This window comes from Dromiciops gliroides, chromosome 2, assembly GCF_019393635.1.
Source record: "Dromiciops gliroides isolate mDroGli1 chromosome 2, mDroGli1.pri, whole genome shotgun sequence".
Taxonomy (NCBI): Eukaryota; Metazoa; Chordata; class Mammalia; order Microbiotheria; family Microbiotheriidae; genus Dromiciops; species Dromiciops gliroides.
Genome location: NC_057862.1, coordinates 519,307,612 through 519,451,790, shown reverse-complemented (window position 1 = coordinate 519,451,790; position 144,179 = coordinate 519,307,612). Strand labels below are relative to the sequence as shown.

Below are 144,179 nucleotides of genomic sequence, written 5' to 3'. Positions count from 1 at the left end.
GGCTCTGGAGGAGAGAGTGAGGCTGGTGACTTTGCACAGCCTTCCTTCACTTAAATCCAATTCACAGAAAGTCACAACATCATCTTCCAATGTCATGGTCTTCTTTGAGAACAAAGGACAAACAACAAGCAGCCACAACCCTCTCTAATATCAGTCAGTATTGTTGCTTTGACTTAGGTTTACTCGGTACTTTTTTATTTTAGGGGTTGCTTTTTTCTCTGTGTTTCTCCACAGTCTACTTTTATCTGTGTTTTTCATACTTGTCCATACCTTACTCATACATTATTTCATCTGAACTTCACAACAAGCCTTTGAGGTAGGTGCTTTTATTAGCTGATTTTTTTTTTTTTTTTAGTGAGGCAATTGGGGTTAAATGACTTGCCCAGGGTCACACAGCTAGTAAGCGTTAAGTGTCTGAGGTGGGATTTGAACTCAGGTCCTCCTGACTCCAGGGCTGGTGCTCTATCCACTGCGCCACCTAGCTGCCCTGATTTTTTTTTTTTTAACATATGAGAGGCTCAGAAAGATTAAGAATCAGAGCCACACAGCTTGCATGTGAGATGATATTTGAACCCAAGTCATACTGACTTCTTGCGTTATCTCCACTTTATGAGTCAACTTTCATTATTACAGAAAATGAGGATGTATAAGAGGATAAAAACAAGTATTTGCAATTTAGGCAATTATAGGTCCAACTCCACTTAGAGAGACTTGTTTCCATGAAGAGCAGAAGAGAGGGAAAATAATCTCAGAGTGAAGGCATTAGCAGTAGGGGATATGAGGAAAGATCTCCTTTGGAAGGTGGAATTTGAGCTGAGTCTGAAAAGAAGACAGGGAATCCAGGTAGCAGAGATGAAGAGGGAAAACATTCTAGGAACGGGAGATAGCCAGAGGATAATCTCACATGGGGAACCATAATGAGGTTGTCATGATAGGGGGTATCCTTCCCTACATGCCATCTGCAGAGTTGCATTGAGAGTGTCTCAGCTAGATTCTATCTCCTCTTTTAAAAGGTACATGGATATAATTGATATCATATTGCTTGCCTTTTCAACCTGTGGGAGAAGGACCGGCAGGAGGGAAAAAAATTGGAACTCAAAATTTAAAAAAAAATTTATAAACAACCAAGCAAATAAAAAGTATGTGGAAATATTGGTTTTGTCTTGGCAGCCAATAAAAGGACTCTGTCATCTCAAAGCGTGGACTCTTTAGCATTGAGTCACACATTGCCTAAAGTAGACTCCAAAGCTTCAATCTAAAGACAAGAACTAAAATAGCAGTTACAGTATAGCAGGATCACAACCTAGGCCAATGTAAGGCATTCTCATAAGGTCACTAGCTTCCATTTGTTCAATCCTAATTCTTAGGCAATTATTTTCTTGAGAGAGCTTTTCTATTTCCTTTCCCATTTGGCTTTTCAAACTGTTGACTTTTCTCTCATGACTTCCCTGCATCACTCTCATTTCTCTTTCCATTCTTTCCTCCATCTCTCTAAATCTTCCTTCTATCTCTCCTACTTTCTCTTCAAAGTCCCTTTTGAGTGCTTCCATGGCCTGAGACCAATTCATATTTTTCTTGGAAGCTTTGGATGTTGGAGCTTTGACTTTGTTATTATCTTCTTCTTCTTCTGAAGGTGTATTGTGGTCTACCTTTCCCCCAAAGAAGTTTTCAATGGTCTGCTGTTTTCTCTACCTGCTCATCTTGGCTGCCTATTTCTTGGCTTTTAAGTCCTTAAAGTGTAGTGCTGCTTCCAGGACACACTGTTCGAGCTACAGCATGGCCCAGGGGGTGGTGATTGGACTTCTCAGCCTGCCTGGCCTGTGAGTAACCACAGTCACTTTCTCTTTGACCCAGAAACAGAAGTCTGATTGATTTCTGATTCTCTATGGTCAGAAGCTTGGCGTGCTTGTGCCCCTCCCCCACTGGGCCGCCACCACTCAATTCAGCCCACTGGTTCAGAACCAGGGCACTTCGCCCCAACTCCAGCAGAGACTGCCTCCACTTCACCCTGGCCCACTACCAAACCCTCTCATCAGTCCGCAGTTGGAGCCTCAGAAGAATCTGCTGGCAGTGAAGGCTCTGAGGCAGGCTGGAGCACTGTCTGTTCCTGGCTGGGTTGGGAACAGCCCATAAGGCATCAGTGAATTTATGAATCACTCTAATGTTGAAGTAAGTAAAGTAAATGAGAAGGACACTCACTTGCTGAGTTCATTGTAGAGTGGGTTCCTGTTCAGGTTATGGGCTGGACTAGGTGGTCTCTGAAGCTCCTTCTGAATTTCTACTCTGAGATTCTGCATGGAGCAAGGTTTGCCATGCATTTCATCTCAGTGGTGGTTTGAAGGACCTTGAGGGCTGGCCACAAGGGAAAAGCCTATAAGTACATCAGAAGCAGACAGGCTGAGCAGGAGTGAAAAAGCAGGATCAAACCACATAGGAGATTAAGAGACAGGGCGGCTTTTGCTCAGCCTTTCCCCTTTGCTTATTCATAAGATTCATTCTGGGAAGAGATCTCCAGTCCCATGATTACATTCTGAGCCTTCCATGTGGCCTTTGCCCCTGCTATCACTTCTGCCACCTTGGCCAGAGCTGGGCACAGCAAAAGATGATCTGGGACAGATCCTGGAGAGCTGCTCTGGCAGAGACCTAGAGCAGTGTAGGGCCTAGAGATGGTGCTTGTAAGATATATCAGGATCAGCGATGTGGAACACAGCTGACCAGAGCAAGACTGAATTGCACCATAACTGCTGTGAGACTGGAGCTACTGATTAGGTCCCAGCAGTCTTCCCTGTTTTCTCCCATTGTTCACTGAGCCAGTTTCCTAGGAGAACAGTTTTACAAAGTTGGAGCTGGAAGTCTTGTCCAGAGTTGCTGCTTCTTTTTCGGATCCTGTCTTGCACAGGCAGGAAATACAGAGGCTACCCACAGACTTGTCCCACCACTGATTGGCACATAAGTTTTAACCTGCTTTACTCCTGACATAGGACAATTTTCTTTGCAAGGGGTGTGCTGGAGCCATGCATGTCTAACTCTGAAGAGCCATTGTTAAATTCTCAATGTGAGGGCTTACATCTCAAAAATTGGCAACCACACAAGGCCTGATTTTATTGTTTTGTCAATTGTCACCAGAAGGGGAAAACTCCAGTCTTTGTAGAACCAAATTAAAATGTAATCAGGAGGGGCAGCTAGGTGGTGCAGTGGATAGAGCACCGGCCCTGGATTCAGGAGGATCTGAGTACAAATCCAGCCTCAGACACTTAACACTTACTAGCTGTGTGACTCTGGGCAAGTCACTTAACCCCAATTGCCTCCCCCGCCCCAAATGTAATCAGGAAATACTTAATAAAATAAATAAATAATACAATGCAACATATCATTAATGTTGTTGTTCAATCATATCCAACTTTTTATGACCCTGTGGACCATACTGTCCATGGGATTTTCTTGGTAAGGATACTTGAGTGGTTTGCCATTTCCTTTCCAGCGGATTAAGGCAAGTAAAGTGAATTGCCAAGGGTAACACAGCTAGTAAGTATCTGAGGCCATATTTGAACTCAGGTTTTCCTGACTCCAGGGCCCAGCACTTTATCCACTGAGCCACCTAGCTGCCTCCACTATGCAATATAGATAATGTTAATTTGTGTTTTTCTAAGTCAATATATAGCCGACAGGGGTCCATTTCTATTTAAATTTGACACCACTGGTCTAGATCAGAGGATTCAAACATACCCTTTAACACTCCTTAGGATGGGCAACTAGATTAAAATGTAATTGGGAGGAGCAACTCGGTGGTACAGTGGATAAAGCACTGGCCCTGGATTCAGGAGGACCTAAGTTCAAATCTAGCCCCAGACACTTGACACTTATCAGCTGTGTGACCCTGGGCAAGTTACTTAACCCTCATTGCCCCTGCAAAAAATATGTTAGTAAGAAATATTTAACAAAATAAATTAAAATATAATAAAACATAAATAATGTTAATATGTAGTTTTCAAGTCAACATGTGGGCAGCAGGGATCCTTTGTAATTATCTATTTAAGTTTGATACCACTTATCAGACCACTTATCTAGATATTAAAATGTTAATAATGCAAATTAAGCTTAAAATATGTCATATATACATTTTTTGGGGGGAGAGCAAGTTGTTAAATATTTACCAGTTCATCACTGGCTTTAAGCAACCTGGTATCCTCCACCCCCCTACTCCCAGAGGTTCATCACGTTAATGCTGAATTTAGCACAGACATCTGACCTGCATAGACCATTGAAGCTTACTTAGCACTATTGAGCTCAAGAGATCCACCAGCCTTGGTCCTCAGGTGGCTGGCATTACAGGAGTGTGCCACCACTGTTAGCCAGGAATTCTTAACCTTCCTTGTTTCCCAGACTTTGGGTAGTCTGGTGAAACCTATGGATCTTCTCTCAGAATGTTTTTGAAAGCATAAAATAAAATACACAGAATCACATAGGAAGCAGTTACATTGAAATCACTATTTTAAAAAAAAGTTTATGGAACCCAAGGTTAAGAGCTGATAGTCCAACCCTCTTATTTTATAGAGGAAAAAAGCTGATTTTCACTAAAGTTAAGTGACTTGTCCAAGGTCACACAAGTGATAATCATCTGATGTGTAGATTTAAATTTAGGTCTTCTGACTCTAGAGGCAGTGCTATTTCTTTTTTCTCCCCTAATATTTTTTCAATTACATATAAAAATAATTCTAAACATTAATTTTTTAAAAATTGAGTTCCGGGGGCGGCTAGGGGGCGCAGTGGATAAAGCACCGGCCCTGGATTCAGGAGGACTTGAGTTCAAATCCGGCCTCAGACATTTGACACTTACTAGCTGTGTGACCCTGGACAAGTTACTTAACCCCCATTGCCCTGCAAAAAAAAAAAAAAAAAAAAATTGAGTTCCAAAGGCAGTGCTGTTTCAAATCTCAATGAGTCCCAAACATACAATCCCTTCTTTTAGTCTCCTGCCCTGCCCCATCCTTCCCACCTCGAAGTAGAGAACTTGGGATTAGTGGATCAATTGAAATAGCTTCTTTACAATTCTGCTGACTGCTCCTTTACAGTATTTTAATTAAATCATGTAGCTGCTAAAAATTGTCGGGATCTCACCTACGTGATCTAATCTAGTGATTAGAGATTTCCACAGTCTTAATATTTTAGAACTACTGTATATTCCATTTTCATGCCTTTAGATCTGTATTGAATTGAAGACAACACCCAAAGAAACCTGGTGTGGTAGGAGGGGGTCATGGTCTGACAATTTGTGAACTAAACAGCCACTGATAAAACCACTGCGTGGGTGGTTTGATGGTACTGCCACCTGGTGGCCAAAATGTATAATATGCTACCCCGCTATTCAAATAATTAAGTTGTATCCAATTTTTTTAGGTAGTGGAAAGCAATGTTATAAGCTGGTTGTAGGTGGCTATTTCAACCAGAACACCAAGGATACCAACCAAGCGATACATAAACTGCATCAATCAACATGTGTGATTCTGTGAATATTCAGATAATTCAGGATTTAGATCTAGAAGAAACCTTAGAGAATATTTAGTCCAATCCCTTCATTTTACAGATAAGGAAATCAATTAGTTAATCAGTATGTATTTATTAAGTACCCATAATATTCCAGGCACTGTGCTCTTCACTGGGGATTAAGAAACAAAAAATTAAATAGTTCCTATTCTCAAGAAGTTTATATTCTATCAGAGAGACACTTAGTACATTAAAAAAAAAAAACATAAACACAATAAATACCAGGTAAACTTTTTTGGGGAGAGAGGTATTTTTTTTTTTTTTTGGTGAGGCAATTGGAGTTAAGTGACTTGCCCAGGGTCACACATCTAGTAAGTGTTAAGTGTCTTGAGGCCAGATTTGAACTCAGGTCCTCCTGACTCCAGGGCCGGTATTCTATCCACTGCGCCACCTAGCTGCCCCACGAAGAGGTATTTTTTATGAGAAGGATGCTCTTTTGTTGAGCACATTGTAGAGAGGATTCCTGTTCAGGTATGGGTTGGACTAGATGGTCTCTGGGAGGTGGACTTTGAGCAGTTCTGAAGCAAACAAAAGATTCCAAGAGTCAGATGCAAAGAGAGTAGGAGTGCTTGGGCCATAGCCAAGAAAAGATACGGAGATGGGAGATGGAGTGTCATGTGCAAAAAAAAGCAAGAAGATTAATTTGGCCATATCATAAAAAGTAGCACCCTCTTACTATAATTAATTGTTTTAAAGCAAAAGTGGAATCATTTAGGCCCCTGAGGTCCAGAAGGTTCCCTCTTCTTCAACTTTAGGGAATTGATTTTAGATGAAAAGTTCTGAATTCAATCACAATGCCTCTGAGCCCCCAGTTTAGAAAATTCCTAACATCAACCTAACTTTACGTTTATATCTCATTCTAGTTAACCCCCAGCCTCTTTGTAGTTGAGGCAAAATTCAATTTACTAGAAACATTAGGGTAACAAAACCCAGATTATATTTCGGTGAATGTGAGACAGAGACTGGGAGGCAAAGTTGGGAAATGAGCCCAACCTTTTCTTGGGTCTTCTCCCGGTCTGAGTTTTCTGCTCCCAAATGCTTGTAAAGCTGATGCTTTCCATAGATAGTGCCTCTCTCTTTCAAAGATCATTTGTATCTTAGGTATATGCTGCAATGCCATATTTGTTCCAACCTCTTGGATCCAGAGCCACAGAATCTTTTCCTCTGAAACCTTAGATAACTTCTTCCTTTTATGTAAATTCCTTAGGACATGATTCCATCTTTCATGTAATGGCTTTGATTCACTCTGGTAGCAGGACCTATTCACACTCAATTCTAGTTATTTAAGTCAATAAAAAGTGTTTAAACCTAAAAAAAGGTATTATTTAAAGTGGGTGGGATAATCTAATGGAGCCCAAAATGTATACTATAAGCTTGGAATGTAAGTTGTTTCCAAGTTGTTAAGGTCTTTAAAAGTCAACCTGAGCAGCTTATATTTTATTCTAGAGGTAATTGTTTATTGAAAGGGGGACTGACAGGGTCAGGAAAATCAATTTGGCAGCTGTGTCTAGCACGGGTTGGGAAGGGGGAAAGAAATGAGGTAGGGAAGATAATTGGAAGACCTTGCAACAGTCCAGACAAGAGGTGATGAGGGTATAAACTAGGGTTGTGGCCATGTGACTAGAGAGAAAGAGACACATGTCAAAGATGTGAAGGCAGAAATGACAATATTTGGCATCTACTTGCAGGAATGAATGAATGAAAAAGCATGCACTAATTGATTCAGTGAAAATTTAACAGTCAACTCACAAGGGCTCTCAGGCTGGTTCCAGCACACCCCTATGTGCCTGCCACTAGGCTAAATGCTGAGAGTATAAATATAAGCAAGTAAAATAGTCCCTGCCCTGAAGGAGTTAACTCTTTAATAAGGTAAGGCAACACATAAAGGGGAGCTGAAAGTATTCAGGGGATTCAAATATCAATGACTGAAAATTAATAGGAAGTCTGGTTCTGGGCAAGAAAGTGTAAAAGCTGATCAACTGGGGCCCAAGGTCCCTGTGAAGGATCTTGGTTACAGTGGGAAGGGAATGAAGAGACTAGCCAGACTGTGGATGGCATGATTTGGAATTGCATATGTGGATGTATGTGTGGGGTAAAGGAAACTAAGACTCATGGGTAGTGTCAGTGTTGTGAACTAAGGCAACAGGATGGTAAGTGATGCCTTTAACAGAAACAGGGAAGATGAAAGAGGAGTAGCCTACATAGGTGAGGTAATTTACTCAAGGACACACATGTGGGAAGTATCTTTCACATAATAAATACGTGCTTTACAAATGTCTATATGTAGTTGTTTCTGTTAAGTATCAAAGCCAGAATTTGAAGTCAGATATTCTGACACCAAGCCCAACTCTCTTCCACAATACCATGCTTCCAATTTTTATTTCTCCCTTCTGGCCACCTTAACGTATCTGTTGTTCTACAATAAACTCACTCATCTCATACACCCACACCTAATTGTCAAATGCACAACCTTTACCCAAAATTTAACTCATAATTAAAATAAAAATGACCCCACACATGAGTGTTTTCTGATAATATTGGCTGAAGGAGAGCAGGGTAAGAATTGATTTTTGATAGTTATCAGGTAAAAAATGGCCATCACAATTCATGAGAAGTAAGGTGGTGAAAAGCAGGTGGAAGGGTGGTGGAGAAGGTCATAGGAAAATGAAAATCCTCACCTTTTTACTGGTTAGGAAGCTCTGAGTTGTATAGGCAGTTGCCTTGGAAACAGTGTTCTGTTTACAGGGCCAGCTCCATTTGTGTTCCATTACAATGATGCCAGGAAACCAATGGGTGGAGGTAAGTCAGGATTGGGAGAGCGTTTTTACCAGAGAAGGGAGGAGTTGATGGTCACTCTCAATAGGTACATGGGGTGCTAAGAAAGTTTCTTTGGGACTTGACTGCTTTAACTGGGAGAATTTCTTCCTAAAAGTTGGGGTTTAAGTGTAGTCTATCATCATCGTGGAATTGCAGCAGGTATCAAGAGATGTAAATGGAAGAAAAGGTCTGACTTTTTTCTTCCCCCTCTTCTTCCAAATCTGCTGAGCGATAGAAACTTAGTGTCTCTCTGAGCTTTTCAGACTGGCTTCCCCTGGCTCCATTTTTGTCTGTGGCTCTTGCCTCTCCCACAACTTGACTGGCAGTGGTGACAGCATAATTAAGGTTGCAGAACATAATGAGGAGGAGGACAGGTAGTCAACCACCTCAACAAGAGTGTCAGGGTAGAGAAGTAAGAGTTATCTAGATTTAGAAAAAAAAAAAAATCTGGAGTTCTTAGTAGAGAGATTAGTCACAAACCTGGTAGGTTAATCCAGAAAAAAAATTCAAGGAGAGGTAGCCTCCAGTTTTTCTATTGCTGTGCTTCTAGTTAATCTCCTGCAGTATCCTCACCAGATTTAGTCTCTACAAAAGCCATCAAAGATGAGGCCCTCGGGGCAGCTAGGTGCCACAGTGGTTAGAGCACCGGCCCTGGATTCAGGAGTACCTGAGTTCAAATCCGACCTCAGACACTTAACACTTACTGACTGTGTGACCCTGGGCAAGTCACTTAACCCCAATTGCCCTGCACAAAAAAAAAAAAAAAAAAAAAGATGAGGCCCTGGATAGAAAAATCTGCTAATCTTGAGAGGGAATAAAAGATACTGAAGTTCCATTTAAAAAAAATAAACTCGACCTGTTTGCTTTAGCTCAGAAGTATCCTAGATGTGTTGCACTAAAGAATAATATTAGAGCAGGTATTCTTTAATTTTGAATGTTTGGAGATGATCGATTTTGCCTCCATTTCTTGACTTTATGAAATGTATGTGATTCCCATGTGCTAGCTTTTTAAAGCATGGTATAATAGAAAAGAATGTTGAGTTTGGAACCAGAAGACTTGGAGTCAATTCTCAGCTCTGCCACTTAGTACCTGTGTGAAGTACCTGTGTGACCGTAAGCAAGTTTCATAAACTCTCTGGCCTCAGTTACTCCATCTGAAAAATGAATGGATTGTACTAGATAATCTCTGAGGTCTCTAACCACTCTAAATCTGTGAAACTGTGGAACAAAAATTTTAGTGGACTAGATGCCCCTGTCAGACCATAGTTGGAATTTTCTGTGACAATGTAAGATCAAACAGAAGCAAGCCAGGAGAATCCATAGAAAGTTATCTGGTTCAAATCCTTTCATTTTTCAGATGAAGAAACCGAGACCCGGAATGTTAAATGACTTGCCCAAGGTTGCACTTTTATTAAAAGGTAGAGACAAGATTTGAATCTACATTGCCTAACTCCAAAGCCTGCATTCTCTTGGTGTCAACTTGTATTTTAAGAAACATATACAGGAGTTTATATATCCAAAGGAGCATGCCCAGGATGGCAAAAGATTGGATATCATGCCATAAAAGGATTAGTTGAAGGAAGTGGGGACAGAATTTTAAATAGGGTAGAGTGGACAAAACCATGCCCTAGGGCACAGAAATTTAGAGGGTGAAACCTGTATTTGACCATTTTCTGAAAGTAGAAACAACTGAGCTTAGCATCTAATTAGCAAGAATAAATAACTAAAATAATGATATGGGGGGAAGTGGGGTACGGGGTTGGGGTTCTTAGGAATTCTTCTCTAAAGAATTACACCCTCTTGCACACAAAAGTAGTTAGAATAAGGTGATAGTTTATTTAGGAGCAAGGGAAGGGAAGGGTGGGGGGAGGGAAACCATGAAAGAAATCCTTGGACTTTTGATGGGGAGATTGGCATAAAGCACATGGCTCAGAGGTACCAAATCTCCTAGAACAGGAGACTGGAAAGTACTTTTATAGAGGCCTGATGGGGGTGGACCATCTGCCTGTGGAGTGAGGGTGGACCATCCCCCACTAGTGGTAGCTGGGGAAATTGGGTGAGGAGTGGAGGACCATCCCCCACTGGTAGTGACTAGAGGAATTGGGTGAGGGGTGGCTATGGATCCCTCTTCAGAACACAAAGGCCACAGCTACACCCAAATTTATCTCCCCAGGGTAAGGGAGACCAGAATGAAGGATAGGAATCCGAAGCTAGCTCAGTCCAATTTGGTTCAGTTTATCTCTCTAGGTGTTCCTTCACTTCCTAGAAGATAATGTGGCCATATCCGTCCTCTGGTTTAGTTTCTCAAGGAGAAGATTCCTCCGTGTGCCCCAGAGAAATTCTGGGGTGCTCTGCACCCCATGACAATAAGGAGATACCAGTGGCAGGTTTCCTCCCTCGTTGGCCATAACCCAGTTGAGTTCTCCAGTATGTCTCTATTTTACTACCCCTTCTAATGATGTTTTGTCCTGCAGCAGCCTCCCAGGGACCTGAAGTCCGACCTCCTTCAGGGCTGGTATCCCAGGTGTGTCTCCTTGCCATTTGACTTTTCCTCAACAAGGTTCAAGATTCCACTTAGGTACCCATCATTCTTCAACTGCATTTGTATTAAGAAGGTGATCCAAGGGCGCCTTTTGGGCTGCTGCCCAGGGAACGTTTTGTGGTGCTTTTCCAGGGAAGTAGAATCGCTAATTGTGGATCTTAAATGGGATTTTTAACCTGGAAAGAGGGATGGCTTTGAGAGAAGATGGGATGGAAGAGATGGGTAGGGAATGAGAATGGTTGATGCTATTGTCATCTTCAAGTATTTGAAAAGCTTTCATATGGAAGAGATTCTCCGCTTGGCCCTAGAGAACCAGCACGAGGGTAGAATTTCAAAGAGGTTTCAGGTTTAACTCACGGGAAAACTTTCAGCAATTAGACCTATCCATGAATGCAACAGGCTGATGCAGGATATGTTAGTTTTGTTCCCCAACTCACCCCCTTTCTGGCAAAAGCCAGAGGAATTCCTTCATTTTAGACCTCTTCCTCTTATGCTACTTTCATCTTCTGGCACTCAGAGAAAGCTGACTCCTTCCCTGGTCATGTTCTCTGGTATTCTATGCACCCTAACACTGAATCAAGACAGGGAGTTGGTATTTAACAATCCCTAGGTCTCCTCCAACTAAACAAAACCAAAGCTTTAATTGACCTTGATTTATCCCCTCAAGCTATCATTAGATATCTCTCCCTTTCTAGGCCAAACTCATTTTAAAAAGCTGTCTATACCTCCACTTCTCTTCTTATTCAGTCCTCAATCCCTTGCATTCTGATGTTTCACTCAACTAAAACTGCTCCCTCTTACTTAGTAACTACTTACTTGGTAGCTCTGGGTTGCTAAGACTCAGGAAAGTTCATGAGGATCTCCCTAGGATCACTGAGATTTGGAAGGACCACAAGGTTTAAACTATGCTTACTTAGACAGGAGAGCTTCAGGTTCTTACCATGTCCAGTGGTCCTGTAATAACTTCTTCTGTAGCTACATAGAAATAGGGGGAAGAAGGAGAAAGCACTGATTTCCAAGCTTCTATTGCCACCCTCTTAGTTGCTAGTGTTCCTCCCCCCAAATATATATATTTTTTGTATTTTCTATTTTGGGCATTTGGGTTCTTAATACTTCTTGAATAAATTAATGAATCAGTGAATAATCACTTGTTTATGTTGTCAATTGTATTCCTGTTCCTACAAATTGTTTCAAGTGACCTCAGCAAGAGTATGATCCTGTGAACCTGGTTAATTGCAGTAGGACCTTTCCTCAATGATTATAAACTCACAGAAGCCCTTCGTTAGTCAACAGCATGGTCTATAAGGGCCAGACTTAGGAAGATGGAAATTTTATTCTTGACTCTGGCACAGTTGAGCAAATCATTTCATTTAGGTCCTCAGTCTCCTGTTATGTGGGGGGAAAAAAAGAAAAAGATAAATTATTACCAGGCTTATCAGTCTCATGGGGTAGTGAGGTTCAAATGAACTTTACCTGTGCTAATGTGTGGTCCATGTCAGGAGGGAAATTCATGGCCCTGTTTTTGAAAATGAGGGGAGGAAGGGTATGGTGGACTTTGGGCAGGCCCTGCCACACCCCACTCCTCCCATAGACTCATTTGCTCTGTATAGTAAATACCCTGAACTGAGGTAGGGATAAGTAAGCAAGACTATAATAGAAGGGAAAGAAGGTAAAAAAAATAAAGCTGTAAAAAAAAAGCAAAATAGATATACCTCAGGTCATGTAGACTTTCTCTTAACAACTGCCTGAAGAACAGTAGCCTTTCTCCCCACCCCAGCACCCAATATTTGAGGAGAAAAGTAATCAGAGCAAGAGGGATCATTGTAGTCATGTTGAGTTCCTCACTTTTAGCTAGCTTTTGGGGATCTAGACCTGGGATGAGTGTCAGGAGTCAAGGGTATGCTGGTAAATGGTTAACAACCAGCTCTTCAGGGGAAAAAAAACAAAAACCAATTACACAGAAGGAATTTTTTCCCCCTAGGGGACTGTGGGAGTGAATACTTTATTTGTAATTGTGGCCACACAGAATGAATTTTTAAAATGAATCTGTGTTATTGATATTTTCTCTAATATGTTCTTAAGTCTGGACAATCAACAAAATAATAAATGAAACTCTGACTTGAAGCATTTGCTAATTTCAGAGGTATAAAATGTACATACTGTTGCTAACCATTGTTGTTTGTCCTTTATTCTTGAAAAGGACCTTGACAGGTGTCATGACTTGCAATGAATTCAAGTTAAGTGAGGAAGGGCTATGCAAAATCACCAGCCTCACTTTCTCCTCCAGAGCCATCTGGGTCCAGTGGCAAGATATATTATTAGGATGACTAGAGATGGCTCCAGATGTTTAAGGCAATTGGGATTAAGTGACTTGCCTAGGGTCACACAGCTAGTAAGTGTCTGGCTTGAGATTTGAACTTAGATCCTCCCAACTTCAGGGCCAATGCTCCTAGCTGTCCCCTGTTGCTAATTGGTAAGAGCTGGCTGGAGATGGCTCTCCAGCCTACCCTTTGACAAATCTTATAGGGAGGCCATCTGCTGGCTGCAACTGTTATTAGCTGCCATTTTGCATCCTGTAAAGTGGTGCATTGGATAGAGTCAGAAAGTCCTGACTTTGACCTCAGACACTTACTAGCTGTGTGACTCTAGGCAAAGTAGCTTAACCTCTGTTTGCCTCAATTTCTTCAACTGTAAAATGAGAGTAATAATAACAGCACCTGCCTCCCAGGATTGTTGTGAGGATCAAATCAGATAATAATTGTAAAGCACCTGGAATATAGTGTTATATAAATGTTAGCTTTGATGAGGATATGTCCTTGCCCTGTGTTTGATAGCTATATTTTTACTAGATAAGTAAGCTGCTTTGTATGTATACATATATAATCTATAACACACATCTTTTACTTATATTGGGTAAGTCATTTTTATCATTTTGGTATCTGAGGTTTGGATGGTTTCTTCAGGGTCACTGTGGAGCTGCTCAGAAAGGGAGTTTAAGAAAAGCCATCTGTGCACGATGTTTTGCCAGGAGCAGAATTTCAGGTGTGCAGGATGTAGCAGTCAGTGCTTTCTCAAAGGGTGGGTGGTACCTAACCATTGGCCAACCAAGAGTACATTGTGCTAACTGCCAAAGGACACATCAATCAAAAGGAAACAATACCAGATGGGCCACCTTTCAGAACATAGGACGGAGAAATGAATGAAAACAACTGACTGTGTGTTAGGAGAGTGGGACGTTTGCCTGCTAAAGGCAGAGAAATGCATGGGTGTAACCCTTCACACAGAGCTCTGACCAATGCAGGGACAGCAAACAAGAGTTGGGAGAGGGTTGTTGATTGTACTTCCACTGAGATGTTTTGAGAGTCTGGGAAGTAGAAAGGAAGAAAAAGCATTTATTAAGCACCTACTATGTGCCAGGAAATGTGATTGAATTTTCAATATTATCTCATTTGAGCTTCACAACAACCCTGAGAGGTAGTTGTTATTAGTATCCCTATTTTATATTTGAAGAGACCAGAAGTTAAATGATTTTTGCCTAGGGTCACATAGTAAATATCTGGAGTCAGATTTGAACTCAGGTCTTCCTGACTCTAGGCCAAATGCTCCATCTACTCCACCACCTAATTGCCTTTAGAAGTGGTCTCTAGAAAAGCAAAAGGATCTGATGGATAGGTAGAATAGTTATTATTTGGTGAGAGAAGAGTTGACCAGGAGACGTTACTTGGTATAGAAAGACCGTGCGCTGGAGTTTTAGGAATGATCTTGGGAGAGAGTTTGTTAAAGGCTGGGAAGCACAAGGTTGCCACCACCTCCATATTTGTCTTGGCTCATCATCTATTGTGCTCCTGTCATTTGTGGTGGCTGTTCGAGAATATCTTTGTTGGTGTGGTTTTGTGGATTGACTGTTTCAGCAGTAGAGGGAAGTAAATGATAGTAATACTGTAATATTGGAGCTAGTCTATTATTTGTCTGGATAGCATCAGATGACCTTGATCTTGATCCCTACCTCCAGAGAAAGGTACTTGGAAGTGGCCCAATTGAAATGAAGGGAAACCAAGGCACAAAGTTCTGAGCATGATTGCAAAGCACAGATTTACCAAAAAATAGGGTCTCAGCCTTCTCATCAATAACTAAAACCCTGAGGTGGGGCTTCGAGATTATTTTTATAGACAAAAGAAAGAACATGCATAGTAAGAGGTAGCATCATAGATGGGGAAAACAATAGGATTGTCTGGAGATTAAGTATGCAGGACTAGCAACCACCACTCCTTCCATCTTGTGGCGTATTGATTGTGTCTACCTGCAAGGTTAGTGGGGTATCAAACCAGACTTCCTTAAAGGACAACTGCTGGGATAGAGAAAACAGATTTCCTTGACATAAGAACAGATCACTTATTTCACAGAAAAACCGAACTTCTAAACTTAACTTAGAGACAATGAGTAATTTACAGGGAAACTGAAATTCTAAACTTAACTCAGAGACAATAAAACATGACTTAGGCAGTTACGAAAATGTCAGTGCTGATACAGAACAGAATCACAAAATGGAACCAATTTGATTTTCTCAGAGAGTAGCAGGCAAACTAGCTGCCCCATGGAATAAAAGAAAGCCACCAGAGTATAAGAGAAAGGGAAGTCAGGAAATGTGGACTTTAGGAAGAAGTGGAAAAAAAGAAAGAAGATCATAGATCAAAAGTGAACTGATGTCTAGTCCACCTGGCCGATGTCTACGACAGTCATATGATTAACCAACCTTTACAGATAACAATCAAGAGTTCCATTTATAGCTTTTATGTGGTGGCTGCAGGGAGAGAGACTGATGCAGTCTTCAGGGATACTGCCCACATCTGCTGCTTTCCCACCCACAGAGCTCAGCTGTCTTGGCTTCCTTAATGTGGTAAAACTCATTCCCCTGTCTTTCTCCCACTTAAATTGCTCATAATTGTCCTCCGCTGATGTTGTTGCTGTTGGTCCTTCATTTTTTTTAATTTCTTTTTTTGTGGGGCTGGATTAAGGAGGACCTGAGTTCGAATATGACCTCAGGGGCAGCTAGGTGATGCAGTGGATAGAGCACCAGCCCTGGATTCAGGAGGACCTGAATTCAAATCCGACCTCAGACACTTAACACTTACTAGCTGTGTGACCCTGGGCAAGTCACTTAACCCCAATTGCCTCACTAAAAAACCAAAAAAACCAAATATGACCTCAGACACTTGACACTTACTAGCTGTGTGACCCTGGGCAAATAACTTAACCTTCATTGCCCTGTAAAAACAAACAAACAAAAACCCCTTTACATCTTCCTACACAAAATAAAATATATTGTTTCTCACACACACTCACTTTTCATACAGTTATGGATAGTTTAGGAGGATGTTATAAAGATAAACTACATTAAGTAAGTGGAAGATTTTTTAACTTTCTAGTTCACCAAATGTTTATTAAGTAGCGATTTTTTTTCTTTTTTTTTCTGTATGAGATACTCTGGATGTAAAGACAAAATGTGAAGTATTCCCTTCTCTTAAAATAGGGAGAGAGGGAGAGTTGGGGCAGGTAGAATATGTTATATTAATACAAAATTCTACCTAACTTTCAGATTTCATAGTTTAATAGTTGAAATAATTGGGGATATTTAATCTTGAAGAAAACCTGAAGGGACGCAAAAGCTTTCTTCAGATTACTGTCAAGCTGTCATGGAAGAGGGATTTAAATTGTTTTGTGTCAGGTAACTGCAGGGCTGGTCACACCTTAGACCTCTCCATCATTTTAAATTATTCTGCCTCCCTGATCTTATCTACTAAAATTCCTTTATGACAGAGTCATCTGACCATATTTCTCTCCATTTCTCTTGCTCTTCTCAAACCTATTCTTAGTCCTCCCTGTGACTTTCAGTGCCTCAATCACACCCTTAAGAGAGAAGATTTCTCATAATTCTTATACCAATTGTCTTATACATAGTCAGCACTTGATAAACATGTGGAATTGAATAATTCCAGAAGGTAGCGCTAGGATCAATGGGTAGACATTATGGTGAAGAAAGAGTATTACACTAGTCTAGATGAGAGATGTTAAGACCTGGGTGTTGCTGGATGTAGTGGAACTAGAAAGGAGATAATGGATGAGCAAGATAGTGGAGCTAGCATTCATAGGAGTTGACAGTTGGTTGTGGGTGTTGGAGGAGTCAGGGGGAAGGGAAATGTCAAAGATGAGTTAGAGATTTTAATCTTGAGATAGTTATAGTGCCTTCAACTATAACAGGAAAGTTGAAAAGAATAAAGTTTTGGGAAGAGAATTAATTCCATTTGGACATGTTAAATTTGAGGTTTTTGTGGGAGATGCCCATGCAAAGAATAATTCTTGTAATGTCATTGTTGGGGGACAGAGCTAATACCTACTCTTATGTAACCATGCTATATCAGACTTTAAAAAATATCATTGTTTTGTTCATAATAGTCACTTAATGCTTAATTGGTTTTTTATTATTAGATTGACATCACTAACTTCTAATATATGAAATGAAAAGTCTCATGCCCTAGTGCAGAGGGGTTAAACATGCAGCCCACAACACTCCCAAGTGAGGCTTGAATGATATTAAAACATAACTGGGAAATATTTAACAAAAAAGATAAAAATACAATGAAACATAGATACTACATTTTCTTTTTGGAGGGAATTGAGGTTGTGACTTACCCAGAATCACACAGCTTCTAAGTATCTGAGGCTGGATTTGAACTCAGGTCCTCCAGACTCAGTGCACTATCCACTGCACCACCTAGGTGCCCCTAGGTATTATGTTTTAAAATTAAGTCAATACATAGTCCACAGGGATTCTTATGTACAGATCAGTACCTTCCCCCCCATTTCTATTTGAGTGTGACACCACTGCTGTAGTGGATACAGAGCTGGCCTCAGGCTTATCCTGCCTTTGATGTACACACCGGCTATGTGACCTCTGGCAAGTCACTTTGCCTTGTGATGCTTTAGGCAACTCTAAGATTCTGATTTGCAGACTAGGTGTGGTGTTGTATTCAAAGAGAGATTCCCAATATAGAGATACATTTTATATGATTGTACATGCGTAGCCTATATAAAATTGCTTGTCATCTTAGGGAAGGGTAAGGGGAGAGAGGGAGGGAGAAAATCTGGAACTCAAACTTTTATATAAGAAAAAATGTTTAAATTGTCTTTACATGAAATTGGAGAAAAAATAAAATGTATTCAAAAGAGAAAAAACCCCAAATAAGGAATCCCTCCCTAGGAGCTTCCTCCAATAAATTTTAAACCCAAGGAAGAAAACAGGATTAAAAAGAAGTGTGTGTGTGTGGGGGGGGGTGGCACAGCTAGGTGGCACAGTGGATAAAGTACTGGCCCTGGATTCAGGGACCTGAGTTCAAATTGGACCTCAGACACTTGACACTTACAACCTGTGTAACCCTGGGCAAGTCACTTAACCCTCATTGCCATGCCCCCCAAAAATGTTTTTAATAATAAAAAAAAACAACGATCAAGTAGGAGGAGAGACAATCATGAAGCAGAAGTGAAAACTCAATCAATGGGGAGCTTGAGTGATGCACTCACTGGGAACCATAAAATATTAAAAGATGAAGACTGAGGCCTTCATCACATCAGGAAAGTCCTCAATTAAGAATTTAAGGAAGGGCTGGATGAGAACCATATAGGATAAAGGGTATGAGTTGGAATCTGCATGGGTGGATAGAAACTTCACACTCATGAGAAGATGGTTGGTCCATTTTAGCAGATTGGAATGTTTCTGAGTCAAGGTATTTGGTTCAATTCAATACACATTTTTTCTTCTTAAATGATTCTTCTTAAATTTTCTTTAAATTTTTTTCCTTTAGGACTTTCTTCCTGGTGAACTTCAAAGGGGCCATAAGAGTTGTCATATTTTAGAAGGAGGGAGTAGACATGTTCCATTTGACAGAGAGAAAAGCTAGAAACAAGATGGAGCAGTTGTATGGAGAGAAATTTAGGCCTGATTTAAGGGAAGTTGCCCTAATTATTAGCCCTATCTAAAACTGTAGTGGTCTTCCTTATGTAGGATTGTCTTCCTGGATGACTAGTGGTATGTATTAGAGAGGATTCTATGGCTTTCTAGTTCTAAGATTGTTATACTGTGTGACTAAATTATTTCTTTTTCTTTTCTTTCTCTTTCTTTTTCTTTTTTTGTGGGAAAATGAGGGCTAAGTGACTTGCCCAGGGTCACACAGCTAGTAAGTGTCAAGTGTCTGAGGCCGGATTTGAACTCAGGTCCTCTTGAATCTAAGGCTGGTGCTTTCTCTACTGCGCCACCTAGCTGCCCTAACTAGATTATTTCTAAAGTAATTTAAGTTCTTTATTTCTTTAAAAAACATTTTATAATTGTATTTGTTTTTTATTCAAACTTAAAACAAACATTTGGAACTATGCCCAAAGGGCTATAGGACTGTTCATACCCTTTGACCCAGTGGTAGCACTGCTAGGTCTGTATCCCAAAGAGACCATAGAAAAGGGAAAAGGACCCACATGTACAAAAATATTTATAGCAGCTCTCTTTGTGGTGGCAAAGAATTGGAAATCAAGGGAATGCCCATCAATTGGGGAATGGCTAAACAAGTTGTGGTATATGAATGTAATGGAATACTATTGTGCTGTAAGAAATAATGAGCAGGAGGAGTTCAGGGAAACCTGGAAGGACTTACATGAACTGATGCTGACTGAGAGGAGAAGAACCAGAACATTGTACACAGTAACAGCAACATTGTGTGATGAACAATGGGGATAGACTTGGCTCTTCTCAGCAGTGCAACAATCCAAAACAGTTTCAAAGAACTCTTGATAGAAAATTTCCTCAACATCAGAAAAAAGAACTGTGAATTATGAATGCAGATTTAATCATACTGTTTCTACTTTTGGACTGGTTTTTTTTTTCTTCTTGTTTGAAGTTTTTCCTTTGTGCTCTGATTCTTCTTTCACAAGATAACTAATGTAGAAATATGTTTGATGTGATTGTACATATACAACCTATATCAGACTGTTTTTTGCCTTGGGGAGGAGGGAGGGAAGGGAGGGGAGGAGAAAAGAAAATTTTGGAGCTAAAAATCCAGTGAAAACAAATGTTGAAAACTATCCTTATATGTACCGTTTAACTGGAAAATAATAAAATAAAATTTAAAAAAACTTAGAACAAACAAAAAGAGCATTTACATACACACAGCAGCACACAAAGGTGGATTCTATGTGAAATTGTATATCTCCATTACACTACTTGCTTTTTAAAAAAAGTATACAATAAATTACATTAATTACTTTTAGAAATTTTTTCTCTTAAATTCTTTTTTAAAAAAATCACTCTCCCAGTCCAGCAACTCCCCTTTCCCTTCCAATCCCTTGTAACAAATAAATGTAGTTAAGTAAAACATCAATATACTGGCTACATCTAAAATATATGTTATCTTGATGTTTAGTAAAGTGAGCAGAACCAGGAGAACATTGTACACAGTGGCAGCAATATTATTTGATGAAGAATTGTGAATGATTTAACTAGTCTCATCAATATAATGATCCAAGACAATCCCAAAGGACTAATGATGAAGCATACTATCTGCCTCCAAAGAAAGAACTGATATTGATGGAACACAGACCGAAGCATGCTATTTTTCACTTTCTTTCATTTTATTTTATTCAAGTTTTCTTATAGAAAATGACTAATATGGAAATGTTTTACATAATTGAACATGTATAACCTCTATCTGATTGCTTGCTGTCTCAAGAATAAGGGAGGGGAGGGAGGGAAGGAGGGATAAAATTTGGAACTCAAAACTTTAAATAAAAACGTCTATTATTTTAAAAAATAAGAAATGTTATCACTTTGAGGTACCACCTCACACCTATCAGAATGGCAAATATAACAAAAAAGGGAAATGTTGGATGTTGAAGAAGATGTGGAAAAACTGGGAAGCTAATCTACTATTGGAGCGGGAGTTGTGAACTGATTTCATTCTGGAGAGCAATTTGGAACTATGCCCAAAGGGTTATAAAACTGCATACCCTTTGATCCAGCACTGCTAGGTTTATATCCCAAAGACATACCCCCAAAATACAAAAAAACCTATTTGTACAAAAATATTTAAAGCAGCTCTTTTTGTGGTGGCTAAGAATTGGAAATCAAAGACTGCCCATCAATTGGGGAATGGTTAAACAAGCTGTGATATATGATGGTGATGGAATATTATTGTGCTATAAGAAATGACAGGTTGATTTCAGAAAGGCCTGGAAAAATTTACGTGAACTGATATATACTAAAGTGAGCAGAACAAGGAGAATGCTGGGGGTGGGGAGGGGCAGCTAGGTGGTGCAGTGGATAAAGCACCGGCTTTGGATTCAGGAGGACCTGAGTTCAAATCCAGCCTCAGACACTTGACACTTACTAGCTGTGTGACCCTGGGCAAGTCACTTAACTCCCATTTCCCTGCCCAAAAAGAGAGAGAGAGAGAGAGAGAGAGAGAGAGAGAGAGAGAGAGAGAGAGAGAGAGAACATTGTGCACAGTGTCAGCAATATTGTCTGATGAAGAACTGTGAATGACTTAACTATTCTCAACAATACAATGATCCAAGACAATTCCAAAAGACTAATGATGAAGCATACTCTCTACCTCCAAAGAAAGAACTGATATTGATGGAACACAGACTGAAGAATGCTGTTTTTCACTTTCATTTTTTAATTTTATTTGAGTTTTCTTATACAAAATGACTAATATGGTAATGACTTACATAATTGCACATGTATAATAATCTGATTGCTTACCTCAGGGAGAGGGGAGGGAGGAAGGAAGGATAGAATTTGGAACTCAAAACTTTAAATAAAAATGTTTATTTATTTATTTATTTATTGGCAGGGCAATGGGGGTTAAGTGACTTGCCCAGGGTCACATAGCCAGTAAGTGTCAAGTATCTGAGGTTGGATTTGAACTCAGGTACTCCTGAATCCAGGGCCGGTGCTTTATCCACTGAGCCACCTAGCTGCCCCAATAAAAATGTTTATTAAAAAAATAAAATATATGTTATCACATTCCTCATGTACAGTCTATCATGTATCTGCTGAGAGGTAAGATGGTAAGATGAGAGGTGGGAGACATGCTTTGTCATCAGTCCTCCGAAGTCAGAGATGGTCACTGCATTGATTAGAGTTCTCAAGTCTTCTGTTGCTTTGCTTTACAACATTGTGGTCATCTTCTAAAGTGCTATCTTTTTTTTTTTTAATTATTTTTTTTTGTTTGTTTGGTTTGGTTTTTTTGCGGGGCAATGGGAGTTAAGTGACTTGCCCAGGGTCACACAGCTAGTAAGTGTCAAGTGTCTGAGGCCGGATTTAAACTCAGGAACTCCTGAATCCAGGGCCAGTGCTTTATCTACTGCGCCACCTAGCCGCCCCTAAAGTGCTATCTTGTTCCTGCTTTCTGTGGAGATTAATCAAGGGTCTATTGTGTGCCAGACCATGGTAAGTGTTGGGGGAGATGCAAACATTGGATTTTACACTATCCCTACCCTTATAGAGCCCCTAGTCTGGTAGGAGTGTATGACACATACACAGATAAGTATGGTGAACAATAAGGGATGATGAATTCATGAGAATGAAAGGTAGAAAGTAATTATATATAAGATGGAGGCAGGGGAAGCTTTGGGCTGGAAGGGGTATCTTATGGTGCACTCATCCAGATGGGCTGGTGCTCTAGCCTTTTGCTAAAGGAAACGTGTGAACAGCAACTACCGACTGGTCCCAGTGTGTCCCTGTGATGGGGCTGTGTTGGAGATGAATGGCAATTGAAATAGGAAGATCTGCCCACAATGTGGGCTATAGGAATTGAGGAGAAACTGTTTCTGGCTCTTTTGGGGACCCAGGTAATGCCTGCTCTCCCTTGGGCTTTCATTAGGGGAGAGGGGATTTCACACACATTGCAACCAGAACATGTATTTGCTTAGACAAGTCTGAGATTGGACCTTAAATCCCTGATAGTCTCTTCTGTTTTTTTTTTTTTTTCTCTGAACCCACATCACTGAACAGGTCTTCTAAGAAATAGAGACTTGCAGTCCTGTCAGTAACTCTATCAGTCGTAGAGGTCAGTAGCTGGTTGTCCAACATAAAACATATTTCATAATGACTTTTTTTTTTTGGCCTTTTTTTTTTTTGTGGAGAAATGAGGGTTAAGTGACTTGCCCAGCGTCACACAGCTAGTAAGTGTCAAGTGTCTGAGGCCAGATTTGAACTCAGGTGGTCCTGAATCCAGGGCCAGTGCTTTATCCACTGCACCACCAAGCTGACCCCTCATAATGACTTCTTACAGGAAAGACAAGGAGCTCTAAGGACTGAAAAAGGCCAGATCGTGCTTTGCCTTGTCAGAATAGTATTATCATTAGACCTAAGCGGAGAGGGGTGTCCTTGCTTTGCTCCCACACCCAATCATAGGTATAAAAATTAAGATAAAAATGAAATAAGTAGAATAAAATAATCACAAATAACCTACACAACCAAGTGAATATTATCTTATTTGTATAGAATATTGTTTGGCATATAAGAATGTCAATATACCTAAATAAAACCAGCCAATTTTCCTGTATTATGTGGTTCGAAGATGGTAAGAAGTCAATGGAAGTGTGGTATGACCTGAACTGATGGAACACACGATGGGAAATGGCCCTAATTGGGAGCTGAAGTGGCTCTTTGCCACATCAGTGTGACAAGTTCAGCTCCACAGTGGGGACCTCCACTCTCTAAGCTCAGGATGAGTGTTTGGGACTTTTCTGAATGAATTTAATGAGTTTAACTCACTCTCTCCACAGGCAATACCAGAGCTTGAGGTAGAGGTGAGAAGTGGGGAGAGGAAACTCTCTGTGTAGACCAGACTTAAGGTTCTTGAGTGTTCCCCAGGATAGGATGATGCACTGGATCACAACCATCTTGTGTCCCAGGACAAGATGGAGGTTATTTTCCAAGGGTTTAGTAAAATACTCTGCATAGCACCCAAAAGGGCTAAAAGCATCTAGTATCTTCTCTCCAATAGCAGGATGAGGTGGTTAAGTACAGGAGTAGTCTTTTACTGTTATATTATGTTCAGAGTTCCTTTTTCCCACCAACTCTCAAATGTCAGGGGATGGGACAAAGTAAATAGTAGAGACATCATGATAACAATATTTATTCAGTTGTGTTCAACTCTTCATGACCCCATTTGGGCTTTTTAAAAACTTATTATTATTGGCAAAGATACTGGAGTGGCTTGCCATTTTCTTCTCCAGCTCATTTTTTTTGTTTTTGTTTTTTTGCAGGCAATGGGGGTTAAGTGACTTGTCCAGGGTCACACAGCTAGTAAGTGTCAAGTGTCTGAGGCCAGATTTGAACTCAGGTACTCCTGACTCCAGGGCCGGTGCTTTAACCACTGCGCCATCTAGCTGCCCCTCTCCAGCTCATTTTACAGATGAGGAAACTAAGGCAAACAGGGTTAAGTGACTTCCCCAGGGTCACATAGCTAGTTAGTATCTAAAGCCAAATTTGAACTCAGGAAGATGAGTCTTCCTCACTCCAGGCCTGGCACTCTATCTACTGTGTCACCTAGTTGCTTGAGAGAAAAGACTATATCTGGAATCTTTTCAGAGCCCTAAAGGCAGAGAGTGAGTCTGGTTTCAGGCCCTACAGCTTTGTTACCCGACCTCCCCCCCACCATCCACCACCCAGCACATGAGACTCTGAGGAGCCCAGGCTCCTGGGCCATAGGCCTGAGCAGGGCCTGGGTTTTGTGGGAGTGGGGCTGGGCTGGGAGTTGGCCTTGAGGCACCTGAGGTGATCCCCATGAGACTTGGAGCTTGACTTGGGTTTTGTTTTGTTTTTGACAATTTGTGTTTACACAAGCTCTGTTTTAGTAAAGGAATGGGGACATTCTTGCCCAGCATAGGGTTGGGGCCTAGTGTCACAATCTGATTGGTCAAACGCCGAGTTAGGGTTTTTTTCTTAAAGAGTTATGTATGTTAACACAGCATAGTTCTGGGGAATGGCTGACATTCCTGCTCAGAGTGGGGTTGGGGCCTGGTCCACGTGTTTTGTGCAGTCTGATTGGCCAACTGGTACCACCTGATGGGTTCTTAGCACTGTCATTGGTCCACATATTTTGTACAATCTAATTGGTTGTTACTGTCATTCTGTATAAAAAACCCAGCAATTGTAATAACTGTAATAACTGAAAATAACTGAAATGTAAATGGGGGATAGTAAAATACCTTTATATGATTGGTTGGAGGGGACCCCTTGAGGGTTATAAATAGAGGTGAAGAACCTCATTTCAGTGCACTCTGGCACATTAAGAAGAGTGCCCATCTTCAAAGATGAATAAAGACATTGCCTTCACCCACCAACTGCTGCCTGCTCTGATTCTTTGAACAGCGACCTGCCAGCAACATTTGAGCTATTAACACTTGAGCTAACACTAGAGCTGCACAACACTATTTGAGCCATTAGCTTTGTTTCAAACATTGCCCAATACATCATCTAGCATTTACAAAGCACTTTAAAGATTGTAAAGTACTTTACATATTTTATTGCATTTAATTCTCACAACTCTGGGAGGTAGGTAGTGTTATTATCTCTATTTTACAGATGAGGAAACAAGGCAAACTAATTAAGTGACTTAATTACCCTGGGTCACACACCTAGTATCTGAGGCTAGATTTATATTTCCTTGGAGTTTTCCTGACTCCAAATCCCTCTCCAGTGCACCACCTAGACCATATATCACAAATACTATCCTTAAAACTTCAGAAATAATAAATTTGGATTTGGAAACCCCAAATATAAAAGACGTATGAAAAAAGATGCTATGGGGCAGCTAGGTGGCACAGTGGATAGAACACCAGCCCTGGATTCAGGAGTGCCTGAGTTCAAATCTGACCTCAGACACTTAACACTTAGTAGCTGTGTGACCCTGGGCAAGTCACTTAACCCCAATTGCTTCACTAAAAAACAAACCAAAACAAACAAACAAACAAAAAAGATGCTATCTGCATCCAGAGAAAGAATGGATAGAGTATAAATAGAATAATTTTATATATATCTATATAGACACCTATTTGTGTATGTGTAAATGAGTATATATGTGTGTGTGTGTGTATATATATATATATACACACATATATATATATACACACATACACATACACACATATACACACATCTATTTGTATCTAATGGCAGCCATCTCTAGGGTAGGAGAGGGAGGGAAAAAAAAGATTTACACTATAATTTTATTATATATTTAAAAGGACTAGCAAGTTGTACATAATAGATTTGTAGTTTCATGTGCAATCATCTTTTTTTTTTATTATACTGTAATGGAAATGCTTGTTTTATTCCATAAATTTAAAAGCATAAAAAAGAGGGGAAAAAGATTATATCATAATCATTAATATCACGTCTCTCAGTGTTTTAAACTTACAAGAGCTCTAACAAAGGGGTAAATTGATGGTTGTCAACAAAATGTGCAGGCAAACTCACATTGTATAGGATGGTGTCTTCTGTTAAGTAACTTCATGCTAGTTCTTTTTGTGGTGATAAAGAATTGGAAATGGAGGGGATACCAATTAATTGGGGAATGGCTTAAGAAGTTGTATATGAATGTTGTGCTATAAGAAATGATGAGCAGGTAGATTTCAGAAAACCTGGAAAGACTTACATGAACTGATGCTGAATGAAGTAAGTAGAACCAGGAGAACACTGTACATAGTAACAACAACATTGCATGATGATCAGTTATGATAGACTTGGCTCTTCTTAGCAATGCAGGACAATTCCAAAAGGACAGTTTCAAAGGACTTGTGAAGGAAAATGCTATCCACATTCAGAGAAAGAACTATAGAGTTTCATGCAGATCAGAGTATACTATTTTCACTTTTTTTGTTTTCTGTTTTTTCTTTCTCATGGTTTTTCCCTTTTGTTCTGATTCTTCTTTTACAACTTGACTAATGTGGAAATAGGTCTAACACGATTGTACCAGTATAACCTACATCAGATTGCTTGCTATTTGGGGAGGGGAGAGGGAAGGGAGAGAGGTAGGGAAAAAAAATTGGAACTCATAATCCTACAGAAATGAATGTTGAAGACGGTCCTTATATGTAATTGGAAAAAAATAAAGTACCATTAAGTTAAAAAATGTTAAAATAGAGCTTTAACTTTATGCTAAAAGCTGGATAGTTTGTGTACAGACTAGAATATATTAATTTTGTAATTTTTTGTGTTTGTGTGTGTTAAAATCATCATAAACAATAGTGGGAAAAGCTAAGGTATGAACATTTTAATATGCAAATATTGTTATAGGTTTGTATTATCAATTGAAATGTAAGTTCTACTTGATTTTATTTTCTTGAATGATCATTTTGATGTATTTTGTAGGTTTAATATAAAATTATTATTATTTTAATTTTTTGAATGGAGTTATATTTGAGGTTTCAAAAAAGAGGGCAGTATGAAATATAAAGATTGCATCAATATTCCATTCTCCTATTTACTTGTATTGCCAACACAACATATAATACTTAAAAACAACAATTTAAACTTTAATATGAGATGCAATAAAAATTATCATTAGAATGATCTATTTCTTGAAAATTAATATCATTACTGAAATGCTTTTTTCATGCAAAATGTACCCAAACAATTTCTGTCTACAATAGTTTTTACTTATAGTGTTTTATTCTTTGGAAAGGAAATGGTAAGCCACTCCAGTATCTTTGTCAAGAAAACCCCCAAAGCGGTCACAGAGAGTTGGACTCACTGAAAACTACTAAACAACAATGATTTTTTGACACATACTATTGCAAAAAAGAACATTTTCAGTTTTCCATGGAATGTAAATTATTGGGGAATGATAGCAGACTGTTGTTCAATATATTCTAATTTCCAGGTATCAGCTATCAGATGATGTTGAAAACATTCTCTGAAAATGAAGCTATAGATAATTTCTGGAGTATTAAGGGACTGATGGAAGTATTGAAAAGGGGTAAGCCATCACAGTGAAAACTATTTTCTTGGAATCTCTGATGAATAGCACTTATTAGTAGTTGAGCCTGATTCAAGAGGCTGCATGGACTAATCCAAATTCATTAATCCAAAATTAGACATTTTCAGCTGTCTTACAATTCAGTGTTTTAGGGGCAGCTAGGTGGTGCAGTGGATAAGGCACCAGCCTTGGATTCAGGGGGACCTGAGTTCAAATCCAGCCTTAGACACTTACTAGCTATGTGACCCTGGGCAAGTCACTTAACCCCCATTGCCCTGCCCCCCCCCAAAAAACACCCCCAAAACAATTCAGTGTTTTAAATCACAATACTTCTTGTGAATATTATAGGATAATTATTTTAAATCTCTATTGATAAATCAGTATGCCTCACATGGGCCCATGAATTTTGCAATAAAATTTTAAATCAAATTCTTTATATAGATAGGGGCCCCATATACTCTGAGTGATGAATGAAAAACCCTAAAGACATAATTTCTAGATAATATCAATTAATTAAATCTAGCAAATAGTAAAATGATGGGTCTTTGGCTTTCTCTCATAAACCAAAGACAAATAATGGAGGGCCCCCTCAATGCTTATATACCCTTGGAAGAGTGGGTGTTCCCAATAGGTGAGAATCAACTCTTATTGGTTAACAATTAAAGAGAGAATGAATATTATAATGAGAGGTGAGTCTGTTTCAATGTGGGACTAGGTACATGACTGATCATGTCACTCATAGACAAAAAGGGACTCATCTTAAGCCATACCATTCCAGTGTGGGGACCAATTTTTAATTGGGGAGTGCTAGCTAAGCGGCTCGTCGCAATATTGGGGCAAGGAAGGAGACCAGCAGCCTCCCTCAAAACAGAATAAGATTTATTTTAACAAGAATGAACTTAAAAAAAAAAACACAAACAGGATCAGTAGGATCAAGGGAAAGGAAATAAAATGGGGAAAGGGAAATTATAATACCTGAAAAAATACCACCGCCCAGGAATCAGCTGAAAATACGCAGCAGACCACCTGTCGCTTTCCAGCTTCCACCTAGAATGTGCAATTCTCCTCCCCCAAACCTAGAAACACCCCACATAGCCCCAGCCAATGGGATGGCCACTCTGACAGTCACATGACTGCCCTCACTAGGCTTCCAATCATTATAATTTTGCCAGGCCCATGTAGGCTAGTGAGTGATGAAGTGAGGTGCCAGAGCCCTGGCAATGGCTACAACCAGTGGGTTTGCAGAGCCCCAGGATAAGAACCTCAAATAACAATTAATTCCTTGCACCAGCCTCTATCAACTTACAATACCATCTATCCTCCACCTAGTCAATGAATAATGAATAATGATAGGGTAAGAATTCTACCTAGATAAGATGGTCTAGGTGGGGTGAATTCTTTATGCAGGGTCGGAAATGTCCTGGAGAGGCTGGTCTTTGAATGAAAAAATAGAAAAGAAAAAAAAAACCTGTGTCCCACTCCTGCCTCCCCATATTAATTGGTTATTAATTAAGAGAGAAATAGTCAACCAGGAGATCTGGCTTGGCCAGTCGCTTGGACATTACAGATCTGAGGTGACTGTGAAACATCTGTTAAGCAGTTTTGTGAAATTACTTTATTTATTCACTCACCCATTTATTTATTTATTTATTTACTCAACTAGTTATTTGTTTGTCGGTTATATTTTAAGTTCTAAACTGCCTTCCTCTCCAACCTGCATTAAAGAAGGCCCCCACTTGACATGTGTGTGTTTGTGTGTGTGTATGTATAAAACCATAGTATGCATACTTCTATTTATCAGTTCTTTCTCTGGTGGAGGACAGTATCAATTGTTGAAAATTAAATATATAGTTTTATCTGCCTGTCTCCTATAAAAATAATAAACAGATCAGAGAAATTAATTTTATAATATCTCCTACAAAAATTAATAATAATAAATAAAGACATGTCTCCCACAGAACAAATCCAGATCAGAGAACATAATGTCTCCTACAGGATAAACCAGATCAGAAAAAGACAGGAAAAACATAATACCAATTTATTTTGTCCCAAGAAGAAAGAAACCATGATCATGTGGAGACCCTTCCCAAAAGGGCTCAGGGACTCCCTCTTTCTGAGAGTATGTAAGTTTTTTTTGTCCATGGGTTACAGAGTGTTATCAGTTTCAAATGATAAATTCAACCCAGAAGCAAAAGCAGTTTAACAATTTCAGTTATAACAAGAATGGAGGAAATACAGAAGCATTATGATAAGACTACAGGATTTCAAAAAAGGATTTGGCAAGGATGAGGATGCCCAGATGTTCCCATAAGATAGGTGTGAGAAACCCCACTTAAAAATTTCTGGGACTCAATGTTGTAGAAGTATCAAAGGTCTTTACCCATACATTCTCAAGAGAATGGGCCAGCTCCCTAATGGAAATGGCAGTGAGTGTGGGACTTAGGAGCCCTTTTATCTCAACCAGCTGGCCCCTCCCTTCTTCCTCAGTTACAATTTGCTCATCAAGACACTGGAGCCAAACACTAGCCAATTGAAATGCAGTATAGTCAAAGGGGAAGCCCTCTAAACTCCTCCCCCATGTCCTGATTGCTAGGAAGGAGGGGAGGAAAGGAGGCATTAGTATGCACCCTTCTCCCAGCTGAAATTCACCTCCCAGACATTAATTGTTCCCCAGACAACTTCAATCGGTTTTTGAGGGGGGGCCCATATCTTCCCACAATAGGGACTTGCTATCCTTAGAGAAAAGAAGTCACCAGGTAGGGTCTTTTATCTGATAGCAATCTAGGTTCAGTTTGGAGTTCAGTTTGTGAGAAAATGGGTAGTTGTCTCCTCTCAATGTGGATATAACAGTCAATCACACTCATCCTGACCTGTTTGTAGGACAAAGATCTCAGATCCACTTCTCCCCTTCAGACTAGCAAGGTCACATGGTTCAAGGAGCCCTGGTCTCAATAAGGTCCACTCCAGAGTTGTGTCCATATAAGGAAGTATAAGGTCCACTCCTGAGTTATGCCAATGCAAGGAAGAGGGGTGGGAACACTGCGCTCCAATTAGCTAGTTTTGTGCATAGATTGTAACCCTTGAGTAACCGGACCAATGATGAAAAAGGGGAGGGTCCATTCGCATTAGAGACTAGGGTATAAAACAGGGTCTGCGAGCCCCCTTTTTTGGCACCCCCTAGTTGCACACTAGGGTGCCTCCTTCTCACAAGAAGGAAATAAAGAGCCTTTGTCACATCACTGCTGAGTTCCTGAGAATTATTGAGAAGAGGATTGATTTCCCCTCACAAGTTGAAGGACATTTTGCTCCTATTAACCCAGGGTTTCATAAAAAATACTTTTGGATAATAAGGCACCTCCATCAAATCCAGGTGATCCATAAATTCATATTAACACAATCTTCAAGGCTAGGAGGCTAGTTCTTCACTAGACTCAACTATTTGTACTGCCCTCTCTCCTATTGAAGAAACTTTTTTTATGGCTTTTCTGATTTTTTGAAGCTCATAAAGCCTGTTTCATCTTTGATACTCATTTAACTAAAGATCAAGAAAAAATAAAAATAAACACAGACAACACAGACAAAAGAAACAGAGACCATGAGTTAACAGACACATGTAATGGTGACTGAGTGGGTAAAAAGAGCAGGAGACCCCTTCCTCTCCAGAGGCCCAGAGTAGCTCCTGTTTTGCTTGCCACCATGGAAGAGAGAGAGAGAGAGAGAGAGAGAGAGAGAGAGAGCGCATTGGTCTCTGCGTCTTTTTCAAATACACACAGTTCTGGCTCAGCAGCCAATTAAATAGATTTTGTCACCAGTAGGCCAGCAGGTAGGTTGGCAGGTAAGGTGTCAGGAAACAGAATGCTTGCATATGCTCTAAAGTGGGGAGGAAAAAGGCATTTCTGGAAACAGCTCACTCTATGCAGCTATCACACATGTTCTAGGCCTTCATAGGCCGATCCCTTCTCCACCCCCCACTTACATAAGTATATGTTAAATATTTTGAAGCATGTATTTTGTGGTATAGGAAATGATTACTCTTGCTACATGTGACATCTACTTTGAATATTGAGCAGCTTTTCTGGAGGGGATGCTATTAATCCCATTTTGGGGGGAGCCTAGATATTAATTTTTTTGGTTTTTGGTGAGGCAATTGGGGTTAAGTGACTTGCCCAGGGTCACACAGCTAGTAAGTGTTAAGTGTCTGAGGCCGAATTTGAACTCAGGTCCTCCTGACTCCAGGGCCAGTGCTCTATCCACTGTACCACCTAGCTGCCCCTAGATATTAATCTTAAGATATTTTCCTTGGACCTCTTGGGGTGAGGCGATGAACCAAAACTTCTAAAGAATCCTGACTCTCTTCTCTTTTCAGTGTGGCTCCATTAGAATTAAACCAGGCTATCAGAACCCAGAGCAGGTGTGAGTGTAGGCATCCATGGCAGGGCTCAGGAGCTAGCTCAGACTGACTCACCAGAACCCTTGTTAAATTTCCAATGTGAGCATTTCCACCTCAGAAATCAGTAAATGCTACAAATCAGGGTTTTATTTCTTTTTTGTTTACTGCCTAGACTTAAGAAAGGAGGAGGGAGAATGTTAATAATGTAGTTAGGGGGCAGCTAGGTGGTATAGTGGATAAAGCGTCAGTCTTGGATTCAGGAAGACCCCGAGTTCAAATCCAGCTTCAGATACACTTATTATCTGTGTGACCCTGGGCAAGTCACTTAATCCCAGTTGCCCTGTAATAATAATAATAATGATGATGTAGTTAAACTTCAAAGTAAATCTTGCATTTGTTTAGTTTTCTGGAGAGCCTTACCAGTTCCCCTGTTGAAAGATGACTTGTTACCAAGTGGACAATCAGACCATCATCTCTACTTTTCAGATTCCTTCAACTTCCTTCAAAGCTCAGCTCTGCGGCTTACCTCCTGCATGAAGCCTTCTCTTCCCCACAGATATTGGTACTCCTTTCCTCTTCAAAAATTCCTATAATTGTAAGTCTGGTCTCTCCTTTGCCCCTTCATTCCTAGTTTGTATTACCCTTTATATTGTCAAACTGAATTAAAGAGGAAGAAGACAATATGGCAAAAATTATATCTTTAGTTGGGGCAAGGGAGTTACAACAGGGTACCATGAAGCAGCAAATTCTGGAGAGCCCCAAGAGGGGCGTGGGTGTGGGGTTATTATAAAGTACTAAGGCAGAGGGAGAGGGGTACAATTCTCAGAAAGGCCAGGCAGCAAAGAGGTAGAGACATCCTACTATTTGACAAAGTAGGTTGTTTTCCATAACAACAGAAAGACCATAAAGCAAGTTTGGGAATCTCAGAAAGGGAGAATTAAGTATTTACAAAATAATCTGAAGCTGGGGCTGTTGAGCCTTAGGCAATTTAATGGGTCAATTCATGGTAACCTGGTCAAGGTTGTCTTTAGGGAAAATGTGAATTAAGTTTTACTCACAGTATCTACCTTAAGGTCAGGAATTATTTCATTTTTGTCTTTGCAGCCAGAACACAATGCCTAACATTGTACTTGATAGTATGATGATTAAAAAGTTGAAAGACATGGTTTCTGGGCAATCTAATTATTCAATTAATAAGGCCAGTAGGTTATTAATAAAAGGATGGTCATTTGGGTGTCTCATACCAAAGACAATCATGGTGGGGGGCTCACAGCTTATAAACCCTTGAAATAGTAGGTAGTCAATGAGGCCAAGAGTTGACTCCTGCACCAAGAGATTTTCTCCACTCAGATCACTCCCAGCCTTAGGCGACCAATTCAAAGAATGTATTCCCTCTTCAATCCACACCCCCCCCCAGCTCCCCCCACCCCCACTACAAAGAAGCCTTGCACTATAAAGACAAAAGGATCTGTCTCTACCCAAGCTTGAGAACTGTGAGAATATTATTAATATTTAGGGGCCCTCTGCTGTGTGAGCAGAGACAGTGTGTGTGTGTCTTCTGCTGTGTGAACATGTGACCACCCTCAACCAATCAGCTTGAAGCAGTGTGTAAGGCAGTTGGTAGTTGGAACCTTGTGGGGTTGGCAGCTCTGATTTCTCCTCAAGGCTAGGTTAGGGTTTTTCCTACTCTTTCAGAGATACTTGTTCTCTCTTTGTTAACCTCTAATAGATTTTAATAAATGTTTAATACCTAAACTGTTGTCCTAGTTAGCTTCCCTACAGGGAACACATAGGGTAACCAGACACATTTAGTTTTACCTGTCACAGAACTCAAGGAGCTTTCCCACCCTAGATTAAATTCCTTGCATATTTGGGTGGGGTCTCACCTAGAAGAGAATCAATGAAATTTTATTACTCAAGGAAAAACTGGACTTTTAAACACCTGGAGTTAGGAAGAAGGGAGGGAGCTCTGAATCTCCTCAAGCTATTGCTTATTAATAATCATTTTTCACATTAGGTAGGTACTTAATAAAATATTTGTTTTGATATGTGAGGTGTGGGGTCGAGGACAAAGTTTTTTGATGATGGTGGGAATGTAGATGGAAGGATTCATGTAGTTCATCTTTCCCTTCCCTTACCATTCCCACAATGAACTAGTATCTTTAAAAAAAAATAATAAACATTTTTATTTATAGTTTTGGGTTCCAATTTTTATCCCTCTTTTTCTCCCCCCCTCCCCTTCCCTGAGGCAGCAAACAATCAGATATGGGTTATACATGTATGCTTATGTAAAACATTACCATATTTTGTCATTTTGTACAAGAAAACTTGATTAAAAGAAAAAAAAATGAAAGAAAGTGAAAAGTAGCATGCTTCAGTCTGTGTTCCATCAATACCAGTTCTTTCTTTGGAGGTGGATAGTATGTTTCATCACTAGTCCTTTGGGATTATCTTGGATCATTGTATTGTTGAGAATAGTCAAGTCATTCACAGTTCTTCATCAAACAATATTGCTGACACTGTGCACAATGTTCTCTTGGTTCTGCTCACTTCACAATCCATCATTTCACAGTCTTTTTTTTTTTTTTTTGGTGAGGCAATTGGGGTTAAGTGACTTGCCCAGGGTCACACAGCTAGTAAGTATCAAGTGTCTGAGGCTGGATTTGAACTCAGGTCCTCCTGAATCCAGGGCTGGTGCTTTATCCACTGTGCCACCTAGCTGCCCCTACAATCCATCATTTCATACATGTCTTTCCAGGCCTTTCTGAAGTCCTTTTGCTTGTCATTTCTTATAGCACAATAATATTCTATTACCATCATATACCACAGTTTGTTTAGCCATTCCCCAATTCACGGGCATTCCTTTGATTTCCAATTCTTAGCCACCACAAAAAGAGCTGCTATAAATATTTTTGTACAAATTGGTCTTTTTCTCTTTTTGGGGATATCTTTGAGATATAAACCTAGCAGTGGTATTGCTGGCTCAAAGTTCTGGATCACAGTCCCATAGCCCTTTGAGCCTAGTTCCAAATTGCTCTCCAGAATGGTTGGATCCTCTCACAACTCCACCAACAGTGGATTAGCAAGTGAACTAGTATCTTCCAGAGGCTAAAAGAAACTTTGGGGGAATTTGCCTATTCATACAGTGATGATGATAATGATGGTAATGAGGATGAGGAGCATTTTTGTAGCTCTATGTTCCAGGCCCTATGCTAAGTGCTTTGCAAATATCTCATTAGGTCCTCAAGACAACCCAAGGGAAGTGGGTGTTATTATTATTTTCATTTTACACTTGGGGACTGTTATGGGGTTGGGACATATCAAGGAATTTGGGACTATTAAAGTTTAAACTGGTCAGCTAGACCAAAGGACAGACACACCTTGAGAAGTAAGGGACATAAGCCTATTAAGCATGGCTGCTGTTCGGTAGGCACCAGGGGACAGAGATAAGTCCAGAAATCAGACCATCTCTCACCTGACTTCTCCCGATCCACTCCTAATAAGGGCTCAGGTGATCACCCCATTTACCATCTATAAAAGCTTTTTACTTTCTTCTGTTTGAGGAGATAGGTACCTCAGAGAACCATGTGTCTCTGAACCATCTCCCCTTGAGAGAAGGGCTTGGTTTCTCTCTCTGTAGTTTTCTCTAGTGCCTAAATAAAAGACTATTTTGTTCTAATTGGATTTGTGTGTGAGAAGGTGTAATTCTTTAAAGAGGAATACCTGGGGCAGCCAGGTGGCACAGTGCATAAAGCACCAGCCTTGGATTCAGTAAGGACCAGAGTTCAAATCCAGCCTCAGACACTTGACACTTACTAGCTGTGTGACCCTGGGCAAGTCACTTAACCCTCATTGCCCAGGGAAAAAAAGAGGAATACCTAAGGACCCCCCACCACCACCATTTTCCCCTGTCAGAGACACTGAGGAAGACAAAAGTTAAGTAACTTGTCCAGGATGGCACAGCTAGTTAAGTGCCTGAGGCTGGATTTGAGCTCATGTCTTTCTAATTCCAAACAGCATTCTATTCACTAAACTACCTAGTTGTATAACTGGCTCCCAAGAAGAGTATGATGTGAAGGGAATGGGACATACCAAGATGCCACTGGGTTTGTCACCTCTCTCAAGGGGAGGCGCTAGGAAGTGAGGAGTCTGCAAAAGATAAAGCACTCTGTAAAGTGGAATAGGACTGTAGTAGGACCCCAAGATAGCAAAGATTCCAACCCCCAAGGAATCCTTAAACTTTCCCAAGGGAGAAACAACTCTGCCTCCCACCTCAGGAATAAGGTGTGGCTGAGCATGACCCTGGTATGCTGATAAACAATGCCAAGGTCAGCAAGATGATATACAAGATATGGATGGGTGCTCCATTATTCAAACATGTCCTCCCTGTTGTTTGCATTTCCCTCCCAGTTGCTTTGTAATTCCCTCCCCTGTTGTAGCTTTCTTTGTTTTGTAAACATACAAAAGGACCATTCTTCTCTTACTCAGCAGGACAGTCTCCAGTGATTCTGTCCTGGGCCATATGTTTCTCTGTCTTAATAAATCTCTTTTTATTTTACAAGATTCATGATCAGGTTCCAATTCTTTGAATGAGCTTTGGGGTGACCCCCATGTAGATCACAAGTCCCCCCAAAAGGACAAAATACATTCACCCTAACCCAGCTGGAAGGGTTAGGGACCCACAGCTGAGGGCAACAATAAGAAATGAAGAAGAAAAAGGAAAACAAAGATGAGGTAGAAGAGAAGGAAAAGAAATGTCTCACCACTGCATAGCACAACTCCTTTTGGTACCACTTGGGCAAAGGCATGAGATGAGTAAAGGACAGATCTATAGCTACTGTTTTGTGCCAGCATAGCCTGGCATGAACTCTAAAGAGCTCATCCTACAAGTGGGTAAATCATTGTTCTCTTTTGTAAAAATTGTATTACCTGGGCCCTAATCTGTGAACTCCTGGCTGAATATCTGACTGCTTTTAACTGGTAAAGCTATAGCTGGCTATTAGCTGCCTAAGCCATTCTGCAAGGGCCTGCCCCTTCCCCCACTGCCTCTCAGACTGATAAGCAAATGCCTTTTAAAAAAATAATCAAAGCAGGGTTTATTTATATGAAACAAACTTAGAATTGAATACAAAGAGAAATATGACCTTACTGTGTTTTACACTTTCTCTCCTGCCTTTTGCGGTATCTCACCTGAGGGTATGCTGGCCACTACCAGCTACCACAGCAGCCGGCAGCCATGCTGCTTGGACTGGTTCACCTTTAGTCCTCTCCAACTTTTTCAGTCCTCTCCCTTTCACTCTTTAACCTCTCTCTCTGTAGTGACCCCCACTTCACCTTACCATCCCCCCTTTCTATCCATACCATTGCAAACCCCCAGAGTCTCTAGTGTCTCTCACTAAGTCTTCTCCACTTTCACTGTCCACCCCCTTCACTATCTCCGCTCCTGAATATAAACCCTTCTTTCTCACTGGACCCTCAGGCCATACTGTGCCCATGCAAATGCCAAGCTAATTCGCTGGCTACTCCCAGGGCAGGTGTCCAAGGCTTGCAGAGGCACTAAGCCTTCATGCCATGCTCACCTGGACCTGCAGGCTGGGCAGAGGAAGCCAGTGTCCCTCAGGCCTCCCGTGCACCTCCTCATTGTGTGGGGGAGGCAGCACCATACCTGGCCCAGGGTTTTTGTCCTTGTTGCTCAGCCTGGCTCTGAGGCCAGAACTGTTTGAAAGAGATAAACTGAGGTACAACTCCTGGTCTGGTGCAAAGAAGGAAGGCCATTTTATTACAATCTTGTAAGAAAGGGCATACACTCTAGAAGAGTGGTGCACTTTGCCACGGCAAACTTCCCTTTTTATCCTAGATCTAACAGAAAGTTCCACCCCCATCCAGATTCACATTCTTTTCAACACTTCTAAACATGTAGACCACCGCCCCCTCACCCCCAGATGTGGTACCACTGCCATGCCCACCCCATGGTACAACCAGACCCTGAGATTTTACTATTGTTATCTAACTTTAGAAAACCTCTGCTAACAGCAGGGAAAGGAAGAAATGGTGGAGATCGGGGAAAGCCCCTGGGACTTGAATCATGTAGCCTGCCCTATCTAAGGGGGGCAATTGTAACTGCTAGCTCAGCAAGAAAAGGAAGGGAATGGGGGGGGGGTCAGGGGAGAAGAAGCCCCCAAGACTTGAATAATGTATCCTGGCTCCTGATCAGGACACATTATTCCTCTCAAGAACCTCACCAAACACCTTTGGAGGTGTGGTAAAAAACAGAAGTTTTAGCTGAATCATTTGAGAGTTGAGCGCATGCTACTGAAGTGGCTTTTGAAGGCCTTCCTTCTTTGCACCAGACCAGGAGTCATGCCTCAGTTTATCTGTTTCAAACAGTTCTGTTTCCTCTTTGTTACAGCCATTAGCTCCTCCAGAGACATAGTGAGCTAACTCCTGGGTTCACTATTGGCTGGAAAAGCTTTACCTTATGAATTCTTTTGCTGCATGGGTTTCTCTATTTGTTGTGCTTTGTTTAGTCGTTTTTTCAGTTGTGCCTGATTCTTCAAGACACCTTTTTGGGGTTTTCTTGGCAAAGATTCTTGAATGGTTTGGCATTTTCTTCTCCAGTTCATTTTACAGAGTGGGGAAACCAAGGCAAATAGGGTCACATGGCTAGTGTCTGAGGCCAAATCTGAATTCAGATCTTTCAAACTCTATCTATTGAGCCACCAACCTCCCCCAAGATGTTTCAAAGAGCTGGTGAGATGAGTGTTATCTCAGCTCCTTCCTATTACATCACTGGGAGATGAAATCAGTCCTCAGGTGATGTGGTTAGTCTGCACGCATTGGGAGTTGCTACTGCTATTGTTCAGTTCTATCCAACTCTTCATGACTCCATTTAGGTTTTCTTGGCAAATATACTCAACTGGTTTGCCATTTCCTTCTCCTGCTCATTTGATAGATGAGGCACTGAGACAAATAGGGTTAAGTGACTAGCCCAGGGTCGCACAGCTAGTAAGTGTCTAAGTCCAGGGGGATGAGTCTTCCTGACTTCAGGCCAGGCACTCTATTCACCATGTCACTGTGGTTCACTTAAATGCTTTATTATTGATTTCTGATGATTTGCCTAATCTGTGAATTGAGTCTACACTGGATAGAGGCTGAAATGGAATTATTTTTTCTTCCTCCCTGTGAGGAAAATGACTCCTACAATAATTTTCTGGAACTCAGCAGTGGTGATATGTCAAAGGCTTATTTATTGTCATTCTTGCAAGAATGGGCCACCCAGTATGCAGCTGGTGTGTGACCAAAAATGGAGGCTTGCAGGCCCATTTTATTTCCTAGTTCCTAACATGAATGGACCCTCCCCTTTTTCATCATTGGTCCGATTACTCAAGGGTTACAATCTACATGCAAAAACTAGCTAATCAGAACGCGGTATTTCTTAGCCAATGGGGGAGGTGATACAGGGACAATTCTTCAATTCCTCCCTTATATGGACACAGCTCAGGAGTGGACCTAATTGTGACCAGCTCAGGGTTTCCCTGAACCATGTGATTTTGTTTGGGAGGGAGGGGGGAAGGGGAGAAAAGGAGATCTTTTTCCTCAAACAGGTCCAGAGGAATGTAATTTGAATGGTGACTATTATATTCTTATTGAGAGGAGACCAATCCCCATTTCCTCACACTCCCACATTGAAACTGAGTGTAGTGGGGTGGGAGTGAGAGAACCAAGACAGGAGAAAGCATACTACTGTAACAAATATAAATATAAAATCCTGAAATTGAAAGGAAAGCATGGAGAATTTTCTGGAATTTGTCCATTTATAAAAAGGAAGAGTATCATCCTTGAAAAGATGACTATTGTGTTTTAGATTGGAACCTGGGTCTGCAGGGTAGCCTTGATATGGAGGGTTGGAGCTGGGTGAAGAGGAAGTCTTATGTTAATTATTAATTACCCTTGATTCTTAGGCCATTTCATTCCACTTTCCTGAGGCAGGTACCTGAAGGTTGGCACTTTTTAATCACTCAGCTCAGTGCTGAGGTAGAACAACAGCAAGGCCATCATTATCCCTGTCTAATAAGTGAGAGAAACAAAGGCCTTGATGAGCTCGAATAACAAGACCTACAAATCCCAGGGTGAGTCTGGGAGGCCATGTTGGAATTAAAATATGAGCCATCCCCTTCCCCCATTTTCAGTGTTAAGGCTGCTGCTCCTTACATTCTTTTGTTAAACTGCCTTTAAGGGGCAGCTAGTTGTCACAGTGGATAGAGCACCGGCCCTGGATTCAGGAAGACCTGAGTTCAAATACGGCCTCAGACACTTAACAGTTACTAGCTGTGTGACCCTGGGCAAGTCACTTAACCCCAATTGCCTCACTAAAAAACAAAACAAAAAACAAAAAAAAAACTGCTTTTAGTCGACTATATATTATGGCAGGTCTTTCCCTTCCAGGACTCCGTCTTGGGCCCTTCTCTCTGGACTCTACTCAGGCTTCCTAATCAGGTCTGGTATTTCTGTAAACAAGACATTTTAAAATTTTTACCCATTATTTAAAAATAATTTATTCTTCACTTAAAGTAAATGTCACCCCCCCAACCCAATTAAACATACATTTATAGCTGTTGACACTGAGACATGAATTTCTAAGTATACCATTTCCATGACAGCTTATGATTAGGTCCCTCTACAGCCCCTCTATTCTTGCTTTGCATATTCATTTCTGTATTTATGCATTTACGGTACTGTATTAGCTAGAGGAAAGAATGTTGGTTTTAGGCTTAGATGATCTGTGTTTGAGGTGGGTGGGGTACAGTGGTGAGATGGTTTGAGGTGGTGGGGTATGATACATAGAGAACTGGATTTCAATTCTGATGAAATAAGGTTCAAATACTGCCTAGGCTACTTCCTAGCTGTATGACTTTAAGCAAGTCCCTGCCTTGCCTCTCAATTTCTTCTTCTGTAAAATGAGAAGGGTGGGGCAGTATGGATGGGTTAAGAACATATCTCATGTCTTTTTTTTTCTTTTCTCATGTCTTTTTCAGGTCTAACTTCTATCACCCTCTAAATCCAGGGCAGGATTTTCAGGGGTTATAGGCTACTTCAAAAAAGATGCCTAAAGCACCATATCAGTAACATCAAAGACCGATCAAATTCTTGACCACCTTCTCAGTACAGGGCATGTAGGAAACTTCTCAGGAGCTAACCAAAGGGAAATGACAAAACTATTCTCAGTTGGATATGGAGTGGTCTGATAGAAAGAGGGGGACCTGAGTTAAGTCCAGCCTTTGGTAAGGGTCTGGAATGGGTGAAACTGCTTAATGTTGGCCCTGTCTTGGACATTAGAAGACACTCTCCAAAGACAGAAACTCTGGCTTTGCCCAGAAATTTGAATCCTAGGGTTTTGCTCTATCTAGCCCCTTCCCAATCATCTCCCTCCAAAGTTGTTCTATTGGCAGAGGCTCTGTTCTATCCCTCCACTCTCCAGTGTTGGCCAACGGGGTGGCTAGACTATCATTTTTCTGAAGGTCCTGGCATTTTAGCAAGAACCCTCCCTGGTGTCTGCACATCTCTTTGCTTTTCTGTAGCACATCCAGGTTGGTAGCACAATGGCTAGGCCTAGGTCTACCTGGAGTCAAGAAGACCTGAGTTCAAATCCAGTATCAGAGACTTACCAGCTGTGTCATCTTGGGCAAGTCAGTTACTCTCTGCTTGCCTCAGTTCCCTCTACTCTAAAATAAGGATAATAATAGCACCTACCTCACTGGGTTGTTGTGAGAATCAAATGAGACAATATTTGTAAAGGACTTATCATAGTGCCTGGCACATAGTAGGTGCTTACTGAATGCTTCTTCCCTTCCCCTCCCCTATTGTAAGGCAGGATGACATAACCTCAAGGGAAGATGACAATTTTGCCCTATGTGACCTCAACCATAGAAGAAGACTTCAGATAATGGGTTCCCTCACCCTCTGTCAGCAATTCCTGGAACAAGGTCAGCCCTACACTACTGACTTTGGTTCCAAATTTGGAGAATATTTCCTTCTACACCTTCTGGAACCATCCTAAAAGACAGTCACACTTTTTGTGGTAATCCACTTACTATGTTAATTTGGAATTGCCTCCAACTCCTAACCCTAAGTGGTTTTCACTAGTGAGAACTGGAAGCTAACTGTGTTGGGCAATGTCTTGTATACTTGGGGCTGGAGAGCCTTAATAAAATGTGAGAATGGATCATAGCTTCAGTGGCCTCAGTTTTCTTATCAGTATAGAGAGAATAAACAGTATTTTTTTAAATCACTAAAGTTGTTGCAAGAATCAAATCAAATATGATACTTTTTGCGTGTGTGTGTGAGGCAGTTGGGGTTAAGTGACTTGCCCAGGGTCACACAGCTAGTAAGTGTCAAGTGTCTGAGGCTGGATTTGAACTCAGGTCCTCCTGACTCCAGGGCCAGTGCTCTATCCACTGCACCACCTAGCTTCCCTGTGATACATTTTTAAACATAAAAAATACTGTAAACCCTAAAACAGTGTATATGAATGAGTGCTTATTGCCTAGGAATTTGAGAGGAGAGTGAAATAGCATATGGCTCCCCATAAGTACTTTAGCAATGCTGACTGAATGAAAAATAACATTTTCAATGGGCTATGAAAATGGTTTCATTTTGGAGAGGCCTGGGATCAGGGCAGAATCTCAGTACTATGTTGGTCATAACCTGCCAGATGGAACATTATGTGCTTTTTGTTCTTTTATCTCTGATTAAGAGAATATTGGGTGTGACCCATCTGCTGAAGAAGTAGCAGCGGTTCTGTCACCTAGGATATTTAAAACCTAGGGGCAGCTAGGTGGCGCAGTGGATAGAGCATTGGCCCTGGATTCAGGAGGACCTGAGTTCAAATCCAACCTCAGACACTTGATACTTACTAGCTGTGTGACCCTGGGCAAGTCACTTAACCCCAATTGTCTCATCCAAAACACCCCAAAAAACCTATTAGGACCTTCTGAAGTAAAAAACAAAAACAAAAACAGCAAAGAATAAACAACCAAAAAAAAACCCAAAACAACACCCTAATTCTAAAAGCCTACTACTCAGCCTCTTTCCCTCCATGTTGTCTATGTGGAATACATCCCCTTCTTGCTTTCCTTTCTGTAGTCTTCCATACTGGGAAGTGTCTGTATTTGAACTTTGCATGTCCTATGCCTGAAGAGGAAGGGCATCTCCCTAGCCAATCTCTAGTGATATCAGGTGAGAAACCAATCAGAAGTTCCTGAGGGGAACCCCCCCCAAAAAAAACCCCTCACAACAATACAAACAAAACAAAACAAAAAAACCTCCCAACTTTCACAATCCTTGCATGCATCATTGACTGCTTTTCCCTGGTTGGGATGTAAAGATTTAGGTTGCCTTATCATGTGGGCAACCCTGGTTTGAAGGTTATAGTTGTGGGGGCAGCTAGGTGGCGCAGTAGATAGAGCACCAGCCCTGGATTCAGGAGGACCTGAGTTCAAATGTGACCTCAGACACTTGACACTTACTAGCTGTGTGACCCTGTGTGACACTTAACCCCAATTGCCTCACCAAAAAAAAAAAAAAAAAGAAGAAGAAGGTTATAGTTGCCTTCCTGGTTTGGAGATCTTGACTTCAGCACCGGAGTTATTAGCTGAATATGTTGAGTAAAGACTTGGTGTGAAGGTGTCATCAAACTGTCATGGTTCTGTACTTCTCTTGTCCCTCTCTTTATGTTCCCACTCCAAGTATCTCTCTCTCTGTCTCTCTTTTTGCAGGGCAATTGGGGTTAAGTGTCACACAGGGTCACACAGCTAGTAAGTGTCAAGTGTCTGAGGTCACATTTGAACTCAGGTCCTCCTGAATCCAGGGCTGGTGCTCTATCCACTGCACCACCTAGCTGCCTGTTTGTGTTTTTTTTTTGTTGATAAAATTGTTTAGAGATAACCTTTTCTTCTCAGAACTGCTTTGGCTACACCCCAAGGGTTAACACAATGTCATGTTGTATGTTATGTTATCACAACACTGTCATTTTCTTTGATGAAATTTTGTATGCTTTAAGTGATTCATTCTTTCACCCATACACTCTTTAGGACTAAGTTATTTAGTTTACAGATAATTTTTTAATCTTTTCTTCAAAGCCTTTTATTGAGCATTGATTTTTATTGTGGTTGGTAAAGGGTGTTTTAAATATTTATGCTTTTCTGAATTTGTGAAGCTTTTACCCTGGTACATGGTCAATTTTTCTGAAGGTGCCATGCATAATTGAGATGTCTATTTCCATTCAGTAATCACCAGAGACCTATCATATCTTCTTTTCCCCCTAAAATTCTGTGTATGTTCCTGGCTGCTTTCATCTTTAAGGTTTGTTTAGATTTGTCTAGGTTAGAGAGGTATAAATTGAGATCCTCAACCATTATTGTTTTACAGTAGATTTCTTCCTGTAAATTGATTAGCCTTTCCTTTAAATATTTAGAAGCTTGACAATTCAGTATATAAACATGTGCACACACGCACACACAAATACATATATACATATACAAAAATACACACATGAGCACACCTATGTACATATATGTGTATTTGTATGCACACACATACATACAGTATTGATATTAATTCACTAAGGTACTTTAAATATAATGTAGTTTCCATATTTCTTTTAAAATTATATCTATTCTTATTGTTGTATAGCTTGAAAATCATGATTGCTATTTTTGCTTTTTTACAATTTACCTGAAAAAGCATAGCTTTTTCTCCAGTCTTATTTTAACTGTGAATCTTTATGTTCCAAATGTACTCCTGGTGAACAACATCATTGGATTCTGCTTTCTAAATCCATTCTTCCACCCTTCCCTGTTTTATGCTTGATTTAATCCCATTAGTACTCACAATTTTGATAATTAATTGTTTCCCTTTTCTCTTATACTTATCCCTCTCTTTGGTCCCTGATCTCTGTAAATATAAAGAGAGCATGTTGAGAGAGAATATGCAATTTCAGTATGATTTTCTGTCTGAGTCACAAACATCAACCAGTCTGGTTCCTCTAAGGATCACAGCAGAGGATAATAGGCAGTCCTCTAAGTTGAAGGGAAAGGAAGAGGGCAGAAGTCAATTCCTACATCTCTCAAGATCCTTTGGGCCTCTCCATGAGATGCTCTAAACTCATCAGTCTCCAAATCCATAATCTCTGTCCTTTGTCCTTACCTGTCTTACCCATTGTTCCCACATAGTCCCTAGGCTGTTGCTTCTCAGGCCCTCTGTGCTGCTCATCCTATGGGTGCATAAATCCTTTCCTATTCCATGAGAAAGGGGAGTGGAACAGAGCCCACTGTCCATGGCTTCTTCATCTCCTTCACTTGGTTCCATGACTCTCAAAATATTCCTTTTGGTAAATTCAGGAAGTTTTTGGTGAACACTTTGCCCTAGAGGTTCTTCTTATGCTTGATGGTCATCTGGTCCTTCACTTTCCTGTCCTGGTTTTGGAGCAAGACCATCTGGGAGATTTTCAGGTCAGTGGTAACTTGAAGATGCAATACAATTTCTTTTGCAGGTGTGGCATATAAAATTATATGTGGTTGCCCTATATACTGTCCCAAGTTTAGGGAAACTTAGCTAGAGTTCAAATATGTAGCTACTTAGAAATTAGAGGCTACTGTATCAGTTTGGGGCATTAAGCATTTATTAAAGCATATTAAATATTAGTAAAGAGATAGCACATTGCTCAGAAAGATCAGAAGCCCTACATACCTAGGATAGAGGGGGGAGAGAGAAAAATCTGTGTCCTGCCTCCTTGAGCGTTAAAAGCTAAGAGCCCCCTAGAGTGGGCCATGTGGCTGCCCCTTTTGTGTCCCCGGGTCAAGAGAGCCAGTGACTGTGTAAACTTCCTGTGGGCTGAGGAGAGCCCTCCCTTACACATTGCTCAAAGCTAATTGGCTAGCATTATTCAAATCTATTAGTTTACTGGATTTGAGGGTGGTTTGGCGCAGGGCGTGCTGATGTCAGACTACAGAGCCCTCCCAGGGGAAAAAGCCTTCAGGTAGTTATGGTTTTAATCCCTATTCACAGTCCAAGGTCCAACCACATTTTCTTTGAAAGTCTCCTGACTTTGGGCTGGCCTTAAGAAAGGTCTGGCTAGGCTCTCTGAGTCTCATAGAACCCCATCATTTTCTCACACAGGTGGTCAAGGAACTCCTCTAGAGTCAACCTGCCAACTTGCTCCTTGACTGTTGCTTGGTTTTTCCTAAATGCTACTGGTTTAGTTCTAGGGTCTTCATCTGGGCCAGGTCTGGGAGGCTGTAATTGCTCCAAGAACCCCAAGCCCTTGTATAGTAGTAACTTAAAGAGGCTGTCTTTGGCTCATGTCATCTACCTAAGAACTTTTGCCTGGAGGCCATCCCCAGGACTCTCCTACTCTCCCTCTTAATTCTTACCTTCTTTCTCTCCCCCTTTTTTTATTCTGAAATTAAATATCAAAACCCAAAAAGAACATTTTCATATACACAATAGAACACAGAAAGTAGATTCTATGAGAAACTATAAAGGATTTTGAGATTATTTGAATGAGCATTGGTTTTCATTTAAAATCCCCTTCTACATTATATCCTGTAGAAAATACTTCTGACACTAACATGTCTGTTTTCCACGAGATACCTTAGTATAGAGATGGAGTGGATACAGAGTAAGACTGTTTGCCAAAAGGAGCCAATCAGGAGCCTTCAGTGAGCCAAGAGTCTCAATCACTCTCAGATGCTTTTGTTGATTGACCTTGCTAAGCTGTGCACCTTAACCTGGCTTTAACCAGCTTTGTGGTCTAGCCTTTTTTTTGCTGCAAAACATCCTGCTTCTCTGTCCCACCTGTTTCTGGAAAGGACCATCCATTCTCTACCATAACTCCTCCCCTTTATGGCTTTCAAGCATAAATGGCCCCTGCCCCTCCTGGACTGTGGGCTCACTTGTACCTTTGGATTTAGGGACCTGACATACATGTTTAATTCTTTCCTTTTTTAATAAATAATTTTATTCTGACTCAACCAGAACACCTCTATATTTGAAAGATGAGTTTTTGCATTGACACTTCCAATAAAAGTGCTACGTGATCCTTAAATCCACGTTGAAGTTTCCCGCCCCCCCCCCCCTTTAATAGCTAACATTTAAATGGTGCTTACTATGTTCTAGGCAGTGTGCTAAACACTTTACAATTATCTTCTTGGATCCTCACAAACAACCCTGGGAGGTAGGTGTTGTTATTATCCCCATTTTAAGATGAGGAAATTGAAGCAAACAGAGGTTAAGCGACTTGCCCAGGCATACACAGATAATAAGTGTTATATTTGGACTCAGGTCTTGAATATTAGCTGCTGTGCCTTTGTCTAAATTGGCTGCCTTCTGGTAATTTTTAAATTATGCAATTGAACTGGATTTAAATTTTAATTAATTTATTTTTTAAAATAGTATTTTATTTTTTCCAATTGCATGTAAAAATAATGTTAATGTTCATTAAAAATTTTTTTTAGTTCCAAATTTTTCTCCCTCCCTCTTCCCTCTCTCCTCCCTCCCTAAAGCAGTAAGTAATTTAATATGTTATATATGTGTAATCATGTAAAACATTTCTATATTAGTCATGGTGTGAAAGAAGAAACAGACCAAAAGGGGAAAAGAACATGAAACAACAAAGTGAAAATAGTCTGCTTCAATCTGCATTCAGATTCTATCAGTTCTTTCTCTGGATGTGGATATAATTTTCCATCATGAGTCTTTTAGAATTGTCCTGGATCACTGTATTGCTGAGAAGAGTTAAGTCATTCATAGTTGATCATTGCACAATATTGCCTTTACTGTTTACCCTGCTCATTTCACTTTGTATCACCTATAAAATTTTCCAGGTTTTTCTGAAATCCACCTGCTCATCATTTCTTATAGCACAATAGTATTCAATTACATTCACATACCACAACTTCTGGAACTTGATTTTTAAAAAAAATTAATAAAGCATGTTTTTCCCGTTACATGTAAAGATAGTTCTCAACTTTTGTTTATACAAGCTTTCCAATTTCAGATTTTTCTCCCTCCCTCCCCTCCCTCCCCCCTCCCCTAGACAGCAAGTAATCTGATATATGTTTTATATATATATATAAATATACACACATAATAACATTAAACATATTTCTGCATTAGTCATGTTATAAGAGAAAAATCCGAGCAATAACAAAAAACCTCAAAATAGAAAAACATCAGCTTGGAACTTGATTTTTAAAGCTATCAAACCAATGCTTGTAGTAAAAGTTTCTTCACTATCTACGTCATTTCCATTTTCTTTTATTGCCTTGAATAAATTCATAGCTTTTATATGACTGGCTGCAGTGCCAAGATGAATGCCTTTTTAAAAATAACATTTTATTTTTTCCCAATTACATGTAAAATAATTTTTAACATTTGTTTTTTTTAAATTTTGAGGAGGAAAGCATTTTTATTGTAATATTTAATTCATACAGCTAAAAGATATTCCAATTCTATTGTAACCACTTCTGTTTCCAGTAGCTGATTGTAAGCCACATAATGCTGATGCAACTTTGTTTTTTCTTTTATTTTGCCTATGTTTTTATAATGGTCTGTACTATTCATTCACATTTTGGTCTATTTTAGAGTTACTATGACCATGTTAATGATGTTCAGTTACATCAAATCTTTGTTCTAATGTAATAATAAGCCTTTATTTTTTGTATGCTAGCAGTGATCCCATCTGAAGTATTTTTCCTTTTGTCCATTGTGTTAATGGCTCTTTTTTAAAAAAAAAAACCAATGGGGCAGCTAGGTGGCGCAGTGGATAGAGCACTGGCCCTGGAGTCAGGAGGACCTGAGTTCAAATCTGACCTCAGACACTTAACACTTACTAGCTGTGTGACCCTGGGCAAGTCACTTAACCCCAATTGCCTCACTAAAAAACAAAAAACAAACAAACAAAAAAACCAAACAACGCAATTGTCAGTAATATGGTTCATAGCATCACAGCAGATTTATACCCCACAATAGGCAAGTGCAGACTGATGAAATATCCACATGTTCAAACTCTTCACTAGCTCAAACCTGTTGGATATTCCTTCTTCTACCCTCCCCTTTCCTTCTCTTCTTCCAGACCCTCAAAACAGAATCAGTAGGTCCCAGGACTTCTGTTTTTCTTATTTAATTCTCTCAATACCCTTTGAAGACTTTAAGGTTGTGATGAATACTTGCTTCTTTCTCACCTATTAGAATGTTAGCATACCTTCATTATAAAGGCTCCTTCCTGTTAGACAAATAAATTTAACTTTCTAGGTTGTTTTAGACTCAAGTTTATATTTCAAAGCTCCCACTCAGCTATGGTCTTTTAATAAATACTTGAAAGTCCTTTTTTCCATTAACGGCCCATTTTCCCCTCTGCAGGTTTACAAGCTTTGCAGGCTAAGTTATTCTCGGTTGTCAGCCTTTATCTTTTGCCTTTTGGTATATACTGTATTTCAAAATCACCTCTAGCTTTTTATAAAACCTGTGACATCTTATGTGTGACCCTGACTCTAGTTCTTTGGTACTTGAACTCCTTTTTTTCCTGGATATTTGTAGTATTTTTTCCTCTGATATGGGAGTTATGGATTTTGGCTATGACATTCCTGGGACTTTTTCCTTTGGGGATTCCTTTTAGGAGAGAATCAATGGGCCATTTGTATTTTTATTTTGTCATTTGCTTCTAATAGATCTGGGCAATTTTTATTTATAATTTCTTGAACTACTATGTAAAATTTTTATTTAATCATGGTTTTCAGAGAGTTTGAATGTTTTTTTTTTCTTGACTTGTTTTCCAAGTCAATTATCTTTTATATCAACCATCTTAGATTTTCTTTTTCTTTTTTCAATCTTTGAGCCCGATCTAATGTTTTTTGCTGTCATTGATTTGTTTGGTCTATTCTAGTTTTCAGGGATTATATTTCTTGAGTAAGGTTCACTATTTTCTCTTCTAATCTAGTTATTTTCCTTCCAATTCTTTCTTTAAAAGTTTTTGTTGCATTTAAAAAAATCTCTTGCTTCATTTCTTCTAGGCATTCCTGTAGTCCCTATGGAAAATCCAGTTTTTCCTTTCAGTCTCTGATCATAATTAGAGTTGGATTTGCAATAATTATTTTGGCACTTGTTCATGGTCTTAGATTTACTTATATCTCCAGCTTTAGTTTCTAAACTGAAGCTTCATATCAGCGGCAAGCTTTGTCCCCTGTTGCAGTTCTGGTTGGGGTGGTCAGTCCTACTTTGTCTTATCCTGTGTGCTCTAGGTTTCTGTGCTGACTTCTCCCTCCCAGGATTAGGTCCCACTGAATCTTTAAATTTCAGGGCTGTGGATCTTCAGGTCTCTATTTGTCGTTTCAGAACAGAGTACAGTTATCCCTTCCCTGTCTTGAGGGGGAAGGGGCTTAGGGGCCTGGCACTCCCTTGATCTGGAAAATGTGCGTAAAATGTGTTGGCCCTACCTTCATACCAGAGAAGTCTGAGTTATTGTGGTATTAAAAGATAAAATATGTTATTTCACAATATTATATATATTTTATGCATTTCTGAGTTTCTAAATTTTTTTTGTGTCATTTGCTGGCCTTGGTGTGTTATCTGTGGCTACTGCAAAACTTCTTCAAAATTCCCATTTAATTTTTTATGCTGACCCAAGATATATCAAAACTACAATGGGGAAAGTGATTATATGGAAGGAATAACTGTATTATGAACCTTTGTCAGATTTCCTGGGCCTGGGCTGGCCCAATCTAGGGAGAACAGTATGGTACTGGTCATTACCCATTCCTGTTCTGTGGGATTCCAAGGTCTCTACCCTAAGGCTTTCTTTCTTTTTTCTTTTTTTTTTAGTGAGACAATTTGGGTTAAGTGACTTGCCCAGAGTCACACAGCTAGTAAGTGTTAAGTGTCTAAGGCCCGATTTGAATCCAGGTACTCCTGACTCCAGGGCCGGTGCTCTATCCACTGCGCCACCTAGCTGCCCCCTACCCTAAGGCTTTCTGACAAACTTGTGGCTTTCTCTTGGGAGCTCTCTCCTCTTGATGCCTCTGGACAGAGAGCTTTACAGGCTACAAATGTCTTTGGTCCCTCTAGGAGACTACTTTGTACTGACACAGGCTTCGCCAACCAGGTTTCATTTCCTATTGTTTGTGGGCTTCTGGATAATTGTGTGTGTAATTCTAGGGAGGAAGAAATCAGGTACTGTAGTTTCTTATTGGATTTCCAAAGCATAATTTGGTCTGGTGTGAACTTTAGGGTTTTTCTGGAGTAGGTATGTGGGAGCTGAGTAGTCTGCTTCCCATTCAGCAGTCATCTTTGCTCAAAGTCCTCTGACTCTCTCTTTTTTTGTTTTTCATTTTTTCATTTAATTTTCATTATTAACAAATGTTAAGTTTCTTTTCTCACTTTCTTAAGTCTAGACAGTCAACAATAAATTTGTAGCATTCGCAGAGTTCTGTAAATGCTCACACTGAAAATTTAACCATTTGCTCTTAGAATTAGTAGCTTATTCCAGCACACTCCCTTTCCACTCATTCCCTCCAAGTAGCTGCTGTGCTTGTTCTTTAAGAAAGAATTCGATAGAGGTGTGGCTTCTGTATAATCTGTAAGCCTTTGGTTTGTTATTTCTTATTATTGAAACATGTTTTCTAATAGGTTTTTCATCCTTCTCCTCTATTTCCATCTTTGCATTGAAGTTGCCAAGCATTTAAGAAGTGTAATACAGTGGAAAGATCCCTGAATTTGTAGTCAGAGGACCTGAATTCAAATCCCAGCTCTAATGCTTACTTCTTCTATGTCCTCAGGCAGGTCACTTTACCCTCCCTGGGCCTCAGTTTCCTCATCTGTAAAATGAGAAAGTTGAACTATACTCGATCCCTGAGGACCTATGATACCATTTTGATGTAATTTAGAAGATCTTATAGAGGTCTTCACAGAATTTCTCTGTTTCTTATCAGAACGGGTGTTGGCACATATGTTGCAAATATTTTCATGATGTTCTTTTTGCAATTCAATACAAAATTGACCAAGTATCCTACAAAACATTTGTTACCTTTGGATGCAAGTTAAAACACATGTCAGCATTTCCTTTATTTTCTCCTCCAAAGAGAACCTCTGAGTCATCCTTCCCATTAGCTTCAACATCCTTTTGTCTTTTACTTTCATTTATTCTGAGAATGTCAAGATGGAAATGATTCCATTCCTCTTATATTAAATCCACTCTCTGGTCCCTGGACAAGCATCTCACATTTTTTAAAAATTTGATTTTTTGCAGTTACATTTTAAATTTCAAACTGTCTCTCTCCCTCCCCATGCTGCACTAGAGGCCACCATTTGACATATCTTTATGTATGTATGTGTGTGTGTGTGTGTGTATAAGACCACAGTATACATATTTCTGTTCTTCATTTCTTTCCCTGGTGTTGGATAGCTTCATCTTTCACAGGTCTTTTGTAGATGATTTGAGTGTTTATAATACTCAGAATAACTTAGCCATTCTAGATCTCACATTTAGAATACCAAGAGCTAAGGTGTGAACTATTTTGAGAACTGTGATTCTTTTTTTTTTTTTTCCCGGTGGGGCAATGAGGGTTAAGTGACTTGCCCAGGGTCACACAGCTAGTAAGTGTCAAGTGTCTGAGGCTGGATTTGAACTCAGGTCCTCCTGGATCCAGGGCTGGTGCTTTATCCACTGCACCACCTAGCTGCCCCTGAGAACTGTGATTCTTAACACCCATGACCCTTTTCCCATCACTTTGCTATCATCATTGCAGAGATAGAAGGGGACAAAGCAGGACTGAGGGGTCAACTAGACAGAACCCACCTCTAACCCATGGACGGCCAGAGTCAAAAAAGAGCAAGCTAGAAACAGGAGAGTCGGGAATCAAACAACAGTTGAATTTCAAAGTGAGGGAAATGGCCTGCAAGCAAGGAGGGAATATAAATACATGTGTTGGGGCCCCACCTGGGAGACCTGAGGCAGTGTGGGAAGATCTCAATACTTATGGCAATGGCTATGCAGCGAGCTGAAGCCCTAATGAGGGGTTATAGCAACAATGAGACAAATTTGATTCATATCAAGGTTTCATGACCAGAACATGGGTACTTATGTAAGCTCAGAGGACATCTGGTACTGGTCAAAGCAATACAATAATTGTGATTCCACCAAAGGGTGGTATCATCCAGAGGGTGAGCGCAAAGGATTATTGTTATGCCAAACTCAGGGCAAAGCTTGCTTGCTGGGCCTTAGCTCTGGAAAACAGAGTGTTTCCTAATATCTTGACAGGTGAATCTAATATTTTCCTTTGTTTCATGGGTTGCCATGGCCAAAGAATTCATCAGCAGCTATCTAATTTGTGGGTAAAGAGCCTTTCCATACTTAGCTAGGCAGATTCCTAAAAAGCAAATTCTGTTATGAGGAGTCTACTCGAAGCCTTTTCAGCATAGTAGAATCTGTCAGAATTTACACTCAGCAGGCATGGCCTTCAAAAATCCAGGGTCACCTCCATGCCAGGCCCTGATGAGACATTAGCATAGGACTTCGTGGAGGATATATTCATGTATATCTCTCTATATAGAGATACACATTCGTGTGTATATATGTGTGTATGCTGTTAAGGGCTAAAATTCTAGCTAAACTGTCTAAAATATCTAATGAGTGGTCGCCAATAAATTATAAGCTTTAGCAAGAGTTAGACTTTTAAGCATTTATTAAGGAGAATAAGAATTTGATAAAGAGAGAGAGAAAGGCCTAGATTCCTATCTATTAAAGGGAGAGCGCATTTCTAGCTCCCTTCTCCGCCAGAGTCCAGAGGCAAGAGAGCGAGACCGAGCGCCCGTCTCTTCCTTCCTCCTCCCACTAGTCCGCGTCACTTCCTGAAGCCTGGTCTTGCCCTCAAAGACCTTTGCTTCATGGGCAGAACTCTTCTACAGTAAGTATCCAGCAGGTGGCGTCATTCCAATCGTTACAATGCATAGATATATATACATACATATACGCTTCAAATAGATTTAAGATATATTTAAATAATTTTAAAATCTGTGATTACATCTCTGTGGGTGTTGCCTCCACTAATGCATGTTCTAGGAGATATTTTTATCAGTTGCTTTGGTTGGAATTATTCATCATCTGGTCACCAACCATCTAGTTAGTGACAATCTAGGAGCAAAGTTGCTTTAGCTGAGACAACAGCATTTTTTGGTAACCTCTAAATTATCTTCTTAGATAGGAATTCTTGATATTTTTTTGGGGGGGGTGGGTCATGGATCCCTTTGGCAGTCTGATAAAACCCTAAGAACCCCTTCCTAGCATAATGACTTCAAGTGCATAAAATACATAGAATGACAAAGGAAACCAATTATATCAAAATACAGTTATTTAAAAAAATATATAAGTTTACAGACTCCAGTTCAAGAATCCTGGCTCTAAGACATGACCTTGGTAGTTGAGGGAATATCTGAAAATGTGTTTCATTTTTAGTATTCTTCATTTTTTTCCTTTTCACTTATTTCTTTTTCTTTTTTTTTTTTTTTAGTGAGGCAATTGGGGTTAAGTGACTTGCCCAGGGTCACACAGCTAGTAAGTGTTAAGTGTCTGAGGTCAAATTTGAACTCAGGTCCTCCTGACTCCAGGGCCAGTGCTCTATCCACTGCGCCACCTAGCTGCCCCATTTTGACTTATTTCTGATGGACCCCTAAAATAAATATTTTAGGAAATGGAAAAAAGGCTGCTTGGTGGAAAGCATATGGAAAGAGTACTAGACCTGGAGTTAGGAAGAGTTTTGAGTTTAAATCCTGCCTTAGATACATGCAATGTGGCCCTTGGCAAGTCACTTAACTACTCTATGCCTCAGTGTCCTCATCTGTAAAAATGGAAAAAATAATAGGATCTGTAAATAATAGGACAGGTAAAGCACTTTGCAAACATTAAAATATTATATGTATGCTAAGTTGTTTTTGTTTGTCCTTCGTTCTTGAAGAGGACCATGACATTAGGAGGTGATGTCGTGACTTGCACTGAATTGGGATTTAAGTGAGGGAGGGCTGTGCAGTCACTAACCTCACTCTCTCCTCCAGAGCCATCTGGGCCCAGTGACATGATATACATCAGGACAATGGAGGCAACTAGGGTTAAGTGACTTGTACCAGGTCCCACCTCCTCATTAATATGTCCATCCCCTCATTGATTCTTCATCAATCAGGGTTGATCCCTGCCTGTCAGGGGCACCCACTTTTCCATGATTTCCATGGTCTTTGTCTTCAGTTACCAAGGGAGAACACTGACCATAAATTGGTTGATTATTTACTAGCCTAATTAATAAATTGATTATTAATTAGTCAAAAAATTTATCTTTTGGGCTTTTCCTTTGTCTCAGGTTTGATATTATAATAAAATTAAATGCTCATAGTAAATCTGATAGTTAACAAAAGGCAGTTTACTTAGCCATAGCAAGGGAAGGATATTCAAACAATAATATTAATTAAGGACACTACCTAGATTCAGCAGATCAAAGGTCCCCTGCCTTTGTGTGGCAAAGACAGGGCATCAGGATCCAGATGGAGCTCCTCTTGACTTGTATTCGGGTGACCAGGAAGTCACATCAACAGCCCGAGCCCTTAATCTGGTAAACCAACTAAATCTCCAAAAGAGTTTTCATACCTAAATGTAAAAAATTTATAGAGATATATCTTTATAGAGATACATACACACATACATACATCTATATCTATATCTATATCCATATGTGTATACTTGCATACATAGATACAGATAGATGTACATAAAGAAATCTAGAGAGGGAGAGAAAACTATATATAGATATCTATATATAGATGTGTGTATGTGTGCGCATGCAGAAATGCAGACATGCAAAGATGGTTGTTGTCTAAATATAAAGACAGCTCAGCTTGAGAATGGCATGGATAGATGTCTAATCTGGAATCTAGCTCACCCCTCTCTGAAGGAGCCTGAGATTTCTGCCTTTGTGGGAAGGAGAAAGAAGGTCATAGCTAGGGACTTCTTCCTCCCTTTATCTATCTCAAAGAGAATCAAATATATATACCTACCACATATCTAATATTGATAGTCTAGGGGTATCATGTTCTGGGGCTCAGGATAAATGCCACTTTTTCCATGATAGCTCTCAAGTGAAGGATAATAGTCAGCTTTCTATTGATAACTTATCTCTTCCCACACAAAAGACCATTATGAATAGCTAATGAATCTCTTTATCAAAAGTAAGGAATGCTAGGTGGTACAGTGGATAAAGCACCGACCCTGGACTCAGGAGGACCTGAGTTCAAATCTGGCCTCAGACACTTGACACTTACTAGCTGTGTGACCCTGGGTAAGTCACTTAACCCCCATTGCCCCGCCAAAAAACAAAAATAGAAAAGGAATGTAGAGAAATTGGAGAGATTGTACAGATTAGGATAAACAATAGAATACATCCAGAGTAAGCCAGAGCTCTTTGGTTTGTAAGATAAAAATGCCTCAGGAGCAAAAGCCACCCCCCAACCCCAGCTTCTCTCAAGCCACCAAGCAAGTTTAAAGACTTTATGTTCTTGGACTTGAATTGGTTTTCGCCCAGGCTTACCTTTAGCTAGTTAAACTCCTTGGTCACTATAACAAGCTCATTCAATAGTACATTATGGGGGCAGCTAGGTGGCGCAGTGGATAGAGCACTGGCCCTGGAGTCAGGAGGACCTGAGTTCAAATCTAGCCTCAGACACTTAACACTTACTAGCTGTGTGACCCTGGGCAAGTCACTTAACCCCAATTGTCTCACCAAAAAATAAATAAATAACCCCAGATTCCAGTATAATAATAATACTAGCTAGCATTTATATAGCACTTCAAGGCTTGAAAAGGATTTTGTAAATGTCACCTCATTTTTACCCTCACAGCAGCCCTGGAAGGTGGGTGTTATTATTATCCCCATTTTACACAGGAGTATATTGATGAAGACAGACATTAAGTGGCTTCCCTAGGGTAACAGCCAGTAAGTGTTTGAGGTTAGATTTGAACCCCTCTATCCTGATTCCAAGTCCAACACTCTATCCACTGTGCCTAGCTAAGGATTGAGTGATTGGTGAACAAGTGGGAGCAAGGAGAATAGACTACTTGCTGGGGTGGGAAGAAGCTCCTACCAGGGTTGAAAACTGAGGTACAGCCATTCACTTCAGGTTGCCCTCTTTAGGTTGCCAAGACAGATCATTCAAACACATATAGACAATCAATTTCCAGGGTGTTTAGGTAATACATAACTATGCTTTGAGGTGAACTCATTCTTTCAGTCAGTCAAAAGCATTTATTAAGCACTTGTGAATTATATGCCACGCACAGTACTAATTGCCCAAGATATAAAGAAAGGCAAAAATAGTTCCTACCCAGAGATATATTCTAAAGGTAGAGACAACCTGCAAACAGTTATGTACAGACATGTGTTCTATCCTTTTCAGTCATGTCTGACTCTTTTGTGACTATATTGGGGGTTTTCTTAGCAAAGAGACTGGAGTAGTTTGCCATTTCTTTCCCCAGCTCATTTTACAGATGAGGAAACTGAGGCAAACAGGGTTTAATGATTTGCCCAGGGTCACACAGCTAGTAAGTATGCGAGTCTGCATTTGAACTCGGGAAGAGAAGTCTTGCTGACTCCAAACCTTGTACTCTATCCATTTCACCAACTAGCTGCCCTACAGTCAAGACATATACAGTATAAATAGGAAGTAATATTAATGAGACAGTACCAGGAGTGGTTGAGTGGGGTTAGTGCAGCCAACCACTTAGCTGACTAGTGGGGCCCCAGTACCATCTTCCTTGAGAGTATACAACCATCCCAACCCCTCAACTACCAATGTAACATAGTATCATTTATAAGCAATGGATAGAACACTGAGCCTGGAGTCAAGAAGACCTGAGTTCAAATCCTGACTGACATTTACTAGCTATGTGGCCTTGGGCAAGTCACTGCATAATATTCATAAAGCCAGTGAAAGGCAGCAAAGATTTGGTTTCTGGTCCTGGCTCTGCCATTTATTAGTCATGCGACCTTGCAGAAGTCATTGAGCCTTAGCTTTCTCCTTTGGGAAATGAGGGCCTAAGGTCCTTTCTAGCTTTTTTTTTTTTTTTTTTTGGTGAGGCAATTGGGGTTAAGTGACTTGCCCAGGGTCACAGCTAGTAAGTGTCAAGTGTCTGAGGTCGGATTTGAACTCAGGTCCTCCTGAATCCAGGGCTGGTGCTTTATCCACTGCACCACCTATCTGCCCCCTTTCTAGCTTTTTGAAATCCACATAACCTGAAGACAGTCATTCTTGACGGGCTTCATTATTAATTTTAGCTTTCATTTCTATGACGAAGTGGTTTACAAAGTACTTTCCCCAGGACAAACTGGTATTATTATTCTCAATATATGAGAACATTGAGGGTTCAGAATTGGAGTGACTTGCCCAGAATCACAGTTAGCAAATGTCAGAGTCCGGATTTGAACCTTGCTCTCCTGGTTCCAAGTTCAGTGCTCCTTTCATTAAGCAAAAGAGAAAGAGGGCCTCCAGAGAGAACTTCAGGGTTCTCTGCCCAACTGTCCCCTGCTTACAGGCCTACTTACAACACATTTTCCTGATGTTTTTATTTCCCTCGAGGAAAGAACTCTAACTCTTAAATCATGTTTAATGGAAATGGGTTAAATGGATTTTTTAAAAGAGGCTTGAAATTTGCTACTGTTCTTGCTTTGTTTATGTTCTTTTCTCTTGCTGTCACTTCTACTTTTCAGATCTAATGTCAGTGTTGTTGTGTTTGGTTACCTAAGTGAAACTACTCGGAATGAATTAAACACTGCCTCCCTTGGAAGAGAAACTGTAATTTCCAATGGAGGAAAAGACACCCAAAGCCCATCCCTCCAGCCTGAATCATCATTTTAGAGGATCTGAGGCTTTAGAAGACCGTTTTGTCCAAACGCCTCTGTTTACATATGAGGAAGTGGAAGACTGGAAACTTGAAGTGAATTGAATCAATGTTACAGAGGGAGTTAGTAACAGACAGGAATTCGAACCCAAGCTACTGAACTAACTGGCTATCAAAGAGGCACGAGCATTTGTTGGTGTTTCCAGTTGATCCTACACGAGGTAATAATTCTTTCCTATGCTGTAAATTAAGGCTGTTTAAACCTGTTTGCTTAGGTTTATAAACTGTTTAGAATTTGACCAAACTTTAGAGATCAAGTCCAACCCCCTCCCTCGCTTTACAGGTGACAAAACTGAAGCGGAGAGGAGAACTTTTTTTTAAAAATCAATTTAAGTCAGTCAGTAAGTTGCAGGATCGGGATTCAAACCCAGGTCTTTCTACTTAGATCCAAATCCTTTGGTCTCGATACTATACATACCACTCTGCCTCCAGACTTTTCATTAGTAGTTTGGATCACAGAACAGTTTTTCCAAGTTGGAATAAAATTGAGTTTGAGCCCCAAACAAATCAAGTGGCTTCCTAATGTGGGTGTGGTCAGGGTCTGCTTACAGGCTGGGGGGCGGGGAAGGAGCTGGTGAGCCTCCAAGTGAATACACTCCTAACTACCTTATACTACCAGGAAGAGTGTAATGTCTAAACCAGGTGAAGGGGCGTATGGGACCAGGGAATCGGAAGCTGGGGGATCCTAACGTCAAGCCCTAGAACCAACTTTAGAGACCATTTAGTCCAACTCCCCTGTTTTACAGAGGAGGAAACCATGGCACCGAGACCCAAGTCCAGCAGGTAGGGAGTTGCACAGTGGAGCTTTGAATGCACACCTCTTGGTTTCAAGCCCTTTCCACTACATCACACGCAACCAGACCTCTGGGGAGGCTGGGCAGGAGTTTCTGAGCAAGTAGCCTCAGCTTTGGGTCGGGAGAGGATACTCTGGGCTGGGGGGAAGGGCAAGCGGGTGTCCGATAACTCATTGCCAGGTGTTATTAGCCAGAGGAGTAAGATTTCCGGGCTGGTGGGGGAGGGCAGGAGGAACAGCTTGGAACTGGCACTGTCTCCACCCCAAAGCAGGGCGTAACAGTCTAACCCAGCCCAGCCCGGCCCAGCCTGGCCCTGCCCAGTTCAGTCAATATATGAACAACTGTCCTGTCCACAAAGTGGGTCTGAGCTCAGGAAGGCTAGACTGGTGACTAGAGGCTGCTGCGCCGCCCGCTGCGGTAAGGAAGGCCCTCGTGGGGAGGTCTCTTGGGCTTTTGGCAAGACCCGCGGGGAGTGGCCCCTTGGGGTAACTGTACCGCTGGCCAACTGGTGTTCTTTCCTGTTCCGTGGAAACCTCTCGGGTGGCTTTCACAGCCTCATTTGGGGACGTTTCCTCGGGATCCGTCTGTGTGTTCTTGGGGAGGACGCCTTGCTCCACCAGGAGCTAAGTAAGCAAAGCCTACTGGCCGGGGAACAGGGAAACGGGATACTGAGAGACCGCAGCGCAGTGTAGCGCACTCTCAGTACAAGGCTCCGCCCCCCATTCCATCTTAATCTGGGCATGGGAGGCTCCTCTAGAGTGCTTGGCCCGGCTCAGCTGCCCTCTTTGGAGTTGGGCCCCCGAGTGCTTCCCCGCAGAATAGGTGGAGCAGGCAGGAGTGGGTGCCAACGGGCAGGCGAGGTGCCTGGGAGGCACTCACTGCTCGCTCTGGGATTTGAAACAGGTAACTAGCCTTTTGTGTTCACCGAGCAGGGGGCTGGGGAGTGGGTGCTCCCTGGGGCTCCCTGGTGCTCTTTGGTGCCAAAGAGACTATTTATTGCTCCTTGCACAATCCAGGGAACTTGTCATACTTTGGTTGGTTGGAGTTCTGTAGGGTGTGGGTGTTAAGCGTGCTGTAAAAGTCAGGAGCTCATTGGCAAAATCCTAGCTCTGCTATTTCATCTCATTTACTATCACCCTTAGTTGCTGCAAGTAAAGTGTGTAAACTTTAAAGTGCTATTAAAAAACGTGAGTTGTTAGTAGATAGAGGGGGTCAAGAGTCCAGATTTTGGAAGCCTAGGACCTGGGTTTGGGCCTGGTGTTGCCATTCACAAAGGGCGAGAAAATTATTCAACCTCTGAACCTCAGTTTCCTGATCTGTAAAATTAAAGGATTGAGCTTGATTGGGGGTTCTTAAATTTTCGTTTGGCTCATGGACCTCTTTGGGAAGTCTGTTGAAAACTATGGACCCCTTCTCAGAATAATGATTTTAAATGCATAAAATAAAACAAAAAGGCCTACCAATTACATATATTGAAATAGGTATAATTTTTTTTAATTGATAGGATCCCAGGTTAAGAACTCCTGGGCTAGCTATATAGTCTTTAAGACTAGAGACCAAATGTATTTTCCAATTCTATATCCTATGAGTCCCGGAATGGCTAGATGCCTATGACTGTCATTGGTACTGTAGGCAGGACTATTCTGTCTAAATTCTGGCCCAGCTTGTCATTTCACTCAGTATTACTTTCACTCTTCAAATAAAAAGTTTTCCATTAGGCCCAGCAGTCATTCTAAATTAGCTACAATGAGATGGGAGAGAGAGTGGGTTATGTGGAAGAGAAATGAGTCTGGACTGGTGGGGGAAGAAGAAGATTCCAAAATGGAGCTTTGAAGTCACAAAATTTGTGCCTTCAGGACTGGGGGGGAGGGGGAGCTTCCAATAGGACATGGTACCTAAGCAGTCTCTTGGAGGAAGCTATGAATTTTAAGAAGATGAAATATGTTTTAGACATAAAGGGTAGTTAGGTGTTACAAGGGATAGAGTGGTGAATTTTGGGTCAGGAAGACTCATCATCTTGAATTCTTTTTTTTTCCCTTTGGTGAGACAATTGGGGTTAAGTGACTTGCCCAGGGTCACACAGCTAGTGTCAAGTGTCTGTGAGGCTGGATTTGAACTCAGATCCTCCTGACTCCAGGTTGGGTGCTCTATCCACTGCGCCACACCTAGCTTCCCCATCATCTTGAGTTCTAATCTGACCTCAGACACTTTCTAGCTGTGTGACCCTGGGCAAGTCATTTAACCCAGTTTGCCTCAGTTTCCTCATCTGTAAAATGAGCTGGAGAAGGAAATGGCAGACCACTCCTGTAAATAGCCTGTATACCAAGGGGAGTAAGGTGTAAGGTGAAATGGTAACAACTGAAGTTACTGAGCACTGGAAAGTTAGCCAGTGCTTTACAAACATCATTTAATTTGAGCTTCATAACAACCCTGTAAGGGAGATGCTATAAATATTATTTCTCCTACTTTACAGATGAAGAAGCTGAGGCTCAGAAAGGACATATTGATGGTCACAGAGCTAGGAGTTGTGAGAGACAAAATCTGAACCCACTCTATCCACTTTGTCACCAGCTGTCCCAGTGGGAAAGGGAGGCTGGCACTAAATCAGGCTGAACTCCACCCAGTTTTTGTGGCTGTACATTTTCTCATATGGTTTCTGGAAAGGGAGAAGAACCCTGTCTGGTAAAACATAGGCCAATGGCTTTCCCTTTATTATCTCCTCACTAGTATTTGGTTTAGTATGGTTTTCTTCTGAGAGGATCTGAAAGTGTAGGAAAGCCCAAGAATGAGAGTTTTTCACACCTTTCCAAACCATCCCCCTTATCTTTTCCCCCCACCAAACATACCTTTTATGCTTTCAAGGTGGGAGGGCTAAGGGGGAACGTCCTCAAAGTCTTTGCTTAGAACAAATTCATTTGCTTATGCCCACTCATTCATTCTTTTCCTGGTAGTGTTGGTCAGTCTGATCCCTAAGCTGTTCCAGGTGTGGCAGCAAGCTTTTGGCTACCATTCCAGTTCTACTTTGAAATTTATGTCAGAATAATTTATTAACCAAATCTTGGGGGGTTTTCCCCCCACTATCCAGCTCTTCCACATTTCCATCATCAGGAGATAGTTTCAGTCTAGGGAGGCTGGTAAACTACACCCTCTCTAGTCTCCTCCTCCCACCCAGTCTCATTCCTAACAATGGAGAAGCTATGGGAAAAGGACTCCATATATAATCACCATCTTCTATGCTTGGCATTTTTATATTGATGAAATCAGACTAAACTGAACATCAAGGGGGACCTTGAAATGGGAAAAAAAAAGCCATCAAAAGGCAATCCTGGTATATTGGAATCAGTGCTGGGTGAAGGTAGGACATCTTTGGAGGGGTGGTCCTGCTGAGCACTAGCTGACTGAGGAGGTGTCAGGGTCTGCTGGAAAGAGTCTAACCCATCAAGCATGTGCAAGGTACTGTGTTAGGAGACACATCAAAAAATAATCTTTGCCCTTAAGGATTATATTCTACTAGGATTTAGAGTCAGAGAATTCAGGTTCAAATCCCAGCTTTGCCATTTACTACGTGTGACCTTGGATATATTACTTTTCCTTTAGAGGCTTTCATTTCCTTATTCATAAAACAAGGAAGTTGGACTAGACAATCTTTAAGGCCCTCTCTATATTATCTTATGACCTTGGGTAAATCACTAAACTGCTATGGCCTTAATTTTTCTCTGTAAAATAAGTTGGATCAGTGGGTCTTCCATTTATGAAACAGTATGAAAGATGTGTGGAAGGAGAGAGGACCAGTGTTAGTAAGAGGGGGAAAGTGAGGGGGGAGGTATTGTTGTTATTTTGTTATTTTATTTTTTTGTCGGGGCAGTGAGGGTTAAGTGACTTGCCCAAGGTCACACAGCCTGTAAGTGTCAAGTGTCTGAGGCCGAATTTGAACTCAGGTCCTCCTGACTCCCTGGCCAGTGCTCTATCTATCCACTGTGCCATCTAGCTGCCCCAAGAAAAACTTTTTAAATGTTTATGTGTTCATTCTTGCTATATATTTCTTTTTTTAATTTTTAATTTTTTTTGTAGGGCAATGAGGGTTAAGTGACTTGCCCAGGGTCACACAGCAAGTAAGTGTCAAGTTTCTGATTTGAACTCAGGACCTCCTGAATCCTGGGTTGGTGCTTTATCCACTGTGCCACCTAGCTGCCCCGCTGCCCCCCATTTTGTTATTTTTTAAACTTTAGTAAGTTATTATTGATATGTACTGTTTCTTATATCACATAGTATCCCATGTATCCTCCTTCCTCTCCTTCCCAGAGAGCCATCCCATAGTACAAATAATATTTTATAGAGGGGGGAAAATCAGTACACTTGATCGATACATTGAAAAAGTATGAAAATACATGCTCCACATAACACTCGAGGACTTTCTACTTCCATGAGGGGGGTGGGTTAGGGGTATCTTCTCATATCTCTTCATTTGAATCTTGCTTGATCTTTATAATTTTGTTACATTTACTTTTTCTTTTTGGTGTGGTTTTCTTTCTATTTACATTGTAGTAGTTACTCTGTATATTGTGAGGGGCAGCAGTGTTAAATTTCTATTTGAGCCTCCCATCTTGTTTAGTATTGAGGTGGAAGGGAGCCACTTAAGACTTGTTGGGAACTTTTGACTTCAAACAAATTGACAAGTGTGGAGGGGAAGGAAGGCGAGAGGTGGCAAAAATGGAGATCTAATTCTAAACCAGCTTTGCCGGCATGTATCCCTATCTTGGTAAAGTGTAGGCTGAAATAAAAGGGGCTAATTCAGTGAAAAGTTTACAGGGATAAATGGGACTATATTTCCAGATCCCCTAACTGAATTAGGAAATGAATTGTAGATTGCCTAGGGTAGAGTCTTCCATCCTTCTTTGGAAAATGGTTGGAATTCTTTTTATAGCACTCAAAGTTGTGAAGATGGGGACAGACAAATATTGACAGTATATTTCATTTTCCAAAGGAAAACATTCTTTAAATACAAATCCAGCTACATAGGACTGTGGGCTCTTTGTTAAATTCACAGCAGAGCAAAGGGAAGCAGGGAAATGACTAGAAGCAGGAAAGGCCTCTGAGGTGGGTTTTAACTTCTCAGTTCCTGGTTGTCCTCTTGTTTTGTCTCCATGTTTTTGGTCATGGCCTCCTACATAGGCAAGGAGTAGGGGGAGGTGCCTTCTCATATCTCTTCTTTGTGGCTGATTGGTTGTTATAATAATGCAACATTTGGTTGCATTATTGTTTGGGTTGTTTTGATGTTGCTCTTGCCATTTACCTAGCTAGCTACAGCTTTTGTGGATATATTGTTTACTTGTTTCTGTTTATCTCACTTTGTACTCATTCATGTCTTTCCATGATTCCTTGAATTCATCTTTTTCTTCCTTTCTTACAGCACAGTATTATTTGATTACATTTATGAACCATCACTTCTTTAGCTACTTCCTAATGGATGGACATCTCTTGTGTGTCTAATTCTTTGCTACTCCAAAAAGTGCTGTTATAAATATTTTGGTGTATTTGGAGCCTTCCTTTTTGTCATTGACCTCCTTATGGTATGTTACTAGAAGTGAAATATATGGTCAAAGAGTATGGAAGTTTTAGTCACCTTCTTTATATAATTCCATATTGTTTTCCAGAATGCTTGCATCAATGCACAGTTCTACCAACAATGCATTAGTATGCATGTCTATGCATGGCCCTGCCAACATTGACTCTTCACATTTTTTGTCATCATATGAATGTAGGTTGTTCTGATTTGTATTTATCTTATTATTGGTTATTTGGAGCAGTCTTTCATATGTGGTTATGGATAAGTTATGATTTTTTTTTTGGATAAATGTTTTTCATATTTTTTGACCCTTTTTCTCTTTGGAAATGGCTTTTGGTCTTACATATTTCTAGTGGTCTTTACATCTCGGATCCCCCATTTTTTTTTTATTTGGTACAGATTTTTAGAGGAAATTTCTATCATTGTTCAGTGGAGTCTGGTGTCATGTTGGACTGAGGATAATCCCAATCACCAATCATTTAATAACTACCTGCTATGTTTTGGGCACTGTGCTAATGCCTGGGGATACACTGTGCCAGAAGCTAGATAGGGAAGGAGAGAACATGTATCTTTGTATATAAGTATATCACAAAATATAAGCAAGGTGATTTTTGATAGGCAGGGTTCTAGTAGCTGAAGAATTAGGAAATGTAGGGCTTGAGCTGAGTAATTCCAAGAGGTGGAGATGAAGAGAAAGTGTATTCTAGGCGTCGGGGACAGGCAGTATAAAGGCAAGGAGATGGAAAATGGAGTCTCATGCATGGGGAACAGGACTAGACCATAAAGTGCATGTAAGGGAGTACATGTGGGGCCAGCTAGGTGGTGCTGGGCCTGGAGTCAGGAAGACCTGAGTTCAAATGTGGCCTCAGACACTTCCTAGCTGTGTAACCCTGGGCAAGTCACTGAACCCTGTTTGCCTCAGTTTCCTCATCTGGAAAATAAGCTGGAGAGGAAAAAGGCAAACCATTTCAGTATCTTTGCCAAGAAACACCCCTCCCCCCCCCCCCCCCGCCCCGTCTCTCCTCTAACACTGCTACCATCCTGGTGCAGGACCTATCACCTCATGCCACGACTTTTGCAATATCCTGATGATTGGTCATTGTGCATTGCCACTCTTCCCTCTTCCCCTGGGCTGTCAGTGAGCTTCCTCAAGCAAAGATCTTGCCCCACCTTGTTTAGTAAACTCCATTGAGTCCTTATTCCCTCCAAGGTCAAATACAAAGATTGCTGGCTTTTAAAGCCCTTCATAACTTGATCCATCCTACCTTTCCAGGCTTAGAATTTATACCCCTCTGCCCCAAACTTTGTTATCCTGGGACACTGGCTTCTTTGCTGTTCCTCTTACAAGACATTCTTGACTCTGAGCATTTTCAATATCTGTCCCTCATGTCTGGAATACTCACTCTCCCTCCCCATCTCTGTCTCCAGGCTTTCCTCATTCCTTTCAAGTCTCATCTAAAGTTCTACCTTTGTGAGAAACCTTTTCCATCTCTCCTTAATTTAAGTGCCTTCCCTCTGACACTATTCCCCATTTATGCCGTATACATTTTGATTGTACATGGTTGTTTGTATATTCTCTCCCTTATTAGACTGTGAGCTCCCAGAAAGCAAGGGAATGTTTTTGCCTTTCTTTGTGTCCCCAGTGCACAGCATAGCCCCTGGCCATAGTAGGCACTTAATAGATGCTTATTGATTTGACTGACTTTCTCTTTCACATTACAATCCTAATTATTTATTTAATAAACTAAAGAAACCACTTTCCCCATAGGTGTTTGCTTCTCTCTCTCTCTCTGCATTTTACACACACACACACACACACACACACACACACACACACACACACCCCTTCCATTTCCTAGGCTTAACTCAATATTAAGATTGTAGGCGATATAATTTATTATCAGTGTAACAAATGATAACACAATTATTTACATTTTGTGAGAAAAGAACACAGCCAGAGTCATTTGTGACTCTGGGACATCATCACTGCTGTACTTTTCAACTCTGGAAACCCCATCTTAGCCTTCTTTTCTCTCAGAGTACTAATTAATTCTCATCAAGAATTAGTTTCTTGTTTCTTCACAAAAAAACAGTTCTCAAAGGAAAGAAGTTCTCTTCTTCTTCTTTCTCTCTATACCTCACTCATTCTCTCTCTAATCATGACAGGTAACTCTCTCCAGAAAGATAATTTAACTCTTAAGTCTCCTCATAGATTCCTCATAGGATGACAATTAAACTATCACTCTACTATTCCAATGCCCCTTAAAGATAAAGTAAAAGTAGTGAAAGGTTCTGTGAAAGACTGTTGAAGCTGGTGTTACATTGGTTTCCACAAAATAGTGAAAGATGCCCAGGAAGGCTTCTAGTATATTTGATAGATCTTGTGTGGAAGATTTATGGAAGGACATTGGCAAGAATCCTATTGGATGAGGAAGGCATTTATCTATTAAAACATTTTTTAAATTTATTTTTTATTATTTTAAATTATTTTTAAATTTAAAAATTTTTTTTAAGAGAAGGTATATATCTTAACCAGTAAGAACACAGATCCATCAAGATATTGAAATATTTACACAAATTGGAGAAGTATAAAATGAAGAGCTTTGAGTGTGCTAATAGAATAGAAGAGCTTTACTAATTGGTATCAAGGATGGCATTTGAATTGGGCTTTAGGAAGAATTTAATAATGCCTTATAAACTATAGGATTTAATAGTTTACACAAGACTAATACTTACATTATACATTATTTGATACTTACCCTTGTCTACTGAAATTGGATAAGACACATTACTATCCCTGTTGTTTTGTTTTTTAGTGAGGCAATTGGGGTTAAGTGACTTGCCCAGGGTCACACAGGTAGTAAGTGTTAAGTGTCTGAGGTCGGATTTGAACCCAGGTACTCCTGACTCCAGGACCAGTGCTCTATCCACTGTGCCACCTAGCTGCCCCATCCCTGTTTTACAGATAATTAAATTGAGAGTCAGAGAGGCCATATGACTTACCCTCCTGATCACCCTAGGACTCATAAACAGTGCAGTAAGAACTAGAACACAGGTTTTTTGACTTGGTGCATTATATCATTATCCCCATTATGCCGTATTAATGTTCTAAAGCATTATACACATATAAAGTAGCTAGAAACTCATAGACTTTAATCTGGGATGGACAGTCATTTACATTTTGGTAGTCTTTTATTTATGCTGCTAATCTGTTTTGTAAGTAGAGGAATTGTAATGCATCTAGTTGGAGAAATTTGGCCAAAGGTCTTCTTTAAGGTGGTCCTGACTTAGGAATGGATAATATTAAGCTATCTCTCATGAGTTTTCCATATTAAGACACTTTAGTTCTCTTCAGAATCAAACCCAGCCCATGGTTTGGACTTTGATAGGTAATAGGGAGTAACTGAAGGTATATTTGGTAGGTGATAGTAATTGAAGGTTTTGGGACAGTAGAGGAGCCTCATTAGATCTGTGAATCAGGAAAATTCGTTTTGCAGTCATATGTATTAGAGAGGATAGACTGGAGATGTGGGTATGAGTTAAAACAGTATTCCAATAATCTTGGTAAAAGAGAATGATGGTAAGCGATAATGAAAGTCTGAACTAAAGAATGATGGGACTGGTAAAGAGGGAAGGAGTATAGCGATATTGTAGAAATGGAATCAATGGCATATGGTGATTGATTTGATGTATAGGACAAAAGAAAGGGAGAGACAATAACTAGTACTTAATATAGACTTTAAAGTTGACCAAGTTCTTTACAATAAACCGGTGAGGCATCATTATTTTCATTTTATAGATGAGGAAATGAAGCTCAGAGAGGTTGTTGCTTGCCCAGGATCACACAGCTAATTATCAGAGGCAGGATTTGTAGTCTTTCTGACAAGTAGCCATCCACATTGGCACACGACCTAAGAATGGAAGACAACAGTGATGTTAACCAGTTATGGGTGACTGGGAGAATGATTGTGGTGTTGACAGTTGGGAAGTTAGGAAGAAGCACAGATTTCATGGGAAAAATGATGAAGTCAGTTTTTAGACCTTTAGATGGGATGGTCTCTTAGGACTTTGGTAATGAGAACTTGCAAAAGAATTCAGAGATGTGCTAGACCTCTGCACAGGATGGCCTGGCCAAGAAAGCAGATATAGAGTGAGTAGAGCAAAGGACCTAGGACAGTGCCTTAAAGAATCTATGTTAAAGAAGAAAAGGAAGAAGTAATGAAGGATACAAAAGAGCAGTTAACAGGAGGAGGACAGTCAGGAAGAGAGTAGTGTCAGGAAGCTAGGGGAGAAAGAATAACCAGGAGAGGGTAGTCTGCAATGTGCAATGCTGCATAAAGACTAGGACCATTGCATTTAGTGATTCAGAAGTCACGGGGGAGCTACTTCAGTGGAGGAGTGGTGAGAGAAGATAGATTGCAGAGAGTTGGGCAGTGACCTGGGTGGTAAAGAAAATGAAGGCAGAGATGTTGGCTCCAGATGATCTGGGGTTAAAACACATTCTTCATTAAAAACGGTAAACTCTTGACTAGAAAGTTACTTTTGCAGTTGGATGACATCAGTAGTTAGGTGGTTTTGCCTTTTAAAAAAAAATAGGAAGGTATTATGTGGAAGTTGTTTTTTGGGTGGAGAAAGAAATGGAAAACCAGGGCAGCTAGGTGGCTCAGTGGATAAAGCACCGGCCCTGGATTCAGGAGGACCTGAGCTTAAATCGGGCCTCAGACACTTGACAGTTACTTGCTGTGTGACCCTGGGCAAGTTACTTAACCCTCATTGACCCACCAAAAAAACAAACACAAAAAACCCCACAAAAAAAAAATAAAAGAAATGGAAAACCACTCCATTTTCTTTCCTAAGAAAACCCCATGGACAGAGAGTGGGGTCATGAAGAATTAGACAAGACTGAACAACAACAAATATTTATTGGAAAATGATTGCTATGTCAATAATGTATTTTGGGGGGGGGAGAGGCAGTTGGGGTTAAGTGACTTGCCCAGGGTCACACAGCTGGTACGTGTTAAGTGTCTGAGGTTGGATTTGAACTCAGGTCCTCCTGACTCCAGGGCCGGTACTCTATCCACTGCACCACCTAGCTGCCCCTATGTCAACAATGTATTAACAAAAGATGGGTAAAAGAAAATGAAAGCAATGAATGTAGACAATACAGTTGGAGTGAAGACTTTGTCTGAACACAAATGACAACCATTTTTTGGTCCCTACAGCCCAACCCAAGTTCAGGTTCAGTCAGTTCTCAGAGTGGTCAAGAGAACTGGGTTCTTGTCCTGGCTATACTTTCTGCTAGCTGTGCAACATCAGGCAAGTCACTTAACTTGGGCGGGGGGGGGGGGGGGGGGGTGTACAGGACGACAAAGTTTCCCAAAATCCACATCATCATAGAGTTATTGTAAGGATCAAATGAGATAATGTATGTGAAAGTGCTTCATAATAAATCTGAAAACAATACAAACATAAGGTATAATGATTGTGATAGGTGCTCCCCATCTCCTGCCTTCTCCCCTCACAGATTTCTTATGAATAAATGCATGGGTGGAGCCTGTTTTGCATAAGTGAGTCAGATTTCCACAAACCAAAAAGCCCAAATTCTTCTTACTTATGGGATGTAAAATGAGGCCATCTGCCAAAATAAAATGAAAAAAGATGACTCATTCAATGGAAATCAGACTACAGTAGAGCATATTCAAACTTTAATGTCTTTTTTTTTAACCATTTATTATTTATCGGGAACTTGAAATTTGCAAATAATCTTGAATTTATTTTTAAAAGATATTAGCAATGGGTGAAATTCCTATTTGATGGTTGTTACTTGACTGTTAGGGTAGGTTGCTGAGTGGAATACTGTTTGATATGAGACCCTTATTAAAAATCAGGGTACCAGGGGCAGCTCAGTGGCACAGTGGATAGAACATTGGCCCTGGAGTCAGGAGGACCTGAGTTCAAATTCAGTCTCAGACACTTAACACTTACTAGCTGTGTGACCCTGGGCAAGTCACTTAACCCTTGTTGCCCTGCAAAATAATCCCAAAACAAACAAACAAAAAATCAGGCTACCAATTTTTAATTTACTCTTTCAAGCTCAGGATATTAAAGCAGGACCTGAGAGACTCAATGTTCCAGGGGTATGCTATAATTAATTCATACCCCTCCAGTGACTGTTAAATTTTCAGTATGAGCATTTACACTTTAGAAATCCCACAAATCAGGGCATCATTTATTGTTCTGTTCATTGTCTAGACGTAAGAAGGTGATGGAGACGAGAAGGAAATAAGTCTTTATATAAGCATCTACTATGTGTCAGGCTCTGTGCTAAGTGCTTTTACAGACATTGTCTCATTTGATCTTCATAACAGTCCTTTGATCTAGATGCTGTTGTTCATATCTCATTTTACAGTTGAGGAAATTTGAAGAAAACAGACATTAAATGATTTGCCCAGGGTCACATAGCTCGTAAGTCTTGTAGATCAGATTTGAACTCATCTTTCTGACTCTGGGCATAATGCTCTATATCCATTGTACCAACTAGCCACCTCTAGAAAGTGTTAATAATGCAGATTAATCTTAAAACTGTTTCCTGCTTCAGAGAGCTCGTTGTTAAATATTTACCAACATATCACTGCTCTATTTAAATTCCTCATTTGACAGATAGGGAAACTGAGACCCTAAGAAAGGGAGTGGCTTGCTTAAGCTTAATAAGTACTTTTCTTTCCTTCCATCCTAAAACCACATTAGTAGAGCTGGGAGTTAAACCCTAGATTTGTGTTTTCTTTCTAAAACAGGACTCTGGCTTTAAGTTTTAAAGAGACATAGTCCCTAGTTCTCAAGGGCTGTGATTTTGTAAACAAGTTGTCATTTGTCCAAGCTGTACAGTTTGTGATGTGATATAGTCTCACACCCCTTCAGTCTCCATCTTTCCAGGCCAATGAGTCTTTCTCCTTTTTAGTTTATCTTCATGGAAGCTGTTCCATTGTAACTTTGGATTGCTTTCTAGAGAGGTATCATGATCTTATGGAATGAGGGGTGCATGTGGAAGCAGAGGGCATGGGCTGCCCCATGGAAAAGGTGTTAGAGCCATTCTATTTGGCTCTGTAGGGCAGAACCAGGAACAATGGTCAGAAACAGCAAAGAGGCCAGATTCAGGATTGATGTCAGGAAAAACACTCACAGTGAGAGCTGTCCATAAGTGGGATGGATGATCTGTCTCTGGGGAGGTAGTTTGTTCTGTCAAAGGCCAGATAACCATTAGGTGCAGTTAGGTAGTATAATGAGGCAGCTAGGTGGAGAAAGGGATATCCATGAGTTCAAATCCAGCCTCAGACACTTACTAGCTGTGTGACCCTAGCCAAGTTACTTAACCCTGTTTGTCTCAGTTCCCCATCTGTGAAATGAGCTGGAGAAAGAAATGGCGAACCACTCCAATATCTTTGCCAAGAGAATCCCAAATGGAGTCATGAAGAGTCAGATTGAACAACAACAAGGTGATACAATGAGTAGCATAGTGGATAGACTTGGAGTCAAGAAGAGCACAGTTCAGATCCCCCTCCCTAAGAAGGTCATTTAACTTCTCCCAGCTTCCATTTCCTCATCTATAAAATGGGGATAATAATAGTATCTACCTCCCAGAGTTGTGAAGACATAAAGAGATAGCATATGTAGCTCTTTGCAAACATTTAAATGCTGTATAAAAGCTTATCATCATTATCATCACCACGACCGTCATCTTATTCTCATCACTAACACCACAACCACTACCACCATCATCATTAATATTAATGATTATTTTTGTTATAATCTATTGTCGAGTATGTTGTAGAGGAGGGTTTTTTTCAGTTATAGGTTGGATGGGATGGCTGATGAGGTTCCTTTCAGCTAGTCTTCTGTGATTCTGTGCTTTGAATCCCAGCTCTGTTGGACTCCCTATATGCCCTTGGGTAAGTTACTGAGCCTCTTTCTATGCCTGAGTTTCCGCATCTGTACAGTGAGAAGGTTAGACTAGATGACCTCTGAGGTCTCTTCCAGCTCTAAATTTATGATCCTATTGCCCACAACTTCAATGGAAATTTTTTGAGTGTTTTTTTTTTTTTGGCTGTTCTACAGATGAAGAAACTGGAACGTGGTTGTGACTCATCTCAAACAGCATGTGAGTGACAGAGTGGCAAATTGGCAAAGCCTTAGCTATTAAGAACCCACCATAAAGCCGGAACTTGATCTGCCTCCTCTTTGTCACCCTATTTAAAACAAATTATTTCCATGATATTTTTAGCACTGGTGGAAGTACAGATCAAAAAACATCAGTTAGTATATCCATTATCTCACTGGATCTTCACAACAACTGGTGAAGCAGCCAGCACCAGTATTATTACCTCCACTTTGTAAAGGAGGAAACTGAAATTCATAGGAGTTAAAAGATTTTCTTGAGTTCACAAACTATGCAGAAGGTAGAGCTGGGTCTCAGACTCAAACTTCATGACTCTAGAACTAGAGTCTAGAACTCATTCCATCATACTATGCTGCCCATCAAATGACTTTCTGGTGTTGTCCCAAAGCTTTTGGAATAGCATTTAGGAATCTTTCCCACTCATAATGTGGGTTAGTAGAAAGAGTGATAAGTTATACTTAGGAAGTACCTGATTTATTTTGTATATAACTGTACGTATGTATACATGTTACAGACCTTGGTAGAATATGAGCTCCTTAAGGAATGGGTCTGATTAATTTTTCTTTGCATCTCTAGCAAAAAGATGGCCAGAAAGGCCCATGGTCACACAATTGGTTATCAGAACTGGAATCTGAAACTAGGTATCTGTCATGATTGAAATTAAGGTAAACTGAGGCACAGAGTTCAGAGCAAAGTTCAGTTTATTGGTAAGGCTAGCAGTTACCAATAAAAGGGGTTTTGGCTCCTCAGCAAGCCTTAAAAGACCCTAAATGAGAGCTAACAGATTATTTTTATGGATGAAAGGAGCAGCATCCAAAAAGGATAGCATTATAGATGGGGAAAACAACACGATTGGTTATAAAATCTGAATTATTATAGAAGTGTGGAACAATATCATTGGCTGGAAATCAGGTATGCGGGGCTAGCAAACACCCCTCCTTCATGACATCTCATTGCTGATTGATGTGTCTATCTGCAGGGTTAGTTAGTGGTACATGGATAACAAACCAGACTTTCTTGAAGGACAACTAGTGGGAAAGAGAGAACAGGTTTCTTTTAATTAAAGTGATTTATAGGGAAATTGAACTTAACTCACTGAGGAAGACTGAATTTCTGAACCTATGAACTTCTGAACTTAACTGAAAGACAAAGAAATATGACTTTAGCAGTTCTGCAAAATGTCGGTGCTTGGTACAGAATAGAATCAATTACAAAATGGAATTAATTTGATTTTCTCCGCTCCTGACTCCAAGGTCAGGATGAGAGGTGACTGACCCATTGTACTGTGCCTTTGACACATATTGACTATGTGAGGATTTGAGAATACAAGCAAAAACAAAACCAAAAACCAGTCCCTGCCTGATTTAATTCAACAAACATTATATACCTATGTTCAAGGACCTATGTTAGGCTCACTTTAACAAGCAGTAAGCATTTATAAAATACCTATAATGTGCCAGGAACTCTGTTATGTTCTAGGGATGGAAAGAAAAATGAAACAGATGTCAAGGATCATATATATATTATCAGTATAAACAACATGTATACACACATATAGTTATATACAAAGTAAATTAAAAGTAATTCTGGGGGGCGGCTAGGTGGCGCAGTGGATAAAGCACTGGCCCTGGATTCAGGAGTACCTGAGTTCAAATCTGGCCTCAGACACTTGACACTTACTAGCTGTGTGACCTTGGGCAAGTCACTTAACCCCCATTGTCCCACCAAAAAAAAAAAAACAACCCAACAACAACAACAAAAAAAGTAATTCTGGAGAGTGAGGAAGACACTACCTGCTTCAGGGGGAACCAGAAAGATCCTCATGTAGAGGGTGGTATTTGAGCTGAATTTTAAAGGGAACTAGGAATTATTTTAAGTGGCAGAGGTGAAAAGGAATACATTCCAGGTATGGGGCACATAGTCTAGGCAAAGGCACAGAAAGGGTAAAGTGAGAATCCTTTATTAGGAACAGTAAGAAAATCAGTTTAACTGGATGATTGAATGAGTGGAGAGAAATACTGTATACTAAGGTTGAAAAGATTGCTTCCAAATTGGAAGGGGCTTTAAATACTAAACAGAGGAGGTTGGACAAGAAGACAAGAACAAGAATACTGACTTGTTATACAATCACAGCATCATGAATTTAGAGCTGGGAAGGATCTTAGAGGCCATGGAGTCCAACCTCTTCTCACTTTCCACTTTATGTATAAAGAAACTAAGGCAGAGAGTATTTTGCCCAGGGTCACATAACGAGTAAGTATCTGAGGCAGGATTTGAACCTAGATCCTCCTGATCCCTAAGTCTAGCACTCCATTCACTATGCCATGTTGACCCCCATCACAAAATTGTTATTTAGACAATTAAAAAGGCAAAGAATATCTTTTCTTTGTTTTGAGTCCTGTAGTCTGCTCAAATAGTAATCTGGTATTAAGTGTCATAGCTTGTACCCCCACATGCCAGAACATCAACTCTTCATATATGGATTTATAAAGTACACTCTTTCCTTATAATTTTAGGTTGATTTCATTCCACAAGTTTCCAAATAAATCTCTTGGCAAGAAGAAAGCGGTGTCTAAATATGAGGCATTTTTCCCTTGGGCAAAATAGTTTCTAAGCTCACAGAGTTTGAGTTGTAAAAGACCTCAGATTCCATCTAGTAAAATGAATTTTACATATGAGGAAACTGAGATTTAAGGATGTTAAGTGACTTGCCCAAGGATAAAAAGTAGCAGAGTTAGGATTCAAACCCACATTCTCCATTTCCCAAACAGCCCTCTTTCCTCTGTGTCAATGTGGCCTCTTCACATATTTCTTTAGTACTTCAGTAGTATTTCAATAGTACTTCAATGTGATCTCATCAATATATGAATAGTTCCTCCATCATTATAGATTACAACCCATCAACAGCTCTTTATCGTGTTATTTTTAGCCATGATCTCCCATGCATCCCCAGAGGATCTGCCTGACAAACTGGAGGCCTTTCTGGGCTCTTTGTGTATTTCCATGGGGGCCTAGGCAGCACTCAGGCTGCCCATCTGCCATCTCTTCTTCTTGCTCGGTGATTGGCTCACCTCCCAATTCTGACTGGACCTTTCCCCGATGAATCCCTCAGAGCACTTCCGGTGCACAAGTCTTCATTGGAAACATGCCTCCTCCTGCACATGCCCACCACATGTCTCTGCATTGCTTCCTTGTCATCTGCACTAATGAGAAACATTAACTCATTGCATAAAGAGTGACATAATTCAGGTGAAAGTGGTAGCAACAGGGATTAGTTCTGCTTGAAATGAAATAAACAGACATTTATTAAATACCTATTGTATTTACTACCAGTGAGCAGAATGTACTGTGCTGGCATTGGAGGAAATAGAAATTGTAGATTAGTGGAGCAGATGATCTAATATCCAATACAGATAATCCTAATAAATAATATACTCCTGCCTAATCTCCCTTTCTTAATAGAATATAGGCTTCTTGAAGGCAGTTTCCTTTTTTTTTTTTTTGGTCTTTGTCTACCCAGTACATAGTATGTATGTAATAAATGTTTGTTGAATTGAATGAGTGTGTTAGTGTGTGAGAAAATAATTATTAATAATGGATTTTTTGGGGGGGACCCAGGGACCCAGTTATAGTGGGCTTTCTTTAACTCTTCCCACTTCAGAGGTCAAGGTGAGTCCAAGGAATGGAGATAAGACTCTTTGTGTCTAGGCCAGTGAACTGAAGGGATTAAAATCACACCCATCTGAATGCTTCCTTGCTCCTCTGGGTTGCTAACATTAGACCCTGATGTCATCATGTAGAGCTCATTTAAATATGGACAACCCTCCCCCCCAAGTCACATCAATGAATGGAATTGAAAGATGCTGACCAGTCAGCTTTGATCAGTGTGCAGCGACAGGCCTCTATCAAAAGAGGAGGCTTCTAGCCAGCGCCATCTTGGAATTCAGTTTTGGTCTGGACCTGTGATGCCACGTGGTCAATTCTTTACTAACAATATATTTTAATAATAAATGCTTACTGCTTAAACTGGTACAATAGCCATTAATTTATAAGTAGCAATATTTTAGAAAAACCCAGTCTGGTCTTCAGTAATTTAGCTAGAAACAGCTAGCCCCCTCCCCCAATAATTTAAATAACTCTGAGTTACAAGACAGGGTGCTATATTTGCTAGCTCAGTTTAAGACATAGCGTATGAAAGCTCCGTACCATAGCTCCATGGAAGCGAGATAAAAGATATCAGTTGTGTGCCTGAGGAGTGCTACTAGTGAAAACTTAAATTGTGGATCCATTCTTAGCAGATTTGATTCCTGGATAGTATCTAAAAATGCAGTCTTGATATCTTAGTAGATAGAAAGAGGATTCTATTTAATGAAATAGCTGATGAAAAGTCAAGAAGCTGAAGAAAGATCTATGAGCATGGAATGAAGAGGTTGAGTTAATCAAGGAGGAGAAAGTAGTTTGGGGAAGATGCCCAGGAGAGGAAACCACAGCATGAGAGGGATAGGGGGGTGAGGGAACCAAGCAGAATATAAGGCAACACCTTTGATTGTTAGGGGCTACCCAGGAGAAAAATTTTGGCCTTAGCAGTTGTTAAAGGCTTTAGTTCTTTCTAGATTGGTTCATTCCTAAGGTTATTCATACAGGATTATTCTATTACTCAGAGAATCATTAGATTTAGAAGTTCAGAAGGACCTTAGAAATTATTTAGTCCAACCTCCTTACTATAGAGATGAGAAGCCTGAGGGTGCGTGAACCAGAGCCATGATTTAAAGTCAGGGCTTCTGATTCTAAATGTATTGCTCTTTCTTCTCTATTCATTGACCCTCATTCCCTACCCACACTTTCATCTTCTATGTGTCTTATTTTTTTTTATTTGTTTGTTTTATTGATGGTTTTTTTGTGGTTTTTTACAGTAGTGGCTTCCCAATAGATCTTTCTCATCCCAAGGAACCCTCCCTTACAACAAAGGAAAACATAGTTAGTTAACTCTAGGACTGCTGACAACTTAAGCAACATTCTTCCTAATTCTTCCTATTAGTATGTATTCTCCAGAAGGACTTTATTTCTAAACTATTAATGTTAATTTAGATATTTTAATAATAATAATAATAATAGTAGCTAGCATTTATATAGCACCTACTACATGGTAGGCACTGTGCTAAGCATTTATAATTATTATCTCATTTAATCTTCCTAATAACTCTGGGAGGCAGGTGCTATTATAATACCTATTTTATAGTTGAGGAAACATAGGCAAACATGTTAAGTGTCTTGCCCAAGAACATATGGCTAGTCCTGACTTCAGGTCCAGTGCTTACATCCTTAGTACTTAGCATAGCCTCTGGCACATAGTAAGCACTTAAATGATTGCTAACTGACTGACTTCCCCTTAGTGTTCTGCCTCTCAATGAAGAGGAGCAAAGTGTGTTTTAACATTTGTCTTCCGGGACAAGGAGAGGGCATTGGGTTTTATCAATATTTAGATGTCTTTTTATGTTGTTTTCATTTCCATTTCCTGTTCTGAAAAAAAATTTGATTTGGCTGTGCATCCACTTAAGTCTCTTTACACTGTTTCTCCATTTCCTCCTTATAGGAATCATTTGTTTTTGTGCCTTCAGAATTTTTGTTTTCAAGAATATCCCTATTCTTCCTTTTAAAAAATTCACTTAATAGTATTTTCCCCCAATTACATGTAAAGATAGTTTTCAACATTTGTTTTTGTAAGATTTTGAGTTCCAAATTTTTCTCCCTCCTTCCTTTCCGTCCCCCCTCCCCAAGACAGCAAACAATCTGATGTAGGTTATATATGTACAATCATGTTAAACATATTTCCACATTAATCATGTTGTGAAAGAAAAATCAGAACAAAAGGGAAAAACCACGAGAAAGAAAAAATATAAACAACAAAAAAGTGAAAATGGTATGCTTCAATCTTCATTCAGACTCCATAGTTCTTAATCTGAATGTGGATAGCATTTTCCATCACGAGTCCCTTGGAATTGTCTTGGATCATTGTATTGTTGAGAAGAGCTAAGTCTATCATAGCTGATCATTACACAGTGTTACTATTACTGTGTATGATGTTCTCCTCACTTCACTCAGCATCAGTTCATGTAAGTCTTTACAGGTTTTTCTGAAATCTGCCTACTCATCATTTCTTATAGCACAATAATATTCCATTACATTCATATACTTCTTAAGCTATTCCCCAGTTGAAGGGCATCCCCTCAGTTTCCAATCCCCATTCCTCTTGAACCTATTTCCCTAGTAGAATTTTAGGCCATAGGATCCTTCCTTATTCTTTTTTTTTTTTTGAAACCTTTGTAATCTGCTTTCCAAAACTTAGGAGATAGGGACTAATGTTTTCTTCCTTGTGTAATAAAGAACTCTCAGATACTGTATTCACTTCCTTCCAAAGTTCTCATCATTGCCACTTTGGTGACCAATTCTTCCTTAATGATCAGAATCAGGTCCTGAATAGCAGTTTACTTTGTCACTTGACTCATCCAAAATTTTGAAGAAACAATTATCACTAAGATAATTTAAGAATCTATCAGCTATTCTGCTTTTAGTAGCTATAGAGCTCTAACATTTATTCAAATGGTTGGAAATCCCCAATCACTGCTATTTCTTGTCTCTGTGTTAATTTTGTGACCTGCTTCTAAAAAACTCATTATCTGTTTTTTCCTGTAGGACATGTGATTTGTAGTATATCCTCCCACCACCTTATTGGTTCTGTTTCTCCATTATTCTGACCCATCTGCTCTCCACTTTGCTTCCTTCACCTGGTTTGTGAATTTATTCAGTAATTAAATCCTGTTAAGTGGCCAGAGGTTAGAGTACTGGACCTTGAGTCAAGAAGACTTGAATTCATATGCCCCAAAGGCTATCAAACTGTGCATATCCTTTGATCCAGCAATACCACTGCCAGGTTTATATCCCAAAAGACATCCAACCAAAAAGACAAAGACCTATTTGTACAAAAATATTTATAGCTGCTCTTTATGTGGTGGCTAAGAATTGGAAATCAAAGGAATGCTCATCAATTGGGGAATGGCTAAACAAGCTGTGGTGTATGATTGTAATGGAGTATTACTGGGCTATAAGAAATGACAAGCAGGATGATTTCAGAAAGTCTTGGAAAGACTTGTATGAACTGATGTATAGTGAATTGAGCAGAACCAAGAGAATGTTGTACACAATGACAGCAATATAATTTTTTTTTTCACAGTTTCCCAAGTTTTATTGCAATACTGTGAGTGACCACAGGGAGAGAACCAGAATAGTGGAAATTGCTCTCTCTAATAAGGAAAGGAAAGACAGTTGTATTTATAGTATGGATAAATTGGTTATCAGTCTCATTATAAAAATCTCCACCTTAGGGAGGTACAGGGGAGAGCCTGTCCTACTTATTATAATAATCTCCTCCCTTGGGAGGTACAGGTGAAGGCTTATCCTAATTTGGAGTTCCTGGGGTCCTACGCCAACCCCCGAGGTGGGTACCTTTTTCCGTGGAGGTGTGTTTTTAGGGTTTACATGTCATAAGGTGAATCTGGGAACAAATTTGGCCATTTCTGCACATGTCTCTTTCTGGTTCCCATTCTTAGTTTCAAAACATCTTCATTTATCATTTATTTCTAGTCTAAGTTTCTATAGCCTGTCAATGTATCATTGTTATAGTCTTAGACCTTCACAGCCTAGTTCCCTCTGTTCCCGCTGTGGGTACTGATTACTGTGGGTAAGAGAACCTAGCATCCTGACTTGTAAATTATCCATTAACTGGGGTCTAAATCCCTCTTAGAGCTCATGTCTGAATTAAAGCTCGTGTTTTAGGTTTTTCTGTTAACCCCCTTTTGCCTCCTATATCAATTTTTTTAATAGAATTTTATTTTCCAAAATATATGTAAAAACAAATTTTAACATCAATTTTTAAAAAAAATTTGTTCCAACTTCTCTTCCCACCCCCACCCACTAGAACTCAAGCATTTCAAAATAAATTATACATGAGTAGTCATGGAAAACATTCCCACATTAGCTAGGTTGTGAGAAAAAAACAGTCAAAAAACTCCCAAAACTTCAGACTGAGGAATTGTCAAAGGGAAAAAACATTTTTTTAAAAAATGTGTTTCCAGGGGCAGCTAGGTGGCGCAGCGGACAGAGCCCTGGAACCAGGAGCACCTGAGCCCAAATTTGGCCCCAGACACCCAATACCCACCAGCCGCATGACCCCGGGCAAGCCAACCAACCCCAATTGCCTCACCAAAAAAGAAAAAAAAAAGAAAAGAAAAAAAAATGTGTTTCCATCTATTTTCAGATACTATCATTTCTTTCTCTGTAGATGGGTTGCCATTTTCATAAGTCCTTCAGGGTTATATTGGACCATTGCCTTGCTGAAAATAACCACATGCTTCCCAGCAGATCATTTTACACTATTGCTGTTATTTTGTATACAGTGCATTTCACTCTGCTTCAGTTCATGTAGGTCTTTCCAGGTTTTTCTAATAGTATCCTGTTCATCATAACCTAAATAATGTACCTTAAACTTGACAAAGAATTTTCTTCATATTAGCCCAGCAAAGTCATCATAACTATTTCCCTCCATCCTATTCCCTTCCCATGATATTTACTCTATTTTCTATCTTCTTTTAAACTATTCCTCCTCAAAAGTATTTTACTTCTGACTGTTCCCTCCCCTACTCTGCACTCCCTTTTTTTTCACCCTTCCTTCCTTATCCTCTTCCCCTCATACTTTCCTATAAGGTTAAATAGATTACTCCTCCCAACTGGGTGTGAATGTTATTCCCTCCATGAGCCAACTCTGATGAGTTTAAGGTCTTTGAGCTAATTCTATGTTCCAAATTTTCTTCCTCCCTCTCTCCTCAACCCTCCCTATGAAATCAAGCAATTCAATATTTCATACTTGTGCCATTATGCAGAACATCTTCACCTTCCTTGAAAGTATTTTGCTTTTTACTACTCTCTCCCAGAATCTGCCCTTCCCTCCTTCCCCTCTTCCCCCCCTTCCCCCCCCTTATCTCCCTCCCCTCCCTCAGAGCAAACTATATTGCTATACCCACTTGAGTATGTATGTTAGTCCTTCTTTGAGTCAATTCTGATGATATTAAGGTTCAATCATTCCCCAATTCCTTCCCCCTCTTCCCCTCCCCTCCATAAGCTTTTTTCTTGTTTCCTTCATGTGAACAACCTCTCCCCAGACCATCTCTCCCCTTCCCCCTCCCCCAGTCTATTTCTCCTACCCCTCAACCCTATTTTAAGGATGTCATTATGGGTTAGTTAGGTGGCACAGTGGACAATGCACCAGCCCTGGACCCAGGAGGCCCCAAGCCCAAATCCGGCCCCATACATAAGACACCCCACAAAGAACAAAACATAACATCCCTTCATATTCAGTTCAGACCTGTGTCCTCTGTATTATCTTCCCATATAGGAATGTTAACAGTTTGATCTTTTAATATCCCTCATGAAGTCTTTTTCCTGTTTATCTTTTTATGCTTCTCCAGGGTCTTGTATTTGAAAGTCAAATTTTCTATTCAGTTCAGGTCTTTTCATAACAAATGACTGAAAGTCTTCTTTCTCCTTGAAGTTCCATGTTTGCCTCTGAAAGATGATGCTTAGTTTTGCTGGGTACATGATTTCTGGCTGTAGTCCCAGTTCCTTTGCCCTCTGGAATATCATATTCCATGCCCTCCGGTCCTTTAATGTAGAAGCTGCTAGATCTTGCTTTATCCTTATTGGAGCTCCACAGTATTTAAATTCCTTTTTTCTAGCTGCTTGCAATATTTTCTCCTTGACCTGGGAGTTCTGGAATTTGGCTATAATATTCCTGGAGGTTTTCCTTTTGGGATCTCTTTCAGGAGGTGATTGGTGGATTCTTTCAATTTCTATTTTAGCTTCTGTTTCTAGAATATCAGGGCAATTTTCCCTCACAATCTCTTGGAGGATGGTGTCTAAACTCTTGTTTTGGTCATGGTTTTCAGGTAGTCCAATGATTTTCAAATTATCTCTCCTAGATTTATTTTCTAGGTCAGCTGTTTTTCCAAGGAGATATTTCACATTGCCCTCTATTTTTTCATTCAGTTGGATTTGCTTTACTGTGTCTTGGTTTCTCAAAAGGTCACTAGCTTCCATTTGTTCAATCCTAATTCTTAGGCAACTATTTTCAGCAGACAGTTTTTTAATCTCCTTTTCCATTTGGCTTTTCAAACTGTTGACTTTTTTCTCATGATTCTCCTGCATTGCTCTCATTTCTCTTTCCATTCCTTCCTCTCTTTCTCTACATCTTCATTCTATCTCTCCTACTTTCTCTTCAAAGTCCCTTTTGAGAGCTTCCATGGCCTGAGACCAGTTCATATTTTTCTTGGAAGCTTTGGATGTTGGAGCTTTGACCCTATTATCTTCTTCTTCTGAGGATGTATTGTGGTCTACCTTTCCCCCAAAGAAGTTTTCGATGGTCTTCTGCTTTCTCTGCCTACTCATGCTGGCTTACTGTTTCTTGGCTTTTTACTCCTTAAAGTGTAGCGCTGCTTCCCGGACACACCGTTCGTGCTATAGCGTGGCCCAGGGGGTGATTGGGCTTCTTCTTAGCCTGCCTGGCTTGTGAGTAATCACAGCCGCTTTCTCTTTGACCCGGAAACAGAAGTCTGATTGAGCTCTGATTCTCTATGGTCGGAAGCTTGGCGTGCTTTTACCCCTCCCCCACTGGGCCACCACCACTCAATTCAGCCCGCTGGTTCAGACCCAGGGCGTTTTGCCCCAACTCCAGTAGATACTGCCTCCACTTCACCCCGGCCTACCTCCGAACCCCCTCACCAGTCCGTGATCGGAGCCTCAGAAGCTGCTGGTGCTGAAGACTCTGACATGTGCTGGAAGCAATGTCCCTGGCTGGGTCCGGACCGCACGCTGAGTTGTTCAGCCTGATCAGTAGGTGATCAGAATTGCCCTCTTTTGCAGAGAAACAGCTCACTCTGTTCTTATGTGCATTAGGCTATTCTGGGTTTTGATTTTTACCGCATTATTTGGGCGTGAATGGACGGGTTTATCTGGAGCTTGTGGGAGTCACAGCCTCTCCTCTGCCATCTTTGACAGCAATATAATTTGATGAAGAACTATGAATGACTTAACTATTCTCAACAATACAATGATCCAGGACAATCCCAAAAGACTAATGATGAAGCATACTAACCACCTCCAGAGAAAGAACTGTTATTAATTGAACACAGACTGAAGCATGCTATTTTTCACTCTTTTATTTTTTTTCTTTTATTAGATTTTTCTTTTACAAAATGACTAATATGATAATGTTTTACATGATGGTTCATGTACAACCTATATCTGATTGCTTACCACCGCAGGCAGGTGGAGGAGAGGGAAGAACAGAATTTGGAACTCAAAACTTTAAATAAAAATGTTTATTTTTTTTAAAAAAGACCTGAGTTTGGGGTGGCTAGGTGGCGCAGTGGATAAAGCACTGGCCCTGGATTCAGAAGGACCTGAATTCAAATCCGGCCTCAGACACTTAACACTTACTAGCTGTGTGACCCTGGGCAAGTCACTTAACCCCGTTGCCCCGCAAAAAAACAAACCAAAAAAAAAGACCTGAGTTCAAATCCAGTCTCAGATATTTATTACTTGTGTGATCTTGGTTAAATTACTTAAACTCTAAATCTCAATTGCTCCTTCTATAAAACTGGAATAACAATAGCACCTCCCTCAGGGTTGTTGTGAGAATTAAGTGAGACAAACCTTAAAGCACTATTGATATATTCTACTATTCTACTTTTCATTTTATCTAAACCTATACTTTTTTTTTTTAAAAGAATGTTTTTACTTTATTTTCTCAATTACAGGTAAACATTTTTAAACATTTAAAAAAAATAATTTTTGAGTTCTAAATTTCTTCCCTCCTTCCATCCTCCCTCCCTTTCCCCTACCTTGAGAAGGCACACATTTTGATGTAGATTATACATAAGCAATCATGCAGAACATTTCCATATTAGCCATGTTACAAAAGAGAACGAAGACCAAAAGAAAAAAGAAAAAGAAAGTAAAAAAGTACAACTCCATCTGCATTCAGATCCCATCCGTTCTTTCTCTGGAGGTAGATAGCATTTTTCATTCTAAGTTTTTTTTGGAATTGTCTTAGATCATTGTATTGCTGAGAATAACCGTCATTCACAGTTAATCATTGTTCAATTTTGTTGTTACTGGATACCATGATCTCCTGTAAACCTGTCCTTTTGGATAAGGCATATGCTTTTATTGGCATGTTCTAATAATTAATAACGTCCTATCAAATCTGTGATACCTGTGAGGTCTGACTTTGCTTCCTGAAACTAAGTCCTCTGGGGTAAGAAGAAAGCTTAACTGGCCGGGCGGGAATCAGTTTGGCTCCAAAGAGAAACCAGACTTATCAGTAGAGCTAGGCAAATAGAGACTCTGCCATAGCCACACCTTGTATTTGATTAATGCCTTGAAGGTTACTATGATCTCATCTGATTCTCACTGTAACCCTGTGAGCTAGAGAGTTTTATCATCAACATTCCAGTTCAGGGGTCTGACATTTATTAACTGGAGGACTATGAGCAGGTCACATTTGCTTTAATACCTCAGTTATCTCATCAGCAAAATGGATATAGTGATATACTACTGACCTTACAGAGTGGTAGTAAAGATGTCATTCTCAACTCCATGGCCCCTATGTCCTATCTGTGGCCACTGTCTTTAGATTTTACCTTCAGAATGTCACTTGAATATGCCTTCTCTCCTCTGATACTACCATCACTCTGGCCTAGACCTTCATCACCTTAGCCCTTGATTATTAGAATAATCTGTTGGTTGGTTGGTTGGTTTCCCTGCTACCAGTCTCTCCCCATTTCAGTCCATCTTCCAGTCATCTGCCAAAGTGATCTTCCTAAAGTACTGGTCTTACCATGTCATCCTTCCTCTCTCCTGTGCAATAAACTCCAGTGGCTTCCAATCACTTCTAGGATTAAATAGAAAAAACTCTGCTTTGCATTAATAATGTTTCATAACCCGAGTCTACTTACTTTCCCAACCTTCTTATACCTTACATCCCCCTACTCTAGTTACATGGGTCTCCTTGCTGTTCCTAACACAAGTTTCCCATCTCTAGACTCTAGGCATTTTCACTGGCTGCCCCCCTACCCCATGTCTGGAATACCTTTCTTCTTCATCTCTGCCCCCTGACTCCCAGCTACTTTCCAGCCCCCCTCGATTCTAGTGCCTTCCCTTCATGGATCATCTTCAGTTTCTCCAGTGGTGGCTTGTTCATGCAGAGGAGTCTTCATGTTGTGTGCCCCATTAGACTGTGAGCTCCTTGAAAGCAAAGACCGGTCTTTTGCCCTTCTTTGTATCCCCAGTCCTTAGCAGAGTGTCTGGCACAGAGTAAATACTTAAAAAAATAATTATTGACCAACTGACTTAAAATCTCATGTTAATGTGAGTAATTATTATGATGTGTTGTGACATAGACACGGCTAAGACTCAAGTCAAGGCAGCTGGGTAGCAATGTGGATAGAAAGCCAGCCCTGTGATCAGGAAGACCTGAGTTCATATCGAGCCTTGGACACTCACCAGCTTTGTGACCCTGGGCAAGTCACTTACTCCTGTTTGCTAATTCTCCTCATTTGTATAATGAGCTAGAGAAAAAAATGGCAACCCCCTCCCCCAGTATCTCTGCCAAGAAAACCCCACAAGGGTTCATTCATGAAGAATCAGATATGACTGAAACCTAACAACAAAGTGTGATTCATAATCAGTATCAAAGGAACATAGATTATAGGAGTATGAATCTAGAACCAGGAGAAATCTTAGAAGTCATCTAATCCAGTCCTCTCATTTGAAAGATAAAGAAACTGAGGCCTAGAAAAGTGAAGTCAAGGGAATAAGCATTTATTAAGTGCTTATAATGTGCTTGACACTGTGCTATACACTGGGAATACATATATAAACTGAAAGAAAATATGTCCCTATGCCCAAGGAGCTTATTTTTTTTAATTTTTAATTTTTTTCCAGTTACATGTAAAGATAGTTTTCAGCATTTGTTTTTATAAGATTTTGAGTTCCAAATTTTTTTCCCTCCCTCCTTTCCCTGCCCCCCCATCACCAGAGAGCAGCCAATCTGTATAGGTTATATATGTATAATCACTTTAACATATTTCTGCCTTGAAATATGTTTAATGTTATTATGTGTATATATTTATATATATATATACACACATATACATACATACATACATATATATATAACCTATATCAGATCACCTGCTGTCTAGGGGAGGGGGGAGGGAGGGGAGGGAGGGAGAAAAATCTGAAATTGGAAAGCTTGTATAAACAAAAGTTGAGAACTATCTTTACACGTAACGGGAAAAAAATTAAATACTTTATTAATTTTTAAAAAACCATATTTCTGCCTTAATCATGTTGTGAAAGAAGAATCAGAACAAAAAGGAAAAAGCTCAAGAAAAAAAACAACAAAAGTGAAAATAGCATGATTTGATCTGTATTCAGATTCCATAGTTCTTTCCCCTGGATGTCATGAGTCCTTTGGAATTGTCTTGGATCATTGCATTGCTGAGAAGAGTTAAGTCTGTCACAATTGATCATCATACAATGTTGCTGTTACTGTGTACAATGTTCTCCTGATTCTGCTCACTTCAATCAGTCCACTTAAGTCTTTCCAGGTTTTTCATCATTTCTTAGAGGACAATAGTATTCCATTACATTTATATACCACAGCTTGTTCAGCCATTTCCCAACTGATGAGTATCCCCTCAATTTCCACTTCTTTGCCACCACAAAAAGAGGTGCTATAAATATTTTTGTACATGTGGGTCCCTTTCCCTTTTTTATGATCTCTTTGGATATTGCTGGGTCAAAGGGTAAGCACAGTTGTATAACCCTTTGGGCAAAGTAAGGAGCTTATATTCTAATGGGAAAAGACAACACATATCAAAGAATCTGGAAAAGTGGGGGGAGATGAGGGTACCTGATGTGGGTGGTACAGAAAGTCTGGGAGGAGAGTCCAGTGCAACCTGGAGTAGAAAGAACTGGCTAGCATTGATTTAATACCTTGCTTAAAGTCACTCAGGTAGTAAGTAGGAGCAGCAAGATTTGAACACAGCTTTTGTGACTCCAAATTTATCATTCAAAGGGCCATCTTAAAATAATATGTGTTTTGTGATCTGGATCATATGGTGCATACAATACATTTGATTTGAGAAGTCAGTGCTTAGAAAGGACTGATGAATTTACATCACCAAAATGATATTAATATTGTTTGATGTTTTTATTTTTATGAAGCTGAAACATTCATCATTCTCAAAAACATTTTTAAAATTTCCTCTTCTTCTTGATATTTCTGAACATTGAATATCTTTTTCTAGTTTAAAGTAATCCAGACAGCCCAGCTGTTTGAAGTAAGAAGACTTAGGTTCAAATGCTGACTTTGCCACTCTCCTGCTTCATGGGCAAGTCACTTCCTCATGGGCTTCAGTTTCCCCCTAGGAAAAATGAAGGAATTGGACTAGAGCATCTCTAAGGTTCTTAAAGCCTCGATAACCTCTGGTTCTACTATATTACAGTCTTTGTTTAATTACTAGGCTTGTAAAACAGCATGTTGTATAGTATCTATGGCTAAAGAATACTAGGACCTTCAAATGAAGGGGTGGGTAGAGGTGGCTGTTACACTTCCTTGTGGAGCCAGGAGGTACCTGTCTCCCTTGTCAATAAATGCAATCTACAAGCTGAATGATTTTCCCTTATCAAAGTCATTTCTTGTTTGATTTATTACAGAGAAACATCTGTTTGGACAGATTCAACAGGGATCCATTGGCCATGGTAAGTCAGAGGTCACTTCTGCTGCTGTTGCACAGTTCTTGGCAAATCCAGGATGTTTTATCATCTGAGAGTAGTTAGTCTAAAAGACATATTTGTTCTCCCAGGGGCATATATCAGGGAGGGCACTGGGAAGGCTGTCTTTTAAAGATACAGGTTTACAATCTCTTTTGTTTTCTTTCTGTCTGTCACAGAGATCCCCTTGGCTCTGTGGTCCGATTATCCGGGCAGGACAGCAGCTCCGTAGGGTCCTGAAAAGTTCAGTTCTCAGAGTAGAAGGCTTGGGTACAGCATGTGGCTCGCACTCCAAGATAGACTATTGCCTTATTCTTATCTTTTGAATGTGCCTTGTAGAACACATGATAACCTTGCTTAGAATTGTTCTCTGTTGTCTACTAAATAAAGTCCAAAATTCCTGGATCAAGAAGAACTTAGTCTGAATCTTCTCTTATATTATCAGCTCTTTGTCCTGGGACTAGTCACTTAACTCCTAAAAGCCTGTTACCTCATCTGTAAAATGGGGTTGATATTACCTATTATGGTCTATACAGCATTGGTGGGGGGCTGATTTACCCCCCTAACATATATAAAGAATATAGTAAACTTTATTTTTTAAAGTTTTGAGTTCCAAATTCTATCCCTCTTTCTTCCCTCCTCCTCCCTCTCTGATATGGTAAGCAATCAGATATAGGTTACACATGTACACTTATGTAAAATATTTCCATGTTAGTCATTTTGTACAAGAAAACTTGAATAAAAGAAAAATGAAAGAAAATGAAAAATAGCATGCTTTAATCTTTATTCAAACAATATCAGTTCCTTCCCTGGAGGCAGATAGTATGCTTCATCATTAATCCTTTGGGATTGTCTTGGATCATTGTATTGCTGAGAATAGCTTAGTCATTCACAGTTCTTCATCAAACAATATTGTTGTTGCTGTGTTCAATGTTCTCCTGGTTCTGTTCATTTCATTATACATCAGTTCATACAGGTTTTTCCAGACCTTTCTGAAATCACCCTTCTTCGTCATTTTGTGTGTGTGTGTGTGTGTGTGAGGCAATTGGGGTTAAATGATTTGCCCAGGGTCACACAGCTAGTAAGTGTTAAGTGTCTGAGGCCAGATTTGAACTCAGGTCTTCCTGACTCCAAGGCTGGTGCTCTATCCACTGCGCCACCTAGCTGCCCCTGCTTTGTCATTTCTAATAGCCTAATATATGCCACTGCAATCATATATCACATCTTGTTCAGCCATTCCCTATTTGATGGGCATCTCCTCAATTTCCAATTCTTAGCTATTACAAAAAGAACTGCTATAAATATTTTTATACAAATAGGTCCTTTTCCCTTTTTTTCTGGATATCTTTTTGGTATATAAACCTAGCAGTGGTATTGCTGAAATAAAGGATATGCACAGTTTGATAGCCCTTTGGGCATAGTTCCAAATTGCTCTCCAGAATTGGTGAATCAGTTCACAGCTCCACCAATAGTGCATTAGTGTCCCAGTTTTCCAACATCCAAAATCTTCCTTTTTTTGTCATATTAACCATTCTGATAGGTGTTAGGTATTACTTCAGAGTTGTTTTAATTATGCAATAAACTTTAAAGCTCTTTATAAACATGGTTGTTGGTCCTTCATTCTCGAAGAAGACCATGACAGATGTCATAACTTACAATGAATTGGATTTAAGTAAGGAAGGGCTGTGCAAAGTCACCTGGGTCCAGTGGCAAAATATATTATCAGGACAATTGGAGATGGCCCTGGATATTTAAGGCAATTGGGGTTAAGTGACTTGCCCAGGGTCACACAGCTAGTAAGTGTCTGAGGTAAAATTTGAACTCAGGTCCTCCCAACTTTAGGGCAGTGCTCTATCCACTGCTCTACCTAGCCACCCATAATGTAGTAAGGGGCCTTAACTGGCTCTAGAGAGGACTGCTGATCAAATCTCAACTCTGATGCTTGTGTCATCTTGGACAAATCATTTAACTTCCCTGAGAATCAGTTTCCTGGTATATAAAATGGAAGGGTTTGACTAAAAAGCCTCTAAGGTCTTTCCTTAATAATAATAAAATTTACTATTTTTATTATTACTATTCCTAGCCACTGCTTTCCTCACATTATTTTACTTTATCTACTGTATGCTCCAGGCAAACTGAACTACTTGCCTTGTAGTCATTCATTTAAACCCTTTGCTCAAACCATTCTTTATTCCTGAAATTCTTTCCCTCTAAGCCCTATTTATTGAAATCCTTTTTGTCCTGGGAAGCTTGGGCTTAAATTCTGTCTTTTCTATTAATTGAACTTTCTCTAATTCACCTCTCCTCACCCCTGGGCAGGAGCTCTCCTTTTTATGACTCTTATGCCTCATTTGTGCCTCACTAGACCCTCAAATACTCCTTCTTTACATTACTTTTTATTATTGTTCTTTATGTCTTATCTCCTACTAAATTGTAGCCTCTTTGAGGGCTGGAACCTCTGAAGACTCACAACCATTTTTTTTTTTGGTGGGGCAGTGGGGGTTAAGTGACTTGCCCAGGGTCACACAGCTAGTAAGTGTCAAGTGTCTGAGGCCAGATTTGAACTCAGGTACTCCTGAATCCAGGGCCGGTGTTTTATCCACTGCGCCACCTAGCCGCCCCCAATCACAACCATTTTTGCCTCACCTACTTAGTTCCCAGACCTAGTATGGTGCTTGAAAATAGAGAAATATCTAATTTAGAAGCAGGTGATGGGGGCAGCTAGGTGGTGCAGTGGATAAAGCACCGGCCCTGGATTCAGGAGAACCTGAGTTCAAATATGGCCTCAGACACTTGATACTTAATAGCTGTGTGACCCCGGGCAAGTCACTTAACCCCCTTGCCCCACCAAAAAAAAAAAAAAAAGAAGCAGGTGATCCCGATTTGAATCCTGGCTCTGCTGGTCTTGGGCAAATTCATTATTCTCTTCTCGCTGGGCCTCAATTTCTTTACCTCTCAAATTTGCAGGTCGCACTGGATGATCTTTCTGAACCCTTCCAGTTTTAAATGATACTGATTTTGTGATTTAAGGCTCCTACTCTACTTTCTAGGGGTTGGTAATGCCCCATCCAAATGGCCCCTTCCTGGGCTCCACATAACTTCCAGAAGCCCCCTTCCTTCTCTTACCATATCCCAACTGCCTTAAGTTGAAGCAAGGCTGTATATTAATGAAGGAAGCAGAACAGCACAGGGGAAAAAGTGATGACCTGTGGTGACAGGACCAAGTTTGAATCCCATCTGTAGTCCTTCTTACCTGTGTTACCTTGGCCAGGTCCTGTACCCTCCCTGACCCTTTTTCTCATCTGTCAGATGAGGGAGTTGGATTGGAAGACTTCAGACTCCTTCCTGCACTAGAGCTTATGAATTAAAATCTCAGAAACAAAGCATATGGTGAAAGGTGTATACAGATGTGTATAAGGACAAACAATTCCTCTGGAACAAAAAATAATGGTACTAATTATAGCTAGTGCTGAAAGGGACATTCTTTGTTTGGACTGTCACTGATTAATGAGGCAAAATTCAGACAGAATTAAAAGAAAGGAGTTTATTACAGGTATGTCAATATGCTGATCAGCAATGGCTTCAAGGTGGGGCCAGTTTTTATTGGCAATGAGATAAGGACAATTCAAAGAAGTCCACGTCAGCTAAAAAGATTGGGTCTTCACGTCTCAGTTCCTCCCTAAGGCAGCAAGTATGTGACATTTTACAAGTACATACAATGGGGGTAACTTAACTATGGGAAAATATTCAAGGACTTGGTGACACCTCCCCTCAACACTGAATGACAAGCAGGTCTGGGAACAGTGGGTCACCTAGTCAACATAACTTTCAATACTAGAATTTATATAACACTTTAAGGTTTGTAAAACCCTTTCCAAAATATTATCTTACTTGATCTTAACGACCCAGGAGGAAGGCGTTATTATTTCCATTTTATAGATGAGGATACTGAAGTAGACAGAGGCTGACTTGGCTGAGATCACATACCTAGAAAATGTCCGAGGCTGAATTTGAACTCTTCCTGACTTAAGGTCTGGTGTTCTCTCCACCATGCCACCTCACTGCTCCCTAAGAGCCATCTGAACTTCCTCTGCATTTTAGATTTATTTATTTATTTACTTTGCCAGTGGAAACTCCAGGGTAGCCTCCTAGGATCATCAAATCATAGATCTAAGGGTTGGCAGGGACCATGCAATCCTCACGTTGCCCTTTCCTCCCATCTCCAATGATCAGGTTAGCAATTCAACAGACATTCTTCAAGCACTTCCTCTGGGCCAAATAAGGTGCTAGGCACCAAAGTTAGATTAAAATGAAAGCCTCTGTCCTTATTTAGCTTTCATTCTCCCTGGAGAAAATGACATGTCCACAGCCAAATAAAATTTGAGGAGAGAGCCTAGGCAATCAGCAAAAGCTTTTAGTAGGAAGTGGTACCTGAATTGAACCTTGAAGGAAGGTAAGGATTGTGAGAGGCTGAACTGAGAAGTGACTGTTTTCCAGATAGATAAAGACTTGCCCATTTCATCTCATTCATCTAAGCAAGCAACCTTGTGTGACAGATTTTGATTTTTAAGGCCAGATAGATTGACTCATAGTTTACCCATTGCAAAGCATTCCTGGTCTAGCCCTGTTTTTTCTCCAGACTCCAAAGAACAATGGAATGTTGCAGTTAGGCATTAATCTTTCTAATGTTCATTTTGGAGAGTTACAAAAGGTAGTTTTGTGCAACTAATTCACAGTCTTGGATTAGAAAGAAGGTTTAAAGAAAAAAGCATGACCAACCAAGTCCAGCAGCAATAGACAGAAAGAGAAATTCTATTTAAAATAAAAACTGTAGATAATATAGGATACTTGGGATTCTACCTGCCAAGACAAACCCAGGAACTATATGAACACAATTACAAAACACTTTTCACACAAATAAAATCAGATCTAAACAAATGGGAAAATATAAATTGCTCATGGGTAGGCCATGCTAATATAATAAAAATGATAATTCTACCCAAATTAATTTACTTATTCAGTGCCATACCAATCAAACTACCAAAAAAAGTATTTCATAGAGCTGGAAAAAACATATGGGAGAACAAAAGGTCAAGAAAATAAAGGGAATTAATGAAAAAAAATGCAAAGGTAGGTGGCCTAGCTGTACCAGATTTAAAGCAGCAATCATCAAAACTATTTGGTACTGGCTAAGAAATAGAGAGGGAGATCAATGGAATAGGTTGAGCACACAAAACACAGCAGTAAATGAATATAGCAATCTCCTGTTTGATAAACCCAAATACTCTAGCCTCCAGAATAAGAACTCACTATTTGACAAAAGCTGCTGGGAAAACTGGAAAAGAGTATGGTAGAAACTAGGCACAGACCAACATCTTACACCATACACCAAAGTAAAGTCAAAATGGGTACAAGATCTAGACATAAAGGGTGATACCATAGGTAAATTAGAAAATGAAGAGATACGTTACTTGTCAGAACTGTGGAGAGGGGAAGAATTTATGACCAAAGATGAGATAGAGAACATTATGAAATGTAGAGTGGATAATTCTGACTACATTAAATTAAAATTTTTTTGCACAAACAAAACCAATGCAAATAAAATTAGAAGGAAAGTACCCTACCCTAATGCCTGGCATAGTAAAGATTTAATGAATTTATGCTTCACAAGCAGCCTAAATCCTGTGGTGACTTAGTGCTTTTAAAATATAAGATGTGGGGGGCAGTTAGGTGGCGCAGTGGATAAAGCACCAGCCCTGGATTCAGGAGGACCTGAGTTCAAATCTGGCCTCAGATACTTGACACTAGCTGTGTGACACTGGGCAAGTCACTTAACCCTCATTGCCCTACCCCACCCCACCCCCCCAAAAAAAGAAGGAAAGCAAAAAGCTGGGAAAATATTTTTTACAGACAGTGTTTTAAATAAAGGTCTCATATCCAACTGAATTAAATATATAAGAATATAAGTCATTCCCCAATTGAGAAATGGTCAAAGGATATGAACAGGCAGTTTTCAGATGATGAAATTAAAACTATCTACAGCCATATGAAAAAATGTTCTAAATCACTACTGATTAGAGAAATGCAAATTAAAACTACTCTGAAGCACCACCTCACATCTATACATCTATGGCTAATATGACAAAAAAGAAGAATATTGGAGAAGATGTGGGAAAATTAGAACACTAATGCACTGTTGGTGAGCTGTGAACTGATCCAACCATTCTGGAGAGCACTTTGGAACCATGCCCAAAAGGCTTTAAAACTGTGCATACCCTTTGACCCAGCAATACCACTACTAGGTCTGTATCCGAAAGAGATCATGGAAAAGGACCCACATGTACAAAAATAATTATTAACCTTGATTGCCTCCAAAAAAATAGTTGTGGGGGGTTTTGGAGGCAATCAAGGTTAATGACTTGCCTGGGGTCACACAGCTAGTAAGTATCTGAGGCCAAATTTGAACTCAGGTCCTCCTGATCCCAGGAGCAGTGCTCTATCTAGTAAGCTACCTAGCTGCCCCTATGTAGTTTCTTAAATTGCAGCAAAGGATGGATTAATTGGGGAACAGTCCTACAAAAGGTTAATCCCACTTACTACATGAGAATTCTTATGAACTTCAGTCAGGACAGGGGGCACTTGCTGATTATATTATCTTGCTTTGGGGGCTGATCTTCCTTTACTCACTATGTGTGAAAAAAGAAAAGTTCAAACATTATTCTGTCACCTGTCTTTCAGGCAGGAAAAGGAGGTTCCGTGAAGGCTGCCTCAGGATTTAATGCAGCTGAAGATGCCCAGAAGCTGAGAAAGGCCATGAAAGGATTTGGTAAGTAGGTGGCCTACCCTAATGCCTGGCATAGTAAAGATTTAATGAATTTATGCTTCACAAGCAGCCTAAATCCTGTGATGACTTAGTGCTTTTAAAATATAAGATGTGGGGAGCAGCTAGGTGGCGCAGTGGATAAAGCACCAGCCCTGGATTCAGGAGTACCTGAGCTCAAATCTGGCCTCAGACACTTGACACTTACTAGCTGTGTGACCCTGGGCAAGTCACTTAACCCTCATTGCCCTGAAAAAAATATACAAGATGTATCTCATTTGGCAATCCAGGTAAGCCTTAAGATGGACAGCATATAAAAATTTAGACACTGCAAGACAAACAAGGTGGGAAATAATTATTTTAGGAAAAAATTCTTTTCAAAAGGATAGCCACTACTCTGACCTGGCCCTTTCCACAGGCTCCCTCCCCCCAAATTAAAAAAAAAATTAATTTAAAGATTTTTTTTGGTGGGCAGGAAGGTACTGGAGCTGTGATTTCATCCTTGTAGGGAGCTCTTGGGGAAGAATGTCCTTTCCCAACACAGATCATAGAGCAGCACCTACTCTATAAGGGTCCTTGACCCTGAGGTCTTCAGAACTCCTTGGAGAGTCGGTGAATAGATTTCAGGGGTCCATGAACTTTGGGAGAAAAATACATCTTTATTTTCACTAACCTATTATTAACATTTCTTTTAATTATGAATTTTAAAAAAAACCCCATTATTCTGAAAAGAGATTCACAGACTTTACCAAACTGCCAGAATAGGAAATAGAAATAGAAAACAGAGTAGAAAAAAACCTTAAGAAACTGTGTCTTAGAGGGATTCCTGGAGGCAGCAAGAGGTTGTCACTTGGCCCAGTTAACACAAGTATGCGTCAGACTTGTACCTCTGGTCTTTTTGACTTCTGAGGTCAGCTCCATATCCTCTACAATGCTGTCCCATAAAATCTGATTGTACTTGCAAAAAATTTCTATTACAACTTTTCATATATGTATGTGTTATGTAGGATGTGATTTCTAGATTGCTCCATTTTGGTGGTAGACCTATAGGATCGATGATACCATTGTGGGGTTCATTAGAATTTTGTATGAAATATTATGTAAAAACACACTGTTAGTTTTGAAAGTCAGCATAAACATATATGGAGAATCAGTATGGGATGGATGGCTGTTGGAGGGTTAGACTGTGTCAGTGAAGGTTGAAAATGGTAGCTGTCTCTCCTATTGGGAGCCTTGGAAGAAAAGATACATGCCATATGCAAGGTGTATGTGCAAAACTGGGATGATGATGGTGGTGAGAATGATGATGATAACATTTCTATCATACTAAAAAATTTTCAAAGCACTTTATAAATATTTTCTCATTTTATCCTTACAACAACCCTGGTAGGTAGGTGCTATTATTATCCCAGTTTTATGAATGAAGAAACTGAGACTTAGGGCAATTAAGTGATTTGCTCAGGGTCATATATTTAGTGTCTGAGGCATAATTTAAACTCAGATCTTCCTGGCTTCAACCCCACCACTCTATCTGCTGTGCTACCTCACTGCCTCATGTCCATCAGAAAGAGGTGTGCCCAAGGAAGGCATGGGTCTGTGCCCTGCACTTAAGGGAGTCTCCAGAGATCTCTGAGATCTTCTTAGAGTAGAGTTTTAGCCGGATGAGACCGGAAAGGAATAATACAGTGCAAAGAGCGCTGGGTTTAGATTTAGGAGACCAGGTTTCAGGTTTTAGCTCTGTCACATATCCTGTGTGACTTTGAGTAAGTCACTTCTCTTCTGAGCCTTTGTTCTCTCCTGTACAATGAAGGCATTGGATTGTGACCTCCATCCTCCCTTTCAGATCTAAATCCTGTAATGTTTTTCTGCCAGTTGTTTTTCTTTCTGACTCTTTGTGACCCCATTTGGGGTTTTCTTGCCATTTCCTTCTCCAGTTCATTTTACAGATGAGGAAACTGAAACAAATAGGATTACGTGACTTTCCCAGGGTCACACAAGTTGTAAATGTCTGAGGCCAGATTTGAACTCAAGAAGATGAGTCTTCCTGACTCCAGCCAGACCTGGTATTCTATCCACCCTGCCACCTAATTGCCCTAAAATCCTACAATACCATAAGACAAAGTGCTATTTAAATGTTGTTGTCATTATTATTAAAAGTGAGGAGTGGGGAGGGGGCAGCTAGATGGTGCAGTAGATAGAGCACTGGCCCTGAATTCAGGAGTACCTGAGTTCAAATCCGGCCTCAGACACTTAACACTTACTAGCTGTGTGACCTTGGGCAAGTCACTTAACCCCAATTGCCTCCCCCCCCAAAAAAAAAAAGTGAGGAGTGGGGAGGGGGCAGCTAGGTGGCGCAGTGGATAGAGCACCAGCCCTGGAGTCAGGAGGACCTGAGTTCAAATGTGGCCTCAGACACTTAACACTAACTAGCTGTGTGACCCTGGGCAAGTCACTTAACCCCAATTGCCTCACACACACACACACAAAAAGGATTATATAATGCTGTACTAAAAGTGAGCAGGGGGCAGCTAGGTGGCACATTGGGTAAAACACCAGCCCTGGATTCAGGAGTACCTGAGTTCAAATCTGACCTCAGACACTTGACACTTACTAGCTGTATAACCTTGGGCAAGTCACTTAACCCCCATGGCCCCACAAAAACAAAGAACAAACAAACAAACAAAAAAGTGAGCAAATAGCTGTTTCTGAATAAAGCATTCTTTTTAGTCTGTATCTGCACCACTTTTCTCCTTTTTCCTCTAACTTAAATGAAATAAAAGATTTGCTGTGCTCAGCAATAGGTCTGAATTAGCAGCTTCATTTGAATTTACAAGTACAGCACAAATGCCAACCTTCAGAAGTTGGATAATAGGCCAGCCGTATCATAACCATAGATAGAAAGAACTGGGAGGCATGCCAGCCAGGTGGGTGACTCTTTTCATGAAAGCAGATGCAAATGCATATTTAAACAAAATACATACAAAATTCACAGAGCCTCAGAGTTGGAAGGGCCTTTAAAGGAAAGAAAATTGGATTTGCATTTGGTCAGAGGACTTCTGTGTATTTAAGTCATAGCTACCACTCATTTCTTGTATGGCCCTGAGCCAGACATTTAAAAGTGGCAGGCCTCACTTTCCTCATTTTAAAGATGAGCAAGGTTGGATTAGATCATAGAATAACAGATGTAGCACTACAGGGGACCCTAGAAGCCATGTGGACCAACCCCATAAATTTACACAGGAAGGTTTCTTTCTGGTTCTAAATCTGTGATTCCCTTGCTCTGAAGCTCAATCCCTGTACAACATTCCAAGATGTGCTTAGTCATTCAGCCTTGCCTAGAAAACTTCCAGTGAAGGGGAGCCTGCTACCTCATGAAGCAACCAATTCTACTTCAAGATGCTCTAATTGTCGGGAAGTTTTTTACTGAAATCAAGACTAAATTTGGCTCTTTACAGCTTCCATCCATTGCTCCAGGTTCTGTTATCTGGGACCAGACAGAGCCAGTCTGTTTTCTCTTACGATTGATGGCCTTCAGATTTTTGAAGCTGCCTATTTTAGGTCCCTGCTAGATCTTCTCTTCTCCAGGCTAAACGTTCCCAGTTCCTTAATCATCTTTGCAAACGGCAATTTGGTTTGGTGGTTTAATGTAACACACACCCTGTCGATGGTCATAGGAAAATAGTTTTAGAACTGGAAAGGACCCCAGAAGCCATTAAGTTAACCTCCAAGTTTTAGAGATGAGGAACTGATGTTTCCAGAGGTTAGGTGCCCAAGGTCACACATAATTTAGGTATCCTCTTTCTTTTCTAAACAGTTTTCCTCCCTCTTTCCCTGATAATTTCATTCTAAAATTGCGGGTTTTGGTAGATGGAGGGGTGGGAAATTATTAAAACATATGGAAGCCTTATGTGAAATCAATCATCCTTAAGATTTTCACTCCTGGGGGGCAGCTAGGTGGTGCAGTGGATAAAGCACCAGCCCTAGATTCAGGAGTGCCTGAGTTCAAATCCGGTCTCAGACACTTGGTACTTGCTAGCAGTGTGACCCTGGGCAAGTCACTTAACCCCCATTGCCCCACAAAAAAAAAAAAAAAAGATTTTCATTCCTAATAACTAAAAACTAAACAAATCCAGTGATTAGCTCAGGATTCATAATTATTGTCATTGTTTAGTTGTGTCCAACTCTACATGACTCCATTTGGGCTTTTCTTGGCAGAGACACTAGAGTGGTTTGCCATTTCCTTCTTTAGCTCATTTTACAGATGAGCAACAGCGGCAGTTAGGGTTGAATGACTTGCCCGGAGTCACACAGCTAATAAGTGTCTGAGCTAAGATTTGAACTCAGGTTCTTTCTGACTCTGGGCCCAGTGCTCTATTACTGCACCACCCAGCTGCCCCACTCATAATTATTAGTGGGAACTTAAATCTAGTTCCCTTTACATTTCTTCCTTCTATAACTAATTTTCTACTAAAAATATTGAACTACTGACATAAGGAAAGCTACATGTGAGTCTTTTGAAGACAGCAAGTAAAAGAAAATGACTTGTAATCAATCTCTTGCTCAACAAGCATTTATTAAATGGCAGGAATCTTGCTAAGGGTTAGGGTTACAAAAAAAAAAAAAAGCAAACAATGCCTGCCCTCGTGCAGCTGACTTTGAATGCTTCTGGGATTGTAAAGTTTGCCTTTGGTTTTTCCTTTCCTTTCTTAGCTTCCAGGGAAGACATCTCATACAACTATACTCTAGTATATATTATATACTATGCTGTAGTCCCAAGTCCCAGAATCATTTGATTGAGAGCTAAAAGAAACCTTCACAGTCATTTAGTCTGGCCCACTTATTTTACAGGTGAGAAAACTGAGTCCCAGCGAAAGGAAGCAACTTCTTTCAACAAGTATCTATTGAGTATCTATTATGTGCCAGACCCTAGGGCCAATCAGGCAACAAGCATTTATTAAGCTCTTTCTGTGTTCCAGAAACTGTGCTTAGCAATGGGAATACAAAGAAAGGTCAAAAAAACAAACCCTCCAAGATAAAACAAAACAAAACAAAAAATAGCTCCTGCCCTCTCCATAATGGGGGAAGCATCTTATTAATAAATACAAATATACGAGATGTATAGATGAGCTAGAAAGTTATCTGAAAGGGGAAGGCACTGGCAGCTGGGGGACCTACATGGCAGATGAAGTGTCAAATTTAAGGAACGTGGATATGCCTGTGGAGGTGGATTTTATAAATCAGCAGAAGGAGGTAAAATCAAAGAGAGATGGAAAGACAGGAAGGGACCAGGTTGCTGAAGGATTTTAAAAGTCAGAGGATTTTATGTGATCCTGGAGGTAATAAGGAGCCATTGTTTCCCGAGGAGTGGCTAGAAAGAAGTGGTGACATGATGAGAGAGGTTCTTTATAAAAAATTCCTTTGTCAGGGGGCAGCTAAGTGGTGCAGTGGATAAAGCACCAAATCTGAACTCAGACACTTGACACTTACTAGCTGTGTGACCCTGGGCAAGTCACTTAACCCTCATTGCCCGCCCCCCCCCCCCAAAATTCCTTTGTCAGCCAAGTGGAGATCACACCAGTAGAAAAAACTCAAACTGAAATCTGAAACCAGGGCCTCTGCTCTGCTTTCAAATCCATCAGTTTTCCCATTTTAAGATACTTCTGCTCAGGTGTGTTCCCCCACAGGGTTCCTGATACATTGGAGGCATCAGTACAGGGGAGATAAAAAGTCAATTAAGATAAAAAGGGAGAGAAGGAAGACACAAGAGAGTTGTTGAAAATTGGAGTCCAGGGAGAAGTCGTAGTAAGCATTGGATGAGCTCTCTCCACTCTTTGGATTTCAGCCCTGGCAGAGACGGTTTGGACTTAGGGAAACTGCTTCCAGCAGCATGCTTACGCTTTCATTTTCCTCTTAAAAAGAAATTTGAACTCAACTCAGCCTCTTGTGGCGTGGAGGTGACCAGGGGCTCTTGAAGGCTCTGCATGTGGAAAGCAAGCTTCCTCAAGTTCATAGGTTCATATGCATCTGCTGACCACAGAGTAGCCTAAGTCTGTACAGGTTCCTCCCCACAGGGCACAGCCCTGAGTGCAGAATAGGTTTTTTAAGCCTGGTACTTCATGAAGACATCTTCTAAGGAGTGTGGTTAAGATATTAAACATGATAGCAGCTTATTCTGTTGTTTATATGCATGAGTCAATGTGTATTTTTTTGTTGTTTTTCCTTTATATTATTTCGTGTATCTTTCCATAGACTAAAGATAGGGACTGAACCTATAATATTGGTATAGGGAATGAGGAAACCCTTTCTACCAATTCTGGTCAGTACCTGCCTAGAAGATTGAGAGGATAAATAATTTGCCCATGGCTATTTTGGGGGGGGAGCGAGATGGAGTAGGCGGAAAGGGTGAATAAGCATTTATTAAGTATCTACTATGTGCCAGGCACTGTGCTAATTGCTTTCAAAATATCTCATTTGATCCTCACAATAACCCTGTGAGGTAGGTGCTATTATTATCCCCATTTTTCAGTTGAGGAAACTGAGGCAGACAGAGGTTAAGTGACTTGCCCAGGATCATATAGTTAATAGGTGTCCAAGGCTCTCTTTAAACTTAGATCTTTCTAACTACAGGCTGCCTTGAGACCAGCTTTGAACTCAGGTCTCCCTGACTTTGGGGCTGGCTCTGTCGATGATGACATGCTACCTCTCTCCTTCCATAATTCTTTATATAACTCATTTCATTAATCAACAGGCATTAATCTGTCACGTGCCAGGCACTGGAGATACAACAAGAAATAAAGAAATAGTCTTTAGTCTCAAGGACTCAAGGCTTATGGTCTATTGGGGATCATTCCATTCCGTGGTGAAGTCACAGTTTATTCAGCTTTTCCCTAAACGCTGGACATATAGGTTATTTCCAGCTATCTTTGCTATTAACACTTAATCTCTCAGTTCCCCTACAAGGCTTTGGAACTTTTGAAGTTGCAGAGAAGTTTCTATTCTTCATTTGAAGGAACTTCCTCAAATATGGTCCAGTTTCCTACACCATAAAATCATAGGTCTAAATCAAAATAAAAATCTTTGTTGTTACAGTAGGAATATATTTATATCAATGGTTTTTTCTAAAAATTACACTCTTAGGGTATATTTCCATGACTGAATTGCTAGGTCAAAAGGTAGGACTAGTTTTTTTAATGTTTATGGTATATTGTCATATTCTCCAAAAATCTTGCACTAACCCTCACTTTCCCTAGCAGTATATAATGTACATGTTTTCCCCTTGGAACAGGGAGTTTTGTAACCTTGGATGATTTTTGCTAGTCTGATGAAATTTCAATGGCAATTGTCCTTCAAAAAAGAAAATCAAGGAGATACAAGGTGAAATTACAGCAGGGAAGCTTCTCCCCCTACCCCCTTTAAACTTTTTTCCTCATAAGATAATTCTGATCTGGAAAGAGACAAGGAGCATGACAGGCCTTGGGGGCAAAGAGGAAGAGCAGCAGTGATTCTATTTATTGTTACACAAAAAGTACGACTTCCTCACTTAATTTTATAACTTTAGTGACCCCAGAAAGAGCCAGGGTTTTGTACTTACCATATCTCTACCAGCTGCCTCTCTGTTCTTTTTCCTTCAGGTACAGATGAAGATGCCATCATTGATGTACTCGCCTACCGTAGTGTGTCACAGCGCCAGGAAATAAAGATAGCTTATAAGTCAACTATTGGCAGGGTAAGTCACAGTTCAATTTGTCATGCTTGCCTGTTAATGGTATCTCACTGAAGACAGAGGGCTGGTCTGGACCACACTACTAAGTTTGCTTGACTCTATCTGAACAAATGAATGCATGAGTGAATGAAAGAAAGAATGAACCTATTTCCCTTTGCCAGTTTAAGGGAATGGTTTTGATGAACTGTTTTCACTGATATTCTTTCTTTACAGTGTCTTCAATGAGGGCTGCTTGGTTCTAATGACTTAAGGCTAATGCTGTGTATTCTCAGCCCCCCCTGATGCTTAATGTACCCATACTCTGCCCCAGGGAAGTATCCTCTCTGAGCATGGTTCCCATGGTGGCTGTGGGTGTATGGGATATCATGTCTTATTCTCCTGCTACTTACTCTCAATTAGGATTTTTCTGGAGCTGGTTTAATTGTCTAGGCTAAAATAATTTAAATATGCTTTGTTTTAAATGGGCATTTAAAAACTATTATTTAGGGACATCATTCTGACTCATATTTAGTCCAAATTACATTGTAGTGTCCTTCCCTTTAGTGACACTCAGAAAGTTAACCATTGTTCCCAGCCTTACAAATACCCCCTATATCTTGTTTCAGACTCTATTCAGAATTGCATCCAATTTTTTTTTTTGGTCAATTACTCGTCTCCAACTCATTGTGATCCCATTTGGGGTTTTCTTGGCAAAGATACTAGAGTGGTTTACCATTTCCTTTTCAAGCTTTTTTTTGGCGGGGCAATGAGGGTTAAGTGACTTGCTCAAGGTCACACAGCTAGTAAGTGTCAAGTGTCTGAGGTTGGATTTGAACTCAGGACCTCCTGAATCCAGGGCCAATGCTTTATCCACTGCACCACCTAGCTGCCCCCCTCAAGCTTATTTTACAGATGAGGAAACAGAGGCAAACAGGGTTAAGTGACTTGGCCTTAAGTGTCTGAGGCTGACTTTGAATTCAAGTCCCCCTGACACCAGGGCTGGCACTCTATCCACTAAGTCACCTAGCTGCCCCACCTTTTTCATAGGCTCTTTATCATTCCAAGAGTGGCATGCACTGGAATATGCTGTTTGGACAGCTACTGGTTAGGGATAATGGAAACATCCTAGAATTTGGAGTCTGACTCTGTCACTTTATGTGTCCTTGGACAAGTCACTTCATAGATTTATAGCGGAAGGGACCTCAGAGTAAATCTAACCTAATTCCCTCATTTTAGAGATGAGGAATTTAGGGCTAGACATATGAAGTGTCTTGCTGTAGATCACACAGGTGGCAAATTTGAACCCAAGCTCTCTAATTCCAAATACGATACTTTTCCTACTTGATCATACTTGATCTGTCTGGGCCTCAATTTCCTCATAGGGAGAATGATCAGATCAGAGAAGGTGAACTCTAAGGTTCCTCCTTCCATCTCTAAATCTGTAATCTACCTAGAATGCCCAGAATCTTTTTTTAAAATTACAAATGTTTTATTATACTGTGAATAGGTCCTAAGCATTCAAAGGTTATTCACTCAACATTTTCTTTTTAGCATATGTTCCTTATCCCATAAGTATATGTATAATCTGAATAGTCTTGAATAAGGGATAAGGTATGAGGTGAGGATTTAAATTGACTTTCTGCAAATACTATCTTTGTCAGATTTTAAAATCATGACCACATTTGCTGTATTAAAAATGTCTATTTATATCAAAACCTTTGATTTCTTTCTGTGTTTAGGAGTAATCTGCATAAGTTTAGGGATGCATCTTTCAAAATTTGGGAAAATTTATCCATTATCCCATCTGGACTAAATGTATTGATTCATATTGGTTTTTTAACAGAATAATTCACTCATGGCTTACTTTATGTCATCTATTTTGGTTATTCACTTTCTGTTTCAATTTTGGCAATTTTTTAAAAACCTATAATTTCTGTAATTAATCATCCTTTTCTTCTATTATAAGGCTATGACTTTGAGTTAAATTCCTTGATTCTCATTTTGGGGGGGCATTTTTGGTGATACCTCCTTTTTCATTTGTAATTTGGTCATTTATATTTTCCTTTCTCTCTTTTTGAAATATGTTGCTAATTCTTTATCGGTATTGTTGTACTTTAAGAGAACTAGCTCTTCAGAACCAGGAGAACATTGTACACAGTTTCATCAACATTATATGTTGATCAACTGTGATAGACTTGATTCAACTGTATTCAACAATACAACAGTATAAGATAATTCCAAAGGGCTCATGATGGAAAATGGTCTCCAAATCCAGAAAAAAAAGAACTGTGAAATATGGATGCAGATTGAACCATACTATTTCTTTTGTTTTGGGTACTATTGTTTTTCTTTTTTGAGGTTTTTCCTTTTTGCTCTGATTCTTCTTTCACAGCAAGACTAAACAAGAAATATGTTTAATGTGATTGTACATATATAACCTATGTCAGTTTACTTGCTGTCTTGGGGAGAAAAATTTGAAACTAGAAATCTTATAAAAACAAATGTTGAAAACTAAAAAAATATGCAAATTGACTAGAAAACAGATTTGGAGTGAAAAAAAAAGAACTAGCTCATTGTTTTATTAATTCAATTGTTTTTGCATTTCCTGTTCTATTTACTTCTATACTGGTCTTTATTAGTTTTCCTTTTCTATCTTCCCATGAATCATGCCTTTGTTCCTTCTCTCATGCTTTTAGCTATAGATAACTCAATTAGCCTTTCTTTTTCCTTGTTATTAGAAACTCTCAACACTATAAATTTGCCTATAAGAATAGTTTTGCCTATATTCCATAAATTTTATGTGTTTAGAATTATCTTTTTTAAAACATTTTGTTTTAATCAGCCAAGATCTGCCTTTTGATCTTCTTACCCCATCTTTCCTCCCATTGAGAATAGGAAGGGGAAAAAAAAAAACCATTACACACGTTTAGTCAATTAAAACCAATTGCCATGTTAGCCATGTCCAAAAAAAAAAATAAATTTGTCTCATTCTGCGTCCTGAATCCTTTACCTTTCTATCAGGAGGTGAGTAGCATGTTTCATCAATATTCTTCTGGAATCCTGGTTGGTTGTTACTCTGATAAAAGTTCAGTACCTTCATATTTATATACCATAACTTAATCAGGCATTCCTCAGTTTATTGGTCCTCCCTCAGATTCCCATCTTTTGCTACCTCAAAAAGAGCCCTAAATATTTTTATACATGCATAAGAATTTTACTTAGGATTCATCCCTGCCCTCTCAAACTCCCAGTTCTCTAATTCCCCTTTCCCTTTCTCCCCTTTCCCATTTTCCTGTTAAATGAAATGGATTTTTTGTATAAACTCTGTGTATTTATTTATTTATTTATTTATTTTTGCGGGGCAATGAGGGTTAAGTGACTTGCCCAGGGTCACACAGCTAGTAAGTGTCAAGTGTCTGAGTTCAGATTTGAGCTCAGGTTCTCCTGAATCCAGGGCTGGTGCTTTATCCACTGTACCACCTAGCTGCCCACTGTGTATTTATTTTTTATCATTACCTTTTAATGAAAACAATAGCTAGTAATTAATACTAGTTATCATTATGCTATTTAAGTTAAATTAAATTATTTAAATATCTAGTTATTTGTTAAATGTCTTTAAGTTTATTCGATTTTTAATTTCCCCCTCCATTTTTCATGTAGCTTAATATCTTTTCTTCATATGATTGTTAATTATAATTTTGTTACATTATAATATATAAATATAATATGCACAATTTTGGCTTGTTCATATTTACCTTTAGAGGGCCTTTTCTATGACTAGGTATATGAGCTATTGGCATGAGAGTCCTGGGTGTTCTTGAAAAGAATTTGTGCTCTCTGCTTTTTCTATTCATTTCTCTTCATAGATGTGTTTTTGAGAAGTAGCCTACAACCTGAAGTAGTTGCAGAATTAAATTTAGCCTCACTCTCTGTGCCCCTGCAGGATTTGATCGATGACTTGAAGTCAGAACTGAGTGGGAACTTTGAGAAAGTGATTGTGGGAATGATGACGCCCCTTGTGATGTATGACGTGTCTGAGCTGAGAAGAGCCATGAAGGTTTGTATTCATCCCTGCAGTGAGCAGTTTTTGTTTTCTACCTTCAAGAAGGCCATCTGAGCATTTTATTCATAACGTTACCAATAAAAGCCTGCAAATGTATTCAAGGGAAAAGCTTAGGTGTGGGAGTGGTTGATTTTCTAACTTTTAGTTCAAAAATGTTATCAAATCAGTGTTAAAAAATCTTTAATTTTTTCTTCTTTTTTAAAAAAAGTTATAGATTCATAGGGTCTCTTAAAAGAGACCTGGAAGTTATTTAGTCCAAACTCCTACTGTTAGGGATCCTTTCATGAGGATTTTTTTTAAACATTGTATTTGTTTTAATCAGGCTTTGCAGGGATCCTCTTATGAGAGCATTAGAGTCATCCTTATTATTCAATAGTGACAGTGACAGGGTCTGTTTCTGCCTTTTGCATATTTCTGGAAATATTTTGCTTATTTTTGGCTTTGTTTAAATCTCATTTGAGACCTTTAATTTTGTGATTGTATAGCAATCCCTACAAGTATGGAACTGGTAGGAAAGAGTTCTCACCTGGCCTCAGCTGAGATACAGATATCATGCATAGAGGAGAAGGAACCAGTTGAGTTCCAGCCCAGGGGATGCTCTTTTGTTTTTTTAAACCCAAACTGTCATTTCAACAGTGTAGCTATTTCCTGATATGGAAGGCTCTCTCCATCAATGTATATCAGTACCTGCTTGATAGCTAAAGTAGTCTTCGAGGGTTGCCTAGGGTCACTGAGAAGTGAAGTTCCCCAGAGTCCCACAGCCAGTATGCATCTGAGTTAGGAGTAGAAGCCAGCTCTTCTGGCTCTCTATCCATTATGCTCTATTGCATTTCTGGTCAGTTCATTTTTTTTTTGTTTTTTTTTGTTTTTTTTTAGTGAGGCAATTGGGGTTAAGTGACTTGCCCAGGGTCACGCAGCTAGTAAGTGTTAAGTGTCTGAGGCCAGATTTGAACTCAGGTACTCCTGACTCCAGGGCCGGTGCTCTATCCACTGCGCCACCTAGCTGCCCCGGGGTCAGTTCATTTTTAATGGCTTTGTCTACAATTCAATACATTTATCATTATTAGCATCTTTTCCCTAGCCTCCATCCTCAGGTTGGCTTTCAGAACACAGGGGTTCTAGTTATGTAGCCTTGAGCAAATCACTTTACTCTCCTGAGCCTTCGTTCCGGCCCCCTCCCCTCAAGTAGGTTATTCTCTAAGTTCCCTTTTATCCACGTCTATTGTTCTAATTAAACCTTTATTGTGTGTCTACCACATATAAGGCAGTATACTAGGCACTGGGAATAAAAAGTGGAATGATATTCATATCCTGCTCTCAAAAAGGCTTATGGGGAAACTTAGGGAATGGTTAGGAGAGGCCAAGCAAACAGAAATGTCCTCAAGAGCAGAGGTTGGGGGCAGCTAGGTGGCACAGTGGATAAAGCACTGGCCTTGAACTCAGGAGGACCTGAGTTCAAGTCCAGCCTCAGACACTTGACACTTAACTAGCTGTGTGACCCTGGGCAAGTCACTTAACCCTCATTGCCCTGCCCCCCCCCCCAAAAAAAAGCAGAGGTTGGGTCTTGTACACCTCTGTTTCCACAGAGCACTGGACTTGAAGTCAGGAACCAATCCCAACTCAGACTCACTTCCTACTTGTGTTCCACTCTGGACAAATCACTTAACCTCTTTCATCTCCAGTGACGTCATCTGTAAAATGGGGATAATAATATTTACCGCATAAGATTATTATGAGAATCAAGTGAGATAAAGTATATAAAGCACTATATAAATGTTGGCTATTGTAACGGTTGGAATGACGCCACCTGCTGGAGACTTACTGTAGGAAAGCTCCAACATGAGGAGAGGGCCTCTGAGGGCAGGACCATGAGTCTTTTCTTTGGCATCAGGAAGTGACATTTGCCTGTGGGAGGAAGAAAGGGGAGGCTGGCACGCTGGCTCACTCTTTTTCCTGAGGACTCTGGTGGAGAAGGGAGCTAGGAATGCTCTCTCCCTTTAGTAGATAGATGAATCTAGGCCTTTCTCTCTCTCTTTACCAAATTCTTATTCTCCTTAATAAATGCTTAAAAGTCTAACTCTTGCTAAAGCTTATAATTTATTGGTGACCACTCATTAGATATTTTAGACAGTATAGCTAGAATTTTAGCCTTTACACTATTACAATGGATATAACTCCCTTATAAAATGTTGGAGTTGAATTAGATGGTTTCCAAGGTCCATTTAGTTCTAGATCTATGATTTTATGTTCCATTTCTTCATCTGTAAGATAAATAGGGTCTGACTTGATACTCCTTAAGTTTCCTTTAGCTCTAATACAGTTCTATGTTCTAATATAGGATCATAGATTTAAGGCTAGAAGGGACCTTAAGATATTATTTAGTTCAAGTCTTTCATTTACAGATAATAAAACTGAGGCCCAGAGAGGGGTCACAGTAAAATTCTGAGAGGAACTCTGAACCCAAGTCTCCTGAGTTCAAGCCCCATTCATTATGCTAGTGATGTCAAACTCAAATAGAAATGGATCGCTGTGGGTCACATTGATATAGCAAACCACAAATTAACATTATCTATGTATTTTTATTTGTTTTATTAAACATTTCCTAATTTCATTTTCATCTGGCTCAGGCTGTGCTCAGCAGTTGGTACCTCAGCACTATACACCATGATATGATGTCTTTAATGCCAACATTTTAAGATTTTGTGTTCAATTTCTTCATCAGTAAAATGAGGGAGTTGGGTTAGATGGATCTCCAGGGACTCTCCCAGCTTTACATTCTATGACCCTATGAAATATTTGAGGATGGTAGAGCATTTGAATTTTGGATGTGTTCATTCAAAATCAGAGAGCCCCATTGGCAATTCTTCCTTCTATTTTTGTTTGACTAGTAAATTATTAGTTTATCAGCATGTCTTATGTTCATCAGACTTGTGAACTTATAGCCCACCTTTCCTCTGGATTGTTCATTTAGGGTGCTGGCACAGATGAGGGCTGCTTGATTGAAATTTTGGCTTCTCGGACCCCACAGGAGATCCGACGGATCAATGAGACCTACCAACAACGTGAGTAGCCTATTAAAGTGGCCTCTGTTAAGGTTTTACTATAATCTGAGAATGGGGACTAGTTGTGGGTACTTATATGTATGAGCCTTTCTCCATCAAATCATCAGTAAGCTTAGAAGGGCCCTGGAGAGATCATCTGGTCTTATCCAGACAATTCAGCGTTTAAACTATCCAGGACTGAATGATGTCCTGGCTTCTTTTAAGGTTTTTACCCCACCAAAAGTTAAGAAGTTGTTCCTTATTTCAAAGTAAAGGTTAAAATTAATTCAAGAAACATTAGGTGCCTACTCTGTGTAAGGCATTATGCCAAGTGATTTAGGAAGTGATGGGATTAAGATGACCAGGTATGGGGCAGCTAGGTGGCACAGTGGATAAAGCACCAGCCCTGGATTCAGGAGTACCTGAGTTCAAATCCGGCCTCAAACACTTGACACTTACTAGCTGTGTGACCCTGGTCAAGTCTCTTAACTCTGTCTGCCTCAGTTTCTTAATCTGTAAAGTGGAGATAATGATACCATCTATTTCACAGGGTTATTGTGAAAATCAAATGAGATAGTATTTGTAAAATGCTTAGCATAGTGCCTGGCACATAGTAGGCACTATATAAATGGTACTTATTATTGTTATCATCATCATTATCAAGTATTGATATCATCAATGGACAAAGGAAAGTTGGGTAGAAATTACATTACAAATAACGGATTAATAAATTGAATTGAATTAAATTAGGGAATATGTTTTGAGGAAAGGATGATGAGTTCAGTTTTAGAAATAATGAATTTGAAATGCTGGCATAAACTGGTTTTATTTCTCATCTTTGTATCCCTAGCTCTCAGCAGAGTGCCTTGTATATAAAATCTGCTTTAAAAACAAACAAACAAAACACCAAAGGTTTGTTGAGTTGATTTCAAGAAAGCTTTCAGAACTTTTTGAGTAAGCCCAGCCAAAAACTGCATTAGGATTCTTGGAAATATCCTCTGGGAAGTGTCTCCTGCAATGCCCCTCAGTACAGCCTGTAAGAAAACTCTCTGGTGACTTAATTCTGTTGATTTACTCAACAGATAATGAGCTAGAGTCAGCACTGAAGCCAAAATGGTGAAAAAGTAATTCCCAGAATCAGATTCTCTGCGTGCCTATGTCATCCCCCATAGGAAGCTCCACAGGAGAATATAGACAATCTCCCCACCTTCTCAATAGGACCTGGGGGAATCCCCCACTCTCTTAGGCATTGAAACATCTTTTCATTTATACTCGAAACTAATGAATCAAGTTGATCTATATTACTTGGCCAAAAATGAATATTGTGGTTTTTTAAATTGTTATGATAATTAGGCTTTTTCAGAAGATAGGTTAGGCGTGGAGAAGATAGATATCCCTGGGATGGCAAAGGAACTGTTTCAGTAGTTGGTTTTCTTCATGTGTCTGGCATGTGGCTAATAATTTTTTTGTTTTTGGTAGAATATGGAAGAACTCTTGAAGATGACATTTGCTCTGATACTTCTTTCATGTTCCAAAGAGTCCTTGTGTCTCTTTCAGCAGTAAGTCAAATACTTTAAGGGTAAGGGATATGGGGCAGCTAGGTGGCGCAGTGGATAGAGCACCGGCCCTGGAGTCAGGAGGACCCGAGTTCAAATCCGGCCTCAGACATTTAACACACACTTACTAGCTGTGTGACCCTGGGCAAGTCACTTAACCCCAATTATCTCACTTAAAAAAAAAAAGGGTAAGGGATACAATTTTGGTTGGAGAAGATACATTTCTTTTAAGATACTTTCCCAAATGGGTGAACCACTACTATGATAAATGACCCTGAGAATCCAAGAGGACAGATTGGTATAAGATAATCCAGTTTTCAGGCTTTTGTGAAAATCTGCTTCAATGATAATAGTTGTTTCCTTTTGTTTTCAGGCTGGAAGAGATGAAGGAAATCATCTAGATGATGGCCTTCTGAAGCAAGATGCCCAGGTTGGTAACTCTCTACCTTTTTTCTATATGCCTTGTGGCATGAATGATTCTTTTGCTTGTTTTTTACCTGCTATAAAGTAGACAGAGGCAGTTTTTTTTCCAGTGTTTAGCATAGTGCTCGGCACATAATAAGGTCTTGATAAATGCTTATTAATCAGACTTCTGTTTCTGGGTCAAAGAGAAAGCGGCCGTGGTTACTCACAGGCCAGGCAGGCTGAGAAGCCCAATCACCTCCTGGGCCATGCTATAGCTCAGAACAGTGTGTCCTGGAAGCAGCAATACACTTTAAGAAGGACTTAAAGGGGGGGGGGGGGCCAGAGCCAAGATGGCGGAGAGAAGCCAAGAAGCTGCCTGAGTTTTTCCGTGTTTCCCTCAAAAACAACATTAAATCAAGTCTCTAAACAGATTCTGGAACTACAGAACCTACAAAAAGAGAGACACAGTCCTCCCACTTGAGATAATTAAGAAGAGTTCAGGAAAGGTCTGTCTCACCTGGGTGAAAGGAGAGGGAGGCTCAGCACTGCTTGGCTCATCTGGCAACTCGGCTCAGGTCGGCTCAGTGGGCTGCTTGACACTGCTGCAACTCTACACAGCTGAGAGCAGTAAGAAGCTTGCAACAGCTAAGAAACCTGTGCCCCAGGAACAGACTTCAGCTTTATAAGTTTAAAAATAGGCTACAACATGAGTAAGAAACAACAAAGGACCCTTACCATTAATAGCATCTATGGTGAAAGGGAAGACTAAAACTCAAATTCAGATGAGTTTGTCAAAATGCCTACAAGTGAAGAATCAAGTGAGAAGATGATCTTGTCTCAGGATCAAAAAGCCTTCTCTGAAGAGATCAAAAAGGCTTTTAAAAATCAAATGAGAGAGGTAGAAGAAAAAATGGAAAAAGAAATGAGAGAAATGAGAGTTACACTGCAAAAAGAAACACAAAAATTGACTGAGGAAAACAATTCCTTAAAAAATACAATTGGGGGCATCTAGGTGGCATAGTGGATAGAGCACCGGCCCTAGAGTCAGGAGGACCTGAGTTCAAATCTGGCCTCAGACACTTGACACTTACTAGCTCACTTAACCCCAATTGCCTCACCAAAAAAAAAAAATTTAATTTAATTAAAAAAAATACAATTGGCCAAATGGAAAAAGAGGTGCAAAAGCTTACTGAGGAAAATAAGGCCTTAAAAATTAAAATTGGGCAGATGGAAGCTAATAACTCCATGAGACACCAAGGATCTGTCAAGCAGAATCAAAAGACTGAAAAAATTGAAGAAAATGTGAAATACCTCATTGGAAAAACAACTGACATGGAAAACAGATCCAGGAGAGATAATCTGAGAATTATTGGACTACCTGAAAGCTATGATCAAGAAAAGAGTCTAGACACTATTCCAGGAAATTATCAAGGAGAACTTCCCTGAAATTGTAGAATCAGAGGATAAAATTATCATCGAAAGAATCTACCGATCACCTCCTGAAAGAGACCCCAAAAGGAACACTTCAAGGAATATTGTAGCCAAACTCCAGAATTACCAAGTGTAGGAGAAAATACTCCAAACAGCCAGAAAGAAACCATTTAAATATCGTGGAGTCACAGTCAGGATTGCACAGAACCTGGCAGCTTCAACATTAAAGGATCACAGGGCTTGGAATATGATATTCAGGACAGCAAAGGAGCTGGGATTGCAACCCATAATCAACTACCCAGCAAAACTGAGCATTCTCTTTCAGAGGAAAAGATGGACGTTTAATGAAATAGGGCACTTCCAAGACTTCCTGAGAAAAAGACTAGAACTGAACAGAAAATCTGATCTCCAAATACAAGACTCTAGAGAAATATAAAGAGGTAAACAAGTGGGGAAAAAAAAGGTTGTTCAATGACGTTAAACTGCATCCCTATGAGGGAGGATAATACTTTTAACTCTTGGGATCCTTATCTCTGTTAAGGTATTGTTATTAAATTGACTTTGATGTTATGATATAAAAAAATTTAAGGGGCAGAATAAAAGAAGACTAGGGGAAGGAGAAGAAGGGGGAGGTGGAATGGGGATAATTACATCATATGAAGAGGCACAACCTTACTCTCATCAGATTTGGTTCAGGGAGGGAATAAAATACACTCCTATTTGTACAAAGAAATTTAGCTTACTCTTTAAGGAAACAAAAGGGGAAGGGGGAAAGGGTGGTATTGATAGAAGGGAGGGCAGAAGCAGGGGAAAAAAGGGGCAAGAAAAAGAAGGGCAGCTGATAAAAGGGAGGGCAGATTGAGGGAGCCTGTGGTCAGAAGCAAAACACTGGTCAAGAGGAAAAGGGTGAAAGAAGGAAAAAAAAGAATACAAATAAAGGGGAAAAGAGGATGGAGAGAAATGAACAGTTAATAATCTTAACTATGAATGTGAATGGGATGAACTCTCCCATAAAACAGAAGTGAATAGCAGAGTGTATTAAAAATCAAAATCCTACAATATGTTGTTTACAAGAAACACATCTGAAGCAGAGAGATCCACACAGAGTAAAGGTAAAAGGTTGGAGAAAAATATATTATACTTCAGCTGATGTCAAAAAATCAGGGGCAGCCATCCTTAGACAAAGCAAAAGCAAAAATAGATCTAATTAAAAGAGATAAGGAAGGAAACTATATCTTCCTAAAAGGTATGATAGATAATGAAGTAATACCAATACTAAACATGTATGCACCAAGTGGATTGGCATCCAAATTCTTAGGGGAGAAGTTAAATGAAATACAAGAGGAAATAGACAGCAAAACTATACTAGTGGGGGATCTGAACCTTCCTCTCTCAGAATTAGATAAATCTAATCACAAAATAAATAAGAAAGAAGTTAAAGAGGTGAATAGAATATTAGAAAAGTTAGATATGATAGATATCTGGAGAAAACTGAATGGGGATAGAAAGGAATATACATTTTCTCAGAAGTACATAGCACATACTCAAAAATTGATCATGTATTAGGGCACAAAAACCTCATAGTCAAATGTAGAAAGGCAGAAATAGTAAATGCATCTTTCTCAGATCATGATGCAATAAAAATGACATGTAATAAAGAGCCATGGAAAGGTAAACTGAAAATTAATTGGAAACTAAACAATCTCATCTTAAAGAATCAATGGGTCAAACAACAAATCATAGAAATAATAACTTCATCCAAGAGAATGACAATAACAAGATGATGTACCAAAACCTATGGGATGCAGCCAAAGCAGTGCTTAAGGGAAATTTTATATCTCTAAATGCTCACATGAATAAAAAAGAGAAAGAGGAGATCAATGAATTTGGGCATGTAACTAAAAAAGCTAGAAAAAGAACAAATTAACCCCCCCCAACTAAATACTAAATTAGAAATCCTGAAAATCAAAGAAGAAATTAATAAAATTGAAAGCAAGAAAACTATAGAATTAATCAATAAAACTAAGAGATAGTTTTATGAAAAAACCAATAAAATAGATAAAACTTTGGTTAATTTGATTTAAAAAAGAAAGAAGATAAATGCTTATTAATTGATTGATGAGTAATTTTCACTTCACTGAGAAGCTGTGATGTGGGAAATTGCCTTCAGACTTAAAACAAGGAGGAAGGGAAAGGTATTTAAACTTCTAATTAACAGCTAGGGGGCATAATGGATAGAACTCTGGGTCTGGAGTCAGGAAGACCTGAGCCTCACATTCAAAGCTGGCCTCACTTATTAGCTGTGTGGCCCTGGGCAAGCCACTTAATTTCAATTTGCCTCAGTTTCCTCAACTGGGAAAAGGTAATAATAATAGCATCTACTTCCTAGATTGTTGTGCCTAGATTGTTGTGAGGATTTAGTGAGATAATACTTAATAAAGTTCTATTTGGGACAAATTGCCTCAGTTTGCCGAAATAATTCAAGGAGACCACCAAGTCAAGCAGAGGCAGATTTATTACATTCTCATGAGAATGGATGACCCCATACAAGGGATGAGGAGCACGCTAATGGGCTTATGAGTTGGGTTTTTATGGAAGTTTTTTTTGGGGGGGGTCCCCATCATGGACAGGGTAAGCTCACAATCTACCATCCAATCCTTTCTCACCCAGTATGCATGTTCACCTCGTGATCAGAGTATGGATATATGTTCTAAGAGCGAGGGGCAAGGGGAGGGGGGAAAGGGTGAAACCACTCCACCCGTGTAAGGAGGGAGCAAGGGGGAAGAAGGGAGTGATGATACCAGGCTTAGGAATGCAAGTATCTGGGTGGGGTCTGCATTAGCAGGAGAAAGCTTTTCCTGCCTAGTCATAGAACAAGGGGGGAGTATGAGGTGTGTTTTAGCAATGGCATAACTAACCCATAACAAGGACTGGGGGCTGGGTACTTTCCAGACCCCATCCTTAGAATCTGAACTGACTTAAGTCCACCTATCCCACACAGTGCTTAGTATAATGTTTGGCACTAAGTAGGTACTAATGCCTATTCCCTTTGCCTTCCCCCTGATTAAACAAATTTCTCAAATTTAAATGTAAATTTTTGCTGCTTCAAAGCAGCTAATATTTGTGCCTATTGGCACTGACCTCTAGCATTTAGTTAAATATTTATGAAAGGCAGTGAACAAATTACTTTTAATTGCTATATTTTCAAGCTAGAAAAGAATCTGGAGGTTTTAAATGCAATGTACAGTGGTGGTTCAAAGAGTTTGAGTGATTTCCCTCAGCATCAGAGGACAGAATTAGAACTACTATGTAGAAGTTAAAGGGAGACAAATTTTGGCTTATTATAAGGAAGAACTTGTTAAAGCATTTGATAGGGAATAAGGACTGGAACTGCGATGTCATTGGTATAGAGAATGTCTAGATAAGGAAATTCCTTCTCCCAAGGCAGGTTTGTACCTTCTCTACTGACTTTTGGTCTTAAGACAGTTGCCTAAGGCACTAAGTAAACTGTCTTGCCTAGTATTATGTGTCAAATGTAGGACTAGAACCCAGGTCTTCCTTCCTCTAAATCCCAGTTCACCATCTTCTTAAACTTTTTCCACTTGCTGCCCCTTTTTGTCCAAGAAATTTTTATGTGACCCCAGGTATACAGGTATATAAAATAGATATACGTAACCTTTTACTGTTGCCAAATTTTTCATGGCTCCCACATTCAGTTATGTGATCCCATGTGGGGTTTCAACCCACAGTTTAAGAAGCTAGGCTCTATACTACACTACCTCCAAAGCTGCTCCAAAATAGACTTGTGATGCTTTATAAGGCATTGAACGTCTCATTGGAAGTGTTCAGATGGAAGCTAGGGGACTGCCAACTTAATAGAAACTGTGTAAAGGGGATTCTTGCATCAGGCCATGAGTTGGAGTAGATGGCATTTTGGTTTTTTTTTGGGGGGGGGGCAGTGAGGGTTAAGTGACTTGCCCAGGGTCACACAGCTAGTAAGTGTCAAGTATCTGAGGCCAGATTTGAACTCAGGTTTTCCTGAATCTAGGGCTGGTGCTTCATCCACTGTGCCACCTAGCTGCCCAGGAGTAGAAGACTTCTAAAGTCTCTTAATTTTTAAAATTGTATTACTCTAGAATATGACTATGTTTATGAGCCTGTGTTTCAAAGGGAGTGAGAAGAATGCCTCTCTGGTTCTTCTAAGTCTCACCAGCATGAAAGCATAAATTGATCAGATTTGATCTGTGCCAGTGTAAGAGAGGGGTCAAACCCTTCTTTGCCCCTTGGAAAGAGTGCCACTGTCAAACTCTAAGAATCCTTTGGAGTTCTAAAATGTGACTTTTACTGATCAAAGAAGAAGCTAGATAGCTGAATATACAGAAAAGAGAAGAGAGAGAGAGAATAGAGCAACCACCCCTATTCCCAATAATGATACGAGTTGATGAAGAGTATAGTAAAGCCTCCTAAAATCAGTGATTGGTATTTCCATTGGATTAAAAGATAGTAAATTCCAAGTGTGGGCATAAATATTGAAGCTGTACTTCATTGCAATCTCTGGCAAATCTAATCTTTCAGAGTTTTAGTTAGTTTTTGTTTGCTTTTTTTTTTTTTTAGATCAGTGAGTTCAAAGATTTAAAATACTTTTAAGAATGTAAGCATATGTGCATACCCTTTGACCCAGCAATACCACTTTTGGGTCTTTTTCCCAAAGAAATCATGGAAAGGGGAAAGGGGCCCACATGTACAAAAATATTTATAGCTGCTCTTTATGTGGTGGCAAGGAATTGGAAGTTGAGGGGATGCCCATCAATTGGGGAATGGCTGGACAAGTTGTGGTATATGAATACAATGGAATACTATTGTGCTGTAAGAAACAATGAGCAGGAGGAGTTCAGAGAAAACTGGAGGGTCTTGCGTGGGCTGATGATGAGTGAGATGAGCAGAACCAGAAGAACATTGTACACAGTATCATCAACATTGAGTGTTGATCTACTGTGATGGACTATATTCTTCTCACCAATGCAATGGTACAGAAGAGTTCCAGGGAACTCATGATAGAAGAGGATCTCCAAATCCAGGGGGGAAAAAAAAAAAGAACTGTGGAGTATAGATGCTGATTGAACCATACTATTTCTTTTGTTTTTGGTGCTGATGTTTTTCTATTTTGAAGTTTTTCATCATTGCTCTGATTTTTCTCTTATAACATGACTAATGCAGAAATATGTTTAATGTTATTATGTGTGTGTGTGTGTATATATATATATATATATATATGTATATATATATATAAAACCTGTATCAGATTACCTGCTGTCTAGGGAAGGGGGGAGGGAGGAGAGGGAGGGAGAAAAATCTGAAATTGGAAAGCTTGTATAAACAAAAGTTGAGAACTATCTTTACATGTAATGGGAAAAAAATAAAATACTTTATTAATTAAAAAAAAGAATGTAAGCATATATGGGGCAGCTAGGTGGCACAGTAGATAAAGTACTGGCCCTGGATTCAGGAGGACCTGAGTTCAAATCTGGCCTCAGACACTTGACACTTACTAGCTGCGTGACCCTGGGCAAGTCACTTAACTCCCATTGCCCCACCGAAAAAAAAAAAAGGAATGTAAACATATAATAAATATTTGACATTATTCTTTGACTGCATCATTTGAAAGGAGTGTGATGTGATGGTTAGAGAACAAGCCTTGATGTTGGAAAGAACTGGGTTCAAATCCTACCTTTGAGACATTAACAAATGTGTGACAGTACTAAGTGACTTAACCTCTCAGTGCCCCCAGGCAATGTTCTAAGACAGAGGAACTACTGCCCTATGTGAATGGAGGTCATTTCTGCTCCCAAAAGATTCAACGTGGTTGAAATTACAGTTCAGGACACCTCCCTCCCCTGCCCCCAAAGAATCATCTAAGCAGCCCTCAATGGAAGGAGGGTGTTATTTTATAGAATGAAAATTGTGATGGCATTTTTTTGGTGAGGCAGTTGGGGTTAAGTGACTTGCCCAGGGTCACACAGCTAGTAAGTGTCAAGTGTCTGAGGTCGGATTTGAACTCAGGTCCTCCTGACTCCAGGGTCAGTGCTCTATCCACTGAACCACCTAGCTTCCCCATGATGGCATTTTAATGAGGATAACAAATGGCTGGAGAATCACACATAACTAAAGAGTTCATTAGACACTATCTTTGTCATTACCAATTGCCCCTTTTCATCAAATGTATCCTGGGTCATGGAGGCAATTAATGACTCAATCCATGAATACCGATTGCCTATCATGTGCCCGGTGCTGGAGGCTCAGGATCCAAAAGCAAAAAATGAAACAATCTCAAGGATATATATATATATGTCTATAGAGCATAAATAGATAATAAATACAAATTAATATAAGGTGGGGAGGTCACTAGCAACTGGGAGATCAGGAAAAGCTTCATGTAGAAGGGGATGCTTGAGTTGAGTCTTGAAGGAAGAGATGGATTCTTTGAGGCAGAAGTGAGGAGGAAGTACATTCCAGGTATATGGAATAACCAGTGCAAAGGTAGGTGGGAGTTGAAGTGCCAATGTGTGAGGAACAGAGAGAAGGCTGAGGGAGAGTTATATGAGGCTGGAAGGTGAAGTTGAGGCCAGTATGTGAAAGGCTTTAAATAGTAGAGCTTATATTTTATCTTACAGGCAATAAACAGTTCCCATTTTCCAAGTGCAGGGTTTCATCCCTATTTGGATTTTTGAAAATAGGTCAAGTAGCCCCAGGATCTTAGAACTAAAAGAATCTTACCCTTTCATGTGTTTTAACTCACATTAGGACCTGTATGAGGCCGGTGAGAAGAGATGGGGGACCGATGAGGTGAAATTCCTGGCCATTCTCTGTTCTCGAAACCGAAATCACCTACTTCATGGTAAAGCTCTTGGTTACATTTTTTAAAAATCAAATGATTTATTAAAAATTTAATCCTGTGCATCAACAAATTATTAAAATTGCTTTGTGACTATTTACATTTATATTTATTTCAACACCTACAGTGTACAGTGATCTTCAGTTACTCCCACTCCATGAGGATTCTTTGTTCATTCTCATTCTCTACTTACATGATTATAGTTAGTATATACTTTGTGCTTCTTACTGTGGTGGTTTTTTACTTTAGATTATTTCATAAAGTCTCTTCTAGGTTTCTCTATACTCCTGACACTTGTTGGTCTTAATACCATGATAGTATATTCCATTGCATTAATGTAGCATAATTCATTTAACCACTCCTTTGTGGTTGAACATTCTGGGGTTTTGTTTGTTTCTTTTTTGCAGCTACAAATAAGGATGCTATGAAAATCTTCAATCGGAAAACTCTTAAAAGGTTGTTTTAGATAAAATATTTTAGGCTATGTTCCTAATGATGGAATTATTGGGTCAAAGGGTATATACTTCTTTGGGTAACATTTACTGTATATTCCAGATTGTTTTCCAAAGTGATTCCATAAATTTTGAACTCTACCACCAGTGAATGAGTATACTTGTTCCTTCACAACTCTGACAGCACTGTTTTATCAGTCAGATGGGTGTGAGGTGACATGTCAAAGTTATTTTAATTTATCTCTTTGGTTACTAATAAGGATTGGCATTTTTCAAGAGTTTTTGGCTATATTTTCCATATGACTGTCCTGAAAGATGAATTCTGCTTTATATGTATTATTTATGAATTTTTCCTACTTTATTCAGTAGAGATAACAGTACTATACTGAATAGTTTCATGTCAAGGACATGTCTTGACATGGAAACTTTGGAATGACTATTACTATGTCTATACTATACACACATGGTACAGAAGAAAGAACATCACATTTAGAGTCAGACAAACTGGATTCTAATGTTAGTTCTGCTTACTTTACTACCTATATGACCTTAGACAATTCATTTAATATCCCCAGGCCTCAGTTTCCTCATCTATATTATAAGGGGGTTAGACTATGCACCCCCATGGACATGGAGATCTATATGCAGAAGTGACTCTAGGCTCTCAAACTATATCACTAGAGTACAAACTCTAGCAGACCCTGCCAATGCTTTCATCCTGGGGCCTTGGTGATGGACTGAATGTATGTTATATGGGCATCAGCCTTGCTATTATGGGGAGGCTCATCACCAGGCTGGCTGAATTCAGCAGTTCTGGATGCTGGCCACAGTAACTCTCAAAGATGGTCCATCAAGTTATAGGGAGGTTGCCATCTGCATTAGAGGCAAGAGCCACACCAATGAAGTTATGAAGCAGGAATATTACAGAAGGCAGCATGGCAACATGGAAACCGGTGTCTACCACTGACTAGTTAGGAGATCACAGGGGAAACACCTCACTCCTTAAAACTGCACAGCACTATCTACCTTGTATTGTATGTAGCAAGAATCAATCAGAAGAATGACCTATTTATTATTAATCATTAGCAGCATGAATAATGTATTCAGAGCCTCTTCGGTGTGTGTGTTTCTAGGTAACAATCTTTATAGTCAAATCTCTAACTTAATATCAATAATCTCAAGGGTTAGTATTCTAATTCAGTTATTTTAAAAATATTCTTTAATATACAGGAAGGAAACTATAAATGTTAGTGGTTCTTCTTGAATAGTACTTAAAGCATTGAAAGTAATTGAGGTAGCTTCTTTAGGGAGTCTACTGATGAGATGAACAGGTTGATAATTGTAAATGTGTATTTTTCAGTCTCTCATTCAACTGACTTGTGCAGATTCCTGTCTGATTTTTGCAGTCTGCCTTTGAGTTCTTGGTAGGAAATGTGCTATGTTATCACAAAAGAATGACTGTAATCATTGTTTTCCTATTCTGAGAGGCAAAAGAAATGTAATGAGATATTTTATCTTTCACTTATGTCATTTCAGACATTAGCCTGTGGCAAACTTTAGAAACATAACTCCATGGCCTTCCAATTATGCTCATGGGAAACATTAAACATTACGTGTAATAAGTTTGGTAAACCACACACACACAAACTAAAAAAATCGAATAGGAGCAATCCATTTTGAAGTGTCACATTATCCCACACACTTGAATCCTATCAACAGATAATTACTGCTGCAAAAAAATATGTATGGGCCTATCAACTTTGAGGTTGTGAGTTCTCGTTTGTTCCCTAGTGCGTTTTCTCAAAACCATAAATCTCCCCCTGGTGGTGATGTCCCAGGAATGCCTTTAAAAGGAGTGTCTTTTGGAAGCAACTGTGGCAGGCTCCATAAGCCTGGCGAATGGGGAGTCAGGGAACTTGCTGAGCTTGAGGGCTAGGAAGCAGATGCTGGGAGAAGCATTTGGAAAGTCGAACATAACCATTTGTTTCCAAGTTCTTGATGTGGCTGGATCCAGAGGGAGGAGAGAGGCACCAGTAGGAACACACTAGTGACAGCTGGATACACTTGGAAAATAATTGGGAAAAATCTAATTATGTCTTGGTCTATTAAAAAGAGTTGAAAGAAACAGCCAGTTCTTATTGAAAGACTAATTAGCGAAGGGACTGAATGGCTTCAGTTCTGACTTGCTTAGAGAAAAAATGAAGCCAGAAGTTAATGCCCAAGCCAGGAATTCAAGCACATACAGATTTAGCTGACCAAGGAAGCAGTGAGCCAGCAAACCAAACACCTACTCAGTGGCAAAATGTTTCCTTCTTCTAAAGGACTTGAGATTCATTAGTATAGCTTCCTGTCTTTTAAAAAAAAAGTACTCATTCTCATGTTTTTCATTACTATTTTTTAAATGTAAACTCATTCCCCCCCTTATTATCGAGCAATTATTTTTCTCCCTCCTAGATTCCCACTTCCTGAAACAAAATAAACCTTTTTTTTTTAACAAACAGTTAAACAAAATAAATCCCCACATCAGCCATGTACAAAAATGTGTCTCATTGTTAATGTTGTTTGTTCCCTAATATAGTGTTTGATGAATACAAGAAGATTTCAAAAAAGGATATTGAGCAAAGCATTAAATCTGAGACATCGGGTAGCTTTGAAGATGCTTTACTGGCAATAGGTGAGAATTGACTTCTTAAGACACCACTAAAGGAGAAAAAATAATGACTGATCTTTTCCTGTCCTTTTCCATATTATTGGTGGTTTTTGTGGTGTGGAAATATATGTTTCTTTCTTCTTTAGAGGTCGTTTAAACCACCACTAGTTCCCATCCAGATTTTAAACAAGGAGATTTTTTTTTTCTTTTTAGCCTCTGATTATTTTTCTAAGTATTACCTAGCTTATAATAATCATCTGTTGACTTGGTTTCTGTCTGCACCTTTTTATTATGTCAAGAATCATAAGATCCTAGAACTAGAAATGAAAGGGACCTCAGAGGCCATCTAACTTAACTTTATCATCTTACAGATGAGCAAACTGGGGCCTAGGAAGGCTAAGTGATTTGCTTTAGGCCATATAGGGTAGTAGCAGTGAGAGGCAGGACTGAACTTAGTTCTTCTGACTCCGGAGCCACTATTCTTTCCACTGTGCCACTAATAAGATTCACTGAGGGCAATTTTTCCCCCTGGACATTTTTATATTAAATATGTTATTGTTGCTTTTAAAGAAAAACATTCCTCTATTTCCTAATTTCCCCCCCAAAAAAGACCCATCCTTTCTAACAATGAAGTATAATTACACAAGACAAACTAATGCATTGACTGTATCTAATAACAGATTCCTCATTCCACACCTGTATTCCCCAACTTATTTACCAAGAAGAAGGCCTCTCCCTGAGAAGTACATTAACTAACCTGTCCCATTGACCTATTCATCCCTAAAGAAGATTGTATGGTTAAAGTTTCTCTTTTAAGGAGATCAAAGGATGCTGCTTTATAGCAACATTTTGTCCTAGGGAACATTTTTTTATCTTCACAAACCTTAAAGTGCTATATAAATGTCAGTTATTATTATCATTAGTGTTATTTTAACTGTTTTATCCACAATCTCTTCCTATTGCCTTTTTTTTTCTCCACAGTAAAATGCATGAGGAATAAATCTGCATATTTTGCTGAAAGGCTCTACAAATCAATGAAGGTAATGAATCAGTCAACAAATGGTTTTTAAGAACCTACTATGTGTCAGGTAGGCATCCAGGTAGTGCAGTGGAATCAGGAAGATTCAGCTTCATGAATTTAAATCCAGCCTCAGTCCAGTATTCATATCCTGCCTTTACATAGGTAGCCTTTCCTGAGCCCTGTATGACCCTGGGCAAGTCCCTTAACCCTGTTTGCCTCAATTTCCTCATCTGAAAAATGAGCTAAAGAAGGAAATGGCAAACCACTCCAGTGTGTCTACCAAGAGTAGGACACCACTGAACATATAAACATGTGTCAGGTACTATGCTAGCCACTGGAAGATACAAAGACAAGAATGAAATAGATGCTGCCCTGAAAGAGGTTTCATTTTACATACAAATGCAGAATATATAGTTTGTTAAAATCACCGTTTGGGGGCATGTTTTCATATAAAATACAGTCCCTGGTTAATGAATTAAAGAGGAAGTTTGGTGTTCTCATTACTCCAGTATGCATCAGTAACCATCATTCCTAGTTTGGCTATGATTTTGAATTTTGCTGCCTTTGTCTTTCTTAGGGTTTAGGTACTGATGACGACACCCTCATCAGAGTCATGGTTTCCCGTTCAGAGATTGACATGTTGGACATAAGGGAGCAATTCAAGAGGCTCTATGGGAAGTCTCTATATTCTTTCATCAAGGTAAGTCAGTAAGAGTAAAGACTGATAGAAGATAAGTTTCTAACCCAAACCAACATCTTATTCCCATGTTTTTGAATCATAAATTCAGAAACTTGAAACGGAAGGAACCTCAGAGGTCATCTAGTTCAAACTCATACCTGCACAGGTATCTCTTTGAAAACATTTCTGGGGGCAGCTAGATGGCGCAGTGGATAGAGCACCGGCCCTGGAGTCAGGAGTACCTGAGTTCAAATCCGGCCTCAGACACTTAACACTTACTAATTGTGTGACCCTGGGCAAGTCACTTAACCCCAATTGCCTCACTAAAAACAAACAAAAAACAACAACAAAAAAAGAAAACATTTCTGTTTGAAGACCTGCTAGGAAGGCAGTTCATTGTTAGGAAACTGTTCATCACATCTCTTGCAGTTTACATTCATTGATCCTAGGTCTTCCCTCTGGGGCCAAGCAGAACAAGTGTAATTCCTCTTAGCCATGGTAGCCTTTCAGGTTTTTGAAAGTATTTCATAGGGGCAGCTAGGTGGCACAGTGGATAAAGCACTGGCCCTGGATTCAGGAGGACCTGAGTTCAAATGTGACCTCAGACACTTGACACTTACTAGCTGTGTGACCCTGGTCAAGTCACTTAACCCTCATTGCCCTGCCCCCCCCCCAAAAAAAAAGTATTTCATGTTCCCCACCAAATTTTCTCTTCAGAATAATTAGCCAAAGTTCTTTCAACTGATCCTCATTTTGCATGGTCTCCAATCCATCATTTTGTATCCCTTCTTTGGACATATTTCAACTTGTCAGTGCTTCTTATTATCTCCAATTTATCAGAGTAGATATTGATATCTTGTCTGTCCATAGTTATTTGCTTTTTGTCTCCCCCATCAGACTGTGAGCTCCTTAAGAACAGGGACTGCCTTTTGCCATTCTTGGTGTCCCTTAGCTTTGTGCCTGGAATATAGTAGGTGGTTAATAAATGCTTATTGACTGACTCATAAATTGTGGTGCCTAGAAATTTCAGATGTGGTCTGACTAGGACTGGCAGGGTACAGCAGGATTATCACTTCTATCTGCAAAGAGGAATTATCAGGAATTTCTCATTCCTTTCCTTTCCCCCTGATTCTTAAGACTTGGCAAGGTTAGAAGCTGAAGGTGGAGGAGTTCACAGGATGTTTGGCTTGTGCATAATGATTGTTGTGTGTACGAAGGTGGAGTAAAATTTATACTTTAGTGTCTTTGGAGGAGGGGAAAGTGGGATGGCATAAATTATGGCCCATAATAAATACTGTCAATTTTTGAAGACTGAAAATCTGATTGGTTATTTCTTCTTTGAAGATAAAGGCATTAGAATAAATAGCAAAGTGAATTAGGCAAAGAACATTGGAAGATATAATACTGACGCCTTACATAATTAGTCTTTTCTAGCTATAACCTTATGGGAAAGAGGGAAGGAGGAGGGGGAGCTAAAAGGTAGCAAAGGATATGGAATAGCTTTTTAGTCATATTGGATCCTTATCGTCCACCTGGTCACCTACCTGAAAAGCAGTGTTGGCGTCAGAGGACCTAGATTGAAATCTTGGTTCTGCTACCTCTGTAGCCTTGGGAAAATAATTTAACTTCACTGCGTTTCAGTTCCCTCATCTGAAAAATTGAGGATACTGAACTAGGTGGTCTCTAAAGTCCCTTGCAGCTCTAAATCCTTTTATCCTGAGGATCTGAGAAGCCAAAGTGTCTAAAGATGAGCCCTTCAATGCCACATATTGCTGGGGCCTTAGATTCAGGTTAAGGCTGATGACTCAGGTGATTTCACTAGGCCTTCAGGGTACAATTGGCAATTTGGAGAAGCAGCAGGATGGGGGAGGGAGGGGTTAAGCCTAGCTCTTTGTGGAGACAGTAAACTTGCATGTCATTCTTACAGCTCTTTCTGTGCAACCAGTGAAGTAGATTTCTTGACTTATTTATTCAGGTAGAAAATCTCTTTTAGTAAGATTTTTTTTGTTTTTGTTTTTGTTTTTTGTATGGGGCAATGAGGGTTAAGTGACTTGCCCAGGGTCACACAGCTAGTGTCAAGTGTTGGAGGCCGGAATCGAACTCAGGTCCTCCTGACTCCAGGGCCCGTGCTCTATGCACTGTGCCACCTAGCTGCCCCAAACCTTTCATTCTTAAAAGCATCTTACTAGGGGCAGCTAGGTGGCGCAGTGGATAAAGCACCAGCCCTGGAATCACGAGTACCTGAGTTCAAATCCGGCCTCAGATACTTACTAGCTGTGTGACCCTGGGCAAGTCATTTAACCTCAATTGCCTCACCAAAAAAAAAAAAAAGAATGAAAAGTTTCAATTCTGAGGTTAAATCTTATATCCATCAAGTTGGCAGAGATGACAAAAGATGGAAATAGTGTTAGGGAGCTGTAGAGTTAGAGAAACAGTAATATAATGTATATAGTTGTGAATTGCTCAAACTATTCTGGAAAATAATTTGGATTTATGATTTATTAAAAAGTTATCAGGGCAGCTAGGTGGCGTAGTGGATAGAGCACTGGCCCTGGATTCAGGAGGACCCGAGTTCAAATCCGACCTCAGACACTTAACATGTACTAGCTGTGTGACCCTGGGCAAGTCATTTAACCCCAAATGCCTCACTTAAAAAAAAAAAAAGCTATCAAATACCCATACTTTGTTAACACAGAGAACCCACTGCAAGAGATAGACTCTAAGGAAGTCAGAGAAAGAAAGGTTCTATCTACAGTAAAATATTCATTGCAGTGCTTTTTTTTTTGGTAGCAAAAAAACCAAAGTAGATGCAAAAGAGAAACAAAGTAGATGCTCATCAATTGGAGAATGTTTAAACAAATTGTGGTACATGAATGTAATGGAATATTATTGTGCCATAAGAAACAGTGAGTATGAAGAATTCAGAGAAGCCTGGGAATATGTAAACAAACTAAGGCAGTAAGTAAAACCAAGCAAAACAACACACACAGTGACTCACTCAAATACTCAAACAGCCAGATCTGTGATCTCTTTGATTTGGAAGCTCCTTCCAACAGTGTAGATCTCAAGCCATCCTGTCCATCCTGTGTGACTCTTGCCTATGTCCTCACATAAGTTCACCACAGAGGATCCATCCAATGGGATAGAGTCCTTCCCTCCTTTATCCAGACATCTCAAAGGGACTTGTGGAGTGTTCTGGTTATCTAGCTGTCATCCTTCTTCCTTACCATGTGGTCAGCTCATCTTCTCTGCCCACCATAAAATCCTTTAATGAGAAGTATTAGCAATGTAAATTAATTATCCCAACAGAGGAGACAAAGAGAATTCAGAAAATACCTTGGTCAACAAACATCTGACTTCCTTGACAAATGGAGAGAGGTAGTAACCAAAAGTGACACCAAGTTTGTGAAACTGTATAATCTTGTAATGTAGATAGAAATGGCAATAGAGAGAGCACAGTGACTACCACTAGGGGTGTGCTGGAGCCAGCTCTTACTGGCTCTCTAGAGACAAGTGTTAAATTCTCATTGTGAGCCTTTACAACAAACTTCAAACTAGGGCTTTATTTGTTGTTTTGTTGATTGCCCAACCTTCAGAAAATGTTGAAGAAAATGTTAATAATGCAGGTTAAGCTGCAGAGGGCCAGCTGTTAAACATTTACCAGCATATCTCCAACTTATAACAGTGTTATTGGAAAGGACAAAAACTCCACAACTTAGGTCTGTATAATTATAATGACCAAAATAGGTCCTGAAGAAGAAATAAGAAAAGGCACCTCCCTCTACTCTTTGTACACATGAGGTCCTATGGTAGATGTAGAATCCTGAATGTACTGAAAGATTTGGTTGATTGTATTGGTTAGTTTTGCTGAATTGCCTTTTAAAAAATTCTTTATGATAAGGGGATGGCACACTGGGGAAGGAACGGAAGAAGGATATATTGAGAAATGGTGATCCATATCAAGATATAGAATTGCATCTTAAGAGATCATCAAATTCAACCTCTTCCTTTATAGAGTAGGAAATTGAAATTTTATACAGTATCCCATCTTTCATTTAGAAACACAGCTGAGGCCTAGAGATAGCTTACTTCCTGGTCATCTCACTTTGCCCAGAGAAGGAAAGTAACAAACCCAAGGTCATTTCAAGTAGTAGGTCTAGGATTTGAACATAGTCAGGGCCTACTGACTCTTAAATCCCAGGCTCTTTCCATCACAGTATGAGGACAATGTGACATTTTAATTGAGATAATAGTTTTCTGAGTAATAATTTTATTAATAATGCTAGCTTATTATTAATAAAAGGGATGATCACTTGGTCTTTTTGGACAAAAGGGGATTCTTTTTTTGGGGGGGGGTGGGCAATGGGGGTTAAGTGACTTGCCCAGGGTTACACAGCTAGTAAGTGTCAAGTGTCTGAGGCCGGATTTGAACTCAGGTCCTCCTGAATCCAGGACCAGTGCTTTATCTACTGCGCCACCTAGCCACCCCTACCAAAGGAGATTCTTGAGCATTGGGCTCACAGTTTATATACCCTTGGAAGAGTAGGTGTTCCTGAGGGTGGCAATCAACTCTTATTGTTTAACAATTAATAAGGGGGCAGCTAGGTGGCACAGTGGATAAAGGATTGGCCCTGGATTCAGGAGGCCTTGAGTTCAAATTCGGCCTCAGACACTTGACACATACTAGCTATGTGACTCTGGGCAAGTCATTTAACCCCCATTGCCCCGCAAAAAACAAACAAAAAAACAATTAATGAGAGGAGGACTTATTCTAATGAAGGGATGGGGACCTTTGATTATGTCACTCTTACTCCTAGACCTATCCTTCTATTCCCTTGGGGAATTTAGACAAAGGCTCTTATATCCCTCCACAGGACTGAGTAAAACACAATGGACCAGAGTTTCAATTTAGGTTAAATTTCTTGTAAGGGCAGATGGGGTAGCAATACCTACATTGTGGAGATTGTTAATCCTATCTGTCATTAGTCCTGTCCTTTAGAGGCTGAGTCTTGAAATGAAAACTTTAGAAAAAGGGGGAAAACTCTGGATCTCCCCAAATTATTGGTTATTAATAATCATTTCTCTCAAAAGAAAGATATTTTCTTAAAGACACATTCAAAGAGACTAGAACAAGTTAGAATGAATACTTTTCTTGGTCCGTACCTATAACAATCCTCCTTGTACAGACAATCTCCAAACTCATAAACAGGGTGTGTTCCAAAGGCTGATATAGAAATTGTCCATTTGCCACCTGGAATACATCTTCCCATAGAAACAACATCATACAATATTTGTTTGGGGAGATATGATTCAATTTCCAGTTGCATGCTGGATATCTCCTGGATGTCCAAAAGAGAATTCATTTTGTTTCTTCCTAAATTCAGACTTCCTCTAAACTTCCCTATTTCTTGTAAAATAACTACTATCCTTCTAGTCACCCAGATTTGCAGCCTCAGAAGTCCCTCAGTTTAGGCAGGTAGGTGGCACAGCACTGGAAGTGAGTTTAAATGTAGCCTCAGATACTTCTAGCTGTGTGAGCCTGGAAAAGTCACTTAACCTATGTGCCTCACAGTTTCCTCATCTATAAAATAGCACCTACTTTCCAGAGTTGTTATGAGGATCAAATGAGAAAATAATTGTAAAACACTTAGCATAGCATCTGACACATAGAAAACATTATATATATATTTTTTATGTTAGCTATTATTATTATAGTTTTATGTTCCAAATTCTATCCCTCCTTTCTGCCTCCTTCTCCCCCTTCCCTGTGGTAAGCAATCAGATATAGATTATACGCGTGCAATTATGTAAAACATAATGACATATTAGTCATTTTGTATAAGAAAACTCAAATAAAAGTAAAAAATGAAAGAAATAAGGAAAGAAAGTGAAAAATAGCAGGCCTCAGTCTGTGTTCAACCAATATCAGTTCTTTCTTTGGAGGTGGACAGTATGCTTCATCATTAGTCCTTTGAGATTGTCTTGGATCATTATTTTGCTGAGAACAGCTGTCATTCACAGTTCTTCATCAAACAATATTGCTGTCACTGTGCACAACATTCTCCTGGTTCTGTTCACTTCACTATATATCAGTTCATATAAGTCTTTCCAGGCCTTTCTGAAATCATCCTACTTGTCATTTCTTATAACGCAACAATAATCCATCACAATCATATGCCACAGTTTGTTTAATCATTCCCAATTGATGGGCATTCCTTTGATTTCCAATCCTTAGCCACCACAAAAAGAGTTACTAAAAATATTTTTGTACAAATAGGTCTTTTTCTATTTTGGGGGATGTCTTTGGGATTTAAAACTAACAGTGGTATTGCTAGATCAAAGGGTATATGCACAGTTTTATAGCCCTTTGGGCAGAGTTCCAAATTGCTCTCCAGAATGGTTGGATCAGTTCACAACTCCACCAACAGTGGATTAGTGTCCCAATTTTCCCACATGCCCTCCAACATCCAACAGTTTCCTTTTTTGTTATATTTGCCACTCTGATATGTGTGAGATGGTAGCTCAGAGTTGTTTTAATTTGCATTTCTCTGATTAATAGTGATTTAGAGTACTTTTTCATATGACTATTTGTCTGAAAACTGCCTGTTCATGTCTTTTGACCATTTATCAATTGGGGACTCATTTATATTTTTATAAATCTAACTCAGTTCTCTATATACTTGTTGCAAAAAATCTTTCCCAGTTTAATGCTTTCCTTACAATTTTGGTTGCATTGGTCTTGTTTTTGCAAAAGGTTTTTAATTTTATATGATCATAATTATCTAGTTCACATTTTGTAATGTTTTCTATATCTTCTTTGGTTCTAAATTCTTCCCTTCTCCATAAATCTGACAGATAAACTATTCCATAAACTATTCATTTGCTTATGGTATCACCCTTTATGTGTAAATCATGTACACATTTTGACCTTATTGTCATATACAGTGAGATGTTGGTCTATACCTAGTTTCTGCCATATTGTTTTCCAGTTTTCCCAGCAGTTTTTGTCAAATGAGTTTTTGTTCCAAAAGTTTAGATGTTTGGGTTTATCATATACTAGATTACTATATTCATTTACTATAGTGTAATTCATAGCTATTCTATTCCACTGGTCCACCACTCTGTTTCTTAGCTAGTACCAAATTGTTTTGATAATTACCACTTTGTAGTACAGTTTGAGATCTGGCACTGTTAGACTACCTTCTTTTGCATTTTTTCATTGATTCCCTTGATATCCTTGAGGTTTTTGTTCTTCTAGATGAATTTTGTTATTATTTTTTCTAGCTCTATAAAATATTTTTTGATAATTTTATTGGTATGGCACTAAATAAATAGATGAATTTAGGCAAGATTGTCATTTTTATTATATTGACTCAGCCTTCCCATGATCAATTCATATTTTTCCAACTGTTTAGATCTAACTTTGTATGAAAAGTGTTTTATAGTTCTGTTCATATAGTTGGCAGGTAGATTCCCAAGTATTTCATATTGTCCACAGTTACTTTAAATAGAATTTCTTTTTATCTGTTGTTCCTGAACTTTGTTGGTAATATATAGAAATGCTAGTGGGTGTATTTTGTATCTTGCAACTTTGCTAAAGTTGTTAGTAATTTAAAGTATCTTTTGAGTTGATTCTCTAAGATTTTCTAAGTTTAATGTCATATCATCTGCAAAGAGTGATAGTTTGGTTTCCTCATTGCCTATTCTAATTCCTTTTATTGTTAGTATTATTATATTGGAAAGATGAATGGTTTTTGTGTCAGAAATACTTGGGATAAATTTCAAGTCTGTCACTGTCTGTGAGATCCTGGGCCAGTCACATAGCCTTCCTAAGAGCTGTTTTCTCATCTACAAAATTAGATTGGCTTAAAAAGCTCTGAGGTTCCTTTCAGTTCTAAATAGATGATCATCTTTTGTTCTTACATTCCTTGACTCTCTGTTCCCCTTCCCATGTCAACAGGAACATCCATTTCCAAGTATTTGCCAAGTCTTAATTCTATCTTTGTATCTCTTGCATTTCTTTCATTCTCCACTCTTTCAACTACCACCCCTCTCTCCATGGACTATTCTAAAAGCCTCAAATTGGTCTTTATGTCTCCATATTCATTACCTTCTCCCTTAAAACCACCACTTACTCTGGGATGGAGAAGCAGTGGGGAGAATTTATGGGGAACAATGGTCCAAGAGGAATAATAATAAGAAAATCCCAATCAGAAGGTAGTGAAGAGGGAAGAGGAGTTTCTGGTAGCTGCTATATGTAAGCCTCATATTTAAGTCAGGAACAGTCTAAATACTTCTAGGAGATACATTTTTCTGACTATGCTATTATTTCTTCCAGGATGACACATCAGGAGACTACAGGAAAGTTCTGCTCATACTTTGTGGAGGAGATGACTAATAATCGGTCTACACCAGATTGAAATGAATCAAGAATCCAAGATTTGAGCTGGTTTTATAATTATTTGGCTTCATTTTTCTATAAGGCTGTTTAGAATTCGCTTAAAATGCTTATTGTCAATTAAAAACATTGTAGTTACCTTTTAATATGAATTATCGGCTATTGCTCAGTGTTTTTGATGCATTTAGAGCTAGATCTTATTTTGAAGTTTATTAACTCAGAAGAAAATTTTCAAAAGATTTTTTCTCAATGCTTTTTCTAGAGAAATGAGAATTTAATATTTTATTTTAAAATGTTTTATTGATGACTTTTTTGTTTTTTACATCACCATTCAATATTGTTTGAAATCATTCTGCGGGTGGTGGTGGTCCATGTAGAAGAAGAGTGGGGGCTTGACACCTGCAACTTCATATCAGCTCCCACTCACTACCCCTCAGTCCTATCCCTAAACCCTATTGCTTTGCCTGAGGGTTAAAGCTATCACATAACTAGAGCAAGACATTAAATGTCCACACTTCAGCTCCTGTTTTTATGGTAGAGTTGGATCTAGCGATAACAGATCTGACGGCCAGGCATGGTGGCATCTACCTATCTATAATCCCTGATACTAAGGTAGGCTGAGGCTGAGCTGGGAAGTTCTGAGCTGTGGTAGAGCTTAAGCTGATTAGGTATCTCCACTAAGTCTGGCACCAATATGGAAGGTAGGAAGAGGTCCTTCTGACCAGCCCAGGTCAGAAACACCAAGTCAAAGCTTTCCTGCCAATTAGCAGTGGGGCTGAGCCCATGAATGGCCTTTGCACTTCCAACCTGGGTGAGATAGGAAAGGATAAATTAAAACAAAAACAAGATCCAAGCTATTGTGTTTGGTTTCAGAAGCTCAGTTTCAAATGTATTTAGTATGGAAAACTTTCAATCCAGCAATGACAGCATCACAAATAAAAATCATTTGCCTCTAGATTAAAAAAAAAAAAAGCTGATTGTTTCTGAGGATACTCTAAATAACCCAAATTCTGAGTGTGCTTCTGTCTATCACTTCATTCTGGAATTAGAAACAAATGACTAATGTTCTGAAGGATGATGGTTATTGCTTGATACCTTGCCTGATTCAACAAGAAATGAAGATGTTTTGCAAATGTCAACCTCAGCATAACTCGTGATTTCTTTTTTCTGAGACATAGAGACTTGGGGGCAGTGGTGACACAGGGGACTAACAACAGGTACAGACTACCACTTTTCCCCGTGAGGGTTGGGGAGGAAAGTGAGCCAGGGAGACTGCCACCACACTAATGGAACCATGGGATGGTAGTACCATAGCAGACCACAAAGTGCAACAAAGGGACCACAGTCTATTGGGAAAGAGGCATGCTCTCCTAGATATTAGCCCTGGGGCCAAACCCTATTTTCTCACACAGCTTTGATTTAACAAGATGTGCAGAGACAGTCCTATACCTGACCAATGAGCTAACTTCTCTTGACAATGAGCTGCCTTATTCTCCCTTTTAATGATCTATAATAATTCTCTTTTACATAGTGCCTTTGGACTCTAGAACTAGTGCAGATGTCTAAATACATGTACGCTCTGATATTTTAATATAAAATTATTTTCATTTAAATGTAGTTTATGGCTTTCCTATGTAAATTTAATAAATGGTACCTTTGTAACTGAGAGTAATCTTTTTCTTGCTGGGTTACAGTTTTCTATTCCTGAACTATGTTTATTGATCCCTGCAAAAAACTGTTTTTGGAGTTCCTTTGTCATGTTCAACTACCATTAAGAACGACAGTATAGGGGCGGCTAGGTGGTGCAGTGGATAGAGCACCGGCCCTGGAGTCAGGAGTACCTGAGTTCAAATCCGGCCTCAGACACTTAACACTTACTAGCTGTGTGACCCTGGGCAAGTCACTTAACCCCAATTGCCTCACTTAAAAAAAAAAAAGAATGACAGTATAATAGATAACTAGTTAGAATCAGACACATTTTTTTAGATGCCCAGGGCATGAAAACAAATTTTCAGGGGCATCACATAATCCCCAAGTGACCTGAAAGAAATAATATACCCGGAGCAGCTAGGTGGCACAGTGGATAGAGCTCTGGCCCTGGATTCAGGAGGACCTGAGTTCAAATTTGGCCTCAGACACTTAACACTTACTAGTTGTGTGACCCTGGGCAAGTCACTTAACCCCAATTGCCTCACCAAAAAAAAAAAAGAAAGAAAAAAGAAATAGTACACTCACTAAAGCACTTAATTTACAATTTGGACAATAATTATATATTGGAGAATCTATCAATCACATTTGCTTTTTTTGTCTATGACACCTATTATACTTTGGATAGGTGGGAAACCAAAGATTTTTAAAATTTGGTAATAGAAGCCTATTAAAAGTGCTTAAGCTGCTGATGTATTTATAGGGAATTGTTAATCATTTTTGCTAATAATAGAGACTAGTGGTACAGAAACTTCAAAACAGAATATAATCACAAAGCCAGTTATATGCAGGTACATCATAGAGGTGGCAAGCTCTCCCTGCCATCCCATTGCCAGGATGGAAATTGGCAGAGTTAGTGGCAGTAGCCTCCAAGGCCACAGATGACTTGTTAACTGACTGGTACCCAGAGGGGTCCACTAGGGCAGTGTCTTTGCTCACTGCATATTGACTTAAGTTTTAAAATGTAATATTATCTATGTTTTATTGTGTTTTATTTATTTTGTTAAGTATTTTTCAATTCCATTTTAATTTGGTTACAGCCTCAGGTTGCCTTGAAACCTTTGTCCTAGGACAGCAAAGGCTACAGGACTAAGTTGGCTACAATTTCCCTAGAACCCTAAGTTGTCATAAAAATTGACTCCTTCCCTGCCACAATTTTTCAAATGTTACCCCTGTGTCAGAGGTACTCACAAAAAGAAGTGGACCTGGGTTCACTTTGGGATATTTCTCCCTATGCTTGCTTATAGCCCCACTTAAAACTTCTGGAAAAATCACTACCAGTTTATAAGTACAGCAAAAAATGCAGGGGCTCAGGGGCAGCTAGTTGGCACAGTGGATAGAGCACCGGCCCTGGAGTCAGGAGTACCTGAGTTCAAATCTGGTCTCAGACACTTAACCCTTACTAGCTGTGTGACCCTGGGCAAGTCACTTAACCCCAATTGCCTCACTAAAAAAAAAAAATGCAGGGGCTCTACAGTCAAAAGCCCTGGTTTGAAATCCCACTTCTGACAGTATCTGTGTGGACTTGGGCAAATACACCTAACCTCCATGGGCCTCAGTTCTCTCATCTATAAAATAAGAGGCCTCTAGAGTTCCTTCCAAGTTGATGATCCCATTTTCTATTTTTATAACATCTCTCATGGATGTCTCCTCCTCTATTCTAGGCCCTCAACATTTCTCACCTGGGCTACTGCAAAAACTTCCTTACTGATTTCCCTAAAGCCCCTCCACACAGTCACTAAGTTGACTTTTCCAAACTGTCATTCCCTTGCTTAATAAACTCCAGCGATTCCCTATTGCCTTCAAGATAAACTACAAACATCCTACCTCTCCAGTTTTCTTATACTTTACTTTTCCTTCCACTGGGTCATCTCACTACAAAGGCCTACTTGCTGCTTCTTACACACAATACTCCATATCTCCCAGTCTCTCTGCCTTTGCATTGTTCCCCATGCCTACATCGTGGGCCATCTCCAGTTGTCCTCATCTATATCTTGCCACTGGACTAAGATGACTCTGGAGTAGAGAATGAAGTTGGTGACTTTGCACAACCCTGCCTCACTTAAATCCAACTCACTGCAAGTCATGACATAACCTCCCCAATGCAATGGTCACCTTTGGGAATGAAGGACAAAGAACAACCTTCTTGCCTAGAATTCTCTCCCTCCTCACTTGCTCTTCTTGGAGTCCTAGATTTCAATCTTCAGGACTCAGTTCAAGCACCACCTTGGATAGGAACCCTCACCTGATCCCTTCTTTCCCAAACCCCCTCTCTAAAATACCTTGCATTTGTTTTGTACATATTCTTTATATTCTCATAGGTGTATATATTGTTTCTCCCATTAGAATATAAGCTCCTGGTGAACTGATCCAACCATTCTGGAGAGCAATTTGGAATTATGCCCAAAGGGTGATAAAGCTGTGCATACCCTTTGACCCAGCAATACCACTTTTGGGTCTTTTTCCCAAAGAGATCATGGAAAGGGAAAAGGGACCCACATGTACAAAAATATTTATAGCTGCTCTTTATGTGGTGGCAAGGAATTGGAAGTTGAGGGGGTGCCCATCAACTGGGGAATGGCTGGACAAGTTGTGGTATATGAATACAATGGAATACTATTGTGCTGTAAGAAATGATGAGCAGGAGGAGTTCAGAGAAACCTGGAGGGTCTTGCATGGGCTGATGATGAGTGAGATGAGCAGAACCAGAAGAACATTGTACACAGTATCATCAACATTGAGTATTGATCTACTGTGATGGACTATATTCTTCTCACCAATGCAATGGTACAGAAGAGTTCCAGGGAACTCATGATAGAAGAGGATCTCCAAATTCAAGGAAAAAAAAAAAAAGAACTGTGGAGTATAGATGCTGAATGAACCATACTATTTCTTTTGTTTTTGGTGCTGTTGTTTTTTTCTATTTTGAGGTTTTTCATCATTGCTCTGATTTTTTCTCTTATAACATGACTAATGCAGAAATAGGATTAATGTTATTATGTGTATATATATAAAACCTATATCAGATTACCTGCTGTCTACGGGAGGGAAGGGAGGGAGGGAGAAAAATCTGAAATTGTAAAGCTTGTATAAACAAAAGTTGAGAACTATCTTTACATGTAATGGGAAAAAAAATAAAATACTTTATTAATTAAAAAAAAAAGAATATAAGCTCCTGGAGGACAGGCAACTGTTTCACTTTTGTCTTTGTATCCCCAGGGCTTAATATAGTGTGGCAGGTGAAAGATGAAATGACTGAAGAAATAAAGGTTTGATCTTCCAAGCAGATGAATTTATTAAGCAATGCATGGCAATTGCCCAACAAATAGGGTCCAGTCACCTTCCTCAGCTTTGGCACTAGACTCTAAATATAAGAGGAGATAGACTCATAGATTAAACAATCACATAAAGCCAATTCATTGGAAGGAAACAATATAATATTAGGTCATCTGATTTCTAATTGTAGGAAAGATATGGGATTTTCCATTTTGGGAGGGGGTGAATGAGTAGGTACGTACAATTCCCTGGATTCAGAAAACATGGTTTCCCACTCTCCCCAAGTATCTGTGAACAATCAAAGAAACATAAAAATATTAAGTGATTGATAAAGGGCGGTTGCTTGAGATATGAAATTGTGAGCAAACTCCTTGCATTGATCTTTGGATCTGACTAGGTTTCTGGTCAGTATAATCAAAATCCTTGGTTAAGGGTATCTAAGCAGTAAGGAGAGGTGGTCCAGGTTCCCGATCAAACAATACAATAAGGTTTCTTCCCAATTTCCATAATTGAATAAAATTTTCACAAGACAGAAGTAGGACTAAACCCATAACTGAAGAGAAAGGGAACTGAGCTAGCTCCAGAATTGAGTCACAAGATAAGAGTCAGTGTGGTTCAGTCAATTCCCACAACTCCTTGCTATCCTAATTTCGCCCCCCCCCCCCCTGCAAATTCCCTCACCAGGCAGTGCTGTGTTCAAGAGACATAATTTCTGGGTAATTAACCATTTTATTAATAATGCTAACATTTTAATAAAAGGTCAGGGGCACTCTCAAATGCCAAAGACCGTCATGGCAGAGGGCTCATCATGGCTCATAGGTCCTTGGAAAAGGGGTGTTCCCCTATGGTGGCAATCAACTCTGATTGGTTAACAATGAGAGAATGAATATTACAACGAGGGGCTGAACCTATTCTAATGAACTTTGATTATGTCATTTACTTTTTTGGGGGGAGGGGGGACAATGAGGGTTAAGTGACTTGCTCAGGATTACACAGTAAGTATCAAGTATCTGAACTCAGGTCCTCCTGAATCCAGGGCCGGTGCTTTATCCACTGCACCTCGATGCCCCACGTTTGCTTCTAAGTTACCCCCTGCCTTGGAGAATCTATTCAAATAATGTATTCCCACCCAAACCTGAGTAGAGCACAATGGGCTTCCCCACTCAGGTGGGGTCTGAACAAGATTGTTAAGAAACTTAATTCAATCTCATTATCAGCAATGTCCTCCAGAGACCGAACTTTTTGAAGTGAAGACTTTAGAAAAAGTGGGAACTCTGGATCTCTCCAAATTATTGGTTATTAAGAATAATTTCTCGGGGCAGCTAGGTGGCGCAGTGGATAGAGCACCGGCCCTGGAGTCAGGAGTACCTGAGTTTAAATCCGGCCTCAGACACTTAACACTAGCTGTGTGACCCTGGGCAAGTCACTTAACCCCAATTGCCTCACTAAAACAAACAAACAAACAAAAAAGAATAATTTCTCTTAGTGCTTACTTAATAAATGCTTGTTAGTTAATGGATACCAACCTCCTTTACTAACACATTTCATGAAATTGGAAGATTAAAAAAATTAAAATCAGACCCCCTAAGACTATGGATTCCAGCCAATAAACAATCTCTTCTAAAAATCTGTATAAATCCACATTCCATAATAGGGAAATAGTCCACTGGGCCCTCCTTTCTCTTGTTTCTCTTCACTAGCTTCCCTCTACAATTTTGTATGATTTCTATAGAACAATACCAGTTATTGCTTTTAGATAATGGCAGAATTCTACACAGGTCTATGTTGTTGTGTGCTTGTTGCCATGACAATAGGAATGGCTTCCAAAGCTCTCTTTATCTGACAAAATGAAAAGAGTTTTCCTAGAATCAAAGTTCAAATGATGTAATACCAGACTAGAGACTTCCCTTCCCTGAGACAACTTCATTTATTCCTCACTCCTGGACTCACAGAACCTTATCCAGGGAGCAGAATCTTGTTGTTTCCTACTTTTAGGGTCACTGATCCAGGTTTAAATATGGTGACTTACAGGGGTGTGCTGGAACCAGATCTAACCTGTTGGATTGTTAAAATTTCAGTGTGGAGTATTTACACCTCAGAAATTGGCAATCATGAACATGTATAGCCTATATCAGATTGCTTTCTGTCTTGGGGAGGGGGGAGAAAAATTTGGAACTCAAAATCTTTCAAAAAATGAATACTGAAAATTCTCTTACATGTAATTGGAAAAAATAAAATACTATTTGAAAAAAAAGAAATTGGCAATAACTACAAATCTAGGGCAGCTAGGTGGTACAGTGGAAACAGTGCCAGACCTGGAGTCAAGAAGATCTGAGTTCAAATCCAGCCTCAGACACTTAACTAGCTGTGTGACCCTGGGCAAGTCACTTAACCCTTTAGTTTCCTCATCTGTAAAATGAGCTGGAAAAGGAAATAACAAAGCACTCCAGTACTTTGCAAAGAAAACCCTGGATTGGGTCAAGAAGAATCAGACATGACTGAAAAAAACAACTTAACAACATATATGGGCTTGATTTGTTTTGTTGATTGTCTAGGACTTAAGTGTTAATAATGCAGATTAAACTTAAAAGTGTATATACACACATTTTCCAATTCCCTCACCCCTAATAGCCCAGTTTCCATCATATCACATCTCTGTATTGCTCTATAAACACTGTTTGAGCTCAGCAGGAGTCTAGTAGAAGGCCCAGGGAAGGGGCAGCTAGGTGGCGCAGTGGATAGAGCACCAGCCCTAGAGTCAGGAGTACCTGAGTTCAAAGTCGGCCCAGACACTTAACACTTACTAGCTGTGTGACCCTGGGCAAGTCACTTAACCCCAATTGCCTCACCAAAAACAAAACAAAACAAAACAAAAAAAGAAGGCCCAGGGAACAGAGACATAACAATAACTGGCACATATATAACTCTTTTAAGGTTTGTGAAGTGCTTTAGATCCATCATCTCATTCGACTGGGCCTCTCCACAGGTTAGCCTCTGCTCGACTACAAACTTGATGTGCTCCTTCCTTCCTCTGGTATCCAGAAGGGGTGTCTCCTAGCAGAGGGTGCACTCTCCATTTGTACAAAACTGGGCTTCTTAAACTTTTTCCACTCATGACCCCTTTTTGACTAAGAAATTTTTATGCAACCCCAGGTATTTAGGTAAATAAAATAGGTATATTTAATCTTTTACTGTTGCCAATTTTTTCTTGATCCCCCACCTTCAGTTATGTGACCCCATATGGGGTCTTGAGCCACAGTTTAAGAAGCTTTGGTATAGAGGTAAGAAAGCATTGAAATTTAGGATCATAGGGGGCAGCTAGGTGGCACAGTGCACCGACCCTGGAGTCAGGAGGACCTGAGTTCAAATCCAGCCTCAGACACTTGACACTTACTAGCTGTGTGACCCTGGGCAAGTCATTTAACCTCAATTGCCTCACACACACACACACCCCCCCTAAAAAAAAAGAAAAGAAAAGAAAAGAAATTTAGGATCACAGACCCAGAGCTGCAAGGAGCCTCAGAGGGCAGACAATTGGATAGAGTGTTGCTCTAGAAGGGACGAAAGACCTGGGTTGGACTCCCACCTCAGGCACTTGGTTGCTCTGTGACCCCAGGCAAGTCACTGGATTTCTCTGGACCTTAGTTCCTTCTAAATAAAATAAGTAAAATAAGAGGATTCTAGGGACATTAAATCTATGAAAAGGAAATGGAAATTGAAGCCTGGGACGGTTCTGTCAGGCCCAGTCTCTTCTTAAATATTTAAGTATCTCTCTCTGGCAACTGGATGTGATTATTGAGATCATCCTGGGGGTTGGGGTAGGGATGAGAAGTGGGAAGGAAAAGAAATTTTTCTCTAAGGCCTGAACATGTATCCCTTCAGGGCATATCATTTCAAGAGGGGGGAAAAGGAAGGACAAAAGATTTTTACCATAGAGTTACAGGATCTTACAGCTAGAAGGAACCTTGGAGATCACCTCCTCTAACCTCACTGGATTATAGAAAAGGCCACTGTAGACCAGACAGGAAGTGGTTCACAACATAGTGGCAGGGGCAGGAATAGAACTATAGTTTCCTGATGCCAATGTGGTGTTCTTTCTGCAACATCACACTGCCTGTCACTGAGGGCTGCAGACTAGACTTGTGGCTCTGTCTCTGAAGACAAGTCTATCCAAGATCAGAAAGGCCCTTCACCTCCAGATCATGAAATTTGGGGGACTATAGCAACTCATGAGCCAAAGAATTGTGATGTCGACTCATGAGAGGGAGCATCCACAACGATAAAAAAAAATGTATCCTTTATTTATGTAAAGGTATAGACAGATACAACGTTTTAATCAATTAACAAGCA

The 144,179-nt window shown here is 39.8% G+C and overlaps 1 protein-coding gene across 6 annotated transcripts; it reads left to right on the top strand.

The window, feature by feature from the left end:
* The first annotated feature begins 59,235 nt into the window (after window positions 1-59,235).
* Window positions 59,236-135,985, top strand: ANXA4 (annexin A4). 6 transcript variants are annotated; one of them, XM_043987701.1, is made up of 14 exons: window positions 60,853-61,009; window positions 73,518-73,618; window positions 89,680-89,724; window positions 96,475-96,562; window positions 104,188-104,282; window positions 108,202-108,315; window positions 111,293-111,383; window positions 112,842-112,921; window positions 113,292-113,348; window positions 121,556-121,649; window positions 124,677-124,772; window positions 125,730-125,788; window positions 126,347-126,469; window positions 134,787-135,985. In XM_043987701.1, exons 3-14 carry the CDS (start codon window positions 89,722-89,724, stop codon window positions 134,844-134,846), a joined length of 960 nt encoding a protein of 319 aa, XP_043843636.1. In that variant the 5' UTR covers window positions 60,853-61,009; window positions 73,518-73,618; window positions 89,680-89,721; the 3' UTR covers window positions 134,847-135,985. The 6 variants fall into 6 exon arrangements, with proteins under 6 accessions (XP_043843635.1, XP_043843633.1, XP_043843637.1 ...); XM_043987700.1 differs by lacking the exons at window positions 60,853-61,009; window positions 73,518-73,618 and adding an exon at window positions 59,236-59,473; XM_043987698.1 differs by lacking the exons at window positions 60,853-61,009; window positions 73,518-73,618 and adding an exon at window positions 60,393-60,523.
* Window positions 135,986-144,179: the final 8,194 nt, after the last annotated feature.

Coding starts and splice junctions, on each gene's coding strand:
- ANXA4 (XM_043987700.1), top strand. Junction 112,922..113,291: donor TCCTTGTGTCTCTTTCAGCA/GTAAGTCAAATA, acceptor TTTTGTTTTCAG/GCTGGAAGAGATGAAGGAAA. Junction 113,349..121,555: donor TTCTGAAGCAAGATGCCCAG/GTTGGTAACTCT, acceptor AACTCACATTAG/GACCTGTATGAGGCCGGTGA.